The sequence below is a fragment of the Thermobia domestica genome, chromosome 8 (genome assembly GCF_964235325.1).
Source record: "Thermobia domestica chromosome 8, izTheDome1.hap1.1, whole genome shotgun sequence".
NCBI lineage: Eukaryota > Metazoa > Arthropoda > Insecta > Zygentoma > Lepismatidae > Thermobia > Thermobia domestica.
The window spans coordinates 85273474-85417652 of NC_137461.1; the positions used below are offsets into that span (position 1 = coordinate 85273474).

The following is a 144179-nucleotide window of genomic DNA, read 5'->3' on the forward strand; positions in this document are numbered from 1 at the left end:
ACTTCTGATGCAGTCAAGTATGTTTGTGCGCCTTCTTTCGCTTCCAAAGTTTCAATTACAACATTAGCAATGGAATGACCTAGAATATCACATGTTTCATCAATTGAAATCCATATATTTTTGTCATCAACACTTTTCATCATGTTCGTTGTACGTGCTATCATTTAAAACTTTTTGTTTTGTGTGTTTCTCGAGAAAGTTTCAAAAGGAAACATTTTATAACTTCCATAAAGGAATGTTTGCGTTAATTATAGCTTCACACAGATCATTCGCCAAATTATTAGTACGCGAAACAGGATTAGTGAATGTTTCAAAAAGATTCTGAATCAGCTGATTTGCGTGTTCTTACATATTTTTGCTTCTAGTGCTTCCTGAAAATAAAATGAAAATTGTAGTATATGGCATTTTACCATTAATTCCAGGCTGTAGTTATAAGCTTTTACCAGAATGACAAACTACAAGATAGCGACTTTCACAGTATTGATATCACTGTGGTGAATGTTCTCAAAATGATAACGATGAAAGTAATGTGTTACCAGGACTAAATGTAATATCAAGTTTATAAGTTGTCCTTTCTTATCTTCATGTAGTAGGTATAATTGCAATTTAAGAGCACAATAAATTGTCTGTAGTACACGATAAAAACACTGTAGTACATTTATTAATGAATCTATTTTTCCGTAAAGCATATAGGCCTACCAGACGATTGTCTAGTTATGTACGTAGTCAGTATTTTGTGCTTATTGTTTTCTGGCTTTTTAGACTGCAGTTCACCTGTCCTTGTTTTACACAGTTTTTACAATGGAGCCATATGAATGTCTTGCTGACAATCAAACCTGGAATTATGCACGTAAAAGATATATTGACTATTCTGCCGGTGAGATGATACATATGTTCCAATTAAAAAAATATTATTTTATTTATAATTTATTGACGTGTTATGCCTTAATAATATATGCCTATATATTATTAATATTAATTTAGTTATCTGTAAGTATAATATTTTTCTTCTTTTTCAGTCTGATGTAATCGATTCGTTACGCGAATACGTTGGTTTGGATGATGTGGTGCCTCTGTTAACAATTTTGGACTTACCCAGTAATAAATTGTATGCTATGGAAGATGGTGCAGAAATTACAGAAGAATCAGTGAAAAATTTCGTAAATGATTTCCTAAGTGGGAGATTGCCAAGTACAGAGATCCAGAACAATGCAAACAATGCAATACATATCATTCCACAGCCATGAAATGCAATTGGGACTGATAAGTCCGTCTGTAATTAAGTGAACATTGATTAATTTTACAGAACAGAACAGTGTTAACAATGACAAAGTTACGTAGATCAAATTCGAAAGACATATTTTTTCCCCTTTAATACTATCTATGTGATAGATTTGTGCTAGCAACTTATCTTTGAACTGATAGTCTTGTAAATTTTAAGAAATTGTAAATTCTAGAACAATTGTAAATTTTTTTAATAAAAGGTAGCCTCTTATCACTAGTTTTTGCTGGTATTGAGGTAATGTTAATTTGTTGAATATGTATCTTTTGAAATAGGTACATTTGATTGTAATAAAAACTAGCAGCGTCGGTGTGCTATGTATTATTGTTTTAATTTTTATTCCCATTATTTTTTATTTTATATCCCTTAATAGTACTACAAAAGGGCACCTTTTCAAATTAAAGTGATCACTGAAAGCTTGTCTTTGTCTTGTAGGAATTCCATCTAATTTGCCTGGAAATGTTTCTTCCACTTTTTTCGATATTCAGCTTCCCCTTTTAACCCCTAATATTTTCTCCTATCTTTCAAAGCATCGATCAGCTGTGTTCTTCTTCTTCCTATTCCTTGCTTCCCTTCCATCTTTCCTTCTATGGCGGTGTGAAGAAGACAATTTCTTCGCAAGATGTGTCCAATCCAACTGGCCTTTCTGCGAAGGATGGTGGCTAGAAGTGTACTCTTCTCTCCTATTTGTTTTAAAACATTTTCGTTTGTTGCTCTCTCTGTCCATTTTATCTTCTCCATCTTCCTCCCACATTTCGAAGTTCTCTAAATATTTCTTCTCTAACTTCCATAATGTCCAAGTCTCTGAACCATACAGTCTAATGCTCCATATATAGCACTTGACCAACTTTTTCTTAAGTCCAATATTGAGCCTTGAATGCTTCTTTAGCTATGGCAATTCTTGACCTGATCTCTTTGGTGCAGTAAGCGTCTCTCGTCAAAATACTTCCCAGATACTTGAAATTATTGACCTCTTCAAGTTCTCTTTGTTCTCCTCTGATCTGTAAGGGAGTGTTTCCACGGGATATTCTCATGACTTTCGACTTTTCGATGTTAATTTCAATTCCATACAGTTTTCCAGTGTCAACTATTTTGTCAATCATCTCCTGTAGTCCTCCTTCGGTTTTAGCTATTATAACCGTATCATCTGCACTTCAGTTATTCATTTCCACGGCCCATCTGTCTTTCCTCGAGCGAATTGGATGAAAAAAAAGAAAAAAGGATAAGAAGAGGCATATGCTTTCCCCTTATGTTGTTTTCCCTCCAATGAGATGAAATAAATGTCTGTTCCAGGTACGGTTACAAAATTTCACTTCTGTCGCTTTAGGCATGTGATTTCGGATACCTTGGTGTGTTCTACGCGCCGCCTGAGAGGGAGAAGAGTCCGTGGGTGGTGGTTCTATCAGATCACTTGTTCTATTCACTTGGATTTTTGAAATCAGCGCTAAAGCTGAAATATTCTAAGCACAATTCATTTCTTTTTACGGTAGTCTAGCGGTGAAAAGACAGAATGTTCCATGGAATTAACTTGTCTATAATGTTGTCAGAAATAGAACAAATTTGAAGGAAGAAACCGAGCAACTGGCTTTTTTCCGTTTGTTACACTATTAAGTAAACTTTAAAAATTAATATTCTTAAAAAGTTCGCGGTAACGCAAAATATGTAGAAAATTTGTAGCACCATAAGAAATATGTAACACTGTGTGAAATATGTAAAATAAAATTTACATATATCAATATAAACGTCTTGATCGATGTACATCTGCATTCTTGTACAGCTAAATAGACCTACAACCAGTTAGAATATGTAATTACATAAAAGTTCGAGGCTTAATGATCACTCTGGTTGCTCTAGGACTGTCCAACTTTTGAAAGAGAGAAACATATTCGAGAACTCGTGGTAGTTGAAGAATTCTGCTCCTGAAGCAAAACGTCATATCAGGGAGAGTGTTCCAACCTCGCTTTCTGTTCCATTAGCATCGGTAGTCACAACTTGCCAGAAGCCTGTTTCAGTGGGAACAAATGGAAGTTCCATCCAAACAGCTTTCTCAGAATACAAAATTGTAGAGTCAAGGCGCTGCCTGCCTGGTAGAATCCACAACTAGAAACTCCTCGTGACCTATCTCTGTCTAATGCGGATGGTCTGAAGCTAACGCCACTTCATCACCACTTGGCATGCATTGCTGGAATGAAATTCAGTCAGCATATTTGTCTTCATCTTAACGACCTATCCTTTCTCAGAAAAAATAAAAATATCTACCAATTCACGAGCCACCAACGATTTATTGAAAATTGATGTGAAAAATGAACTGATGGACAGTGAGTGAATAGCAATTGGCTCACGAAGCAAGATTCGTATCAAACTTGGTCTATCCAATATGGAACATCAACGGCTTGAACAATCACCTTAAGAAATTAAAATAACTGATCTGTGACCACTCATGGTAGTTATCTGTTTGCAAGAAACTTATTTTCAGCCTACATGGTCATCTATTTTGTCTCGTTGTTCATTATATAAATGTGATAACCACATCGATGATTACGCTGCTGACGGAAGTAGACATTGGGTATTCAATGACTTTTATTTTATGATATATTATTATAGATTCCAGATTACAAACAGTTGCGGTGCGAGCTTCCTTCCTTCATCCGATCATCATCTGTTCGTAGTATGTTCTTCGTGCTGAAGCGTTTTCTGCAGCCGATCTGATTCAGCTTTACAATCAACTTCAGACATACGTAAGTGTTGATTATCGGAGATCTGAATGTGTGTAATCATTTGTAAAGGTTCATCCTGACTTAATTGTGGCATCAGGGATCGAAATTCTTTGAGGAAAGTGTGATGCTCGTGCTAAAGAAACTGTAGTTCTTCTCGTTTTCCCCCAGATTACTATTCGTGTATTGGCCTATCTTTGTCAAATAATACCCTTGTGGATTTTTTCTTGATATATGGAGAATGTATTCAGATCTCTCCGGCAGCAGTGGCGGATCGCCCCCTTCCCCAGAAGAGCGAAGTTTTTTAAAAAAAAATTATATATAAATAAAACCCATCCCAGAGTTTGAAGCTCTTTAAAAGTAGCTCTAAGTAGCAGTATTACAACCCACCGCCCTTTCCCCCCAGAAGTCCGTCTTGGATCCGCCCCTGTCTGGCAGTGATCATTTTCCTATTGTCGCTGAAGGTTTGCCTATTATTAGTCCATCCCCTCTTTATTCTGGAGCGCACTGATTGACCAACATTTCGCTCGTTAAGTCAGTTTAATTCTTTTAATGATTTGTCCATATGTGCGGCTGTAGTGTTATTCGAGCATATAGTAATTAATGCTGTCGATGGATCCATTCCGGAATGTGGAGTACTATCGTGGCTCGTCGTAGTGCTCTTTCCACTTTTAATCGGCATCCAACTGTTGAGAATCTCCAGTAATTTCGCATTCTGCATAGTCGTGCTACATATTAAATCTTTGAAGTTGTAAAGTTGGAAAGATCATTTATCGTCTTCAGTACCGGAGTTCCATTACTACTATCTGCCATCGTATTCACCCAACAAATGACCACTGTTTGGGTAGTAATGTGTCTGTTATATTACTTATCGGGGTCATGAAGACTAAACTCACAGAGATAGTTAACATTTTGCGTCAACGCCTTTTTTCTATCTTTGATTCTATACTCCATTCTGCCGAATTTCGTAGTCACAGCGAGCGGAATCTTTTACATTTCCGTAGCGCTAATTCGGAGGTTTGTTACTCTCCTTTCACGGCTTTTGAGCTCGATTTCACATTACGTAAGTCATCCAATACTACACAAGGAATTGATCATATATCTTACGATATTTTGCGTAAGGTCTCTTGCAATACTAAGGTCTGCATTATTGCAACTGTTTAATCGGATTTGGGCGAAGAAGATTTTCTCGCCTCGATGGCGTGACGTTCTGTTCCTTCCAATCTTCAAATCAGAGAAAATCGCAACGTCTGCTATGAGCTACAAACCCAGTGTTCTTACGAGTTCACCTCCGGTGCTTGGGGTCCTGGGTTCGATCCCAGCTCGCGTCGTGTGGACTTTATGATGGACAAACACCGTGCTCGTGGGTTTTCTCGGGGTTCTCCCGTTTCCTCCCACTTTCATCATTCCACCATTTCACTCATCTCTCATCATCACTGTCTCCTTTAGCCTAACCGGCATAACCGTAGAGACGTAAAACTTAAAGATTTCATTTCATTTCTCTCCAGTTGACTCCGATTTATTTAAATATTTTCAGAAGTATTGACTTTTCACCACAAGATATCCTGAAATATGTATCTTCAATGGGGCTTGAAATTTACTAAAGGTTGGCAATCGCTCTTCAGATTTTGATAACACTGCCCGTATCTGTCGCATCATGTGAAAGATTTTCCACCAAAATGAAATTGATAAAATCATACTTGCGTTCCACAATGAGTCAGGAAAGATTCACGAATCTAGCCATTCTTTCTATCGAAAACGAAATAGCACCCACTGGATTCTGATAATATAGCTCAGACTTTTGCTGCTACCAAAGCAAGGAAGGTATCATTCTGAATGTTGGTGGAACATAGGATAATATGGTAGCGGAACTACTGTCGAAAGTAGTTTCATGTTTCAAGTAAAGGCAATAAAGATACAAAAGTACCAAAAGAAAATGAAATTTTTGAGTTTTACGTCCCACGATTATGTCGGTTAGGCTAAAGGAGACGGTGATGATGAGAAATGAATGAAAAGGTGGAATAAAGAATGTGGGAGGAAACGTGAGTACCCCGAGAAAACCCACGAGCACGGTATTTGTCCACCACAAAGTCCACACGGTGCGAGCTGGGGTCGAACCAGGGACCCCAAACACCGGAGTTGAACTCTCTACCACTGAGCCACGAGCCCTCAAAAGTACCAACAGAGTAATAAAAAACTGTCGAGATTTGTCAATTGACTGGTGATAGGTGGTAATGAAAAATAGGATGGTATAACCCGTAGTAGAATTCTGTACTCACTATGTAATCTATAATATCCCCAATTATTCAATATATTCAGGATTTTTTTGTTATAATATATTCTAATACTAAGTATGTTAGTAAATGGTAATGGAAATAGTCATAAGTAACAGAATATAAACGTGACTGAATTATTAAATACAAAAAATATAATCATAAAACAAGTGCAAAATCTGGAAACATTAGTAAAAAAAGACAAGCAGGAAAGAAATATTCTAGTGCTTAACTATTCATTGATATTTCGGCAAAAGCAGCGGGACTAAATTACAGTACGCGTTGATACTACGATAGTATAGGTGTAAGATAAGGTAAAGATTATGTAAATAAATATCAATAATAGTGTATAAATCACGATTGTTTGAAAAGGGTCCCCAACCTATTTCACTGGCCCTGGGCCCCAGTTTGCCTTACGCCGCCACTGGTCACAATAGCTCAAGCTATATGTGGATAGGCACATTATCATCTTGGAATATCGCGTTATTATCAGAAAACAACATCTGAATCATAGGATACACATGATTCCCTAAAATTACGACATAATCACGGGTAATGACACGATCGGTAACCATCATCACATGACCTCTACTGATAACCAGAACATTGTGGTCCACAACATCACACTGCCGCCGCCATCTTTTACATTTGGGAAAAGACACTGTGGATCATACGTTTCTTTGGCCATCCACCACATGTGAACGATGCCCATGGTTTGAAATAAGGTGAACGATGACTCATCCGTACACATCACACATTCTCAGTCATCAGCGGTTCGTATTGTATATTCGCAGCACCATTAATGTCATACTGAAGCGCTACGATCCTTTATCAGCGGTTTCCTCGTGCATTCCGAATCTGTATGCCTGTGTCATGTAACTCATGGTGGACTGCAATTGTTGACACTTTTGCTAGAACTGCTTTTTCAATCCCTTCGTCACTTGCACTACAGTTCTGAGTGATAATCCACTTTAATTCTCACAGGTGGAACATCTCACTGAGGGGTTTCTTCTTCCGATCACTATTCCACTTCATCGATGCGGTTTTGCCATGAGTTTTGTAGGCCTAAACACTTTAGACACTGTCTTCTGTGACAAACCCAACACACTAGTTGTGTCACATAACTGAATGCCAACAATTTGTCCTCTTTAGAAATATGAGAGGTCACCCATTTTACACTAACACTATCTGCTCAGTTCACTGTACACTGCTGTTCTACTGCTCTTCACGTAGTGTGAAGTTTGTCCTAACACAGTCCGACCACTACCACCACCAGTCCGACGATGCACTCAGCACCTGACAGTTGTAATTATAGACATCTGACGCGTTTTCAAATCCAATTGTTTATATTAAATTAATAAGGATCTACACTGAGTGCTTGCTGAATTGCGACCACCTACCTAATACTTTGTTAGTCCATCTTTTGCACAGAGAACTTCAGATACACGCGTGGCATGGATTCTGATAGTTGATGATATGTTTGCACGGGGATCTGATACTATATATTCCTGATGGCATCCTACAATGAGCTCATAGATGTCGGTACAGGAGCCACGGTGCGAAGAGCTCATTGCACAACATCCCATAAATGTTCTATAGGATTGAGATCCAGTGAGTTAGGAGGTCAATTCATATGCTGCAGCTCCGTGGAATATTCCTCCAGCCAACTAAGTACAGGACAGATTTGATGACACCGTGCAGTGTCGTAAAGGGAAATGCCGTCTTCGTGTGGGTAGAAGTGCTGCATTGTAGGGTTTACGTGTCCTCTAACACTGCGGGTACACAACGGATGTCTCGCTGTGGTCCATACACACCAACGGCCCCAGTCCATAGAACAGAAGCATCTCCAAATCATACAGCCGCCCCCAGCTACTTGTACAGTACACACTATGAGTGAGATGTTCATAGTTTGTGCTGTTGGCGCCATACATGCACACGCCTATCCGATGGGAGTACCACAAACCGTGATTTATCGGACCAACACACCCATTTCCAATCATCCATGGTCCAATCAACGTGTTCCAGTGCCAAAGCGCGACAAAATGACCGGTGACGAGTCGTAAGGAATGGGTGACGAGTGGATCGTCTGCCGTGGAACTTCATGCGTGCGAGTGTGTGGGATATTGGTATTGTGCAGCCATCATTGTATTGGTCACGTAAGTCTCGGACACTGACAGTTCGTTTGGCTGTCACGAGCTGTTTGACGCGACGCTCGCCGTACGTTTTGAACTTCCGTACGCCCTTGTAGTTCCGAATCTTGCAGACTGTTACCCCATTTTCTTCCCACTCCTTCTACACCTTCACTATACAGGAACGGACGCATCCAACAAGTATTGCTGTTTGGGTTATTGGTGGACCTATTGCTCGGATATTCACAATCATGCCTTTTGGAGTGCGGATAAATCATGCCTACCCCCATTATAAATCCTGCCCACCCTATTTGCCAACATGTAGCCTCGAGTGTCTTCTTTCTTTACATTACTGCCAGTAGGGGTGGTCATGTAGTCAGCTCAGCTGCTGGCCACACTTTCTTGTGTGATGGGGTGGCCGCACTCCAGTGAGCTCTCATTGTGCATATATTACGCGTAGTAATATCTATGATGTGGTTTTGAGAAGTAAGTCTATTCTTTCATGGTAGTTAATTTTGAGTTTTCGTCCCGCTCAGTACTCAGGTTCCTAATTACATGATATTCCCAGGGAATTGAACCCAGATCTTTCGTACTGAAGTGCGTACGCTAACTACATAACTACGAGGGAGTTTTTTTTTTTTTTTTTTTTTTTTTACTTTTTCATATAATAGTGTAAATTGCTTGTCTTGTCTCTTTTAAGGGCGGAAGTTTCGAACAAGCTAAAACTTGTATTTACATGATATTGATAATATCGTGTGCGACCTCAGTTCGTGTAAATTTGTACGCGTAGTTGGTTGGTTGGTTGGCATTGGAATTTAGCGTTTCTTTGACTACCGAGGCTAAATGAGACGTGAACCTACCTGTAATGCGTTGAAATTTCAAGGATCTCCCATCCGAAATCGAACCCGGAATCCTGTGCTCCAAAGGCGTTAGTCACTGGAATAGTGGAAGAACATGTGAGTTTATGATGGGTACCATCACGTCAGTGAGTTGTTGCTCGCTTACTCCCACATTTTTATTCTACCAAGCCTTCGCAATCATTTAGTTTATATAATCCCATGGCTCTAGCTTACAGGACATAAACATGGTACTTTAAAAATAAAGATTTTATTTCATCAACGCGGGAATTTTATGTGAATCTCTTTGATCTATCTTTATTTATATTTTCTTAAAAATCACTGTGATCCATATGATCTTAGCATGAAAGTGGTTGATTTTATATACTGAACAGAGCCCTAGCTAGAAATTTCGGTGCCCGGGGCGAAGTAGAATTCGGCGCCCCCTACACTCACCTTACCAAATTTTCTATTTTTTTCTAAATATATAAATATATGTATAAGGGAAGAAGCTTTTGTTGTTATGATACTCTGAATTTTTATCAAGTTGCTTGGACAGACCATTGCAACAGCCAGAAGCGATCGTTATATAGGCCTGTTCTTTTTTCTTTTTCTTTTCTTTTCTTTTTTCTTTTCTTTCTTTTCTTTTTTTTACAAATAAGAGCTGTTTTCAAGAGACTTATCTTGGACTTGAACTACCTTTGATTGGAGAACAGTTATGCAAATTTAAATTTCATACTATCGATAAGAAATGAAATTTCAATACATTAGAAACTATATTCTGTTAGAAAGTTCGATAAATTGGTGACAGAATTAACTTCCAGTAATAATTGTAAACTTTTTGTAATTTTATTCTGTATATGACTACACAAATAGCATTTTAATTTTGATTCTTTTACGGTAAAAAATATTCTGTAAAATGTAACGGAAATTCAGAAGGAGCCTTCTTTGCGAATTTTTCAATATTGATGAATGGAGATAAAGTATATGTTTAATGTCTGTATTTAAAATCCAAATTATAGTTTGGCTACTGCATATGTTTGAAGTTATAGTAATTACTTAATTTCTTAATGAATGAAATTTCTGATGAAAGTTCTGAATTTAAGATTAATTATTATTAATTAATATATTAAAAATACACTAACATTCGTACACTTACACATTTATATAATGTGTGTTTATGTTTTGTATGTCTGTAGCTAGATAAAAATATCACACAAGATATGCATGCACAAAAAAAAAAAAAAAAAAATCCTGGCGATACAAGTAGTTGATGGGGAAACGATCTCAAAAAATTCATTCAAATTGCAAACATGTTATATGTCAATGAAATTTAAAAAATCACTTGTAGTGATCGGTCTTTTTAAAAGACGAAATTCGTTTGGTTAAGTTCTGATCTCTTAAGCCCTTATTTACAACCATTTGAAGTTCGAAAATGTTATTATTCTCCTTGTTGAATTTTATTTTTACTATTCCCACTCAAACAGCAGCTTTCGCGTGTCTCTTCACTCCTGTCATTTTCATACCTTCATTCTCACCGTTACGAGTCGTGATTAATCCGATTAGATAGAAAACCGTGATTAACTAAGCAAACTCATCACCATCAAACAGCGAACATGTATTTCAGACTTTGACCGTTTCTGATTTTGAAAACGTCCCTGTGTACACTTTAAGTCATTACTCGGCATATTATATATCACCTCGTCATTAGCAAATCACATATAATAACTTACTTTAAGTAATAAGTAAAAACTTGTTGTTATTCTTACAAGGAGTCTTACGGAAGTGTCGCTCACCGATTTGAATGAAACTTTGCACACTTGTAGAACATCAAAAATAATCGACACGTATTTTTTTGTTTTGGCAATGGTGAAGATTTAAGGATAGAAACCACCCTCTGACGTTAGGGGTGGTCTCTAAGCATAGACAGAAAACAATCATTTAATATAGAAGAAAACATACTGCCGGGGGAGAGGACAGCTGATTCAGAATCTGACGTCAAAATTTCAAAATTCAAAATGGCGGATCGAATATTGTGATTACAATTACAAAATGTCTTCTGGTTTGAAATTCTCTGCAGTTAGCCAAGAACAATTAAAGTTGGCAGAGATTATTGAGAGGAGGTTGCAGACCAATTTGAAACCCCTTTCTGCACTTATTGTAATGGGATGCTTGATTAAAGTGATTCTCTGCATCTCTCACTATAGTGTTTACAGGGATACAAACAGTAGAAAGTGTGGCACAAGCAATAAATCTATGACTCATAGCTACATCAAACATCCTTTAATTTCTGAAAATGGTGTTGTTATCAGCGTTGTTAACTATTTTGCAGGAAAAAGAAAATGAAACATTTGACCCTATAGTCCAAAACAACCTCTTTTAATCTGAAAATGTTCTTGTGAAAGCATCAAATTCGGGAAAATTAACATCAGGTCTTGTGAGTAGAGATGCAAGGGCTCGGAAAAAAACCGGCTTTTATTGAAAAAAAAACCGGCTTTTATTGAAAAAAACTCGGTTTTTTCTGCTTCGCTTTTTTGCTTGGGAAATTTTGGTCTTTTTTCAAAATTCTGCTTTAAATTGATAAAGCAGACTTTGTTTTGCTTCTCTATAACACACAAAGTCATTTAATTAGTGGTTGATGCTGATAATACGTAATATAAAACCTCGAAAATAAACCGTGAATTTCGAAAAGATATTTCAAACAATTTTACTTCAACATATTTACATTATGAATTTCAAGAATGTATATAAAAAGATTTTTTTAACCTCTTATATACAAAAGTAAGCAGGGTTGGCAAGGACCATGGTTGTTTTTGAAAATGCCAGAAACCCGTTTTTTGGTGGAAGTTTAAACCAGTTTTTTTGGAGGGGTTTAAACCAGGTTTGTTTGATTTAGATATTTTGCTTTATGTATTTATATTACATATTCACAGAAATAAGTTTGTTTCGCCTTGGTGTTATTATGCAACAACGTGGTTCTGTATTAGGGATGGCCAGATCCGAATATTTTGGGTCCGGATATCCGGTATCCGGATATCCGGACACTGGATCCGGATCCGAGATTTCGGATCTTGGATCCGGATCCGAAAAACCGGATCTTGGATCCGGATCCGAAATTTCAGATCTTGGATCCGGATCCGAAAATCCGGATCTAGGATCCGGATCCGAAATTTCGGATCTTGAATCCGGACCTGAAAATCCGGATCTTGAATCCGGATTCGAAACTCCGTGTCAGAAAATTCGGGTGTTCCAAATCAGCAAAATTTTCGAAATTATTGACAAAGTGATTTTCATTCGTATGCTTAAAATAAGATTTTAAGACACTTTTGGTATCTGATCGTGTGACAGCCTTGCGTTCTCTTCATTCTGTTGATGTTTGGTTTTCGTGCCTTAATATGTCACAATTACTCCAAATTTGATTGAGTAAAACTGTCGACTTAGGTGAGAGCAATCTCATTGTCAGATTCGATTCTAGTGGAAATACTTGACCGAAAAGGTAGTAACGCTTTTTTAAAGCGGTCGTCCTGATGGAAATTTGTCCTTTGTTTTCTGTAACACTAATCAAATGCTGGGATGAAACCTTAGTCTCAAGCCCAAGCTTCTTCATTAGACTCAGGCTGCTTACTTTTCTAATTCTTTCTGAGTTATTGTGGTCACTGAATGAGGCCCTTTCCTAGTCGTGATGGGCTAGGCTATAGCTAATAGAACAGCCCATAAAATATAGATCAAATCAAATTAAGGAGCAACTTCCTTTTCTTGCTCTTGATGAGCTTTTTTTTTTCTTTCTTTAAAAATAAGTTTCTCTGTGACCGTACCACTCCAGTTAGAATTAAGAACTGTAGTAGAGATGAAGTTCTAAATGGCAATTAATGTATCAAAATCAATGTATTAATGTACTGTATGTGTATACACAATACCATATGGAGCCTCGAGCAGTAACACGTATCTTTGTAATTAGTAATCCACTACTATTAACTTTGCATGGGTTGTATAAGGAGCTATATCATTCATGTAAACACATAGGCGGATGCAGGGGGAGGGCGAAAAGTCGTTCGCCCCTACCCAGCGCCACCATTAACAGTGTACTTTAGTAGTAATTTGTGGCAATTTCAGATCATCTAAGTAATTCTTCACTGCTAGCATCCCCAACCGCCCCACAAGAATCCATCCGCCCCCTCCAGGAGTCCATTCTTGGATTCGTCCCTGCGCAAACAACTCATTCAAGAGTACATTTTGGTAGCTTTTTAAAATTTTTATCTTAAAGGATTGTCATTTCTCGTGGCTACTTATGCAATTTTGTCCACAGGCATACATGCAATTTCCAGTCATTACGCAAATACATTTATATACTTAATAGACCTCGGCTAGTTGGGGGCTTCGCCACTAGATCCCCGTTACTAGGGCCTCGCATCCCAAAAGCCTCTAATCACAATCAATTTAAAAAGAAACGTCTGGGGATTTGCCCTTAGACTCTCTGATATCTCATTTGATCGGCCTATGACCTCGTACCTCGTAAACCTACAACCATACCGAATCTCAGTTCAAATATCAAATTGTATGTAATAACATTCCGGTATCCCGAGACATACCGAATTTTAGTGCGAGTACATGGGGGCTTTTTCCCCAACCCACACATTTGCTCGGTCTACGGCCTCGCACATCATACGCCTGCAAACATAACGAATTTTTAAGGGCTGGCTCAGTGGTAGAGCGTTCACCTCCGGTGCTTGGGGTCCCTGGTTCGATCCCAGCTCGCGCCTTGTGGACGCTGTGGTGGGCAAACACCGTGCTCGTGGGTTTTCTCGGGGTTTTCCCGTTTCCTCCCACTTTCTTCATTTCATTTATTTCTCATAATCACCGTCTTTTTTAGCCTAACCGGCATAATCGTGGGACGTAAAACTCAAGGATTTCATTTCATAACGAATTTTTGTTCAAATAACAAGTTTCATTTCTCTAACATTCCAGGATTCCGAGATATAAAAGTCTTTCTCCCCGCCCCTTTTCTTCCCCTCTAAGACATACATCAAAAAACGCTTAAGTACATACGTAATTATTTCAAATGTAAAGTCCAAATACCAAATTCTATGCTCCTAACCTTCAGAGGTTCCCAGATATCGACATGTTATTATAATAATTACAATCCCCACCCTCTTTCCTTTCCATCTCTTTTCTTTTCCTTTTTACGAAAACGTCAAAAAACACTGAAACACGTGTCAAATTATTTTCAATGAGAAATGCGAATATCAAATTTCAAGTCTCCAATCTTAAAGGATTGAATATATTAATACAATAATTGTGATCCCCTCTTAATTTTCTTCTCGCCCTTTTTCTTCCCTTCTGGGCCATATATATATATATATATATATATATATATATATATATATATATATATATATATATATATATATAAACGTTGAAATACGTATTTAATTGTTTTAAGTGAGAAGTCCAAATACCAAATTCCATGTTTCTAACTCTTTAAGTTTCCGAGATATATGCATATTATTATACTAATTGCAATAATTGCAATTACCACCCGTTCTTTTATTTTCTACATCTTCCCTGCCCCTTCTAATTTAAATATCAAAAAGCACTTAAACAAGTATCAAATTATTTTCAATGAGAAACCCAAATAACAAATTTGAAGTATCTAACGTCAAGAATCATCAATATTTTCCACCCCATTTTCCCCCTTCCTCGTTGAATTTCCCAAAGTCCTTCCTTAGTGGTATCCTACGTCACAAAGCCTATAAACTGTCCAAATTTCAAGTTTGTAGCTTAAGCGGTTTGACCTGTACGGTGATCTGTCACTCAATCACTCAGTCACTCAGGACTTTGCCCTTTTTATATAGAGATATTTAAGATTTTATGGGAAAGCCATGGATTTTGTCCTAAGGCCGCCAGTGTCTTAGAAATGTAATAGCTTTGCTATAAACTTTAAGCAATCAACTGACTGATCTGCGTCTATATGTATTAAGTAAAATACCGCTTACGATATTTATTTTGCTCGTAATAAATAAATAGAAATGATGACGAAAATTCAGACATCCATGATTCTAGCGTAATGCTGCAGGAGTTCAGATCATTGAATTAATCATAAGAGCCGACTGTATAAGATAGACTACATTAAATTCCAATGTGGCACAAAGAAAATATGCAGCATTACTATGCAGTTTTTCAACGTTATAACTCATTCTGAAAATATTATCATAGGTCTCACAAACAATCGAATGTTAATCCTAACTCGATTAATATATAACAAAAGGCAGATCTAAACAACTACTGACTTGAGATGAAAGTGGCATAATTATAGTACGTTTAAAGATATACTAAAGACTAAATGATGTGGTGTGCGCAACAGTGGTCTAACCCCGAAAAATGTGAAAATGAGATTTTGATGTAATCTTTTGTCATTTAAATTGAATTGTCTTCCCACTGAGTTAGATAAAATTCACCTACTATATTTTAGTTCTGGGTCTCAATCTAAGGCATAAAATATTCAAAACAGGAGTCCGAATCTGAACTTCGAAATTTCGGGTGTGGATCCAGGAACCGGATATCCGGATCCGCATCCAATATTCGAAACTTCGGATCTGGATCCAAGATCCGAAATTCCGGATCCGGATCCAAGATCCGAAACTTCGGATTCGGATCCAAGATCCGAAATTCCGAATTCGGATCCAAGATCCAAAACTTCGGATCCGGATCCAAGATCCAAAACTTCGGATCCGGATCCAAGATCTGGATATCCGGATCCGGATAAAAGATACGAAATTTCGGATCCAGATCCGGATCCGGATCTTATAGGATCCGGATATCCGAGATCCGGATCCGTCTGGCCATCCCTATTCTGTATATTCTTGAAAATCTACCGTTAAGTTTTATATAACCACCATCACGGTTTACCCCATCCTCAAGTGTTCTGAATTTTTAACAAGAGGGATTCAACATATCATTACGGAACTCCCCCCCCCACAAAGAAAAGGACTACGGAATATATTAAAGTTAGGCTAAATACAACTGCACAACAAACGTGACTGAGTGGTTAGCTTTTGCGCTTCTATTGGGAAGTCCGGGATTCAATCCAGCATTTGACCATTCTGACAAAGCTTTTCTTCATTCCATCTGTGAATGTAGAAATAGTGCGTGTACTGTGAGTTGGCCGGCTTCCTTTATTATTGTTTATAAATCGTTATTATTACTAATTACCAGCAGTGACAGTTTTGCGAAGATTAGGGGGGCAGTCTTTCGGACTGAAACCTGTTCCCCAAAGTTACGGAATGTCTATGAACTTTAAGCTCCCGTCAAATAAAAATTACGAATGTTTAGAAAAACTAAACATTAGTAAGAAAAAACCCTCCCAAAATACTTTTCTAAATCCGCCACTGATTCTCAGTATAAAATGATTTTTAAGGTTGTATCCGGAAGATTATTGCTAAACATATAAACGAAACGAAATATTAGTTATGCCTGTACTCATAAACTTCAAGCACCTCCCAAATAAAATTAGGACTTTTTAGAAAATGAAACAATCAGAGAAACCCTTCCCAAAGTACTTTTCTGATTATTTGTATAAATTGGTATTGAAGGTTGTATCCGGAAAATTATTGCTAAATCATTGCACAGCTACAGTATAACAGAAATGTGGAAGTATGGTTTGACGGATATATTGAAAAACTACGCTTTGACGGATATTTAGAAAAACGTAAGTTTAGCTTTCGCGCTAGAAGCTAGAGTACTAAGCTCTTAGAAATGAAACACGGATGACAAACTAAAATGATCTAGAGAAGAAAAGAAATGTCGATAACTCAAAAGTTAAAAAAAAAAGTTAAATAGCCTCTAAAATTGTCCTCAAATACTACATTCTTCATGTTAGCTTTAATTCGTAAAACATGTATTCCATCCATCTTGATGGTGAATTACAGAGCTAAAAATGGCATTTAGGTCATGGAATTCTTATCTAACTATAGAATATACTATAAGAAAGCTATTTAGATAGAAAATTCATGAAAATGAAAAAAGCCAAAATTTCCAAAATTCTCGTTTTTTTTCCCAAAAAGCCGGCTTTTTATGTGAAAAAAACCATCGGTTCAAAAAAGCCGGCTTTTTTTGCATCTCTACTTGTGAGATCATGTTTCAAAAGGTTTTTCTTCCAGTGAAGTGGTTACAATTCATCAACTTTTCAACCCATTTTACGAACAAAAGACTACCTCAAAATAGAAACCATTCTGCATTAACAACTGGTAGGATTCTACCTCTTGATGTGTTCGTCTGAGACATTTTACAGATATTGTCCTCTACAACTATAACATAAATTTACATTTCCGTAATAATATAATTTTTTAGATCCAAATCACTGGTTCATAATCAGTTTCTTTCTCCCAGATTTGCAAATCTTATTAGATATGCGTGATAAAAAAGTTATTTGTAAGAAGATTGTGTTGCATTTTACGATTTGTCACAGTTATTGCTGTAATAAGGTGAGCTTGGTGTAAACAATGTTTATGCATCACACAGTTTTTATTTATTTATTTATTTATTGTTTATTATTATTATTGTGAAGCGTTTTCTCAATAAATTCATAATTATAAGAATTGAGGATATATCAAGTTCTGACATAGTGAGAGGCGAGAGGAGTCACTATACATAAGCACCACAAATAGGGAGAGGTGTAGAGACTCTCTTTAATCAAGCACTCCGTTAAAATAAAGGGGTTTCAAATCGGTCCGCAACCTTTTCATAGTAACCCCTGCCAATTATAATTGTTCTTGCTTAACTGCAGATAATTTCAAACCAGAAGACATTTTGTAATTGTAATCCCTATATTGGATCCACCATTTTGAATTTTGTAATTTTGACGTCAGATTCTGAATCAGCTGTTCTAAACCCTGGCAGTGTGTTTTCCTCTATATTAAATGATTGTTTTCTGTCTATGCTTAGAGATCACCCTTAACGTTCAAAGGATGGTTTCTAGCCTTAAATCTTCACCATTGCCGAAACAAAAAAACACGTGTCGATTATTTTTTGATATTCTACAAGTGTGCAAAGTTTCATTCAAATCGGTGAGTGACACTTCCGTAAGTCTCCTTGTTAGTGAAATGTTTGGGTTGCGAGCTGATCGAGCAAGAAAGTTTTTAACAAATCTATTTGCAAAGCGACAACAATATTGAGTTAATAGGGTTCCATTACCTTTTCGGGGCGACACGTCGTCTACTCGTTTCCAACACTTTTCCTTTCTTCTTGCTCGTTCGGCGTCCATTTGCTGTCAGCGCCCGGGGCAACCGTCCCCTCTAGCCACAGCTCTGTTACTGAATGAGTATTTTATTATGCCATGTGATCTGCTTGTTTTGCATCGTTTGGACGCACTTTCTTATCTGCTAGTAGAATATTACAACGAACGTCTGTCGCCATTTTTCATAAACCGTCAACAATAGGGCCTATACCTTGAACTCGGTATCTCCTGAACTGATATTTAGCGTAGTTCCATTAATCTGCGGTATGGAAGACCAATTGTTTTTAGGAAATTACTGTACTTTCTAAAAGTTCTTTTTCTTTTGAACTTTTACATAATAGTGAACTCTTCAAAAATGGATTGTAAAATTCCTAATAAGCATTGGTAAATAAACAAGACTTTTATAAATGACTGTGTAAGCAGACAAATTGAGAGGAAAAAAATCTATCAAAGTCGACAGTTGTGAAGTTGAAAATAAATTTCAGAAATTACTTATAAATTAATAAAATGGCTAGATATATTTGATGACATGTTTCCAGGAGTTTTTCCTAAAATATATCATAAGAATGTGCTTTATTTGGCCAGTTATTTAAGAGTTTAATGCCTCTTTTTAATACCAAAGAGCATGTGATGACTTGCAGGAAGTGTTCAATGTGAAGTCCGAACCCGAACGAGCTCCCGCTGGGAATCAAATACAAACGTGAACTGAAAGCGAAAGATAAACGCCAGGTGTAGATACATAGGCCTTAACAGACTTCATCTCATAAGAACTGCTTTGCTCAATGTACGGTTTAATATAGACTAAATAATTGGGATAAAAGTTGAGCCGAAAGACCTTCTACTTATTTAGGCATATACTGACACACCAAGCTATCTTAGAATTACTGCACCGTACAAGGAGGAAAATGAAACAGAGAATATCACAAAGACAGACTTTATTCAGCAAAGTACAGACCTGATTGTTCTATAACCATTCATTTCTGCGGTAAGAGGAATAGGAATTAGAATTCTGGACTGTCGGCATCTAAGGCCATTTAGCCCGTCACGTACGTATATGAGGGATGACGTCCCTCGGCGAGCACACTATCCAATGAAAGGGAAGGAAAGAAGCAGCCTGGGACCATTATGTTAGGTACTACCCTGGCATTTCCTGGTATGAATGAGGGAAATCCAGGGAAAACCTCATTCAAAACCGTTGACCTGACAACGCTGTTATACTTTTTCGACCGAGTGTCCCACCGGGAATCGAACCCGGGACCGCTCGCACCAAAGGCGAGAGCGTTAACGACTAGGCTATGCAGGGCCACATTCTGCGATACGAGTTCAGTCTGCTGCCAATACCAGATGGCAGGTTTAGAATTTAAAAAACTCATGATACGTAGAATGTACACTCATGTCCAAAATGATTGTCGCATATCTATAACTGTCTTCTTGTAAGAATATAATTTGATAATGATTTTGCAGGGTACTTTTAATACTGATACTATGTGTATAATCGGGAAATTTATATTTGTGGTAAATTTCATAGGAAAAGAATAATAAATACGAAAATTAGAATTAATAAAACAAAATGCTGCTAAATGGACAAGAAAGTTTTATTTTTGTTTTATTGTTCTTATTTACTGCTTTTTTGACATGAAATTTGCTACATACATGTCTTTTTCGATTATACACATACCAACATTATAAGGAATACCGGGTGAATTCGTTAACACATTATGTTCCTACAACAACATATTTATAGACATGCGATAATAATTTTGGACATGAGTGTACATCATAGGAATTGAATTGCCGACTACATAGGAAATGTGAGAGTGAGCGGAACACATCGTAAGCCAATTTTGCAAGTCTGGACTATAGGTAGAATGAGGTGACAATTCATCGCCATGTTCAGCCAGAATCTTGGTCAGTCTTCGAGACTACTAACTCGGAACAATGTCAATTGGCAGCAGGAAATTTCTTGTTCAGAATGACATACACTTGGTCGAATTGTCCAGAACATTCGGTCTAATTGTCCAGAATACAGTTCACTTGTTACAGCTCGATCTTCTGAAACAAACTCAAAATGGACAATTCCGTCGATATTCCATCAAATACACAGCATGAGTTTAAAAACCTTATATTGCCCACAGTTCGTTAATTTCTATCTTGGAATAATTAATATTCACACTGTTCTATGCTATTCACTACATAAATAAGTACACATTGACGGGAGTAGTTTTAGTATTCAATATATTATAGATATTTTGCCTTTTACGTAACAGCAAATTTACATACGTCCTTCTAATTTATTATATCTTCATTATATAAAAAAAATAAACAAGTACATCGATATCGTCCATTACCCACTAACCGAAATTGTTTACCTTGATTCGTTGTCATAACGACAAGTAAATTAGAGAAATCAACATACAAACTTGAAATAATCAACAAACAAATCAATATTAATCAGTACATTTTATACTAACTTTCTTTTTCTTCCGTCTCCTTTAGCCTAGCCGGCATTATCGTGGGACGTAAAACTTAATGATTACATTTTTCTTTCTTTTCTAGTTAATGCAACACTTAAAAGCACTCTTTGCCCTAAAGCTGATATACACAAACGTTGTCGTTGCATAAATGGCTCCCGAACTAATGTATTTTTTTCATTTGGTAAGCTTTGTACAAATTAACAACGAACTCTGGACCGTGATATGATAACCATGTTGTTTTACATGCAGTTCGCTTACTTATTGAATAGCCCTCATATAAAATTACAATACATTCACATTCCATTTTCTCATTTACGTATTATAATTACTTCTTATTTCATATTATTATTATTATTCATATATTTGAAATTATACTTCAATACTTCATTCATGTGAAGGCACATCATTAAATAGTATTTATAAATTACAGATGGTAATTGATCTACTATTATATTCCCAGCTATTCGAAGAATTACAATGATTCTAAGTATGATCCAAACAAAATTAATATGCAACTCAAGGAAAAAATATAACGTTTATGCTAGTTCGTATTCTTGTTGGGCGCAAAGAATATACGTGTAAAAGTTGGAATTTCCCCCCTTTTTTCAATCTGACTAAACAGATAAATCAATATTAATCATCTGTTAGTTTTAACTGTTGTGTAATTATGAACTTAAATTAATGAAAACTAAAATATTTTAAATTAAATTAAGATTGTGATTAATGTTAACAATGCAATTAATCAGTTTGCGTTTTACCGCATACTCATGTATCAAGATATGTAAGAGGTCTAATTGTTCCTCACAGTTGAAAAATTATTTAACAAGAAAATTCTTAATTAATACTGTTTTTACAGTTAAGGAGATAAATTACTGGCGTGGTTTTAATTCGTTCCACGCAATGAGATAATATATAGACCTATATAATGAATATTATCTCAATGACACATAACTGTTCAAATCTTTTAAGATAACATTGTATGTTGTCCACGTCAATGTCGAAACTTTCGAATGAAGACTAGTATACCATCTTTCTATTGGAGTTGTTTAAACGTGATGCGCGACTGTTAATATCTCAATTTGCCTTACTAATGTTCAATCGAGTTCTAAAAGCCGAGAGGTTGTGAGCAAGAACTACCTCTCGATTAAATACTCAAAAATGGCTTGGTAATCTTATTAAACCTAAATGTTTTGTTTATTCTATTAAACACAAAGTACCATTTACTAGTAACAACAAATATAACACTGAGTTGGCTCTTTAAACCTCTTTAAACACACAAATTAAAGCCCAGTTTTATTTAACATAACTGCTTATAAGTTGTCAACTGAAAAACCCGAACATCATAACATTCCACAGAATATTTTTAATGTTAGAATTTAGTTCCCGAAAAAAAAAATAACTTTTGGCCTGTTCCATATAACTTAACTTATTCCCAACAGATACTTGTCTAAACACTTTTTCGAAATAAAACCCTTAGAAAATAGTTACACTTTCAGTTCCTTTTAATTTTGTTTCTATTCGCTCGAAATGTCACGTGATAGTCATAAGATTAAACACTAAGATGCTTTGGATGTGAGTTACCTCGTTCGTGTTACTTGCGTAATTACTATTGTATAACCCTCTAAAAAAATTAGTTAATTTTATATATTTGTGACATTGCAACGTCCTTAGTGCAACACTGCATAACAAGTTTAAAATTGTAAGTTTTCTTTTTACATGTAGATTTGAAATATAGAATAACCTGATGTAGTGTCATTTGAAAACTACTACTATATGTTGGATTGGCAACACTGTTAGTCTAGTTGTATCGAAGAATATGTTAAACAATGTTTCATTGTCAATATTTGCAGGGAACAAAATTTCAGTGTCTTGTACCTATTAGTTTAAAAGTTATAAGTGTGTATCAAGAATCTATCTATCTACTAGCCTTCGTCTAGTTGGGGACTTCGGTCTTTTCTCGTATCTCTAATCTTAAGGGTATCTCTAATCTAATGTCGAGGTATGGCTATCTTATTATAACAATTACAACCTCCACAATTTTTTCTTCCCTTCTAACGGAAACATCAAGAAATGATGAAAAATGTCTTTAATTAGCACAACTCTACTGTTCAGGGATTTCGAGATATGAAAATCTTATTTTAAGAATTAACACCCCACCTGGTTTTCCTACGGCCTTTCTTCTTCCCTTCCAAGAGAAAACTAAAAACACCGAAACACATCTTTAATTAAGCCTAAATACCTTTTTTCATGCCTCTATCCTTAACGGATTTCGAGATATGACCATCCAATTATAACAATTGTAACCCCCAACTCTTCCTTTATGCCTTTTTCTTCCCTTCTAGGGTAAATATCAGAAAACGCTGAAACACAGTTTTTATTATTTTAAATGGAAAATCTAAATACCAAATTTTCTGTCTTTAACCTTAAGGAATTTTGAGATATGGCATTTCTCAGATTTATTTATTGTATATTGCTCTATTTATCATCAGCTACAAAGTGAACAAACGTATAGGACTTTCTCTAATATTAGACGTCATACGAAATATCTCCTTTTAATGTTATATAAGAAATATGTGGATAACCTTTCGTGTCAATTTACTTCTGAACTGAATAGCTTCTGGTTGCTCATAAACTCCCGGACTCAGCAACCACGTATTCCGCTAGAAGTTGACTACAATTCTAATACTTTCGTATGAAAATATAGAGTTACTGCCTTTAATGAGCATTTTTAAAACACCTTTTCTAAGCTTGGGACTCCCTCCTTTCTACCTAAGATCTGATCTGTGAGTTCGCATTCGCTGACTACGATTACCACTTCCCATGATGAAGTAAATCAATCTATTCGACGTTCTTCTGGCCTGATAATATTAGTACAAGTTTTCTTTGTAATACAGTGCATTCACTTGCTCACCCGCTGTCGTTATTATTCAATAGATGTTTCTCAGAAAATACCTTTCCCAATTTGTGGAAGACTGCGAATATCATACCTATCTTCAAGTGTGGAAATAGGAAAATAATTTCATCCTACAGACCAGTTTCTCTTCTCTCTTCTGTGTCTATTCTCTGCGAAAAAATAAAGATAGATTATACAGCTTTGTCAAACTTTTTTTAAGCAGCTCTCAAAGAAGCCTGGTTTTATGCATGGGGTTCGTGTCTTACCAATTTATTAGTGTTAGTCACTCATGCAGCCTAAGCAATCACAACTAATACTAAGCTTGATGTAGTTTACTTTGACATATCTAAGGTCTTTGATACCATAAACACAAAGTTGCTTCTTTACAAACTCTCTAATAGATATAACATTCATTCAGGATCCTTTCTTTCCTAGATTCTTATCTTTCAGGGAGAGAACAATGTGTTACTCTACGTGGATCTCTGTCTCCGTTTAGTCCCGTTTTATCCGGAGTGCCTTAAGGGACCGTGCTGGGCCCACTTTTTTTTTACTCTACATTGACGACTTACCTAGTATCTTCTCAACCTTTTCTTCAAATATATTGCTTTTCGCTGATGATAGTAAACTCTTTAGAGTTATTAACACCGTAAATGATGCTTCTTCACTGCAAGCTGACATAGATATGTTAAACAACTGGTGCTCAAACTGGAATCTATCTTTAAACCGTAAAAATGTTCCACTCTTTCTATCTCCTTAAGAAATAGTGTAGTTCGTCAGACATATGCCAACAATGTACCCATCAAACGAGTTTCGTCTCAGAAAGATCTAAGCGTTGTCTTTGATGAAAAACTCTCCTTTGCGAATCACATCATATCGATCTCATCCAGAGCCATGAAACTAATTGGTTTACTTTTTAGATTCCCGGAAATACAAAGTATCCCTGCCCTTACGATGTTTTATAATGCTTTCATCTCCCCGATTGTTGAATATTGTTCACCTGTGTGGAATATGGCAGTAACTACTAATTTATCTCGCATTGACTCGGTTTTAAACTTCTTTCTTGCCATAGTTAAATTTATAATTTATGAGTTACATGATCTCTCGAGACTGGAACTAATGTCTTTAATGAACTTAAAAATACTCCTGTTAAACGACGTCGTGCTGCTGACTTACTTTATCTATATAAGATTATCAATGTTAAAGTTGATACCGAATTCTTCGAACGCGGTCTCTAAATTTACTAACTTATGAGGCTCCTAGGTTACCAATTGTTCAGAGCTTCTTGTTTTACAGACTAGCGCATGATTACAATACAGTTTCAACAGATGTCAATATTTTTACTTCTAAACGAAACTTTAGAACTCAGTTGAAGAGAATATTGTAAATTGAATATTGAACCTTCTTTACTGTATTCTTGTATTTGTTACTTTTTTGTTTTTTTCTTATGTTGTTGTGTTTCAGCCAAATGGCTTTGTGCTGTGTGAAACTTAGTGAATAAATAAATAAATAAATAAATAAATACAGATTGATTTATTATTTCAACCATAGCTATTATCCAAAAGGAATAGTGTCCGACAATGGTTGAAACATCATGATCCTCATTCTTTTTCAGTTTCAAATATTTCAAAAGATTGTTTCTCCATCATGCTTGTAACAAGAGTGTATTATGAGTATCTTTGTCTATTTATATCCCTATGTTTACATTCATTCTTTTATAATAGGAATATTTACCAATTTATAAATTACAATTTAAAAAAATGAATAATTGCTTGACAATAGACGATCTTCTTCAAGGCATGTTTATCGAAGAAAAATGTTTTTACGATCTATTCAGAACTCACTGCCTGGCTGCAAGAGGAACTCTTGCGTAAACTTTCAAAAAACGTTCGTTATTAAAAGGGCACAAAATGATAATTGGCAGAAACGTATAAAACTGGACATCAAAAGGAGTAATACTACTTCAAGAGAAAGAGTTTACATTTTTGTTCTCTGATACATTGTAGAGTTTACGACCACGTTATAGCTCAAGTATCATTATAAGATTCTTCATTTACGCTGAGTTAACCATCTACAGATAATTCCGTTTTGGTAAGTGAGAAATCAGTTCTAATTATATTCTTTTCTCTAAATCAAATGCCAAGATTCTGTCTGGTGAGTTCATGTATCTGGATATGTTGCTTTTACGTGTTGTAAATGAATCATTTACACTTAAAATGACGATTCCTTGTGAACAGAATAAGACTACATTATATAACATTTGCATTAAAATATACCTTGAACTGTGAAACCATACATATGTGCACGCGGTTTGTAATTGATTGGACACAATATTGTTTTACGGATAATTAGCGGTACTTACTTGATTGTTATATGTTCATTAAATGGGGAACATTGAGTGTATTGCTTAAAATTAGTAATATAACTTCATTCCGCTTTATTATTAGTCCTCATCGTCAGTATCAACAAATTATGTCAGGAACCTTTAGTTACTTCCGTATAAGAAATCAGAGCATTTGCAGGAATATTATTTGACACACAAGTGACTGAATATATGTGTATAATGAAGTCATAGTGAGTACGTGGCATGTCTTATACTAATCCTCAATCTATTTCGTCACTCAAGTTCCACAATTTCAAGTTTTTCATATACCCCTTTGAAACACATGAAAATGAAATGGGTACACTACTTCTGCCTTACATTAAGTAGATGAGCTAGGGCCTTCTTTCAGACAAAATAACTTGAAAGCAGTGATAGTAGTTTTGAGATTTGATGCCTTTTTAAAATTATTTCTAATAAGTAAGATCTTAGTTCCTCTCCCTTTCTTTCTCTCTCTCTTTTTTTTTATTTTTTGAAAAGTTTCATTTAACCAGGCCTGTGTACTGCCCAATAAAAATAGTATGTATACCCGTCGCTCGAAAGTTTATAGAGCATATATTCTAAATCTATAGAGTCCATCTATCATAACACATCTAATATACGAGGAGTTATCGGAAAGTAAGGTTACAAAGCCTGCAGTGAAACGTGTATAGGGGTCTATATTATTTCATACAACCTATACAGCCAACAGGTAGTACATACATTATGTTATTATTCGATATAGTCTCCATATTGGTTGAGGCACTTATCGCACCGTGGGATGAGTTTGAAGATTCCCTCCTGGTAAAAGTCCTGTCCTTGCGTATTCAGCTACGTTGTCACAAAGTATTTCACCTCCTCGTCTGAAGCGAAGTGACGGTCTTCTAGGTGCTCCCTCATTCCTAATTCTGCCATCAGACGCAGTAACGTGATCTTTCTGTTGTCCTGAACCCGCTCTTCCACGCGAGCTATGTTCAAATCTGTTGCTGTCGTGCTGGGTCAGTATCTGCTTTCCTCGTCGGTGACGTTTTCTCTATCAGCCGCGAAACTTTCGACACCATTCTGCGACGTTCTAACGAGACATTACAGCCTCTACCAGCTGCACGTTAATTTTCAGTTGGGATTACATGTTTCGCCCGCAGAAATCGGATAACTGAGCGGACTTCTTCGCGAGACCAGGTTTCCAAATGAGTTGTCATTTGTATTTACCTACAAATATCGCCCTAGGTAGCAAGTGGCTGAAACTCTGTACAGTTGTCAACTCCATGTATTAAAATTACCGCACACTCCTCATTCCTCTATAATAGACGAAACTCCAAAAATACCGGCCTTGTAACCCTAGTTTCGGATCGTCCATCATGTATATAAAAAAAGGTAATTCGTGAATGAACTAATAGTATTCAACAAAATAGTTTTGTAACTTTGCTCAAGAAATTTTCCATAGGAAGAAGAGAAGCTCGAACAAAATTTTCAACAAAAGTAGATGAGTATGAAAAGTTCTTTCTGCAACACATTCTTATTGTTAAAATTTGATACTTTTGATGGGTTGAAGTGTATCTCTAAAATGAGAGTACTACTATATGTTGAGTTGAAGTTCTATGAAATTTTACTATAAAATTATTTCTAATGAGTTAGGTTCTAGTTCCTGTCTCTCTCTCTATCTCTTTGGAAAAGTTTCATTTTGCCCTGGTCAGTGTGCTGACTGATTATAAATAGCACATCTATATGTCGTTTGAAAGCTTATAGAGAATAGATTCTAAATCTATAGCATCCATCCATCATAACATATCTGATACACAAGAAAAAGTCATGCGTGAGAACTAATAGAACTCAATTCAACACCTTAGGAACATTTCTTAAGGAGTTTTCTACAGGGAGAAGAGAAGCTTGAATAAAATCCTCGGCAAAGATACATGAGAGTGAAAAAATTCCATCCTCAGCACATACTTAACGTATAAATTAGATTCTATTTACTGGTACAGTACAAGTGTGACTTACTCTAAAATTTTCTACACTGACTCTCTCGCAAATGTTTTCTCACTTTCTTTTAAATTGTAAAGCTATTAACTCAGAAACTTGGTAGTGTTATATGCAGTAGATACGAATTTTGAGTGTAATTGAAACTAATGGGAAAGAAGAAGACAGAACGGCGCTTCAAGACCTGAGCTGTCTTTTTTGACAGTGTTCCGTAGATTGTCTTAAACTGCATTTTTCAAAATTTAAGTAGAATCATAAGTAACGGACATTATTGTTTAAATAAAGTAGATCAGTGTGGATTAGAATCAGGGCCGGCGCGAGGGGGGGTCGAGCCGTGCCACCGCCCAGGGCGGCAAGTCTAATGGGCGGCAAAATTTGAAAAAGGAAAGAATACTATCAAAATATAATGCTTCGTAATAGGCCCACATGGAAAAATAAAATTGTGTTCACCTGAGAATATAATTGAACTTGCTTCATTCACATTCAGGAAAATACTCACTCAGGAAATTCAGAGTATCCCCCCCCTCCATTTTCAATTATCAAACTACTAGTCACATGTATCTCGTTCAATTTTTCCCTTGCAGTGGCGTAGATAAATTTTCAGCTAGGGTGGGTAATATTATTAAAGTGTCTTTCTATTCATTCCAGAATACAATTTAAGCCGTCAATTCACAGATAACTGTTACAAGTAGGCCTACACATTATATAATGGTGAAACTGTGTTCAGAAAGTGGTTAGTTTATTCCGAAAGTAAGAATACTGTTTTCTGTTTTTGTTGCAAATTATTTTCCACAAGTATAGTATCTTTCACAGTTGATGACTGTAACAATTGGCGCCACACCTCTGAAGTTTTGGTTAGTCATGATAGGTATCCCATTCACTTTGAGTTGCAAAGAAGGTGGATGGAGCTTTCGATAAGACTGAAGAGTGGTCTTCCAATTGAGGAAAAACACTAGAAAATGTTAACTGCCGAAACACAACATTGGAAGAACGTAACAGAACGACTAGTTGCAATAATATAGTTTTTAGGTGAACAATGTCTACCGTTACGCAGAACATCAGATAAACTTTACACAAGTAATAATGATAATTTTCTAAACTGGTAGAATTCTCTGTAAAGTTTGATAGCGTCAACACATTAAAAGAACCAATGCAGGACAAAATAAATACCAAAATTACTTAGGAAAAATGTCCAAAATGAAATTATTCAAATTTTTAGTGAACAAATAGTATAGTATAATAAAAAGTAAAATATTGTCTTTGTTGAGAGCTGCAAAATATTATAATATAATACTACACTGTACGCCAGATATTTCTAGTACAGAACAAATGGCAATAATCGTTCGTTTTGTACAAATTACAAACAATAATGGAGGATGCCTTGTAAAATTTGCGAACACTTCCTTGGTTTCGTACCGGTAACAGATACTACTGGTCTAGGACTGACAGAAGTAATAATTAAACAGCTAAAGGAAATGAACATTCCTATCAAAGATATGAGGAATCTAGGATATGATTTGGTACCAATATGAAACGCAAACATTCTGGTATTCAGAAGAGAATTTTAGAAATAAATCTCCAAGCCTTCTATGTTTCTTGCAGTAGTCATTCACTAAACCTTGTCGTTAACGATGCAGCCGCATCATCTCAGTACCCTGTTTCATTTTTTTTTGTATACTTAAAAAAGTTTACGACTTTTTCTGCGTCAGTTCAACGTTGGACTATACTAAAGGAACATATTAGCAGTCTCACTTTAAGCACCACAAGGTGGGAGAGCCGAATTGATGCTCTGACTCCACTTAGATGTCAAGTAGGGGAGGTTTGTGATGCCTTACTTAAAATAAGTAACGATAACAGAATACCTAGGCAGATAAAATGGTCACCCACCATGTTCTATGTATAGTAAACCAGCTGCCTGACTTTACTTTCTTTTGCTCGACTCGTTATCTGATATAATTTTTTACTCCACATAAACATAGTAAGCAAAGTCTCCAAACCATTGATTCTCATGTGTTGGATGCAATGGGGTTTCTTGAAAATGTATTTGAGTTTTTTGAGAGGTGCAGAAATGATGCAAAGTTTCAATCTTACTTAGTTGATGCGATGGAGTTGACATCAGCATTAGATATGGACGATCCAGGGATAGGTAATTCAGTACAAGCTCGAAGTCGAAAGAAGGAGACACAGTTTCAGTACGAGGCAGAGTATGAAGCTATTGAAGATCCACCAGATACAAGATCGATTTATATTACAAAGTTCTAGATGTAATTGTGTTAGCTTTAAGAGGAAGGTTTGAGCAACTTATACATCACAGCTAGTACCGTATTTCGATTTTCTTTACGATATAAGTAGTTTTCAAGATATACCACTTGAACTTTTGTGTGAAAAGTGTACTAAATTTGCCATCATTTTAACACACGAAGAATGGAAAGATGAAAACATGATTTGATTCGAAAGACTAACTGAAAGTGTTATCTGCTATAATTAAGCCTAAAAGTTCACCAAAACAGACTTTAAAATTAATAAATATAATTAATTAAGAAACATAACTTTGCTCCCAATGTCAGTGTTGCATTAAGGATTTTGTTAATCTTATCGGAACAGTGGCAAATGAAGAAAGAAGTTTTTCGATACTTAAGCTTATTAAAAGCCATCTACGTTCTTCCATGCCTGAAACACGCTTGAGTGGTGTAGCAATGGCTAAAACATTGGACTACGCGAATGTGATAAAGGAATTTGCTCACATCAAAGCAAGAAAAGTTTCTTTCAATTACCTTCTGTTATGTTAAATTTATGTATCTCCATTGTGTTTTGATATAAAGTAAGCTTAAAAATTAAAATTATTGGTCTTGACTAAATCATTTTTTAAAAATTTTGTTTTCTGTATGCACTGCTTCACATCACAGATATACAACGAAATTGTGCATACTGAATATTGTGTCATGTACGGACGGAGTCGTTTAAATATTACGTAAGCATTCGAGAGAGGTAGTTCAATTTTTTGTTCACTTTTCCATTTCATACATGTTTTTAAATGGGGCATATTAGTTTATCGTGACTTTTGAACGTTTTCTTTCAAAATAAGGTTTGCGGATTAAAGGGGCGGCATGTGAAAGTACCGCCCAGGGCGGCAAAACTGCTAGCGCCGGCCCTGATTAGAATAGTGACACAGTCTCATCATGAAATGTAATAGTTGAGTTTTCTCTGCTCCCAATATAATGCGTAATTTACTTGTCAAGTTTCTGGGATATTCAGGTGATTCTGTAACTAAAACAGTATGGAACAAATATTTCCATAATGTAGAAAAAATTGTCATGTGCCTTGCGAAAGAAGCTAGCAATACGTAGGACGATTTCGTAATGTAATATGTGTATATGGAATATAACAGTGAAAAAATGTTAACTTGTGGGAACCCCAGCTCCAGTAATGGGAAGAGTGGGCAGTGGCGGCGATTGGACGTTAAAAGTGGGGGGCAAGACATGATCTGAATATTTGTATATCAATGTTAATATACAAATTTCCCCGGTTGAAACTACATACATTAATAGGACATTTCAGAAAAGTGGGGGGCAACTGCCCCCTATGCCCCCCCTAATCGCCGCTCATGAGTGGGAGATACGACTTTAGGAAGAAACATTTTTACTTGGAGAAAATATTGTGCTAGTAAAAAACATTTTTACTTGCCGAATATATTGGATCGGAAAATGTTGTTAGTGCATCCTACAGATTAGTCCAGAGTGCCATACCTTGTTGCACGTTTTTCTACATCTATGAGTGACTCATTGGACGTCTATCCTCGTCAAGTTGTAATATAAAACCTAGTTTGACTGCGAAATAGTGATTTTGATTGAGTGAATTCTCTGTGATATATCAGAGAAATAGTCATTGAAGTACTTCTCAATGACGTTGTTCAGGATAATGAGAAGATTTATTGTGCAGAAACTGGTGTTTTCCCCTGTTTAGGAAGTATGATGATCCTTGTTCCTTTCCACTTTTGATCGAAATGATGAGTACTGAGCATACTGAATATTACAAATTTTGCGTACTTGAAGTTTTGAGGACCTCTTTTGGTAAGGCATTTCATAAGATAGCATTTAGGCTGAGAGCTTTGCGGTTTTCACAGATTGAAAATAATGCATAAAAGAGGATTGAAAATAAGTTCCCAGGAGAAACAGACTGATGACTTAGTGTTATTTCTGAATTTATCTTCAACCACCATTAAAAGACTCCGGATTTTTCCTTACTAATGGACAGTTCGTGAAGGAAAGAACTGTGATTATCAAGCAGATTTATATATATATCGATCTAACGACAAGAAAACACACAGGAGTCGATAGAGTAACATATTTCTTTGACAGTAATCTTCAACGAATAATAGTATAGGAAGTGATTGATAATGGAAAGTATTATTTGGGAAGATGAGTGGATTGTTAATGCTGTCTGATTTCATTCGTTAAGAACAACCTGATACAAGAGTTTTTGAGGGATTCGAACAATGAAGTGTATGATTGCGCTCTATACTTGGTTGACAATTATATTATCAATATTTTGTGCTATTGTCAAACGTTGCAGAAAATATACGAGTTGTAAAAATGTGAGAGAAGATTGGTCTGAGTCCGTAGTGCGATATAAGTATCTCTAGAAGTACGAGATTGGTGGATTTCAAGTATACAGAATTATTATACGAATCTAGGGCAGGGTTGCCAAATAAAAATGGTCAAAATAAGGGACGAGTTGATGAGTTTCAATAAGTATAACGGGAAGGGTTTTAATAAACATGATCTAGAGGTAAAAGATGATCCAGGCATCAAATAAAAGGAGTAATCATTTTAAACTGAAAGAAATACAAAAGTATGAACTAATACAAAGAATTATTTATTATAAGAAAAATTTGATAAATCTTACTTTTAAGACATTGGATTTAGGTTACTTAAACCTTCTTCAAACAATCGTACTTCACGCTTGACTTAATTGCACTTATGATCATTTTCAAGTATGGATTAGGCTGCCGAAAACCTCATTGCAACTTAAAGTCGAAGAGCTGATTGCTATTATTAAGTTCAGCTTTTATCAACTGGTCAGAACACCTATTTCTTGTGTCAGTCCATTTCAAATTTATATGTGAGAAAACTCTTTCCACAAATGAATCTGACGGTGGGATGCTGAGGAAAAAGGAGATGAACTTAAATAAATTTGGGAACTCAGAGCTTTTCTGAAATGGCATTTGCAATTTACTACCCACACTCATGTCCTTTTCCGCCACCAAGATATCAATACAGACTTTTACTGAAGAAAATCCATATAAGTCATCTAACGATACCTTGTCTTCAAGTTTCAGCTGTTCAACAACAGCCTTAACAGGGCCGTACTGGCCAGGCGGGAAACCGGGAAGTCTCCCGGTGGGCCCTGGACGGTGAATTTGTAGGTGGGCTCTCCGCCTCGTATCGAAAGTGGCGGTATATGAACAAAAAGGCATACGTCACGCACTCCTCGCATACGGGAGTAAGGGAACGAAGGACCATAACACGTCGAGTACCGGCAATACAGTCAAGTAATCCCAGATCAGCGTTGCCAGCCCATGATGTTGCCAAAAAAAAAAAAAAAAAAAAGAAAGAAACAGCCTCACATTTTTAGTAATTCAGTCCTTAAAAAGTTAATGATTTCCCCTTCTGCTTTATACTTTTACTAACATTGAAGTATTAAGCTAAATTGAAATATCAAATGATGCCATAACTTGAAATTCAATAATAATTTACATTTTACAGTACCGTTATTTTCCGTACAGAAAATATATAGGGCTGGATTAAAACCATTGGGGCCCTGGAGCGGGAAATATAAGGGCCTTTTATATAACTTTTATGATGGGCCCTCTCTTAACATGTTCAAAAGGTCTATGAATTATATAGGAGTGATTTATGTCATGTTTATTTTTTTCTTAAACTTTTATGGTGAAAATGTTTCCAGTATTTTAAAAATTTTTTGGGCCCCCTTGGTCGCTATCAATTATAGTACCTACAGATTTCGGCACCCGGGACGAAGTAGAATTCGGCGCTCCCTTCCCCTATACTCACCTCACCAAGTTCTTTTTTTATACATATAAAAGAAGCAGCTTTTGTCGTTATGCTACGATATTTTTTTATCAAGTTGCTTGGACAGACCATTGGAATAGCCAAATTTGATCATTAGTATTCTTTTACAAATAAGAGGTTTCTTCAAGAGGCTTATATTAGTTTTGTTAAACTTGACAAAACTACCTTTGGTAGTATACAAATCCAATTGGAGAACAGTTATAAAAATTTACAACTGTTTACAACGTTTCCAACTATCGATAATAAATGAAATTTCAATGCATTAGAAACCATCTATATACTAAAATGCTAATTTATATGTAGGGCCGTCGCGTGGGCGAGGCGACCAGAGGGGGGGCGCCGGGACGACAAATCAACAAAATTCAAGATATCATCTTTACCCTACATGTTTAGGAAGAATGTATCATTAACATCGTCCTGCAGAACAAACATTAACAAACCGTACATTTAGCTTTTGAACATAAACTATAATTGTAGGATTGAATTGAAGCAAATACTGACAAATAATTACAAACGTCACCTGAAAAAAGTTACTTTAGTATTCCAACGCTATAAATTTACTGAAAAATATATGTGTTAATCGCAAGGAAAGAAAAGTATATTTTGTTGGTTTTTGGCGAAAGTCAGAAAATAATAATAATAATAATAATAATAATAATAATAATAATAATAATAATAATAATAATAATAATAATAATAATAATAATAATAATAATTATTATTATTATTATTATTATTATTATTTTATCATTTACACATTGGACTTTAACATTTGTATCGATATTTGTGTATTCTATGATATTACTATGTTGATGTGTATAAAGTTCAAAATAAACAAGAGTAGCACTCAATTTCAACAATTCAAAACCATGTTTTCATTAACTTTTATGTGTTAACTATGAAAGCCGTTGACTTAAAAGAAAATTGACATAATACTAACTTCTTTATCTTACATTATGAACTTACATTCCACATTTAAATCTAGAAGTACAGAATAAACTCTGGTTCTTTTTCATATCACGCTAGTCGAGGGGGGGGGGGGACGTCTGGGAATATTTGCCCCGGGAGCTTACAACCCACGCGACGGACCTGTTTTTATGTTTGTCTCTAAAGAAAAGTTTATATGTTTGTCTCCAATCCTTTCGACAATAAGATCTCGAAAACCACAAGTGCTAGAAACGTGCCGTTTTAACTGGTCGATTCCAAACTTTGTGTAGATTGTCCAGTTCTAATTGAATATTTAAAAAAACATGGCCTCTATATCTTTATTATATTTTTTTTAGGGTTACACGGGAAGTGTTGAAATTTTATAAAAGTACACCATATCCTATGAATTTTACATTCCAACACAACATTGTTTATACAGGTGTTGTATATCTCTCAGGCGTTTGTTTCATGGCCAAATGATGAAAAACGAGGGATAACTATTTCTCCAGGCTAAGACGAATCATTATTGTTTGGAGTATTTCACCCAATGAACACCATATATCACTGGCATTATAATTAATTGTATATGTAATGTATTTGCTTATTACATACTGCGATTTATGGTACCCTTGCCGATTTTTATCAGGACGTCTTTGACTTGTGTCTGTAAAGGGACATGTACAGATGTTGCGAGGAATGACAAGAAGATTCATGCTCATATGTAAATGATACGTTGTGTAGAAAGCGCAGGTTCAACTAGTATACTTTTAAAATGGGTGATAACATTAATTTCTAGTAATAATTTTAAACTTTTGAAATTTTATTCTGTATGTGTCCACACAAATAGTATTTTAGTTTCAATTGTTTTGGGGTAAAAATATTTTGTGAAATGTAATGGAAATTCAGAAGGAGCCTTCTTTGCGAATTTCTCAATATTGATCGATGGAGACGAAGAATTTGTTTAATGTTTCTCTTTAAAATCCAAATGTAGTTTGGCTACTACGTATGTTTGAAATTATAGTAATTACTTAATTTCTTAATGAATGAAACCTCTGAATTTAAGGCTACTTATTATCAATTGACATATTGAAAATACACTAACACATACACATGTATGTTAATCTATCTATATGTGATGAGGAAAACTAAAAGGGACCATTTGTCGGAAATGTGCACAGTGGAATTATTACCATCACTGAATAGAGCTTAAAATTCTGAACAAAAAGATACCTCTATAGAAAAAAAGTATCTTAAAAACTGGATTTTTTATAAAATGACTAATCATAATTGACGTAAAAGGATTGTTTTGACAAAAACAAGGTTAAAGTTTTCCAAAATATAAAATCACTTTATTTATTGACTTAAACTACTTAAGAGATGAAATTTGTTTTAAAATATTCTTTAAAATGTTCTTTACAAAATCCATTAACTTTGAAAAAAAAATAGACATGTTTGATGTTACGTCAAACGAAAAATTAAAAGGAGAGCTTGTGTTTCCCAGGGCGTTTGGTGGCATGAGACGGTCCAGCAACATCGGGCGTCATGGGCACAGGATCATCAGTCTTGTCACGCTCGTCATTAGTTCTAGGATCATCTTCTTGATTTGGAGCAGGGCACAGCAAATCTTGAAATTCTTCCTTACAATATGGTCTGATATATGTGTACAAATAGTTCTTTCGGCTTTGCGAGAGACCAGGCGGTTCAACAATTTTGGAAAAACATGGAGGGCCACTCTCAGCTTGAAATATTTGGTGCACAAATTCAACAGCATGTATATCTCTTTTAGACACTACTTTTCCTTTCTTGCTTGACTTGAATATGAAATGGTTGTACTGTGTGATGTTGGGAACTCACTTATAACAGGAATCAGTTGGCCGCTCACTTCTAACTCCAATACTATTCACAACCATTTTTCTTATACAACTGCTTACTATTAAAAGAGTAAAACATTTTCCTAAAACATGTTTATTCTGTAAAACTCATGTCAAATCTAAAAGGGACCATTTGTCGGTAATATTCACACTCTTTATTTGTCCCTATCAGAAAAGGTACCGAATGTCGGGTGATGTTATTTTCAAAGAGACGCTATCCTTCTTCATTGTTAAAGTTCTACCTAGGTGTAGTTTCATGTTTTGCGCTAGAATGCAGAAGAGGACGGCTTTTGAGCCTATCACCACCAGTTAGAAAAGGTACCGAATGTCGCTCCCATGTTAAAACGCCATAACGACATTTGGCCCCTTTTCCAACAATGACATAACCTCATGAAAACAATTTTCTTACCTATTTAAAAGTTGTTTTTACATCATACAGTGCATTTTTCTTGTAGTAAAAGAGTTGTTTTACCTAATTTACTTAAGAACTGAAAATATCAAAAGTTGACTTTCTTCACGTTATTTGGCTCTCCCGTAAAATCAATTTTTCCGACAAATGGTCCCTTTTAGTTTCCCGCATCACATATATATAATGTGTATTATGAATATATGTATGTAGATGGATAAAATATCACACAACTTGATACGTATGCACAAAAATTATATCCTGGCGATACAAGTAGTTGATGGTGAAATTATCCCAATAAATTCCTTCAAATTGGAAGCATTTAATGTCAATGGAATAATAATAATAATAATAATAATAATAATAATAATAATAATAATAATAATAATAATAATAATAATAATAATAAAAGATGACTGGTAGCAATCAATCTTTTAAAAAGACAAATTTCGTTAAGTTCTCACCCCTAAAGCTCCTATTCCACGGCTGCTTCAAGTTCGGAAATGTTGTTATTCCCCTTGTTTACCTTCATTTTTAATATTCTTGCGCAAATATCATCTTGCGGTCTTCTACAGTATATCACATCGTCATTAACAAATCATATGTAATAACTTTCTTTAAATAATAAGTAAAAGCTTGTTGTGATTTATTGAAACGTTTGGATTGCGAATGAAGCGAGGAAGATTTTTTTTCCAAATCTATTCCTTTGCAATCCCACAACAATATTGATGTAATAGATCGCCAATTCTTTCTCGGGGAGACGCGTCGTTCATTCATTTCCAACATACTGAGAAAAAATGTAGGTGGCGTACTTAAAAAGGTAGGTTACATGCGTAATTCCTGTAGTTTTAGGATTTAACGTACAACAGACGTATAACTAAAAAGGCATGTTTTTTAATACTTTCTGTATAAGTGTTCTATCTATACGTACTTTCTGTATGAAACAATGTAGGCGGTCAGAATCTCACATACAAATGAACGTATATAACATATAGCTGACGAAGGTAACATAAGTATATGCACGATGTAACATCTAAGGGCAGTGCCTATGTAGCATACGGATAATGTATGCTTCATACCGATTTCTGTAGTAAGCAAGAGGATACCGTATATTTGTACAATATACCGCTGTCCGGAGAACGGATTTTTCTCAATGCACTTTTTCTTTCTTGCTCGTTCGCCACCCTCTTGCTATCAGTGTACGGGACTACGGCCTCGCTCGCCCACCCCGCGTACGGGGCTACGATTCTTTGTATAAATTATAAATTACTTATGTTGCTTCATATATGTATTGGTATATGTACCAGGGGCGCCTATGAAAGGTTTACGGCACAAGTGCGGCATTGTTATTTTATGGGGAGATATGAAGAAACGAGCATGTGCAGATGATTGTACAGTTGCACGAGAAGAATGAAGGATTGGACATTACGTCAGATCAGTCAGTGTCAGGGGAGAAATTACAGATTTAAAAAAGTTTTAAATCTGCATTTTAAGACTGTTCAGCATACTTGATCCGAGTGACATTCCCAGACTCCTTTAGTTGTCGGGGGAGGAGGTAGTAAGTAAATGTAAATGGGCCCCTGGAAAGTATGTTTCCGGTCGGCCACTGGGTTGCAATACGGCTCTGAGCCCTAAGTTAAATAGTAAGACAGACTACTGGCGCGACTAAAAGAGCTGTTTTGTCCGCTGAACAGGCAGAAGAGTCGATGACTCGCGACAGAAGAGGGACGAGGGCGCCGTGCAGGCAAACGACTCATTAAAATGTGCGGGCCTTAAAGTCGTTATGTCAGGTAAATTTGTCATTTGGGCAAAATATGGGACCATTGCCATCCCCTATCAAAACTCCCAGGGACGCGAGACAAAATCATAAAATAAGGGACTGTTCCTTGAAATCCAGGACATTTGGGACGGGGCGTTAAGAGATTCTGGTAATTCAAGGATGTTGACATTAGAATATTACAGTATTTCAAAACGTCTGCACTATCAACCTCATTCTCGTAAAATCAGAAGCGGAGTTTGGGATGGCTAATGGTTCACCTCCCCAGGTCCCGTGCTTAGAGGGGCCCCGTGTTTTGAGCACGTTTAGAAGTAGCATGTTGGCGCTCGGCGATTTTTACCAGTATTCTGACTCCGCGGGGTCATTATTGGCATTTGACCCTGAGCGCACCTAACGCCGCGGCTCTGAGTGAAATATATGAATATCTGAGATAAAATAGAAGTGAGCTGTAGACCTGTATTGATACCTTTATTTAATACCTTTATAATATCTGTTTATTAACATAAATTGTCTTTCCAATATTTACAAGATGTATTTGTCCCATATTGTATACTACAAATACACTCAAAAGTTGAGGTAGTTTGGAGCACCATTTAGTATCATTCAATTGAGCTAATTTTTCTCAGTGGTTATTTTGGTGTAATATGAAACCATATCAAGGGGTGAGACTCAAAAAAAAATGGGAAGTAGAATAATAAGGACCACCCTAATTTACATACACACACACAAACATATATATATATATATATATATATATATATATATTTGGTACTACTAAGAGAAGGAATTATATTGAATGAGAAGTTCTTAATGAAAACTGAAAATTTGAAAATTTTGAGCTTTATAGAAGGGATAGATCGAGAACAAGAATTAGAGGTACTACCAATACAATACTGAATAATTATAGCTTAATTATAAAGATATTCACTTGCACACTTAATTAATTCTTTGAATATAGATATGAAACGGACTGGCTTTTTATAATGAAAAGAAGACAAAATCTTTGAAATAGAATCAGTGAAGGAGTAGCTTAGTGAGAATGTAAAGAAAGAATACCATAAACACAATCCAAAATAGAAAAGCTTAAAACCGCAAGAAGTTCATACTGAATACTGTGCTTGCTTTATTTCCAACCAACACACTTCACAATCCTAATATACTATTGTGCTTTCTTTTATGATATGAGAAACGAGACAAATCTACGTGGTGAATGAAGAGGAAATTAACTTTTGTGTGCTGCAGATATTGAACTATGTTACTTAAAACGAGTTTTATGGATATTTGTAATAACACACAATGACTTATGGGCGCTTGAAATTATCGTAATGGCTTACAGTATTTGTCTACTTACACTTAGACCAAAAAGACAATACGCAGAATAAGAAAATAAAAGATTTTATGGACAATAAGACGGAAATTACTTCATTTTTGTCCATAGACAAAGCTTTAGTGAACATATAGCTGGCAGTTTTAAGCTTGCATACACACCTCAAGGTCCCATTGCATAACTATGCGTATTTTACCATTGATATAGCTTCGGGATGTACCGGAGAATGATTCATATGAGTTGCTACCTTTCTGTTGTGAAAGTTGGAACTTTCTAGAAAATGAAATTAACTTCAGAAACGAAACGTTATTTTTACTTCAGCATTGTTCAAAAGGGAAAGAATTATATGTTATGAGAATATAGTAGATACATCTAAATTAGTTCTACTGTTTTCGAAAATAGAAGAAGAATTGGGTATGCTTCTAATATTTCTTTTATCCTCACATTTTTAAATCGCTCAACTTGGAAAATCTCGTAACACTTTTCACGCTTTACTCTTTTTAAATTATATATCAAGAATCGTCATTGTCGTTTATTGGAACACTTAAGGTATACGTTATAGCACAATGAGCGATAGGCTGAATATATATATATATATATATATATATATATATATATATATATATATATATATATATATATATAGCATATAATCTATAACACTTAAATAACGATTAAACGCATGTGCTTTTGCACTCTTAATCCTTTGCTTCGAAATTTAAATTTTCCGTTAAAGGTTGTGTTAACTCAGTCTTTCATGACTTGATGCCATCAATGGTGTAACTTCTCTGTTTTGTTAATGTACTTTCTAATGAAAAAAAAAAAAAATGTTAAAAGACATTGGGCAGAACATATTTGTATCCGTGGTAAAATTTAATTTTCTTTTCTTCCTACAGAATACAGTGGCGAAAAGTTTTTCATCCAAATACTTTACGTGATAAATATTATAAAATTTGCATGAAACATGTACAACTTAAGTGCCCGGTGACAGGCCATTAAAAATTTTGGCTTTTATGCTCGCCTATCAGTATCTTGTTCTGATGGGCTCCTCAGGAAGCGGCCCCTGTGGAAACTATTCGTGCAATTGCCGACGAATTAGGCATATACCATACCATTGTCGTTCAATGGCTCCGAACAATCGCTTAAGTGTAAAACTGGACTCATAGATGCCACACAATTTGAGAGCGGTCAGTAAGATCGCTGTCTGCTGAAGGTGTGCAGTTCTTTGAGTGTACGTATTAACCGTTAGAGCGTGATGAATGTCCAGAACCCTTTCAAAAGGATCCATGACCCGTAGAAGGTGCTGTTGTTTTTAGGATTGAGAGTGGTGGTGGGTCCATCATGCCTTTCACCATCTACGTGCGTGAAATCATCACTGTGGATCTTACAGTGAAATGTACCCTAAATTTGTCCACAAGCATGCATTTATATTGAACAGACATGGTGGGGTTCTGATGTTGCACGACAATGAATGATCACATGCCACTCAAAGGATGGTGCAGTTAGTTCATGAGTTGTATAATGAAATCCTTCCTCACCCACCGTGTTCTCCTGACATTTTCCCCATCGACTACCACTTCTTCTAGCAGGAATAGTTTTTTCTCATTACCAGTCAGCACAACGTACCATTAAGGATTTCTTCACAATGCGGACTCCAGATTTCTTTCATCATGCAATTAAACGATTGCAAAGGTGTGCGATTGCACGAAACCCAGAGACCAGGGGCGTCATTTAGGGGGTAGGGAGGGGCATTTGCCCCCCCTGAGTTTGAGATTTATATAGATTTTATCAATAGAGTAGTAGTAAATGAGTGAAAAACGCGAAATTTTACTTATATCGAGGGGTTTTGCCTCCCCAAGCAAAATCTGAAATAACGCTCCTGCCAGAGACTACTTTGACTAACTGGGTATATCAATTTTCATTCGTTTGCCTTTTGAAAGTGACACATATTATATGGACATTTGAATCATTCCAACCGAATAACAGGAGAAAATATTGCGTTTTAGCGTATAAACACACTATATGATTGATGCACATAGACACTTCAAATTTTCATTTGAAGTATTTTGTGTTATTCCAGTAAATTTTAGATGCATTGGATAATATACTTATAAACAGCTTATATAAATGCAACACTAATTTGAATAATAATGTGAAACTGTTTTATAGCGACCTGTTCAGTTGGAGAACTTTATTACAATGTACTATTTGGTCTAGGAATTAATTCGTGCGGTTTTTAATAAAAATTGAAGCTTTATTTCAAAAACAAAGTAAATGAATACGTTAACAAAAATATTGTCCATCGCTAGCCACTACTTTCTCCCATCTTTCAGGCAATTTACGGATTCCGTGTCGAAAGAATTCCTCATCTTTTGACGCAATCTAATCAAAGATCCATTTTTCGATATTTTCTGAAGAAGTGAACCGCTGTCCAATCAAATCGTTATTCATGCAATCGATCAAGTAGTAGTCAGACGGAGCAGTGTCTGGTGAATATCGCGGGTAGAGTAACACTTTCCATCCGACATTTTCCAAATAGGTTTTGACCGGTTTTGCGACATGTGGTCGAGCGTTATCATCTTGATAAATAAGTTTATTATGCCTGTTATTCCATTCTGATCGTTTTCAGGCCAGAGCTTGCTTCAAACGCATTAATTGTTGTCGATAGCGGTGGCCATTAATAGTTTCGCCAAGTTTCAGAAGTTCATAGTACACCACACGTTTCAAATCCCACCATATATACAGCATAACCTTTGCACAATGAATATCTCGTTTCGGTTGTGAAGGACCTGGTTCACCTTGCTTCACCCAGGCCTTTTTTCGTTTAGGATTCTCGTAATGAATCCACTTCTCATCACCAGTTACAATTCGATGCAAAAATCCCTTCCTTTTCTGTCTTTGAAGCAGCAATTCGCAAACGGTTTTTCTTCTTTCAACGTCTTTCTTTTCAATTCATGTGAAATCCAATAAGACATCTTTTGAATCATTCCTATGGCTTTGAGACGTTTGGAAACTGTTGTTTGCTCAACTTCAAATGCTTCTGCAAGTTCGTCCTGCGTTTGACACGAATCCTGATCAAGCAATGCTCTCAATTCTTCATCTTCAAATTCTTTTGGCTGTCCAAATTGCTTTTGGTCTTCCAAGCTGAAATCACCACCTTTAAACCGTGCAAACCACTTCTGACACGTTTGCTCAGCTAGAGCATGGTCACCAAACACTTCCACTAAAATATGATGACTTGCGGTAGCACTTTTCTTCATGTTAAAGCAATGAAGAATAACTCCCCGCAAAAACACTTTATCAGGCACAAAATGCGCCATTTTCAGTTGAAGAAAAAATGTTGTTGTTTCCGCTTCAAGCAACTGACATATACTAAACAAGATGCTCAATGACAGTAGTTTTCAACGCATGTTTGGATCAACGAAACTATGGGACAATAAGCTAGTTACGCCATCTTTTGTAAAACCGCACGAATTAATTCCTAGACCAAATACAAAATCTTGTAGCTAGTCGATTTCCGAAAACTCCGACCGAATGCTTCCATATCCGATGTTGAAATTTTGCATAAACACAGAAAATGAACTAGCGAAATCATAGAATGGACTGAAAAAAATGACAGAAATCATTGCTTCGATTTTCTTAACTGAAACAAAAACTTAAAAGCTTGTTGATGCATGGAAGTTCTTCGATGAGATGAAAAAGAATATTGAAAGAGAATTATAGCAATACAACAATCAAGCTTATTTATATCAAATGATCCGAGGACCGTATTCGAGAATATCAGAACGAAATCAAAGGTGATATAGGTCAAGAAAGAGCCAGAGGGTGGACAGTGAACTGATAACTTGCATTTTTATTATTACTGAAATAAAATGAAATTCTTTATGTTACATGCTTATGTCCTTCAGATTAAACGGAGCTGATGATTAATGGAAGTGAGTGATTATGAAATAATTGGTGAAATGAGCATGTGAGAGGAAACGGGGAACCCCAAGTCAACAAATGGACACGATACTATCCACTACCAACTCATATGATCTGGGTTCGAACCAGGAACTTCTTGCACCAGAAGTGAGTGTCTACTTATGAGCGATCGTATCCTTCTTATTATTAGCTACTATTATCAAAGTTTGAATAGAAACACTCTAAGAAATACTCAAATACTAAAGTTAGTAACACCAAGCAGAATTTTCACCACTTCCATCATTTCCAATGAGTAAGAACATTTTATCAAATGATTAATTAATTTCCAACAATCCTGTTTAAGCGGTTCTAATAAGTTAGTCGGCCAATAGCAGTGAATAAAATCTGATCTAGAATATCTGAGTCTAATTGCTTAAAATTGCCTACGATAATGGGCTTCAGTAATTAAAAATAATACCAATTTTAAGCGGAATATGTAGTCTATCTGAAATTGTCCTACAGGGGCCTCTTCATAATCTCGTGAACAGAATCGTACATAAAAAACCTAGTCAACTAGCTAATACCAAGCTAATACAAAGTTGTGGTTATATTATTAAGGACATTATCTAGACTCCAAGGTTTAGATTCAGTTCCAAGGCGTCATTTCCATTTGATTTTTTAAACAACACACAGATAAACACTAATGTTAACTAATTTTATTTATATGATTGGTTATTTGTAACTCTCAATTTGTGCTAAATTTTAACTTTGAATATACGGAAATTCGAGTGTAGTAGAAGAAAATCTATTGGCTCCAAAATATTGGTTTCGTAATGTATTCTTCATTATATCACTGGGCTTAAGCAGTAATTTGATAAAGGAGATATTAATATAACTTCATTGACTAATAACGAAAGGTGGAAAGATTCAAATTCCTTAGTAGGAGCTCCTTCGTGTCTAAGCGGTTAGCGTATGTGCCTGTGGCGTGGGAGACCCGGGTTCAATTCCCGGCATGAGCTCATGTGGTTTGAATTCCACATTAATCAATGAGTACCGTCTCATATAGTCTCGCTGCTGAAAGAGACGCTAAACTCAAAATCAACTCAACTCAAATTCATTAGTACTATTTTAGACAGACGATTCTAGTTGCATACACTTTTTTTCGTATCATAAACAACTACTTTATAGAGTTTTTTTCAGTTGTAAAATGAAGAACTGAATTTGTTGCAAAGAATTACTACTATCCATAAGTTACAATAAACATTAATTAGAACGGAATTATGTGGACTTGTACTACTTCTTCAAATGATATTCTACTTACCTATATTTTTGAATATAAAACTTCCTTATATACAGTCTGCGAATAGTCTGTGAAATGCTTCTTCTAGTCTATCTTCTTAGTCCATGCCAATAAAGGGAAAATGTGATGTGTATGATGTAACATTTTGGTCTTATCTGAATCACTTACGCAAAACCGTATAATTAACCCTATAACGTATTCAAGCATAAGGAAACATGATTGGTCAAAAACAACTAATTTGGACCTATGAAGTAAAAAGAACAATAGCATCACGTTTTCAATATCTTGTAAAATGGTTGTTGAGGAAGAAAATTTGCTAGAACCTAAATGCTATTATGTTACAGCTTTTGGTACCCATTCTTCTATGAAATGGAACATACTTACATAATCGTATGTGACTCTAATGAGAACTAAATGTTTTACTACAGATGTAAGGCACCACTTCAAAGTGATTCACGTTCGCACGGATAGAAGTCAATCGTGCTATATGTATATTATTTGCTTACATGTGTGATTTCCGACAATATGAATCGTATGTTTAGAATAATTTTATTATCTGTTGTACTCGCGTTTATCACCTAATGACAGTATTGTGGATTGTGTACCACATGATTGTTCTTTGTTCTTTACGTAGCAGTTGGTGACACAAAAACGCACAACACGAAAACCCATCGTAGAACTACTAGGCAACATTTTAAGGAAATATAATGTACTAAGAAACCAAGGTTTATTAGTGTTCAAACATCAGTCATTATCGTGTTGTATTTGTATGGTTTGATTAAATTGGTTGATTTTATTTAATGTTTGCTATTAGCGCAAAGGAAATCAATTGCAAGGCAATTAGCGTCTTCTGTATGTTGTGCTATGCATTATCGATAGGGCAAAGCAGTACAAGTCAAATATAAAGTTTAATTACTACTTTTCTGAATATATGCTCTATGCACATGATTGTATTCTAAAATGAAACACATTTTGTTTTTTAAGTGCAATTTTAAGACATCATTAAAAGAAAAAATGGTTCTGTGATGACTGCAAGTTGATCAGCAGAATGCAAGTACCAAAGGATTTCTACCTACACGTTGGGAACTAGTTAAAATGAATTCACAAATACTTACAATTATCTTCGTTTTGCACGTAAGTACATATTTATTTAGTGTGAATATAATAGACATAAAGTACAAAGATGTGGTTAAATAATTAGTTTTTTTAAAAAAATCTGTTCTTGCTTTTAGCCATTCCATCGTGGTAAATTACGATAAGTAGTCTGTACTCACTTAAAAGCATCTTCTGTTTCTCAGTAATGTTACACAATATCTTTGTTGATTAATTTCTAATGTGATTAGATTGACGCTCATTTTACACGGATTTTGTAAACATAATTATTAAAATTCTATTTGTTTTAAAGAATATTTATTGACTGTGATTCTGTGGGAGTCATAGTGGCTCAGCGGTAGTGCGTTCACCTCTGATACGTAGAGACCCTGGTTCGGTTCTAGTTTTCACAAATGGGCTTCATGGCGGACAAACATCGGGTGCGCAGTTCTTTTTTCGGGGTTCTGCTTTTTGCTTCCAATTTCTTAATTTCACCATTTCGTTCATTATCATCACTGTTTTCCTTAGCCTTGGAGCATAATTAGGGTATATGTGCCATTGAACTAAAAGAATGACGTGTTATATATATAACATGAGTATAATATGTTGTGGATGATACGAATATGTAGAAGCCCGAATAATTGGGGAAATCATTTTAAAAAAGTAAGAGATTATGTTCTGAGATATTTCTAAAATCACTCTTGTTTAATAAAAAGGTAGACCTAATGTATGTTCAAAATAACATCACTTTTACTACAAGAAACATAAAAATTTCAATCAAATATAGATTTTAACGTTAATTGAAATAGAAATTTATTTCTACGAACCGATATATACAGTTCGATTTTCAATAAGTCCTTCTTACTTGAATATATATATATATATATATATATATATATATATATATATATATATATATATATATATATATATATATATATATATATATGTGTGTGTGTGTGTGTATATGTATATGTATATGTATGTATGTATATTTCTTAATTTCAATGCCGATATTTGGTGATCCGGATGACTGGACTTAGGATAATTGCAGCTAAACGGTACTTCAAGTAATAAACTTCAATGAACAATAATATTGTAAATCACACATCCATTACTTTCAAGATATTAATGAAAATTATTCTGCTCACTTTGAAGATAAAAATTTTAATCTTAAATTACTGGAGGTGTTAACGTACTACATCAAATTTCTTTCGTCAAAATTAGGTGTATGAATCAAATAAAAGAAAGAAATGAGGATGTCTTGAAAGTAAATAACTTAGAGTCTTACAAATTTACGGGCTATACTTGCCCACAAGCCTTTGTATGTAATGTTTTTAGCACAATTGTCTTCTGTTTTGTGTTTGTTTATTGGGAAAAAGAAAGCATGTGAGAGACCACACTTATGTATGTCTTTTTGCGTTCAAATTAGATAAAGGTATATATATATATATATATATATATATATATATATATATATATATATATATATATATATATATATATATATATATATATATATATATATATATATATATATATATATATATTTAATGTTCCACAATTATGTTCCGAGGTTAAGAGAGATACAATGACAATAATGAAGAAAATAGTGGAATGAAGAAAGTAGAAAAAGCAAAATAACCGCCAGAAAACCCACGCATACGGTGTTTGTCCACCACAAAGTATACTTGGCGCAAGTTGGGGTTGAACCAGGGACCTCATGCACCATAAGTGAAGTCTCTACCTCTAAGTCAAGACGGTCCTTGTATTATTATACTTGAAGCGCATAGAGGATAAAGGTCTTATGTTACATTTTTCGAAACTTTGAATTTTGGCGGTTATTATGTTAGTCATGCTACATACCACATCATTTAGTAAGTCCTCGTCTGGGTGAAAAGATTTGGAAACGATGAAGTGTGTATGTTAACACTCATACTTGTGAAAGTTAATTTTCCCGAAATACACACTTTGTTACATATCACTTCTATCCTCTAACCGCCTCAATTCTGAATATTGGGTTAAGCATATACACGTATTTACACACACAGACGTGTGAGTTCATGAAACCTACGAATGAGATACAGGTGAATTGAGTTTCTGTTTATTGAAGTTTACAAATGAGTCGTCCATTTCCAAACGGCATCTTGTCCAAGACAATTCAATTTTGAGATATTGGCACCATTGTTTCAATAGTTTTCATAGCTTTCATATGATATGTGCTTTATAATTCCCAAAACTCCAATAAGCGGTGCAAATTACTTTTAAATGTTGGAAATGTTTTCATACAGTTACAAGTTGGTTCTTGTCCACATCCAACTAACCAAAATGGCGGAGGCAAATCTTTAAATTTACAGAAACAAACGGCTTCTTGTCCTTCAGACATCTGTAGTGAGTAAATAACAATTTCAAAGCGACTTTCATCCACAAGTTACAGATAAGTTAAAAATGTATACTCATGTCCAAAATGATTGTCGCATATGTATAACTGTCTTCTTGTAAGAATATAATTTGATAATGATTTTACAGGGTACTTTTAATACTGATACTATGCGTATAATTGAAAAATATATATTTGTGGTAAATTTCATAGGAAAAGAATTATAAATATGAAAATTAGAATGAGTAAAACAAAATGATGCTAAATGGTCAGGAAAATTTTATTTTCGTTTTATTGATCTTATTTACTGCTCTTTTGACATGAAATTTGCCACATACATGTCTTTACCGATTATACACAAGAACATTGTAAGAAACACCGGGCGAATTCATTACCAAGTTATATTCCTACAACAACATATTTATGGACATGCGACAATAATTTTGGACATGAGTGTACATATTGTTTTCTCATAACACAGTAGGTTCTAAGAGCAGTATGTTTATTTATAATGGTTGGTAACCCTTCTATTGCTGTTACTGTCTAGATACACCATATTTTCAACTAATAGTTTCATTGACAAATCTACCCAAATAGGAGGTTGGGTCGTGTTTTGTGCTGTGCCTTCCAACGTCTTTTATTCTTTTAACGTTGTGTGTATGATCTAATCCTGTGATGGGCGAAGAATCACAGACCTCGCACTTAAAATATTCCACTGAAAAATCGTTAATGAGTAAGGGGTCTGTTCTAGGAGTAGATCCGGGTAAGATCAGGTGATATCAGACAATTGTTTCAACTTACATTTTGGAACGGATTGGCATGATATTCCTTTCTTGAAATTCTACATGGTTATCAAATGTGATGATACCCTCAGGAGGAAGAAGAAGCAGAAAATGATGATGCCGGAGGAAGAATGGAGGATTTCGGATATACAGCATAAGTACAACGAAATAACGGTGGTGTTCGTAGGTTTCCTTAAGAAAATTTCCCTCAACTCACACAAAATTTTCCCTTTTCTTATAAATTTTTCCCTAGTTCCTGGAGTGTCTAATTTCTGTGACAGAAGTTATGTGATAAGATTAATTTAGCTACAATGATGGAAGAGCCAACCACATTTGCTTTATTAATTTGCATTTTGCCTTTATTATTTTTTCTTTTCCTTCAGTTTTTTGACCAAAAAAAAAAATGTATCCAGCCAACAAAGGAGGTTAATTATGCTACTTTCAACATACACAAACTATTGCTATTGTATTGGTTTATTTCTGAAGAACAAAGAAAAATTAAGGATTAATATTGGCATTTATTCCGAAGTTGGTCGTCCGATACTTTTCGAGAAAATCTTCATAAAAACTATTAAAATTCATAATTTTTCTATTCCTACGTTCTTAACTGACTTTAGGGTTCCTTTCGTTACATCGTGAGGTAGGGGAGAGGTTAGGTTTGGTTTGCATATACAACAGAGGTGCCCTTGGACGTTCGAATAAAGTTTACTATTTAATTTACACAGTATTGCCGAGCATGCGTTAGCGAGTGAAGGCGGGTTAAAGCCCTGCACGGCATGTTGTTTTCAGTCTTCATTAAACTCTAATTAATATAGTTTCTTTTACACTTACCTTAGTAGTTCGGTTCGTACTGAAAACAATAACTTTCTCCACGTTTCTTCACTGTCAGCTCCTTTCCACACTTCCCACAATTTGTTGTTAGGTTCATGCTCTTCACATAGTTTTAGAAGATTTTGCTCATTATGAACGTATTGCTTCACGAAATTTAACACAGTCAGTTCATATCCTGTGCATCGTTTCGGTATATTTACCGCCATGTTGATAATATAAATGCTCGTTAGTTTCCCAGAATGCAACTATTCTGTTACCTTCCGCCAAGTAGTCTCGCCCGCTCGCCGAATAGTCCAATGTTTGTAACCATTTATATATAACAAATAAAGAAATTTTGGCATCCTTATATATTATCAAGCACACAAACGATCAAATTATCCATATCTTCCCTGTAAATTAAAAAAAAAAAAATGCTGGAAACGGACGCTCAACTTTGGAACTTAACCCTTTATATTGGTCAATCAGTCAGCGCCACGCGTTTTATCGAAAAATTCCCTGTTCCCCTTTTTGCTAAATTTACCTACGAAATTTCCCTCAAACTACGAACACTGGATGATGGTTCACACACACATAATCATCATTAGAAACTGTTGTTTACCATGCAAACACGTTTTGATCACGCGATCTTTTTTTTTTTTTTTTCGATTTAGTTTCGTCGTGAAGTTTTAAGAGAAGTTGTCGTTTACCTTTACTAATATTTTCTCCTGCTTTCAAGAATGTTTCAAAACAGTCATTGTTTATTCATCGTTGTATTTCATATGTTTCAACAATATTCTACAATATTCATTGTTCTATTTCATATATTTCAACAATTTCTTTTATAGCTATCACTTTTATCCTGTTTTTATTATAATAAATAGATAATTACATTACATCATCATATCACTTATGTCCCCGAAACGCCTTATCTTCATGACAAAATGGCTTCGTACAGTTCCAAAAGTTATCTTGTCCTTCAAACAGTTCCAAAACAAACTCTTTTCCAAATTTCTTTTCAATATTTTCTTCAAACTATTGCATAGAGTTTGTTCAAATTTTTTGCAAACATTTAGTTGTCCCTGATCAATAATTCTGAAAAAAAAAAAAGAAATTGGTGAAAATTTGACGCACCAGAAGTGTTTTCCGGATTTCCGGAAAATTTTGTTTGGTGAACAAGATGCGTTTGGAAATGTAGGCTCAAATCTTGAAACCAAAGCTAGAATTCTTGATGAATATTTGCTCATATCGTAAATTTTACGTTGAACATAGTTCTAATAAATTCAGTGAAACTGTGAAAACCAATTTTCAGGTATGACAAAACGATTTAACTAGGTATTAAGAACTAGGATTTAAGAATGTTTAACTAGGATTTAAGAAACTTCATTCAGTGGCGTTGCAAATATATCTTGAAACAAACTCTAACTATATTTATTAAAAAAAAAAACAAAAACAACGCAAAAATCAGTATTCGATTATAAGAAAGCAATTGTGCAAGGTCTTGCTTTGGTTTAGTAGCATCGCATAGAACTTCGAATGAAACAAAATAGATCCAACAATTTTTATGAAATCTAGTAAATACCCATTTCAGCGTATAAATTTAGGTCTTTACTCTGGGAATAAATTTAACTAAGTCTTGACTCTGAGAAAAATAGTTTACAAACACTTCAAAAATCTTATTTTGGTGTGTCTTAATTATTTCTTGAAAACGGATCAATTTTAATGAAATTTGGTGAAAACTCGGTTTGAAATACGAGAAAGGTATTTGACTAAGTGTAGACTTCGGAAATTTCATTCAGGGGTGTATGTAAGAAAACATACTTCGGTGTTTTACTAGAAAGTACTGAATTCGACGGTTAATTCTAAGTTTTAACTTTAGGAAAACTTTAAAGATTTCCATCAAATCAATGAAAGAATATTTTAGACTACAAGAAAGTGATTTATGTAGATTTCGTGTTTAGGGAAACTCATTTGGGAGTGCATAAACTTTAACCTGAAATTGACTCCAATAGTTTTTATGAAGTTTAGAAAAATCTCGTTTTTGGATGCAAGATTTTGGGGTACCTAACGGTATCGATGAAATCGGTATTGGAGGAAATCAATAATTTTGTGTACGCATACGAGAAGGGTATGATGTTATGACTGAGAGATGTTATGATGTCTGAGAGAAAGTCAATCGGTGGCAGATTTATATAAACTCCTTAGGGGTTACGGTTTTATGACAACATGAATCTAGAAATGTGATTGCAGGGAAGCTCTTTAGTTAGGTTTTGACTTTGATAATATTATTTTAGTAGCGACTTCGGTAAAGCTTTTTTTAAAAATGTTTTTCATTATAACTATGGTAATCATTAATTTAGCCAGAAACGTTTTCATGATTTTTGTAATTTTCTAAAACTCACTTAACAAGGCTAGATTCTACACATACTATTTACTATTTAGGACACGAAATAGTGTGAAACTGGCAGAAGCATTCTTCTTATAGCAAGGCAAAAGTAGAAAAAGTAGTTGTGAAAGTGTTGCAAACTTTTCTCAATATCTCTAAATATTAAATTTTCCCGTTTTTTTTTTATAACTACTTCCACGCTCTTTTACTCCCCTTGTGTTTGAGCTATCTCTCTGATTTTTTAAAAATATAGTACACCTGGATGCATAGGATATGGGTTACTGAGCTTATGTTTTTCGTAACGTGACTGTCAGTGTTTCAAACTTTTCTAAATTTCCTAAAAAAATCCGTTTTTCCCAATTTTTTCAATATTTTTCTTTTTCGTCTACAAATTGAGCACGATGAGTCCTACATGTTTACCATTGAAATTTATGTTTCCCACGCTCTCCAACGAGGCATCATTTGTTATTCTGGGATAGTTAAGGAAGGAGCACAGAGGCCTCAAACCTGCAGTACTGTGATTTCCTTAAAATTTTCACCAAAATCTACTATAACTGACATTATTTCAAAATCTGAGGGTGCAGGACCAAACTTAAGTTCAGGTTCGTTTTCAGCAGCTCAAAAACCTGCTTTCATGCAAAAAAAAAAAAAAAAAAAAAAAAAAAGTTGAACTTTGTCGAACAGTGTAATATGTCTTTGTTTTGCTATTTGACATAAATTGTATATAGAACGAATACTAGAATGAGCAGCATTGAAATAGAGAGGTCAGTAATATATTTGAGGTAATTCCTTCAATTCAAACACTATATTATTATTATTATTATTATTATTATTATTATTATTATTATTATTATTATTATTATTATTATTATTATTATTATTATTATTGCTACTACTACTACTACTACTAATAATAATAATAATAATAATAATAATAATAATAAACATTATATAATTAGTTTCATTTTGTTGATATTTTTGTAACTCCCAGGCCTGTGATTTCCATTTTTACTGAATAACTGCATGAGACACTCTTAGTAAAAATGAAATTTCGCAAAAGTATCATTATCATAGTCACAAAGATAAAAGATTACATGTAGTTATCTCATATCCGACTCCAATAAATGTTTAGGGCCGTAGGCCTACTTATTGGGATAGAAAATTTACCAAATTTTGGGCTTGCAATGCAATCAAGGCACCTTGCAATAACTGTAGATATTCGAAAGAGAATATGACTCAGTACAAAGTGATCCATTAACACCAAAATTATATGAAATTAGTTTACCTTAAAATTTATAAGGTTTAAACATAATCTTCTTAATAATTGACAAATACACAGTAAAAACAGTTCTTATAATAAGCCAAGACTAACTTTATCAGGTCTAAGGCAGTAAACTAAGCACAACATTATTCACGATTTACATATCCTGGACTTACAACATATATTACAAAAACAAATTAAAATATATGTGTTTGCAGATGGTATGATTTTGAGTTTAACAATTAATGGACCTATCTCGGGACAAAAGAAGAAGAATCACTAAAAATCCTTTATTCCTGGGCCTTCTCTATAGGATTTGAAATTAATTGGATCAAAACGATACACATTATTTTCACTAGACAAAATAAATTGCAAATTAAGAGAAACAGTCAATATTTAAAAGTATACGATCAAAAATTAGATAATAAATCAGAAATAAAGCCTTAATATTAGACAAACGACTAACTTGGAAGAGACATATCGAATATTTAGTCAATAAACTGGACAAATATAGACGTATTTTAATCAGTTTGAGTTCCAAAGAATGGATTGCAGTGCTACACTTATTATTGAATGTAATAAAGGAATGTGTACTGGCCAAACTATTATATGGAAGTATCCTGATTACAGAAAATTTTTAGCTATTTTTACAACAAAATTAATAATGAAACTATCCATGGCTTTGGATTGATTATTTTGACAAAAGAAACACTGACCAAAGATTTGTTTTAAGCTTTGGTCAGTGTTTCTTTTGTCAAAATTAATAACTATACGGTATGAATCTTCTACAATCATATTGCCAGAAGCTAAATTTTGTCCTAAAAAAGCACTATTTGAAAAGATGAACAATATTCCTATACATTTATAAATAACAAAATTAGTAAATATTTTATACTAACTAGAATGGCCAACACCAAATCACATGTAATCATAAACATTAAACTTTAGGAAGAATCACTATGAAAGAAAAAGACACCATATAAGAATAAAATGCCTTGGGCAATTCAACCATACAAAGAGTTGAAAACTATAGAAAGTATATTTTTGGACTTCCTACTTGTTATTTTTATGAATACGATATAAATTTTACCACAATATAATTAATGTCTCCATTATATGTACAATTCCATAAGAAAGAATCATATTTTAATATACACAAGAACATTTTGAATTCTTTTGTAGATAAATTGTAGGAACAAAACTCATACTAAAATAAGTAAATAAATAAGAGGGAACAAAACTCATATTTATAAATGGATAATAAATATTACAAAACCAAGTATGTGTAGCAATTAACTTACCAGAACCAGAAGAATATGAAAAATATAAGTTATCTTTAGTCTTGACAAGTTTTTAGGCAGAGCCATGTAGATAAGATAAAACCTAATATTAGTGAAAAATAAACCGTGAAAAATAGCATGCATATGCACGAATACACTAAGAATACTGTATTACTAATCAAGAAGGTAAACAATGATTGGTTTAAGATGTATTTTCTATATTTCTATATACCAAAAGTCATTTTCAAATAATTGAGAACGAAGAGTGTTTTTCAGGCTTCTGAGGTCACATGTGGTGATGGATTAGCAAATAATATCAAAATCCTCTATTTTAACTTCAAATATCATATTAATCTAGATCTAATGGGAAAAATAATCAATGGAAAAATAACAATAGAACAGGATGAAGGAAAAACTATTGAGACAATAAATATACAGGACGAAAAATAATGGAAACAAATACAAAGCACAAATCATCATGTATTACCGTCTCTAATTTGGAATATCTTTTTTCAGGTGTGAATTATCTCAATATAAGAGACAAGAATTAATCACTTTACTGCATCACAAATTAGGATTGGGTCCTATCATCTCAAAAACATTTGTAAATGACAACATATAATTCAAAAGTAATTCAACAAATCACTATATTTACTCTACAAAATAATATATACGTATAAAAAGTTATCATACAAGAGCAGAACACAAACGAGCAAGATGCTGACGTAGAAATCACTGAAATAACAAAAATTAATATAATATGTCATCAACATAACGACGGGAAAAAGGAAAATGCAGGTAGAACAGGAGAAAAACTCACAATCAACCTCAAAATAAGGAGGCAAAATATGTACCAAAACAAATATCAAAATTATTGACATAAATCAGGAAGTAGGTGAAAGGCTTACGCTGCAAAATTAGTAAAACACCTATGATCAAGTGGAAGTGCAACATATGCATGAAAACAACAGACAAACATGGAATACAATCATATCAGAAAAAAAAAACATGAAAGAAAATAATACAGTAAATTAACGAAGTTTAATTTTTAACTGGAATTAAAAGTTTCTTTTTATCATATAAGCCAGGACACGACATTTCTACTCCTCAAAGGTAACTACATATTTTAGTTCCGTGGGTGAAATAGTTTAGTTTTCACCAAACTTTCGCGGGTGAAAACTTCCCTTGGTTAAAATCTCGCCAGAGCAAGAACATCGCAATAACGTTTTATTCAGTGCAGAATATATGAAGGCAAAAATTTAACAATGAGTTTTTGAAGTCAATATACTACTACTACTACTACTACTACTACTACTACTACTACTACTACTACTGCTACTACTACTACTACTACTATTACTACTACTACTACTACTACTACTACTAATAATAATAATAGTAGTAGTAGTAGTAGCAGTCTTAACTGACATGGTACGAGAAATACTTATTTTAGACAATAGAAGCGTAAAGAAATTGACGACTTCACAGTGAACAGATATACAATCGTAAAATAAAGGCAAATCAGAGAAATCTTATCCATTAAATATACTTTAGTTATTTGTGAGTTATTTGGTGAACCTAAACTGCGATTATTTCTTTTTGAAGTAAAGTGTTTTATTAATTTTTGTAAAGAAGCAACTGCTAAACTAGTCTTTCGGTGTTTTCTTTGCACAGTGTGAAGCAGAGAAATAGGACATTTTTGAAGTGGCTACTACTTAGTCAGTAGGACGGGAGATAAGTGAGAGTGGGGGAGCTTTCTGTTTATTTATTCATAGTATTTAATTTTGTGTCGTCATCATCCAGCTGTGAACGTTAGAACACCATATTTTTACACACGACTGATTTGTCAGGCGCGGTGAATCTGTGATTGTGGTCTAGCATGAGTTTCACTGCAGATTTAAAAAAAAAAATACCGATATGACACTGTTCCCTCTCGTAACACAATCTTATGTTGGGTTATGCCTCACTCTGGAAATTGCTGAAAGAGTTAGAACAGCAGTGTTACGTAGTCCAGCCCACTCTGCTGAGGATGTCACAGAAATTTGAATCAGTAATCGCACAGTGAGATGCATTGTGCATGAACAATTATATATCCATCTGTACTAGTTTATAGTTATGCAGGCGATAAACGAAACTGATTACACTTAGTGATTGAACTTTGTACATACAATGTTAATACTTTGTGAGGAAAATAAAAACATGATCTTGTTAGTTAATGACGAGTAAACAAACAAAACTCGCTAACGGACTGCTAATATTCCCAGAGAAATCTACCGAAAACCACTGCACAGCCTTAAAATTACAGTTTAGTACGTTGGCTCTACTTTTTTCTTAATAGTACAAAATAGACGTTACTGTAACTGGTATCGCTGTGCCCTACATTGAGTTGATAGACATCTGTTTTGTGCTTGAGTTACAGAGAAAGTAGATTGCTATTCGGAGTGTACGGTTTCAGCAAGATGAGACGACGTTCCACACATTACTAACGTTAATAGATGTTCTTCACCTTCGATTTCTTAACCAACTTGTTTTCAGAATTTGTCTTGTTGTATAATCCCTTCTTCAGATTTATCAATGCATGGTTATTTTTTTTTTATAAGGGCATCTATAGTCTCGTATATTAGGTCATCTGAAGAACAATATTCGTCAACGAATGATCCAAATTGTCAAAGGCCTGCTAGAAAGAGTGGAGATAAATTTCCGTTAAAGCTTAGAAAAATATATCAATGAAAATTAACATAATTTGCAAGATGTGATTTTTTATACATAAATATCATTAAATGCTTGCATGTAATCACGAATTTTTCTCTGTCAATATATATATATATATATATATATATATATATATATATATATATATATATATATATATATATCTTTTTCAAGCAAAAATAATGATGATGTGAATATTTAGAAAACATTCTTCGCCTCTGTTACACCCTGCAAAATTAATAAAATTGCTAAATATGTGTAACGCCACTGGTTCTTAATTAAATAGTTCTTGAGCCACAATATCAAAAACCAGAACTTTGAAGCGTAAATATCATTTATTTTATACCTTCGTTTAATATACCAATTACAAACGATTAACTTCTTAAATATCAATCCTCCTGATAACCCTGCAATCTATTAATCAACAATCTCACTTATTTTTTTATTCAATTTTTGGTAACTAAGGAGCACTAAAAATCTTTTTAATACAATTTTTCTTCTTCTTTACAAAATATGCTCCGTTGTCGCACCTCTGATCACCATTCTAAGATCGGTACAGGTAAATAATAATACAACATACCGTTGTATCTGGCGCCACGAACATGGATTTCATTTATTCATTAACAATAAATGAAAAGAATCCTGGACCGTACAAGTATACACATTTTGATCTGCCCTTGTATGTACATAAAATTATATTTTACATCTGTATCATAAAATCAATCACATAATTAAGCATATTCTTTGGCCTTACATTGTAATATAAATATCAAGGTACATCAACAGAAAAATAACAATAATAATACGGTCCACAATTTTTTGATTCATTGGACTATATTTACTATAATGTGCATAGTTTAATTCATGAAGTTAAATATAATTGCACTGAATTAAATATAAATATGTTCTCTAATAGAATTGATCCAGATGTAAACACGGAATAAACATTCTACGTGAATATACATATAGAACACATAAAGGGCTTAGTGCAGGGACGTACGGAAGGGGGGGGGACACGGGGGTCCGGACCCCCCCCGAAATTTCGACTTTTTAAAAATTTAGCCTAATTTTAGGGGCAATTTTAGCAATTTTAATATAAAATAGCTTCATATTTAGTTTGAACCCCCCCCGAAATAAATTCCTGGGTACGCTACTGGCTTAGTGAGTAATTATAGTGTTGTGAACACAATAAAACAATATAGCATACTTTAACATTGAAGAAAATAATTGTTACACTAGAAAAATAGTTGAAGATAAAATAACATGAAGAAAAATACAATAAATAAGTTATATAATTATGAAATACGACGTTTATCTCGTTTTGAGATTGAGTTCCCTCTATTATACATAATTTATATTAATTTTACTTATGATCTCAGGAGGGACTACATTTTTAACTAAGTCCATCCATTTCTTTTTAGTGTTTTCGGTAGGCTGCCAAAATAATAAACTGAATAAAGAACACATTAACCATAGACATAAGCAAAGTCGATCTAAAACAAATCTGTCGGACGCCTTTTTAATGGTTCAAGTTATTCGTTCAAAGGGCGCAATTAAGGAACATTGTATTCCGCATTCTTGAGTAGAATCGGATCGATTGTATGCATACACAGAATTTGGATTTCTATTATTATAATTGCTACCACCTATGAATCGATTTTGTGCATAATTACGATAATTGTTGTTACTTCGATTATAATTTCGGTGATTATTTCTGAAATTCCTATAATTATTTCTTCCATTAGGTTGAGTTGCGTTACCGGTATTATTTGGATTACACACTCGTTCATTAAAACGACGATTGCCATTTCCTTGTGTGTTGGAGCAATTTCCATTCTGTACACTTATATTGCGAATATGAGCATAATTAATAGGATTGCGGCTAACATTACCCTGACCTCTGCTGGGATTTTTATTATTTTTCTGCATCAAATATTGACTCTCGAAGTTCTGCACTAACATGACCATATGACTGAAATTGACACATTGTGCAGACATTAACATTTGTTGTAATCTAAACGGCAATAGTATGCGAATTGAAGCAATTATACGTGATTCCGGATGATTAGGATTTAGAGCTTTTAATTCGTTGTATGTCGATACTACAAATTCCGTAACATTTTTGTGACTTCGGGGATCGAAAACTTTGGTACGTAATAAAGCATCCCTGTTAGCAAGCATAAAGTCGTTTTCATAATTGGATAGTAGGGCCGCTTTAAAATCTGAATAAGCATGGAGATTTTCTCGAATGGCTTTGAACCACGCTAAACATGGAGGTTGTAAGACGTGTGGAAGTATCTTCAGGAATTTTGATTCTTTGATTCCTATCAAGTCGCATTCGTCCTCGAACTTCTCGATAAATACCCGTGCAGGAATATCATCAGGTCCACCGCTAAATTTGGTCAATGACTTTACCTCGCTAAATCGCAAAGGTTTGTCATTATTATGAGATTTTGAATATTTACCGTAACATTTTGAATTCCTACGGGATGAATATTTCTTTCTTCTTCCAACTTCGGTACTTCCTTCACTGTATCCCGAAGACTCACTATCCTCCAAAACTCGATGAGCTGTTGCTGGTTCTGGTTCCTTAAAAGGAGACTGATTTCTATAACCACCATCATGAGAGATTACTGGTTCTAATCCATTATACATAGCCTGATTTCTATGTCCACTGTGAGACTGATGTCTATGTCCACCGTCGTGCTCTTCCTTAGTAGTATGGTACCACTCTTGCAAACAATTCATATCCTCCCGGAGTTCTCGGATGTGAAAGGTGTGTTCGTTAATTACCGATTCCATGGCTTTGACTACATCCTGCATCTCAGTGTAATTTTGGGATATTCGTTCCATCTTTTGGTCATACTGCTTACATCTCGTGGAAATCTGTTCCTCCAATTGACCTTCTATTTTACGATGTAATTGATCCATTTTATCTTCCAGTCGTTCCTCGATTTTAAGTTGTAATTGCCTTAAGGAGTCCTCCAATTGTTGATGGGTTACATTCTGGAATTCCTCAAATTGTTGTTGAGTCACCATTTTTTGTTGTAACTCCTGTTGATTCTGTTGAAGTTGGTCCATTTTATGTTGGAACTCCTCAAATTGTTGTTGGGTAACCATATTTTGCTGGAGTTGGTTCATTTGGCATGATATCTGTTTTAAAAGATCCGTCATGGTATTAGGAGCCTGACTACCACTTTGCATAGGTCGGTCTTGTATACCTTCTGTTTCCGACATACCTCGATTTATTCGTTTACCGCTTCTTAATATAGTAACATAAATATTAGGCTCAATTGTGTCCGTTGTTACTGTACTTCAGAACGATACACTAACTCCCGGTATGAAGGCACCATTTAATTATGTAACATCACTGGTTCTTAATTAAATAGTTCTTGAGCCACAATATCAAAAACCAGAACTTTGAAGCGTAAATATCATTTATTTTTATACCTTCGTTTAATATACCTATTACAAGCGATTAACTTCTTAAATATCAATCCTCCTGATAACCCTGCAATCTATTAATCAACAATCTCACTTATTTTTTTTATTCAATTTTTGGTAACTAAGGAGCACTAAAAATCTTTTTAATACAATTTTTCTTCTTCTTTACAAAATATGCTCCGTTGTCGCACCTCTGATCACCATTCTAAGATCGGTACAGGTAAATAATAATACAACATACCGTTGTATATGTTTCTTGTCTGGTCCTTTATTTATAATCTTTCGCTATTACTTAAATGAAATTATGTGCTATTTTTAAGATACTATATACAAAGATATACTGAATACCGTGCACTGAAGAAATCATGGCGAGATTTTGTCGTGGTGATGTTTTATCCTAGGCAAGATTTCGTCCTGCTGCAAGATTCTGGCCAGAGAAAATTTCATCCCATGAATTTTTGCTTAGGCGAGGGTTTTGTCAGGTGAGATTGTGGCCCCAGAGGTTCTGACTGCGGAATGTTGTCGTAAACTGTTTATCTACCTTTTTCTTAGTTAGTGATTTTTTCCTTGCCCGTAAAAGAACGTAACATTTACGGACTTTACTGCTCCCTTTTTTTCTCATCTAATTTCCTGAATTCCTACTAGATTCACGCTTTATTTGTATAACCCGCTTGTTAGGATTTTTAACGCACTTATCCTGAAAAGACTTCTTATATTCCGTGTTCCAAATATCATGTCAATTTTACTTTGCTGAGGTTGTGCGAAGTTATCAGTCCATGTCCGAGGCTTCTGTGAATGAATTTGAACAAGTGCATTTTTTTTCTCCTTTACAGAATGAAGTTGTTAGCCCTAGGCTAAATTCCCGAGCGGAGGACCACCTCTTGTCGTCTGCCTGTATTCGATATATTAGGATTAGATAATTGTATTAGATACACAAACTAAATCTATGTAATGTCAATACCTGTCATTTATAGACAATTAAAAGACACTTATAAACGAAATTAAACTATTAACCGTTAACTATTAGTAAACAGAAATGTACATTTCAAGTGTAGAAGCAAATAACATTATATTAATCATCAGGAACTATCAGAACTATCAAGTACAAATGGTTGTATCCAATGCAGACAACAACGTTACGACAATCATTACCAATTACTAATTAGAATCGACTGTAGCTTATAGATGTGATATTGGTCATCGGTAGACATCGGATTTTTATGCACTTAAAATTCATAAAATGTGCATGCATCTATGCTGTTAAATGTATTAAAATATGCACTTAATATGTACTAACAATGCAACAAATGAAAGCATTTTCAATCAAGCAGCAAAATTATGACAAAGTTTTGTTAAGTGAAATATACAAAACCTTATCTTAGGGATTTCTGTTCAGGATTTCTTTTCATGATATTTACAGTGCATATACTCCTAACTTTTAAAAAAAGTACCTATTATGAAATTGAAATAGACACAGTGAGATGAAAACACGAACTCTACTTTCTCTCCACAATTGTATTTTGAAGTGCGTTTACTTTACACGAAATAATACGAGACTCACTTTTCTACAGGTTTCCACTATACACAAAAAATCGTTTTTAAGAATTTACTTGCCATAATTACTTTTACATTATATCATGATATGCTTCTCTATATATTTTGGTGTCAGTTTGTGACGTTTGCAGCCAGAAAATGGTCTCTCAACATCAGCAAATTACACAAGATTCACAAAGAGAAGCAAGTTTAGTATCTATAATTTTTGGCAAGTTGAAGTCTAACCCTTGAAAATATTTTCCCGTTGCTTTAGTTGTTTCCTAATGGGAGTTTCTGAACGTTCGTAAATCTATTTTCCGTAGAGCTCCCAAATTTTCCAGAAACCGACTGGAGATCGTGCTGAACTTCATCAACTAGAATTAAGCATTTACAGAGCAGCATCCCTCGCATCTCTTGTTTCTGAATTAATCTCGACACGATATTAGAATAAGTCTTCATGATTATCAGATTTATCTTAACGTCTTGGCAATCGTAAGAGTCTTTCCTCTTCTGATTGGCGCTAAAAATATTGGTCCTCCGGAAACCAGGCATTCTTCCATTCTCCCAAGCAAAACGCCATTCTGTTGCATGGACATTTAAATGCATTGAAAATGCGAACTAAAACTGGATTTATTACATACTACGAGGGAGGATCAAATGAAAAACTTAAAAGTGCAATAAATGTTAGAATGTAACAATGAATGTTAGAATCTTACCTCTTATTTTTCAACATAGTCCCATTGACGTTCAATACAAGTATTCCACCGTTTTGGAAATGCATGGATACCTCGGTGGAAGAATTCTTTTGATCGAGATTGTAGCCACTCGTGCACCGCATTTTTCACCTCTTCATCACTATTGAAATGTTTGCCGACCATCGCTTCTTTGAGTTGTTTAAACAAATGAAAGTCACTGGGGCAAAGTCTGGTGAGTAGGGTGGTGAATGAGACACTCAAATTTGATGTCATCGATAGTCTCAACGGTCAAACGGGCAGTATGCGGTCTGGCGTTGCCATGCTGTAGCAGTACTCTTGATGATAAAAGTCCTCGCCGTTTACGCCTGATTGCAGGGCGAAGTTGATTTTTCAGCATGTTTGAATACGAGGCACTGGTTACTGTCACTCCTTTTTCCATGTACTGTTCCAAAATTATTCCATTAGAATCCCAGAAGAGAGTGAGCATGACCTTTCCTGCTGATGGTCGAGTGCGGAATTTTTTGTTTCCGCGAAGAGCTATGCCGCCATTCCTTGCTCGCTTTCTTGGTTTCTGTTTGATGATAGTGAACCCAGGTCTCATCGCCTGTAACAATCCTGTCCAGAAATGCATCACCTCGGCTTTGAAACGACGCAAAAGTTCTTCACAGGCGTCGACGCGACGATCTTTTAATTCAGCAGTCAACTGACGTGGGACAAATCTTACTGATACCTTATTGAAATGCAGAACATTATGCACAATGTGTTGATCTGAACCAAAGCTAATCTTCATTATTGTTGCGATTTCTTTCAGGGTAATACGCCTGTTGTCCTTTACAAGCTGTTCCACTAGCGCAATGTTGTCGTCGGTCACTACGCGGTGAGCCTGTCCAGGTCGAGGAGCATCCTTCACAGATGTTACGCCACTTTTAAACTTCCTACACCACTCGTATACTTGCTGCAGGGACAAACACGAATCCCCATACTTTGTTGCCATCCTGTGATCAATTTCAATTGGTTTCACACCTTCACTACTCAAAAACCGGATCACCGAACGCTGTTCTATGCGGTGCATGTGGACAGTGAGGCGGTCATCTTGAAACTGCTCCCGTGCTGGCGCTTGTTTGACTAGACTCTTCTGCCACCTCCTGAAGAAAGAGAATACTGTTAGAAACAATATTGCCAACTTTCAAAGCAATAGCACAACATTTGAAATTTATAATAAACTTTTAAGGTTTTCATTTGATCCTCCCTCGTATAAGCACATGTTTGAAATAAAAATAAATTATAGAATATGCTAATTACGCACTTAAACCCTAATATATGCGTTTACCATTGAATTATGCATTTATATGCACTATAAAATCTCAAATTCGAGCTTCCCGGCGGGAGCTCATGTGGTTCGGATTCCACGTTAATCAGTAGGTCCACGTCTCATATAGCCTCGCTGCTGAAAGGGACGCTAAACTAAAAATCAACTCAACTCAACTCAAATTCGAGCTGTATTATTGTTCTTAGAAACTCTACCAAGTTTAACAGAGACACATATAAGCAAACAATTATGCATTTGTATAGAAATCTGATGTCTAGTCATCAGTAAATAACACTGTTCAACATTTTTTCAATTTTTATTTTTTTATAGAAACGAAAGTAGTCGTTCTTTATTGATTTTTGGCGACAGAACGCGAAAATCGCACTTAAAATTCTCTCATGGCTCGGATTTCTGAGTAATTTAGCGTTTTATATTTTGCATATAACGCTATGGGACATTATAAATACATGGTTTGAAATTATTTTTTTTTTTTTTACACGGTACAAGTGTCGTTCTTGACAAGTATTTGCTGCATATTCGACTTGGCAACGTTGTACGTTATCAACAGCTAGTGCGAGCGTCTCATGAGACACGTGAGGCAATGATTACAAGTTGCAAACGTCTCTAATCGTATTCGTGGCGTGCTTCAAGCAGTAGTTTGGAAGACTGTTTGTGTTACTGGTGAACCAGCAGTTTGAAAGTAGTGAGTGAGGACATTATCACTGTTGTACATATTGTTTTCATTGCGAAGTGTCAATGATTTAAGGAAAGTGCAGCAATTACCCGCGTTTGTAAAAATTCGGTGGATAGTGTGTGCTATATACGTGCGGACGTGATTTGTGATTCCAGGAAGCGGCCATTGACGGCTGCAGTGCGAAGAGCATATTTACTATACTTTGGGTGTCGTGTTGGAGACCAGGGTAAATCATGGGCTCCCCACTTTTGTTGTACGAGTTATTCATCTACTTTCAATGCCTGGATGCATGGAAAGAATGTTTCCATGCGCTCTGCTGTGCCCGCCATTTGGCGTGAAACAACAAATCATAGTACAGACTGCTACTTTTGCATGCTACCCTGCTTGAAGAAAGGTATACATACGAAGAAGAAGAGGGAGTTCGAATACCCAATGATACAATCTGTCATTCGTCCAGTAGCCCATGGAGAAGGATTGCCTGTTCCCTATCCCCCGGCTACCATTCTGACGGAAAGTGATACAGAGAATGAAAGTGAAGGTAAACCTGCTCCATATACCAGTGACACTGATCCTTCATTTGAGCCGAAAACCTACTATTCTGAACCACACCGACTCACACAAGCGGAGCTTCATGATCTGATTAGAGATTTGGAAGTGCCAAAGAATAAAACTGCGCTCTTAGCATCTAGGATACAGAGTGGAACCTTCTGGAGGATACAGTTGGGGTATCAACTCTACGCGATCGTCAAAAAGATCTTGCAAAATATTTCTGCTGCACTGATGAGTTAGTATTTTGCAATGGTGTTCCAGGTTTGATGCAGAAACTGAAGATTCCATACAAAGTACAGTAGAAGATTGGAGACTGTTTATAGACGCCTCCAAAACAAGCCTTAAGGCTGTGCTCCTGTACAACAGTAAGGAGATATCAGCATCAATCCCTGTTGCTTATGCACCCCTAGGTAAAGAAAGTTATCTCATGTTGGAACGCGTTCTGGATCTTACAAAATATCGTGAACACAAGTGGTTAGTTTGTGGTGATTTTAGGGTTATCGCAATTTTGCTTGGTCTACAGGGTGTCTATACAAAGTACAGTTGTTATATATATGAGTGGGATAGTCGTGCAAAGAATGCCCATTACACTCAAAAGGAATGGCCGCGACGAACAGCTTTGATGCCAGGCAAAAAAAAAAAAAAAAAAAAAAAATCAAATGTACCTCTCGTGAATCCACAAAGCATTGTACTACCATCATTGAACATCACACTTGGACTCATGAAGGCATTTGTGAAGGCTATGAACAGGAATGAACGTGCATTGGCATAATTGGCATACTTGTGCCTAGCGGCGCAAATGTGTCTGGGGGGACGGGTAAGAGACCGTTCCCATAATCTTTATACTATATATATATTTCTATACCGATGTTCAAAATTTTTATGAAGTAGAAAAACAATGCAGTGGAGGGTCAGGGAGCAAGGTTGTCTTCAACATTGGCAGGCGGGCAGATTTGAGGCTTATTCTGGAGAGACATCAATTTCATCTCACTTTCCTTTGTGGCAATCGGAAACAAATAAGCAATTTTCTGTCCCAAATCATATTTCAAATCGGATTATTGGGGAGGGGACAGTCCCTCTCAGTTTTTAAGATTTGGGGACAGTCCCTCATCCCCCTGGGATTTACGCCAGTGCTTGTGCCAAAAGTTTCCGCGTCTAAGTACAGAAAAGATTAAGCAGGGAGTCTTTATTGTTCCGCAAATACGCAAGCTATTGCAAGACGAGGTGTTTCAATCTATTCTCAGTGCTGATGAGCTCCATGCGTGACATTCTTTCCGCAATGTTTGTACTGGATTCTTGGGCAACCACCGAGCCGAAAATTACGAAGAATTAGTAGAAGCAGTGGCGTATTTACGATTTTGTTTTGGGGAGGGCTTTGCTAACTTTCGGGGGGGGCTTTGCCTGAAAATGTGAAAATTCTGCAAGATATTTCATATACTTTACTATAGTAAGTAAGATTTCGGGGGAGCTTAAGCCCGGAAGCCCCCCCTAAATACACCACTGAGTAGAAGAATCGCTACCTGCCTACGAGAAACTTGGGTGCAATATGTCACTCAAAATGCACTTCCTCCATTCCCATCTTGATGTCTTTCCAGTGAATTGTGGATCTTTCAGTGACGAGCAAGGAGAGCGATTTCACCAGGACATTTCTGCGATGGAACAACGTTACAAAGGAAAGTGGCCAGTTTCAATGTTAGCAGATTTCTGCTGGATGATTCGAAGAGATGCTTCAGATGTTTCGCACAAGAAACAAGCAAAGAGATGGCGTCTTTAAAACAGATAATTTAGGTAACTTTTACCAATACAATTCTTGTCCTGTAGCGTTATATGCAAAATGTTAAGAGTGCTATTACACCGATAGTGTGCCAGGGGGACGTTATATTTTTGATATTCATATTCAGTGTCCAAACATTTATAAGAGACAGCTATTTTATTTCCATAATTATGTTTAATTATGTTAACTTTTACCTTTACAGTTTCATTATCATAGCGTTATACGCAAAACATAAATTGTGTAATTAGTACTAAATCTGAATTCGGAACACGTATTTATTGTGTTTTTCGCGTTCAGCGCTCAAAAAATTATAATTGGCGGATATTTCTATTTACGTAATCATTTACAAGTTTGGTGACTTTTACAATTTCATTATAATAGCTTTATCTGCAAAAGGTAAATTATGCAATTACCATTAAATCTGAGCTAGGAGCATATTATCATTGTCATTTTATTGCTTAGCATCCAAGAAATTATAAAGAATAGCTATTTTTACTTCCGTAATCACTTCAATGTTTTGTGACTTTTACCTATTACAATTTCAGTATTATAGCGTTATATGTAACATGTAAATTTTGTAATTACAAGTAAATCTTAGCCGGGAGCACTTTTTTATTGTGAGTTTCGTGTTCAGCGCCCAAAAATCAATAAAGGATGACCATTTACATTTCTGTAAAAAAAAAAAAAAAAAATCACTGTTGCACAGTGTAATAATAAAGAAATCCAATGCACAAATATGATTACATTATGTTTATCTATTAAACTAGCAGATATAAATTTCTTACTTACCTGAAACCAGTATGCCACTATGTTAATTCTTAATAACACTATTTGGACATAAGGTTTTTTTTTCAGTACAGAGACTATATGAGACATGAATCTTCAGTTTAAGGAGAGCTCCGAACCAGATATGTACTAAAATATTTAGCCTGGATTTGTCACTCCAAAGACGAAGATGTTAATCATTTACTTAAACTATTCAAATATACAACCAAGGAAAGTACTATTTTCCACAGAAACTATAAACCAGAAATAACTCTACAGCTTGGTAATCCTCGAAACAAGCAACGAATTATTAAATTGACAGACATAGAGAAGACTGATAGGGTTATATCTCATAGACTTTCAAAGTGTACTTACCCTATGAAAAGAAGTGTCGCCACTATTGGTTATGTTCTATCAGATCACCAGCATTATGAACTATTTTTCAAAATCTCAATTTCCATTGCAACTACGTTGAAACACAGACATGAGAATTCCATTTCGTTCCTCTCTGTAGGTTTTTCATAAGCCAGAAAAGGTATGGGAATGTTCATGTTAGACATCGTTCCGATAGTCAAAATGCCCAGAAATACATTAAGCTGGTACCAAGACATTTTAAAAGAATGTCATGAAAGAGATGATCTGGTGGTGGTATGGTTGAGCTCTTTGTATATGCACGCACTTGTATCTTGTTAGCTACCTAAAAACGAGGGATGTTTCCAATAGATTGAGGTAAAATGGATTCCTGAAAGAAGGAGGCATTTACCTTTACGTTTTTATTGAATTACGTACCTCCAACTTCCCTAGTAAGCTCATTCGGTGACAAACATGATTTACTGCAGAAAACTTTCTCTGTACTGGCGGTAAAACGAGATACGTCTCTTGGCAGATATGTAGAGGTATGTAATTGCGCGAATGTTACATTTTACGCGTAAGATAAATGTAGGTTTCATCTAGTATGACAACCACCTTCCTTTAACCCGGTCCAGTGTTTTTCGTGCAGGTTGTGACATTTTCTCTTACCTCTAGCAATGTGTTGTTGCAGGAGGATTTGTGAACTCGACCCTTATGTACACACCGCAGGCCAAGATGACGACAAATGAAATTTTTGAGAGAGGACTATGCTAGATTTAATCGCAGAGCCAAGTCACATTGAGGTGGTGGATTCTTTAGGCTTGCCAGTCGACAAATTACACGAAGCACCCCAGGTGACATCTTTGCTTATAACTTCTAATAGGCTCCTTTGTTGGTGAATGTTTCTGCATGTATCCCATTTCTATTTGCCGAGCTACAGCACCTTTAGATGTGCCACATCAATGGTTAAACTATTTCCCCGACAGTGTTTCGCTATTTTATTGTACTAAAAATGTGCTTGAAGAAAAGCTATGATTTAGCCTTCCCAATAAGGCTTCACTTTCGGTAGTATTTCAATACATCAATAACGTTCTCAAGCATCTGAGAGCTGAAACATCACAGTGATGTGGCGCAGTTTCATGGTTCTGGTGCAAATTCAAAGGTTATAACAGTGTTGCCAAATTGTCAGATATAAACCGATCAATCTTCTGTATAGCATTACTTATACACTGATCTTCAAAACAAGTAACTACAAACGTTTATACCAAATCACATTGTTACACTTAAACCAGCAACTATAGAACAAGATACATAATGCGAAGCAAAATAAGGTTTTAGATTAGTCCAGAACTAGCATATATAAATACAGAAGTTTCTTTTGGAAATGGAAAATAACATTGCGTTGCTGCAGAAAGATGTGAACTTACCATGGGTTTCAGTGTAGGAAGCAGTAGCCTTGATTGAAAGCAGAACTTGGCTAATAAGATCAAATCCAAATCTTGAAAGAAATTAGCTTCGGAATTATAGGCTTTTAATAACTGTGATGACTTTTGTTTAAAAAATACTTCTTCGGTATTTTAAAACGAAATGATGTATCTAAATAAGGTATTGAATATTGTTTTGACAATAGCTTCTTAAACAAAGCTTTATGAAGGGAGAAAAGATCACTTTTAAGACATCGTTCTTTACATTGTATCTTGTACAAGACATTGTTCTTTTATGACTCTTCTCTAAGTAGATAATGTACTCTACAGATCTTATTCGAATTTAGTATATTCAAAGTAGCAACAAGAAGCTTTTTCTCTGTGACTGCATAAAATATTACATGTGCTTGATCTTTGTGCAAAGTTTAAAACCAATTGTTTCTGTGAAAGAAATGATTCTATATTTCTTCTCTTAGTCAGGTATTCTCTTAATAGGTTTAGAGTTCGTAAAACTTCTATCCACTGTAAGTTCTTTCATACAGGTACTATTAAAGTTCCTAGATGTTGATTTTCTAAAAGAAGATTAAATGCAAGATTGTATAATAAAATGAACTTTCAAGGATCTTTCCAAAATCTAAATATGATTACGTAACTGCTGATTAACGTTGCAATGTGTCAGTAAGATTCATTCTTTCCGTATGTTGACGTAAATTTAAATACAATATTTGTCTCATTTATTGCTTCTGCAATAATTGTATGATATGAGTTTTCCAGCTAGTTAAAATGTTAAAATTCTGCCATAATAAAATTTATTTGGGATAGAAAGCAACGGAAACCTACCACTCTTTTCCATAGACAACAGAAAGGGCTTATAGGCAATGGTCTCACGCAGGTTAAAATATTCCGAAGGTAAAATAACCTCTATTCGGATCTTCGGGAGGGTAATGTCTTCGGAAAGACTATTGGCTGAGAAAATAACAATGAGAAAAAAATCGTTGGGGAAAGAAATACAAGCAAGAGCAAAAGTATTAGGATAAAAATATTGAAAGTTCGTACAATGTTATAGGAGGAAAATTAGAAAATCTTAAGGAAATACACGAAACATTATAATCTATATTTGGTAGGAGTTTTTAACAGGTTGACTGCCTAGGCCAGATTGTGTGTAGCACTTGTGGAGCCAAGTAATAAAAAATTGCGAAAATGAATCAACATGGTACGACCATTTTGACGCCATTGTTAGAGCCAGGCTACGAGTAACGTGTAAAATTCTGGAGCCAAAAGATTATTTCTTTTTACCATGTTAACAAGTGATAAGTGAAACCCATATGCGGGTATCGCGACTTGAAACAACTGGTGAGGTGAGACACAAAAGTGGGTATCACGGCCTCACGAATGACATTACTTGAGATCCAATTTTGGATCTCATGGCAATCAACCTGTTAAAATTAAGTAGGAAGGTAGTTGGAAATTTCGAACCGAAGGGTATAGAATGGTTTAATCAGATAATGAAAAGGAAGGTCAAAATGGTGTAAAAGTAATTCTTGGTAAGCGCCTAAAAGAGAAGGTAATGAACATAGAATTTGTTGATGGTAGGATTATGACCTTAGGGCTTAAAGGAAAAGAAGAATGTCTAGTATTGATACAGACACACATATCTCAGCACTGGTAACTGAAGATAAAGAGAAAAACATGAAAAAAAAATCATAGGCAAAAAGAAGAAAAATACATCTGAAATTGTAATGGAAGATTCTAATGAAGTTGTGGGTAAAGAATAGAAAGATAGTGTCGAAGGCAAACATGGTTAAGGTGAAAGAAATGAAATAGAAGAGGGACTGATAAACTTTTGAACAAATCCATTTTACGCAAGTGCAATAACGGTAAACATTTCGTTTCACTAGGTACTTATTAATAACGATATCTCAGCTTGTAGTAACTCATTTATACAAGTTGTTTTAATGTGTAGTTACAACATAAGCATTGGCAAGAAGGCAAAGGAATGCAGAACAATGCTTCCTTTGGTAACTTGTGAAAAGAACCTGTTGAAAACTTATTATTCGAATTTAACATTTTAGAAATCAAAAATCGCTCAACTATGTGATTTTTTCCCTGCCAGAGATTAAGCACACCTACGTTCACTACAATATCTTTACTGTCATTTATTATGTACTATTTGTTATATCTATATATCTATATCTATATCTATATCTATATCTATATCTATATCTATATCTATATCTATATCTATATCTATAACTATCTATCTATCTATCTATCTATCTATCTATCTATCTATCTATCTATCTATCTATCTATCTATCTATCTATCTATCTACCTATCTATCTATCTATCTATCTATCTATCTATCTATAAAGCTGCACTTTAAATTCCTCCTCTGTTTTAAAATTAAACTACAATTTTACTTTGACATTAGTACCAGCAAAACATTTCTTCTAGAAACAAGGAAGTCGTCGTGACTCAGCAATAGAACGATCACCTCTAACATATGGGGTACCTGGGTCGATCCTAGATCCCGCCAAATAGGATTTGTGATGGACAAACATTGTGTGTGTGAGTTTTCTCGAGGTTCTCCCGTTTTCTCCCACATTCGTCATTTCACCATTATTATCCATCTTATCACTGTCTCCCTTAGCCTCGGTACATAATCTTGAGACATAAAACTAAAAGAAAATCTCCTAGAAGAAGAAACTATACATATTATATCTTGAAACATATGATTTTCTGTCTTTTATGTTATGTAATTGTTTTAATTAGGATTTAAAAATTATGATACATTCTAGATAATATTGTAAAATAGAACGTAAATTAACCTAATATTAATGGACACGAAGTTTAAAGCATGAATACAAACACTAATGGAATAGTATAACTAAAATTATAAACAGGACATTTGAGGAAACGGATGGAATATTACAAATAGATGTCATGGTTATATGACTAAACTCTGACCATAGGTAAGAGATCCGAGAATTATTTTCTAGAGGCATTAGTTATTTAAATAATAAATACCTACACTTTGCACTGTACGAAACTTCAACTGAACACTGAGATTTAGGTTTTCCAATTAAATACTCCATAGTGAAGAAACTGAAAAAGATTAAAATAACAGTAATTACAATCAGTCTTAAAAAAACGTCTGAGAATAATTTGAATGAATGTTGAATACATACAATTACTTCATACATTAAAAAAAATAGTAAAATAAAGTAATCAAACTCCAATTTATTTCAAGATATACTTTTTTAAAAAAGTATACATATATTCACTTGTGACTACGTATTATTATTATTATGACACTCAGAGCTGACAAGAAACTTATTTGATTGATCGTTGTCAAAGCTTAAGATTGAATCTTGTAATTAAACACGTTATATTCATTGTTAAATCTTACACTAGATAACTATTGCTTTACGCATGGAAGTGTAATTCCGAAATTAAATCCAATTCAAAGATCCAATGAGGGCTGAGCACCCACTAAAAATCACTAATGGGTGCTTCTGCCCGAAGCACTCATGTAGTCGGTGCCTATGGTGCAGACCTTCCTTACCTTAGAATCAGTTAATCGTGTTACGCAAGTTGTTCTTTTATTCGGTTATATTCGTACATTATTTGTTAAATACTAAAGCAGTCCAACATTCAATATCCTGACCAAATGAGTGCTTCATGACCCTATTGTCGTTTTTACTTTCATTTTTGCTCTTCTTCCGTCACAACACGAATCACTTTCTGCAATGAATCTTAATGTGTATTGAAAAGTGGGAATTGTATGTTAATTCTAAGCATGGTATCAATGGTTTATCCCAGAATAGCCGACAGGACATACGAAATTATCCAATATGACCTGCTATTCGATGGTCAAGTTATTAACGTGTATATGATTTTTGTCCGATTACAGCGGATTGGGTTGCACTGGGAATATTGACTGTATTGTTGAACAGAAAGAAAGCACATTGTATCATCAGGATAATGCTTGTATAGAAATTTAAACAAGTTTTCCTGGGACTCATAGTAATACTTTTCATATTTCTCATCAAGAGACTATTACCATCTTCTGTCTTTGGTTAACAGTGGGAAAAACATAAATATCAGAAAAACATTCAGAAAGCGAAATGACGAGGGAAAAGACACATCTTCCTTCCTTCCTTCAAATACTCGGAAGAGCACTGACACTTTTATCTGTTTGGAAGAATTCTAGATTACACAGGTAATCAATTTCATGAATAAATTCTCACTGTCGGACACAAAGAAAATTAATTTCATTTCTATCTTGAAAAATCTAACTCTCTCTTTTATGATTACCGAATAAAATACACAACGATTGTTAATATTATTACTGTTATTTATTTTGATATGTATTGTTCCTACGACAACACGTTTCCAAAAATTAAGAAACTATTGAATCTATGTTATTTATCAAAAAACTAACCTGTAACCGTCCTGAAAATTGTAGAAAGCTGCAAATTATTTCATTGAGCCACTAATATCTTCCTCAGTGTGACTGAAAAACTAAAGCTATTTAATCCGTCACATTGCGTTGTTGCCTGCAACTAAGAGGTGATCGAGAAATGTATGCAAATGAACGGATAAATCCATGATGAACTGTGTACAGATGAAAATATTTCCAACTTATTTGTTCCTTAAAATGAATGCAAATGAACATGGGATCAAACTTGCACAAATGTGAAGAAAAGTGACCTACTTTGTGTCTCGTTCTTTTTGTTTTAATTGTAATTTTCAATTTACTCGGAGATCTTCAATAATGACTTATACTGAGTCCCCCATCTTCAATTCTGGTTTGTAGTTTTCATATAAAATACATTTTTTTTTACAGAGTACCCTATAAACTTTATTTCAGTTTCTCAATTATCATCTATTGGCTGTCATTATAGTTTTAACAGTCCACTCGCTACTATGTGAAAGAACTAGTTGTTCTTATTGATGGTTATTTGGGAAATTCATAGGGGGTACAGTGGTTCAGTGGTAGAGCGTTTACTTCTGTGCGTGGTGTCCCTGGTTCGATCACCGACCAAGTAAGATTGTGGTGGACAACATTGTGTCCATGAGTTTTCTAGGGATATACTCATTTCCTCCCATCTGCTCATTCCACCATTTCTTCCATCATCATTCACTTGCTTTAATCATCGTCTCCCTTAGCCTAACAGATGTAATCGTGGGACGTTAAAGTTAAAGAGTTTTGTGGAATTTCACATTCGACCTCAATTTGGTACTACAAAGAAGTTGATTTGCAGTTAGATTCACTTTGTGTGAGTGTTGTGAGAACTACATTCCACTAAGCAGATATTATTATATAAATATGCAACTTGTGATTGGTAAACACTTAAACTATTATAGTTGTTTCTGTGACTATATATAAGTCAGAGTGTCCTTACATTTTCTTGTTTCGAAACTAAAAACTATTTTTCTTTTCTCTTATTTCAGATATTAGGGTGATCTTTTTGAACTAAAGTTTCTTCTCCTTATCTTTTGTGTCAAATATTAAGCTGGTTTAGTTTGAAAAGGAGAAGATTTAAGGACATTTAATCTGTACATAGTTACAGAAACAATTATAATAGTTTAAGTATTTACCAATCACAAGTTATATATATTAATAATAATATGTGTCCACTATGGGGGGCAAATAAAGCTTGTGCCTCGGACACCGGATGGAAGGGGGAGGGGGGGGGGAAACTGGGCAAATATTTACTTTTACTGTAAGGCAAGGAAAGGAGTTAGCAAACTAAAGCTCATAAAAAAATATCTCAGAAACTTAACAGGAAACCAACCTTAGGATCGTATCCATAGAGCATAAGTTAGCTTCAAAGTTATCTTTTGAAGACATTGTAAAAACCTTTCCAACCTAAAGAGCCCACAAAGTTAAATTTTAGTTCCACTTTTTTGTGTTTTCATTTAAGAGATTTGCAAAATGTCCGAGTATAATAGTCGAGACAACAGCTTGACTGTAATAATTAAGTATTCTATTCTAAAGCAACAGACTGCTGATTCATTCTACACGTATGCATTACACATCCGATATAATTCCAAAAACATTGTGACTTGCAATTATTATGATAAAACTATAAGAATAAATGTCAAGCATGCTACTCTCAGATTATCTGGCAATCAAAAAGTAATTAGTTTGGTGTTTTATCTTGTACTAAAAATTAAATTATGTACTGCAATTTTGAAATCAAGCTTTACCACTTGAAGAAAAAATGGAATAGGAGAATACTGTGTAATGCCAATATCAGGTGTAGTTAGGGAACGTTTAGGTTTGGTTGGTCATGGGGTGGCGGGCGGGAAGGGGGGAGCTTTAAGGCGAATTCTTGTCACGGGCGACAACTAGCTTATTTGCGTCACTATATGTGCCTAGTGGAATGTAGTGTTTGTAACATTCACAAAAAATGAACGTGAGTGTAAAACAACTTGATAGTAGAACCAAATAAAGGACAAACGTGCAATTCTACAAATAGGAATCAATTGTAACAACTAGCTTTCTCACATAATAGCGAGTGAACTGTTAAAATTACAGTGACGGTTAATAGATGATAATTAAAAACTGAAATAAGTTTGCAGAATACTCTGTGTAAAATTGTATTCTATGTAAAAGCTAAAATCCACAATTGAAGATATAAAGGATAGGGTTCAGTGACATGGCATAAATCTTGTTGAAGAAGATCTCTGCTTAGATTGAAAATTATAATTAAAGGAAGAAAATCGAAATACAATGTAATTAACGTTTTATATGCATATGTACCTTATAGCTTCAATCAGTAGATATTGGGTAAACGTTATTTACTTCAGAAGGAAACTGCTGTTATATGTGCTACTGAAAACCTTCTAGCGTAACAATATTGCAGATTGAACAGTTATGAAGAAAAATGGTTACTATTATTATTTAGAAACTTCCAAGAAATTTCTTTTGCTCGCAAATGAATAACCTTTTTGCAAGTTTTATAACATGTTCATTGTCATTCGTTTTAAGGAATTAAGAAATTAAAATAACTTCTCTGTACACATGAATCCCTGAATCAAGACTTCCTCCATTTGATTTGTATATTTCTCTCCGTAATTTTCTAGTTAGAGGCAATCATGCATCTGATTAAGAAACTTTAGTTTCTCAATCACACTGAGGGAGATGACAATGGTTTGATGAAACCATTTGTATCTTTCTACATATCGCTTAGCTTACAGGCAATTTTTTTTTTTTTTTTTTAAAGCTAGAACTATTTTTTTCAGTTATTTATTGTAATTTTAGTGAATAAATCATGCAATGTGTTGCACTCTGACATCACATCCTGCACAAAATTACTCTTCAAACGTCTACATACTATCTCACAACAGGTTTTGATTAATTTAATTCATTTCACAATATACCTGTTACTTTACATTAATGATACATGATTCTATTTTGATTTTTAAAGGTATGTCTGTTGATTGAAGATGTTCATGCAGCATTCAAGAAGAAAGGAAAGAAAACTAAGTTAAATTCACTGCTATCAGATTTTGATCCACTTGGAGATTTCAAACTTCTCGATAACAGCGATTTTGATTTCAAAGAATGGGATACAAATTTCGATGAAGATCTTGATCTGAAAATTAAAGATTGGGAAACGGGAGCATTTGATTTTCTTCCTGGAATGACTAAACAATTAGAAGAACTTGCTACTTTGCCTCCAGGAGCACACAGCTATGTTGGATATTCAGTTGGCGGTTCTCCAGACAGCAGTGCTTCTATATCTTACAAAGGAAGTGCCGAAGGTAAACCATCAGGATTTAGAGTTAACATTGCCAGTTCTCGGATGCATATGCCTGAAGATGAAAGTGATACAGGTGAAAGTTTTAAAATAAACATTGAAGGAAATCACGCAGCTGTAGTAAATAATTCGGAAAACATTTCCGATCCTAACTCAAAGGAACCTAAGTTATTATTTAATATTTCTGCGAATCCACACCTTACGAACTATAGCGTGAAGAACGAATATGATAAAACTGGAAAGAAACTATCTTCGGTAGTGCTACAGTTTCCTGGAGAATCCGAGTCCTCAGGAGATAACAAACAATCCACTAAGGACAAAAGTCCCATTATTGCACTCAGGAGTTTCTTCAGCACAGACGGTTCTGATGGTACCCATGGAGTTGCTATGTCATCGAAGAGAACCGGAAGACAAGCTGCAGAGTTTAACACAGGAAATAATTCTCCGAACCCAGAGTATGCTACAGCGGAAAATGGCGAGACAACTAAAACAGCAATTCTCCATCTTTTTAGTGAATATATTGACAAGGTAAAGAAAGGCATTTTAAAGAACGCGGAGAGTATTAAGAGGATTGGTGACCTCCATACAGTGGAAAGCGAGGCTATTATGAACAAAGTTAAAAACGTTTTCGACAAATTTATAAAAGAAACAGGTCCAAAAGGTGAAGATGAATTACAACGAAGTCTGGCTGAAATACTTAAACTTTATCAAGCGTACGTGAGCAAAGTAAGGGAAAGTATTTCTGAGGAAGCGGAAAAACTGAAAAAGACAGGCGATCGTTACTTGGAGGAAAGTGAAGTTATTACGAGTAAAGTCAGTGATTTGTTTGAACAATTAATAGAAAAGGGTGATCATAAAAATGCAAAGTAATTAAAAACATTAATATCGTATATGATTAATTGTATTATATGGTTTACATTTTTTTTTTAAAAATTTTTTTTACATGACAAGGATGTAAGAAAATTTGTCACACATTATAAGCGAGAGCGTTGTAGCCGAAAATCAAAACTAAAATAAAATAAACTAACATCCAAAAAAGTTCGTTAAAACTTAATGTGCTAAGTTGTTTTAATGAACAGAAACACTAACTTAAGACAATAATTGGAGTCAATGCAATGAACAGTTAATTTTATAAATGCACAGTATTATATTACAGTTATTATATTAAAATATTACAGTTGTGACTACGATGTGATGATGTCAATTTTTGCTGTTATCTGTTAATGGTAAAATTCTGTTACTTAACGTGCTAAAGATTATAAAAGATATGCCAAATTTATAAATCGTTGTTATGAGAACAGTCAGCGGAGTTGAAACATAATATAAATTTTCAATACTGTGTGGGTAATATAGCTCCTGCATATTTATATATTATAAACGATTATAATTATTACATTATTTAATAGGACACGCTAATTTCACACACATACACACAATAATATGCTGTGTGTCTATGTATATATATAGAATGTTCAGGATTCCATTTGTGTATATATAGAATTGTTGATGAATGAGTGGGATAAATCATAATATATGAAAGAACGTAGGCTTCGTTTTGTTGATTAATAATATGAATTGTTTGGTTTCGAATTCTGTTTTAATAAGTTGACTATGTGAACTTAAATTGTCATATAAAATTAAGAATGGAAATAAATACACACTTCTCTATATGTGTTATTTTTATTATGACAAAACCTTGCCTGATTTCAGTTAAAATATAACTATTTATCAATCATCATACAAATACATATTATGCTACCAAATATAATAAGCTGGATAGTTGAAAATCACAACAAAACATTTCGCTCTTCTTATTTGAGTGAATAACTTCAGCAGTAACAACCACACATAGTTTCATCTGTGTTGCTCAAAAAGTATCTGACTTAATTAATTAGATGTTCAAGTTGAAGAAATTAAGTTGTATGAACATTGATATTCACAGCTAATAACTATTCTTTACTAAATACAAATAACAGTATCACGTTTACACCATAAGAAGGAGTTTGGCTTATATGACAAGATATTTTCCCAATTAATATTGAAAGCGAAAGATTTCTCCCAATTCTGGGTTCAGTAGAAATACTACAGAAGTAAAGTGGAGGTGAAATATACTCTTGGGATGTTTAATTGATTGCAGAAAACCACTTTTCTCTATCTATTGTCGTGTTTACTCTATAACGATCACCACTAAAACTAGAAGAAATTGATTCTGCCACTTCTGGTTTTAGTAGAAAGATTAGAATTGAGGTGGAATACTCTTGATTTGATTTTGAGTGTAGCGTCTCTTTCATCAGTAAGGCTATATACGACAAAACCTACACCTTAATGTGGTATCAGAAACACATGAACTCCCGCAGAAAATCGAACCCAAGCCTCCTACGCCACAGGTAGGTACGCTAACTGTTTACCCATGAGGGAGTTCAGAATATATTCTTGGGACACTTAATTGATTATAGGAAACCCCTTCACGCTATCTATTACGATTCTTATTCTACATTGATCATTAAAATTGCAAGTTGTTGATTTTTACCACTTCTGATTTTAATAGAAAGATTAGAGTGTAAATAGAATATATTCTTGAGATGCTTAATTGATTACAGAAAACAGGTTCTCGTTACCTATTACCATTTTTGCTCTATAGTGATCAATGTAAAAACCGAAAATATTTCATTTATACCACTTCCTGTTTCAGTAGAGAATGAAGAATGTGTATTCTTGAGAAGCTTAATTGATTGAACAAAAGCGCTTCTTGCTATGTACTAACGTTTTTCCTCTATAGTGATGAACGTAAAAAACCGGAAATGGCTTATTTCTATCACTTCCGATTTTGGTATCCCCTTCATCGACGAATCCGATTCCTAAGTATTGATATTGTACATTCTGACCAAATTTGGTGCTGATTAATCAAATCAATTAGTTCTTGGGATTTTAGTTTCCCGTACAAATGGACTGGATATATATATATCCTATCCATTTGTACGGGAAACTAAAATCCCAAGAACTAATTGATTTGATTAATCAGCACCATATATATATATATAAAGAGTATATATATATATATAAAGAATATATATAAAGACTATATATATTTATAGAAGAATATACATATAAAGACTTTCGGTCAGCCTAACTCCTTAATATTAAGTATTGACATTTTTGCGGAGCTTGTAAAATATATCACTTATTGTATTTGAATAGTATTTGAGATATTAAATATTACATGAATAACATATTTTAGTCTTTGTCTCTTATTATGAATGTAATATTTCTGTCTAGCTGTCAATACAAGTCGGTAGACCTACAAGTATTTCGTTTAACTTGGGTCATGAAATTATCGTATTATACTTTTTCCTTTTAAAATTCTAATATCAAAACAATTAATCTAATTTCCATAAATAATATTTACAATTAAACTTCAATTGAATACTTTTCTCGTGGCTCACACTTCACTTGTATTTGGTTTCTAGGATGCCACATGGATATAATTTTTTTTTTTCTGTTTATATTCCTAGGGAAAATAGAGACTGACAGAAATTAGGGTTGACAGATTTCCGAGGTTTGAAATACATTCTAGGGTTCAATTAACTATTTTTGGGCTTAAATGTTAAATTACTTATAATTAAATATGTATGCCATTTTAAATCTTTTAGTATAGGTTGTATAAGTTATTTCTAGTTATTTGCAAGGGATATATTTTTATCATAACAAAAGGTTAGGTATAAATTATTTTCATCGCCCACGCCTGTATTAGCATGCGGCAGCAACACTGTTTTCTTTTAATGATTTGAAAGAGATGGAAATAAAAGTTAAAATTAGTCTCGAAGGAAATGAACCATGCAATGAGTTTTCAGTTTTGAGGTCTATAATATCAACACTTCACAAGAAAGGTCATTATTATTGTAAATTGCGGAGTACATGTTAAAAAAAAAAAAAAAGCACCAAACTTGTTCAAATAATACAATGTATTTTGACTATATTAGTCAATAATGTACAAATCGAACGAGTATTTAATAATGGTGGCTGAAAATGTATATTCAGATATACTTGAAGAATATCTCTTATGACTTTCACGAAATGGTCTGGGAAATAGGATTTCTCTTCACGCAGAGAAGAGCTCCAAAAATATGAATAATAGGGTAGGTATCTATTATAACTTATGTTTTGTGTTATTTTCATTTAGTTTGGTACAGAATATGTCTTCTTAATAATAATGGTAGTGTTATTACAGTAATTAGTACTAGTGTTTATATAAATATTAGAAGTAACAGTGATATTACAGTAAATTTGCAAAAATATTCAGTTTCAAATTTGTATCCCAAATTACATAAGTGTCGCTGGTCTCCGAGCTTGCCTTCAGTTCAATCTGGCTACCCTTACATACCAATACTATTAGTACAACAACTACAACTGTTAGTGATAGATATTAGTACCAAGATGAGACGAAGAGAACAAATGAACTTATTGACTGGTGGAACTAAGAAAATGAGATTGTCTTAACTACATTTTATGCATACCAATATATTTTGAAGCTTTCTTCAGATCAACATCATTTATAAATTTTACAGGATTATTCCATTAGGAATAGGCTACTATTTTATTAAAATAAATATGAACAATAAATAAATAGTTTAGCACATGTACAAGCCGATTTACTAACTCAATACAGATCTGAAAAATGATATTGGTACATATTTTCCCCTATCAATGATGATAGTGTGGAGTGCATGTGGTACGCAATTATCAGAAGAAAATTATATGCTTTATGCATGTACGGCGTAATATTTGAACCTGCGTTTGTGACAAGTGACAAAAAAAAATATGTAAAAGTTTAAATCAACAGCATATTAAATTTACCTTTTAGTGCCACGTTTGGTTTGTCCCTTTGTAATACATTTCCCCCCAACTCAGCTATTGATCTGTGATGAAAAGAAATAAAGTTACTATTTTGGAGCACATAATTATTGGTATAGCTAATATTGTACTTTCGTAAATTCCTCATAGCTCTGTTTCTTTCATTGACTCTATGACTATAACTTTTCAGCAACAAATTTAATAATCGAACAGAGAAGAAATGTAAGATTTGGAAATATGCAAAACGTTTGAAGAAAAATTGGAGGGATTCTGTTTTAGAAAGTTGAATAAAATATTCTATGTGATAGAAAAGTGATGAAAATAATTAATCAGATATTGGATGGAAACTTTGGTTAAGCTTACCCACTATTTGATTTTAATATTACTTTTGCACTTCGTAAAATTTAATTCTAATTTCTTATACTACAAAACACTTGTATTTTATTGTAGCTTAGCCCAGTGGTGGATTTTGGACAAGCGAAATGTACCTTGTTCGGGTTCTTTTTCAACTAGGGATAAATACTTGAGTATAAAATATATTGCATTGCATACTTTAAGAAAAAAATAACATATTAAAGATGGATACTCACACTATAAAGATTGTCTATAATAAAATAATTGTTATAATTTTGTTTCCTCACTTCGTTTCTTAATTCTAAAACACGAAAATATTCTTGAAACAGCCACTCGTGTTTGAGTAGTTTTAATCTTACAATTCTTACTTCAAGACAGGTTTTCAGTAATACAATACTAGTATATGATAGTCAATAAACATTTGATTTAATGCATCTGAGAAATTAACATACTTTGATCAAAATTTGTTCAACAACATGCATTTGATTTTCTTTTTTAAGTACATACATACGTACTTTAACACGGTCTACAGAACTCATTCGATCTTGACTTAGCATGGCAAGGGAATAGAACTTTACTACCTTACTGCACTTGTGAAATATTTTTCTGTGCAATCTTTAGTTTCCGAATTATGGACTGAAGTTGGAGTGTTTGGACTTAGTCTAATTTTTGCTTTAAAAATTATATTCAAACAAAAATATATGGAATAAATTCGTTAAACATTAATTTGAACTATAAAGGACTAAATGATCAGAAAATCTCGCAATTCATTCTTATTTATGTGTGGCTATAACAATTCCCTCCTATTCTGCCTAATGATCCTCCAGCACTTTGTAACACATTTTAAATCTAATCTTGTCTTTAGGCAGAACGGAAATTGCTATTCTGCCTAATCTTTGCAGATCTAGCTACTTTTCACCCTACCTAATCTTTGCAGAAAGGGATATTTAGATTTAAAGGACTTTCATTTTCCCAACAGTTAAAGTTGTTTTCAGGTACCTTGATTTTGAGTATTATTTCAGTGTCCTTGAAATTAAATAACCAATCATGAACCACTATTATTTTACTACGAGTATATCTACTGACTGTGTCACCAATGTAAGTTTGCGTATACAAAGCTTCATTGATAGTGCTTAATTGTAATTTTCTCTGTGAGATATCAATAAATCTAATGGATTTCTACGTTATAGGTAGAAAAAAGTAATCTATATGAAACGATGTGTTAGTTATAATGGTGCAGTTTTATTTTTAAATTTAAGATTTTAAAGATTTCCGTTAATATTCCTCATCAGGAATATTTTTACCTGACAATAGCGTTATTTTATTTTACTTATAAGATTAGAAATAAGAAATATTACACTAATTGGTCAATTATGCTTAAGCATACGCATGTTTTTTTTTAAAAAAAGTTAATAAATAAATGTAATGCAGTAATATATCTAAAATAATGCAACTTGAAATGATATAGTGTTAATAGTTTTACAGTGAAACATTAAATTACATACTATTTTATCCAGTTCGTATATACTATGCGGAATTCATAGAACTTCTATTTAGCAACTTATAGTATATACAACTGTAAAACTGAAATTGACTCGTTTTCACTAGCCGATTTGGAGCATATCAAGTCTATTTTTTAGCTATACTAGAAGAAAACATTACGTACTGAAGACAGATTTTGAAGTTGAAGCATTAAAATATAAATCAGGCACGATTTTCGACGTTTTCAATTACATCATGTAAGGTAGTATGCCTATGTTTTCATAAATTTTCTCTCAAGTCTAAATGATGAAAAAAAAATAAATACTTCTATAAAATTCACTAATTTGCAACAGTAGATTTATAGGTTCAGAGGTCTGAGAAATTTTAGAAGGTGTCTGATCCGTTGGATGTAATTAACTAACAAGCTAACCAGTAACATAGCTAAGAACCAATACTTGCCCTCATGAAAATATGGATAGATTCTCTTCAGGGCCATGATAATACTTCTTATTGTTTTGTAACTTCTTATAGAAATTTTGTAAATCCTGCTTGCTCTTTATGAAATAGACATAGTCTCCATCTTAACAAAAAATTGGCTACTTACCAATGACTCTTCCCTTGAAAAATTTAAAGGTTTTGACGTTTCGGAACTCTCAGCTGGTTCCTTCCTCAGTGGCAAGGTAAAAAGGATTAAAACGGAAAGGAGATAAAAGGAGTAAAACCAGGAATACATACCACTATATAAAAGTAACGTACAAAAAAGATCCTGAGATGAACAGAGCAGAGTGAAAAAAAGAATGAACTGAATAAAAAGACTCAGATCCAAAAGGTACCCAAGTTCGATCAATGTTGCCAGTATCAAGGTTCAATGCAGGTTTGTATTTATGAATAAAGAACGATTCTTTAATTTCCCGTTTTTTTAATTTTTTTTTATTTTGCTGAACCTATTACCTTAACCTGTTTTATATTATGTGAATGTTGTTTTAGATGAAGCGCTAAACCCGACATGCCTTCTTCTTGTGACTTTTTTCATTGTCTAACATGTTCCTTCACACGCGGGTTACTATTACGTTTAGTTTGGCCAATGTATGAGGAATCACATTCGCAATGGACGCAGTAAATACCTGCTTTATTTAATGGATCGACAAAATAGGTTTTAAATCCAGTGAGATGTTTTTGTAAACTTTTGGGGGGAATACTTGAAGCAGATATGTTATTCTTTGCAAGAATACGTTGAATTTTTGTTGAAAGTTGTGGAAAATAAGGAATTCAAATCCAAGCTTTTGCTTCTTTGGAAGTTACCGTTTTGGGGACTTGCAGCGATCTACGTGTTTGATTAAACCATTTTTGTAAAATACACAGCTTATAACCGTTTTCTTGTCCTATTTTATATAAAAGCTGTATTTCTTCATTGAGATCTTTTTGACGGTCACAAATTAATAATACTCTACGAAAGAAGTTCTTCCAAATGTTGGACTTGTACATTGGCGGATGAGCTGACTGTTGATGTATGTAAGTAGTACCTGCATTGAGTTTTCGGTATATTTTTGTAATAAATTTATTATGTGATCGGGTAATCAATAGGTCTAGAAATGGAAGGCCGTTATCAGATTCACGTTCAAGGGTGAACTTCAGCCTAGGATGCTGATTGTTGAATTGTTCAAATATTTGTGTAAGTGTATTTTCGTCACGAACAAGTAGTAAAATATCATCAGCATAACGGTAATATCTAACGTATTTAAATGTGTCCTGCCGTAAAATAGACGTTTCAATCTGATTTAAAACGATATTTGGCAATATTGGGGATAATGGCTAAGCCATCATTCTGAGAAAACTAATGATCTTCAAATTGGAATATATTAGTTGTTAAACAAACCTCAAGTAATTGTAATAAAAAATTAGTTTCATAGGTAGAAGCTACATTTTGTAATAACCAGGATCGAATACTATTGATAGTAAGTTCCAGTGGTATGGACGGATACATATCAACAACATCTATGGAGGCAAGTAAAATGGTATTGGCATTTACAAATGATGATAATTGTTGTTTTACGTCTAGACTGTTTTTAACAACATATTTAAAATCACTATTATAACTGCTGAGTTTTTTATATAACCATTTTGATAGTAAATAAGCTGGATGATTGAAACCTGATATAATCGGGCGAAGGGGGATGTCAGGCTTGTGCACCTTCGGAAGACCGTAAATAATGGGAAGACTAGGTGCATGTATTTTTATCATATCTTTTTCAATGTAAGTTAAAAGTGGTGAAGAATCAATTGTCGACTTACCTTCTTAATAACCTGTAGTAACGGATTACAGGGATATGAAACAAAATTACATTTTTCTGCTATTTTTAAAATACCGGAAGCATATCTTTGTTTTGGCATAACAATATATTGGTTTCCTTTATCAACCTTTAAACACCAGATATCGTGTTTATTAAGAAATGTTTCAAGGGAGGAGTCATTGGTAAATAGCCAATTTTTTGTTAATTTTGAATATCTCCCCATGCGCCCATGAAATTATAGTCTCCATCTCTTCGACCATCCCCAAAGTTTCTGCTCATTCGAGGGTTAGAATAACGCATCTTTGTGTATCTGTCGCATGTTTGTTAATGTTTATTATAAATAGTGAAGTTTCTGTGTTTGTGTGTTTGTCCAAAGTGAAATTAAATGAAATCTTTCAGTTTTACGTATCATGGTTACGCCAGCTAGATTAAAGGAGACGGTGATGATTAGAGGTGAATGTAATGATGGAATGAATAAAGTGGGAGGAAACGAAAAAAAAAAAAAAAACACGAACTGGTGTTTGTCCACCACAAAGTTGGGAGTGTTTGTTGAAGATAATATGCGAAATTACTCAACCAATTTTGATATAGAAAACAAAAGTTTTACAAACCTTGCATTGATTTAAAGTCATTTTTCATGAGAATTTTGCTTCCTGTAATCTGGTAATCCGGAAGCATTCTCAGAGGAAAATTGTCCCTTGAAGATAGATCGAGTTGTGGATTCATGTTCTTTTCATTTTCTGTCTTCTTACGTGCATTAATGGATACCATTTATAAATATTCACTGCAAAATTCTCAGTTACTTGTTATACATATATATACCTCTATATGAAAAATGTTCAATAACAGTATTAACAGCCACTTACAAAAATAACGATTCTACATTTACACCACCATGAATCATAGTAAACAATCCCTATAGCGAATTTTTTCTTGTTATTATGAAAGGAAAATTTTTCATATGATAAGAAAAGTAGTGCTTTTTAAATTTTAATTGTTTCTTTATACGGTAGTGTATACGGTAGTAAACTTTATACGGTAGTGTTTCTTATGTCAATAATAAGATTTCAGGCTTTATCTAAAGATCCCTAATCAAGATTTAGTTTTGGCAACTTTTCCCATTAAAGTACGATTCATACGTTGCGTTCTCTATTTATGATGATAATGTTTTAAGGATATGCTTTGAGGCTTCCAAATGCTTAGATAGACCTGGAACTGCAAGATCTAGGTCTTACAATCTCTTATGTGTTCTTTTATTCTAGTTGTCACGTTTCTTTTGGTCATACCTACATAAGTTTGTTCACAATTGCACTCCACTAAGCATGCGCCTGCTGTGCTAAGATTTCCACATAGTTATTTAATAATTTCATCGAAGCTTTGAGTGATACATTAAATCCATATTTCCATGCAGATTTCTATAATTTATATGAGAAGTTATGCCAGAGAGGGTTCAAAATCCATTTGACATTCCTGATATCCTTTACCCTGAGATTGTGTTCTATGTTTTGAAAATTTATAAATCGTTCTGTTTTTTTCTTAAAAGGAATTTGAATATTCGTTAAGCAGGCCTAAATTGAAGGTTAGTATAAATTACAGAAAGTGAAAAGAAAATATTGGTTTAATGTAGCTCTTAAATCTCCAAGGAAATTAGGAGCTCCTCTGTGGCTAAGCGGTTAGCGTACGCGCCTTTGGCGTAGGAGACCCGGGTTCGATTCCCGGCAGGAGCTTATGTGGTTCGGATTCCACATTAATCAGTAGGACCACGTCTCATATAGCCTTGCTGCTGAACGGAACGTTAAACTCAAAATTAACTCAATTCCAAGGAAATTAGATCGGTATCACACTTTTCTATCACACACACACACATAGAAGTTAAATATTCAATTCAAACCGAATTAATTTGAACCGAAGTGGCATATTTTTAGGTCAATGTATTCGTGGTGTGTTAAAGTTTACATAAATAAATAAATAAAAGAAAACGAATAGAAAGTAATAATTCACTAATTGTTCTTAAAAATAATCAACGTCCACAATATTTTTGACACTGCAGAAGTGGTTGGCAGATTCCACGAGAAAACACGTGAGTTTCGTTTCACAGTTGTAAAACTACGGTAGACTTCCGAGCTATGCGAATTCAATATGGAAATACCCCTATAACTTCCTCTTGCAATAAAGGGATAGTGAGAGATGAAGCCTGCTAATTAATAAATTTCTACTAATTAGTAGAGAGACACAGGAAAATATGGAATCTTTTCTTAAGACACTGAATCAAATGCAGAAAACAGTTTGTCTCTGTTTGTTGTGTTTGTCCCTGTTTGTTGTGTTTGTCCCCGTTTCTTGTATGGCGATAAAGATTGAAACCAGAAATGGTTGATTTCTCCCATTTCCGGTTTAAATAGCGAGTTAATGGATAAGAGAGAACCTGTTCTTGGGACGCTGAATTGATTCCAACATACTGCTTCTTACCGCTTTTGCTATATGAAAATCAGTATTGAAACCGGAAGTATTAGTAAATTTCTATCATTTCAGGTTTAAGTAGAACATTATGGGTGGAGATGTTATCTTTGTTTGAGACGCTAAAACAATTCCAAAAAGACTGCTTATCCCTATCCGTTACCACTTTTGTTCTTTGACAATCAACGTTGAAACCGGAAGTACTAGTAATTTTTTTCAGTTTCCGGTTTTAGCACAGTAATACGGGTGAAGATGACATCTTTCCTCGACGCCCAATCGATTCCTAAATGAATAAATAAATAAATAAATAAAAATAAAAAGGTAAGAAAAAATAATAAACTACTTGTCGTTATATATTACCATTTTTGTTGTATAATTGATCAACATAAAAACCGGAAATACAAGAAAATTTTTGCCACTTCTAGTTTTAGTGGAGTAATGTGGGTGGAGATAGAAACCTTTCTTGAATGTAGAATCAATTCCAAACACCCGCTGTCGCTGTCTATTATAATTTTTATTCTTAGACTATCAATGTTGAAACAGGAAAGGTTTGTTTATATCAATTTTAGTTTCAATAGGGGGTTAATGGAAGAGATGAAAGCTATTCTTGGGATACTGAATCTATTACATAAAACTGCTTCTCAATATTTCTTACTGTTTTGACTGATATCTGTCGACAGACAGACGGGCGGAGACAGCCGTTCTATATGACTTCCGACACTTGTGCATAACGTAGTTTGGAGGACTAAAAAACAAAGAGAAACACGATCAACTTAAAAAAGAAATCACTTTTGCCTTGTAAGTAACTAGTTTACTGTTTACTATTTTGTATAGTCAATGAGAACGCTATTTGAACAAAATACAGAACAAAGCTATTGGGATGAGCGAACATGATTTATTATTTGTTTTCATTTTTAACAATATACCTATGAGGAAATGTGACCGTTATTTTTTTTTTTTTTAGATTTTTTCTTTCTACGCTTTCTTTGAAAAACCAATGTGTCAACATCATCTAGCAACTATCAAGTTTATCAATTCCTTGCTTTGATCATAAACAATACTCTTAGCTTATAAATTTCCTTTCTCTCACAAAGAAATCCGCTCATGTGCACACGCTGGTACCTCCATGGTAAGTTGTTTCATAAACAACACCACAAAACTGTCTTCAAGAATAAGGCTTTGCAAAACAAGTGCAAGTGTAATATCAAAAGATCCATCTCCTCATAATTTCAATGTTTAGAAAGGTAAAGTCAATGTGAGAAATCAGTTAAATAGTCATGTGCGGAAGAGATCGAATCTGTCAATAAAGTGCTGCATCGCTAACTAAATCAAAGAACATCAGTGCGCATAATAAGGATCATTTAGTATCGTTGACACATCTTCTGCGATCGGGATTATCAAGATATGAGATAAGTATTGTATTTTTTTAAACTTCCATATTTCAAGAGTAAAGGTGGGTGAGGATGTCCACTTTGAAACAAAATTGAAGATTATAATGTTATTTTTAACCTGGACGGTCTGATGTCCATGCGTCTTAAGTAGTCTCTTGGGGCACATGTAGCAAGCAGTTGATGCTGACTTACTTTAAAAATTTATTTTCCTTTTTGTGCTAAAGTTTGGGGAAAATCTTCATATCCTTATTCTGTAGTTACAGTAGTTGACCTAAAAATTGTACCTACCACTACATTGTAGTGAAAAGGATATTTCAACTGAAATTCTGAGTTGCCAACAGATTTAACCTGAGCGCTAATTTTCGTTCGAGCTGGGAAGTGAGCAGCTCCTGCTCTGTTGTACAGGGTGTCCGAGATGTGCCCGTATCTCTAGGTTTCAGCATAGCGCTTTGAAGAGAAAGTGTGGATTCTCCCGCTCTAGTCCATATAAACTGTCAACCCTCTGTTGTCCCTAAGGCTAGGATGGCGCTGCGATCGTTTTCAGATTTCACCAGAGCATAGTTTCCTCCCTGACATGAATGGCTTTGCTGAGGATTTGAACACTAAGATCCCTTCCTCTGGACTCTTTTAAAATTGCTCACACCATAAAACTGCAGAACATGTATTTAATCAACAACACAAAAAACACTTTCGCATCTGAAAAAACACTTGAATATCTTCGTGTCACCATTCAAAGTACATTGGTAATAGCCGAATATTTGTGGAATAATAGTTTTCCTACATACTAACATCAACATTTAATCAGGATCCACTGGAATGACATTTCGGAATTATAAGATCATTGTCATGTGATGATTGCCCTTCTACCCTTGACTTTCTTCATTTGCATATGTTGCTATCTTTGTACTATGTTCCTGTAAAAAACGTGCTTTCTTCAAGTTCAAACTGCGAACCTCAAATAATATTTCTCTCACGACTTTTGTTAATCAAATTAGAAAATTGAAAAAAAAAAAAAAAAAAAAACACTGAAGAAAAAATAAATAACTAAAGAAAAAGGCGTTACAAAATATCATTTTCAAGCTGATTTCGGTTGAAAAGCGTACAGATGCATGTGACTGGATAAGTAATTCTCCACCACTTCCAAAATGTAGTACTGCAAAAGAAGGCCTCGTTTATCATTTGTCAGGTTACATAGTAAAGAGTCAAAATTCACTAAATGTACATGCTGTATAAGCAAATTACGAAGAATATCTTCAAAAGAAAATAACGGCGCTATCTTCACTAAATTAAAAGACTGGAGATTCATTTCTAATGTACTCAACTCAAGAAGTGTTTAGCGTGTTATTACAGGTAGAAAAGTAGTCACCGCTAACATTGCATCTAATAAAAGCATGTAAGGTGACATATTTTTATGATACTTTGGACAGTTTGAATGAAATCAAAGTTGAGGCCATAGTGCCGGGATGTAGGAAGGAACATTCATTCCATGGAACTCATTCCCAAATTGATTTTACATTATATAAAATGCCGTTTCTCTTTTCGCTCAAAGGAAATTCCGAAGGAGTTACCGTCGTCAAAAATCGCAAAATCATCACTCAAGTTTTCAAAAGTTGTTAGTGTCTAATTACTGACCCAGAGCTCAACAAAGAAATCTTGCAGTATAGTTATAGGTAGGCCTATATTTCCTACTTATAATAAAATATTATCTATGTTATCAATTTATTTTTATAATGAAACTTGCATAAAGCACAGAAAGCAATGGGTCCGACATTTTCGTCCGTTTTGGACAGATTTCCGTTTTATACAAATTTGAAGAGCAATATAAAGACACACCGGGACTTTGAAAAGTTTCTGTTAATGATAGATTTCCACTTTATTGAAGTTCCGGTTTATACAAGTTTCATTATATTTTAAAATGTAACTTGGGTTTTGTCTCAATGCCATGTATAAAATATACAAAGATTTTATTAATAGATGGAAAAATATTATATCAAATTTGAGAGTTTGGAACTTTGTTGGTGCAGAAGTTCTTTTTCAGTTATTTTTAAAATTTTATGTTTATCTACAAATTACTGCTACACATGTATTAAGTATACAATTTAATACTGAAATCAATTAAGTACACGCTACGTTTCTGTAGGTGAATTAACGAACTGTTAAAAAAAAGAAGAACAATGTATGAGATTTACATTTATTTCCGTAACGTTTCATACGAAGTGGGATCGTAAAACTACGACAGCGCCTCTCTGTGGTGAACCACTCCAACTAACTGAGTGTTCACACTTTCTCTTCAAAGCGCTATGGTTTCAGTGTCACGTAGTCAGTATGATTTTAGTTGTGGTATTGGTGACACTATTTTCATGGTCACAGATATAATTGCAATCAAAGTAAATGGAAGCTGTTAATTGTAAAGCCATGGCTGATATAAGTGGTTACAGTTACACAGCTGAAGAACGGTTAGTGGCATGTTGTACCTCTACCGCAATATGATATATCTAGACTCAAGTTCATTCCACTTTTCAGAAAGTTTCCAGATTTAGTTGAATACTGCCGGATTGTGATGAAACTGTGTGATTCGGTACTGCAAATGTTATGAACTTGACTTGAACTCTAAGGTGCCGACATGGAGTTATCGGTAGACTACCACAGTGTTCGAAGTGGGAAAAAAGCAGAGGCGGTATATTTTACTATGATTCTGACTCAACATACCGGCTATTTAAATATTGTCTTGATCACTGAAAAACCAGAGACGGTATGTTCTCATTACTGAAAAACCACAGGCGGAATGGCATACCGTCTCACTTCGACCACTGGACTACCATTCATAGAGGAGTTTCTTCTACCAGTAGGTATAATTGGAAGATGGACTTTTAGGAAGAGTGTTAGCAGTTACTCGCAACTATTGACTGTGTTAGCACGCAGAATTAACGTGAGATTTATTGTGGGCAAAGGTAGTGAGTCAACCACAAATCGTTCCAGCCAGTGATTAACTAGACGGATAACTTCGGTTTTCCGCTCATCGTGAGAAATCTGATTATCTACACTTTCTTGGAATAGGTAGTGGTAGTGAAGTGGTGTAGCCACAAGAAAATAATGGGTGCCTGGTCCCGGATATATTATTCATCTGTTATGTGTTAAACTTGTCTAAAACTTATAGCAAATGTAGAATGTTTATCATAGAATATTAAATATCTTTTTTTTAAAAAAATATATAATCCGCTCCATCTCATTTCTCAACTAGATGTACACAGTTTCGAATTTATTTATTACCCGAATTTATTACATACTAGTCTCTGAGATTGGTATAATTATTTTCTTTCAGTTTGTTTTTAAAACATGTATACCCATATAATGCAAAATCAAACAAATGAATTTCCATAAAATAATTTGTTTCTTTATGGAAAGTTTATTATTACATTTCCTAAAATGTATGATTCTAATTCCACAAACTAAGACCCACTTTTCAATAAGGTAGGATTCTGAAAATATAACAATAATCATGTTGTGTATGCACAGGCACATAGCCAAGGGGGGGGGGGCGGAACCCCCTCCTTCGAGACTAGAAATGAAAAAAAATAAGGATGAAACAAAATGAAATGAGAAAAAGAAGGATCAGCGTTAAAAATAAAAAGCTACAGCAAGCTTTTGGTTACTCTTTCTTTTGAGGAGATTTGTATTACTTGCAATACATAGTGGCGAGGTGAGCGAGATAACCTGGAAGAGTCAGGAAATTTGAAATTTCTAGAAAAGTTACGGAATTCTCAGAATTTCTGCTACTAGTCAGGGAGATTTCAAGCTTCCGAAAGCATAGTGTCGTTGTGTAACAGCGTGGACATTTTTTATTATAATTTTTCGTCATCGCATCCTTGCAGTATCAAACATGTTATTTCAAAAACAATTTTCTACTGCTTCTTTAACCTGTCATTTGGAACAGACAGTAGTTGATGGAATAATAAAAACAAAAATTTATGTGGAAAAAACGTTAACAGTTGATTCAACAGAGAAAGGAACGCAGATATTGTAAAATATTTTACAAGACATTATTGAGTATGTACTTTTTATAATAGTTGAGGTCATAATGAAAGGAAAATTGTTATATTTGAATAAAGAGAGGAAGGACGTAAATATTGTAAAATCTTTTTTAATACGTTTTTTATTATTTTACTCGAGATTTCTTCATAGATTGTTATTAAAAAATACCAACATATCCTTATTTTATTGTCCTAACTAACCAATATTTGTTAATAGTAAAGTATTTTAGATTGATCGAGCTTTTGGGCCTTCAGAATTTTATGTCTCGCCCCCACACCACCCCCCGTTATGAAATCCTAGCTAAACGAACCAATATATATGTTGCAGTAAAATAGTTTAGAATGATCTAGCCCCTGGTGTGATGACTACAGTATTTCATGTCACGGATCCCCCCCCCCCCCCTTCACGAAATCCTGGCTACGTGCCTGGCATGTATGTATGTATGGTGTAATGCTTTAATATTCTGAAAGAAGTCTCTTGGTTTGGTTCTATTATGCAAGAAGTCCGCACCCTTGGAAAAGTTATTCCCGTCCCTAGAACAACTTCCTGGCCACACATTCGACTTTGGTGTCATAAAGGCTAAGGTAACCACCGAAGTAAAGCATGAGGTCAACCGATGGGAGGTGCTTTAAGCTTTTCTCATCATTTCAAACTCATTTCAAAGTCATTGAGTGTACATTGACACCCTTTGTAAGAGGTTGATCGGATCATCAACTGTGAGGCTACTTGCTCTTATCACACACTGATGCAAATCAGTTTGGAACTGCCACCTTATTTCATAAATAAGCTGGAATGTTTTGCTAAATATTTAAAGAATTGACGAGTTTTTTTAAAAAAAATAAATATGTAGTTTAAAAATATACTTTACTTCTTTGATGACTCTCCTTCTTTCCATACACGTTCGACTATACTAGAAAATGATTGTTGTGTTGGTCTACTTCTTTCTGAAAAAAAAAAAGTTTATAGGTAGACATTTTAGTGGTCGTTTTTCGTAGAACAAATCTTTGTGTGTGTACTTGAATCTTATTGACTGGGATTAGAAACGACAGCCGAGTTGGAAACTGTAATCGATTTGAAGAGTTGGTAGACTCGGATGGAACATCGACTCATTCATTTTCTATATTACCTATTACAATACTTGCTGCTGATGTTTGTTAAACATTAAAAGTTAAAAAAAAAATAATAAATAAAAAAAATAAAAATAAAAAGACAGAAGATAGACATTTAAAATGAAAGTACTTGAAACGGTGGCAAGGGAAATATCAATTTGTGTAGCAGCTCGACGTTTCAATGAAATATAATGGAGAGTAGACAATTTATTAGTTAATTATCTTAGGGAAGATTATTTGATGATGAAAGCAGTGTGAAAAATGGCTTGAATTATGCAAACAATATTCATATTCGTTGAGTGACTTTTATGTAGTGCTTTTTCAAAACTTTTACTTCAATTAAGCTGATGAACTTCCACATATACAACTTTGAAATATTTACTTACTTAAGATAGTTCTCTTTTCACCACCTGTTGTGTTTATGTGACAATCATGAATCTTGACAATTACCCAGTAGCATATTTTTCACTGCAGAAGAATTATTGCAGTTGTGGAAGAGGTATTTTATTCCACTCCTGTTGGGACATTTTCCAGAAGCTGTTAACTGCGCTGATCTTATGCGAAGAAATGAGTGTATCAGAAGTCCAAAGGCACAATAGTCCAGTGAGCTGGCATCGAGACTCTTCAGTAAGATGTCCGGGAAAGGAATAACACGGATTTCAAACTTAGCTTCAATCCATCTGTAGAATGTCAATAAGGAGTTGACGTCTGACATAATGCCTAGTCTTAATGCAGCTTCATTCGGCTACTCCAATCAATGTCATGATTTTAGTAGCGGATCTGGAAGGTAAAAACTAGGAGGCGGGCAACAGAAACCCAGATTATGATAGGTATATCACAATTTTACGATTTTTCATGAGTATTGCAGAAGTTTCCAATTTCACTCTCTCCAGATCGATATTATGACTAGGTTGGACGTTGACATTGTGGACCTCAGGGGCGGATCCAGGACCGACTTCTGGGGGGGGGGCGGTGGATTGTCATACTGCTACTTTTGAGGGCTCCAAACTTTGGGATGATTTTTATTTATATATATAAAATAAAAAGTTTCCTCTTCTGGGGGGGCGATCGCCCCGATCGCCCCGATCGCCCCCCCTGGATCCGCCCCTGGTGGACCTCAAATATCGTCCATAGATTGCATAACAGAAAAACTGCAACTCAAACTATATCTAATGTTTAAAAAAATCCTATAACGAATAAAATACAATACTTACTATAAAATTCCAAAAATATATAAATAATAGATTCAATTATTTTTAACACTCAAGGAACTAGTGAATCTAAGTCCTCCTGGATGGATCCACCACTGCATGATTTTATTGTTGAAATGATCTGTTAAAACCTTTCCTTCAACACCTAGCATTGATTTTCACATTGTTCGCATAACGATGTAGCTTTGATTTCCTTCTTAATAAAATCCAGATATAACAGTGTAATCACATGGATAACTTTCGTTGAACTTACGAACAAGAGTTATCCATCTCTTGAATAAGCATTGCTGTAAGTAATTGCTTTCTACAAGCTATTAAGATATATGGTCTATTCACTCCTCATCTATTACAAATTTCCACTGATCTCTCGCCAAGTGATCTTTGTACAACTTTCTGCCTTTGGTTTTCAGCTACACGAATATTCACCACGTAACATTTTCTGGGTCGCATGATGGATGTTTGGCTGAAAGACATGAGCCGTAATGCAATAGCTCGCTATGCAGGTGGATTCATCGACGCCGTCAATGTCTTAATACTGCCTGGTGTTATGTCTGGTCTGTCTGGTGGTATGACTTTCACTGAGATCAGTTTCTAAGTTGGCTTAGTGCGTGATTCACAGTTCACTGTGTAATATTCCAGTATAACACTCATAGTGGAGCGTACAGCTGCAAATCCATGTTTGTAGCAGAGTTTATGTAGTGGTGCTCAATCCTCCAAATTTACTATTCTCCGTCGCCCAAAAAGAAAGTAGTAGAAGAGACAGAAGTTAGTTGTGAGTAAACTAAAATAACTTTATAGATTAAATTTTATTCAATTTTGCAACTTTCTGCCTATTCAAGTCTATCATTATAATTAAAATTCGATTGTGCAATATCCAATGAAAAAATGTTCTTCCATAAATAAAATGAAATATTATAATTTCAGATGTGCGGAGAGAAACGCATTGATCATTCGTAGAGAAGAAAATATGTTCATACAGATTTCAGTTTTGAAACTGCATTATCGTGAGAAATGGAAAAGTGGAAGAGAGAGCATGATTTTACACTACTTCCATTTCTATAATTACTTTGGCTAATTTTTACCATGTACACCTTGTCTCAAAAAGGTTGAGCGCATTCTTTATTGGTGTTTTGAGGCAAAAATTTTCTAAGTCCAGCTTCGGGTATCTTCGGGAAAAAGTAAGCCAGGTTCGAACCTCCAAGCCAGCCTTTGCAATCGGGAAAAAGTTTGCAGATGTGTTTTTCTTCTTTTAAATATAATAAGACTTGTTACCAAGTGTTTAAAAAAGCAACATTGATTGAAATACTTAATGATACAATATTTCGAAACCTTGCACATGCTTGTTTGTCATTTAGCTCTCTACACGTAATGGAGCATTTAAATACGTTAAAGAATCTTTCCATATGTAAAAGAATGCTCAAAGTTAAGAAATAGAACATAATTATCGCCTGAGTACTAAAATAAAAGTCAAAGTGGAACAGAAACAGCGTTTGTCATGGATATGAATGTCATAATTATCTTGAGATCCGTTATACATCGCTAGAAGGTTAGGTTTAAAAGTCCTTGTGTTAGCTCATTGGTAAGCTGTCGGATTTCAAATCATAAGGTTGTGAGTTCAAATCCAATCTGGGTCAATACTTTTTCTAAAATTATATTTTCCGCAATGCATGAAAAATTATATAAAATAATTACATTAAAATACATAAGTTGTTTATATATAACATAATAATTGCAGAACATAGTAATTATTATGTTTAAAATATAACATCTGAGATAATTTTCACAGTAGGTCGTTATTATATATGAGAATGTTAAATACAAGTTAGGAAAATCGTTTAATAGCAATAAATAAGTTATGTAGTGTATTTATTTGCAGCTATTTGTCATATAGAGAGTAATTCTCAACATTCAAAATATAGAATGTCATTTATGTTCTTGAAAAGTTATTCGATGCATAAACAGAGGGTATAAACAGAGAATCCAAAGTCGGAACGCTCGCAAAAAAGTTCATGAACCCCAAAGGTCACGTGAGCAGACTGGAATTGTCCTTATGAAGCATGCCACAGCAGAAAGTCTTTAAATAGATTTTCAATTCAATTCCTGATATATGCTTTTGCAATGTGGAAGTGGTGATGCCTTGAGTCGCCCTCTCTCGCTCGCTCACTCTCTATTTATACAGAATATAAAAGTGGATTTATGTGTGTATTTCAACATAATTCTGATATATCTAGAGCAATTTTAACTATATTTCTTACAGTCTGGAAAAAGAGTACTGTCGGGATACATATCAAAAATGCTAGAAACAGGTCGATATTAGTATCGAATCCATAGTTTCGTTGTCGCTTAGGTAAATAGTTCTACTTTCAATTCAAGTCCAATTAAGCTCCCATTAGCACCCAGGGTGGTTACGTAGCGACATAAAGATACCGAAATCATTCGATATTAGAGTCGAATCGTAAGTTTTCAGCGCCGCTAACAGTGCAGCATTTCCCATTAGTCCACATTAGTCCACATTTCACATTAGTCCCATTGCCTAGAGAGCAACATATTTGCAGAGTGCAAAGTTTAAAACTTGAATAATATTTTAATTTTTTCCGTATGAAAAAGTTATAAATCAAGAGCAAATATACTATTTCACGAACAATCCTCTTTTACTATTCTAATATATTTAATAATAGCGTAAGAAATCTAATAGTAATTCAGAACATGTTTCACAGTTGTTATTTTTTGTTACATAGTTGTAGCTGTAGCATGTAGTGAGTGGAATTTAACTGTAATAAATTCACTAATTTACCATATTCGAATTAAGTTTTATTTTTAAGTTCGGGATGAAGGGGCGGAGAAATATATAGTTATTGGGGGCACCGAGCTTTTCTACATTTTACTTTCAAGCTCTCCATTTTTCTTTTGTCATTTGTTCCTAATAAAAAAAGTTCAGTAACTTTTGGATTGTCATAGGATAATAGGAGTTGGATTTTGGGATGCAGCCTGTGAGATTCTAGAGGAGCTAACTGCTTGAAAAAATATTTTTGAATCATCTGTAACATATGAAATAAGGATACGTATCATAAAAAATTGAAAGTAACTATGTCTGCGTAATCATCACGGTCAAATTGCAAAGTCAAATGAATTGACGTTTGGTATATAATCAGGCTCCAATCCCAACTGGGAAGTTATCATACGCGTGTCACTTTCATTATAATACATATCCTTAGGGGGAGTAGAAGTCCGAATTTTTGCGAAAAATTTAGTATCTCACAAGCCGTTCAACTGAGAGCTGAAATTCAGCATATAACTCTTTATTAAAAATAAAGAAAATATGTCCTGGCATTTTTTAAAATTATCTTTTATGAGCGGGGGGACGGGGGTGCATTTTCTATATATTGGAAATTGGTAGTGGGTTGATTTGTAAAAATAATCGAAAACGATTGATATTAGTAGAGAAACAAATTGAGTAATGCAAACTAAAGTTCTTTTTGAATTTTATACCCACTGCTTTCTATTTATAATTGCTGAAGCTGGTGTTTAATATATGGAGCGTTCCGAGCATAAGGCAATCAAGCCATAAAGTTAGAGAAAAATGGCCATAAAATTTGTATTCTAAACTTAATTACATGGGCATTTTCAATTAGTACGGCATGCTTAATTATATAGAAAATTAGTTTCTCTCTCTCTCTCTCTCTCTTTTTTTTTTTTTTTTTTTTTTTTTTTTTTTTTTTTTTTACGTTGGTCTACTTTTCCTTGATTTGAAACTTTCAAATTTCACCCTATTTTCTACTGAAATGTGTCTGTAAGGCAACAAAGAAATAATTATATATGATAAATTTAAATTCATTTTAATTTGGAAGATGAGAAACACTTTGCCATTATATATCGTAAAGGTCAGACCCACCAGTATTGTAACAGAGAGGTGCTTGAGCCATTAACGGTAGAAATTCAAACTCCGGTAAGTGATAATTTCACATTCTTGTTTTATGACAAGTGTAACCTCTTTAGCCAATGGAGAGGAGGACGTGGGCCATCGGTCAGAGTTGATGTCGATGGGTTTTGGTGGGTCGGAGTTGGTCACAATGGTTCAGAGTGGTTCATAGTTGGTGGTGGGTCAGAGTGGATCACGATGGTTGATGGGTCAGAGTGGGCCAATGGAGCATTTGGGTGGTGGGTGATAGTGGGTCATGGTGGGTCGTGGATCAAATTTTCATTGACCCACACCATCTCTGGTTAAAATTGTACTAAAGATAAGAGGCACCGAAGATGCATGTCGGCTATTATGCTCAAATTTTGCTCATGGATAGTACTCCACCAGGAAGCAATAAATCTGAAACGGTTCACGGTATCACCTTCTAGAACTCGAGATGTAGGGGTTTGTCTGATTGGCTAAATTAAGACGTCAATGATTTATCCTTCAACAACCAAGCTTTTTATGATCGTTTCCGTGGGAAGTCAGAAGAACACGTGCCTAGTAATCGTAATATTGATAGTTTGCGTCCACCCCGGGTATTTGTTTTGTGTTTCCTTGATTCACCTAAATATAAACAAATCACACATATAGGCATTTTAACATATTTTGGGAGAGTAATTTTGTGGTTCGTTGGCGTTTCATCGCGTCTCTGCTGCTGGTAGTAAAGTTTTCAAAATGGAACTTGGGCTACCACGGATTGTCGCTGCGGGGCCACCAATTTCTGGCAAGAGGTCAATAGTTGACCATCTGTAGTTCACCGACGCTTACAGCTTAGAGTAATGAACGATGTCTTTGCCTTGTAGAGTTCATGACTACCGACGTCGGCAGTCAACTAGCTTTTAGTATTCCTTTACTAACCATCTATTGTTCATGTTTGTACACGGTGTTGTAATAATAATAATAATAATAATAATAATAATAATAATAATAATAATAATAATAATAATAATAATAATAATAATAATAATTATTATTATTATTATTATTATTATTATTTGTAGTAATAGTAGTATAATTGATGATAGAATAATTATTGTCTATGTATTGTCTAGGTAGGACTACACACAGGATTTTGCTCGTTTTGGTTCGACTTGACTCTAATCCGAGTCGAGTTGGAAGATATTTTTCGCGCCAAGTCCAAGAGTAGACCTCAAAGATGTCTGTTTCGAGTCGAGTCGAGTTTCAAAGAAAAGTCGTTCGTGCCCATCCCTACTAATGAGAGCTTAATCGGAGTTAAGCGAAATTGAAAGTCTCACTATTTATCTAAGCTACCCCGAAAACTATGAATCTAATATCGATCATTTTCTAGCAATCTTTTATATGTATCCCCCTCCCATTCACCATAGGTAACCCGACAGCACTCTTTTCGAAACTATAAGAAATGTGGTTAAAATTACTCTAGGCCAGTGGTTCTCAATCTAATTTCTATCACGATCCCCTTTTATCACACGCTCTTGCCAGCGACCCTTTTATAATTTGTTTTATAATAAGCTTGTGTGGGATTTTTAACATACCTATTTCTATAATAGTAGAATCCATTTTTTTGTTTATAGTGAACAGTGCCATGGAAAATCAGCGCCCGGGGCGAGAGTATAGTACGATGTCACCGTATATATGAGTGACGTCGACAGACTAGCTACGAAGCGCCACCATGGTTGGCACGAAGCTCAATAACATTTTCAAAATAAACCCTACCTTTCCTTAATTTTGAGCACATTTTATTACGTTTTTCCTTCTATTTTACACATGTGCACATGCACTTTCCTAACATGAGTAACACACTTCCTCCGAAATGTGTGGCCCCTTTTTTCGGCTCCCGGCACTGACAGTGGATACAGTAACTGTAATATCTATATTCCCAACGACGAAGGTGCTGGTTCAAGATGGATGTTAAACTCCTTCATTGAAGAGGCCATTAACGTATTCGATCTAAGCCCACAACTTCTTGACCAAATAATAGAATGATTATGCGACAAATCTTTGCAACTGGTTTTTTGTAACGAAGACTTGGACAAGTTCTGCCTGATGAGGAGAGAAGAATATCCTGGTCTGGGGATTGCTGCTTTAAAAGTAATAATTCCATTTGCTATATCGTACTTGTGCGAAAGTGTGTTTTTTTATGGTAAACATTAAAACAAAGATAAGAAATCGCTTATCAGTTGAAAATGGCTTGATAATGTTCGTCATGAAGATTGAACCGGACATTGCTGAACTAGTGAAATTACACCATGCTTAGATGTCTCATTAGGTTTTAATTTTAATTGTATTTCAATGTGCAGGTTTTGTTGCATGTGTATTTTTCTAGTATTTCTATATACAGTTCTCATTAGTTTTATATCATACCTCTTTGATTTAAATTCATTTTTAAACAACTCTACTAACTAACTAACTCTATGGCCTATGGAACCCGGAGGTTCAATGCCGCGTTCACAAAAGCTCTACACTGACTTCTATACTTAGCCAATTGCATCCAGTTTCTACTTTATATATACGTATCTCAGCGAGATCCATCTTAATATTGTCCTCCCATCTGCGCCTAGGTCTTCCTAATGGTCGTTTTCCGATTGGTCTTCCAGTCAAGATTTTGAAAGCGTTTCTACTTTCTTCCATTCTAGCTACATGACCTGCCCACCTAAGCCTTCTAGACTTGACGACCCTAAGAATGTTGGGTAAACCGTATAAATTATGTAGTTCCTCGTTATGAAGTTTCCGCCATTCCCCATTCCCGTTCCACTTGGGCCCGAATATTCGTCTAAGGATCTTGTTCTCAAATACTTTCAGTCTATGTTCTTTCCTCAAAGTAAGCGACCATGTTTCGCAACCATACAGATCAACAGGCATGATTATCGTTTTGTATATTTTAAGCTTCAAATTTCTCGACAGAATTCGGGACGACAAGAGACTTTGAACCGAATAGTAACACGAATTCTACACCCTTTGAAAATGTTCAGTAGACTTATTTTTTATTGTTCTTTACAGTGTATATAAAAAATAAAAGTATGCCTATGAGAACAAAATTAAAAATAATATTTAAAAATAATTTCTGGTATTAGATTCTAACTATATTTATCTCTTCCGCCTATCTTCGCGATCCCCTAGGGGCCGCGACTCCCAGGTTGAGAAACCCTGCTCTAGGCATACATGAGTTATGTTGGAACATACATACATACACTTTTATGTGTATAAATGCAGATAAGAGAGAGTTGAGAGAGAGCGATTAAGGAATTACCGCTCTCAATCTCTTCACTTTACTTTTGCGATTATCGCGAATTTCTTACGTGACAGTTTGGGGCTATCTAGTTTTTTGTCTTGGACCACGATCCGATTTTCGATATGCTCTACCTAAATGCTGTAATCCGAATATTGAGAAGTTATCTGCGATGAAAGTAGCTGCAAACAAAAACATAACATAACTTATTTATTGCTATTACACGATTTTTGAAATTTGTATTCAATATTCACACATAACACACCGACGTTCTGTCAATACCTCAGATGTTATATTTTAAAGATAAGAATTACTTATGTCGTGAAATGATATGAATATATATATTCAACTGATATATACAACTGATGATATGAATATATATATTCAACTGATATATACAACTGATGAATTGTAATGTAACTATTTTACATAATTTTCATGCATTGAGGAAAGTAGAATATCATAAAAGAATTTCACCTGAACGGGTATCGAAGTCACGATTTAAACGCTTGGTGGTGTACCACTGAGCTAACATGACCGATTTTCGGAAGCTGCTTCTGAAATATAACTGAGCTCATACGTAAATGCTCTTTTCCGTATGGAAATCACAATGACGAAACGAGAGTGTGAATACATAGTCTCGAAATATTGTATCATTAAGTATTTCAATGTTACTTTTTTCTACACTTAATACCATTTCAACATGTCTTATTATATTTAACAGAAGGAAAAACATATCTGTACATTGTTTCCCGATTACTAAGGTTGGCTTTGGAGGTTCGAACCAGCAGCTTTAGTTTACTGTTTTCCGAAGATACCCGAAGTTGGACTTCGAAAGAGTTTGTCTCAAAACAGCTATCATCATATCGCTCAATCTGTTTGGTATATGGTATATGTTTTTATACGTGTAAAGTCAGTATAACAATTCATTCTTTAAACAGCTTTTCGTATGTATTAATATTCCTTTATAAAAACTGTTTTTGATATTATTATTACGGCGCACCATTTTCAGATTTCTTTCGCGAGTCGTTGACCAAGTTGTTCCCCACCAGCGTTGCCATACTCACAGCTCGGAATTATTCCAAAACCTGATCGAACTTATGCTAGATTCGGTCAAATTATGCTAGATCCTCATAATTACTAATTCAGGAGTTTAAAAAAACGAAGTTGAGATACGATAACGTAACTTAAAATACACAGAGAGCAAGAATGCATGGATAGAACTCAATACTTCACGCACCAAAATTTTAACTCAACTAAATTAATGCAGTCGTTGCCAGACTCAATGGCGTATATATTGTATAAATGAATGCAAAGTTTTTGTTTACATATTTTGAAAGAAAATTACTTCGCAGCATAAGGGGAGTTGGGAATCGTCTGCTGAGGGGGCGGCAGATTTTTGGTCGGTCTCGGGGCTGTCATTTCAGGAATAAATATGATCATGAAGGCAGAAAAAAAGATGGTGAAGTTGTCAAAAAGTTGGGGGGAGAATGGCCCCCATAGCTCCGCCCATGCCTCGGAGTTAAAGGATTAGAAAACCCTGGGTGGAGCCACAAAAAAGCCCAAAGACGTTTCGAACTTACTTCGGAAAATAAGACTGCCTGTATGGTTTACCGACTGTATGAATCAATGGAAGAGGATACATTTCTGCCGTTCTTTTTCTTCCCACGACCAACTTCTTTCTCATCTCCAGGTTTTACGGCTTTTTGATAAACTTGCTGAAATTGTGCTAGATTTGGGCAGGATGCTAAAAGCAAGATGCTAGATGCTAGAGACATGCAAATTATGCTAGATCTAGCATCATTATGCTAGATCTGGCAACGCTGTTTCTCACAATAGGCGTGTCGTGCAAGTAACCAATCACACGTCAGGTACTAGCTTTTACCTATTGCTTCCTTCTCACAGCACAGAACATTGGTGACTATGGATAGACGTACAGCAGTAATTACTTTATGGGAGTTGGAAGGTTATTCTGCAACTGCAGCTAGCAGGCGAGTAGGTGTCCCGGCCTCTACAGGAAGGCGATGGATTCGGAAATATGGTGCTACAGGTCAGACTGATAATTTACGATCTCCTGGTCGTCCGCATGTGTCAACCGAAGCCCAAGATGCGAGATTAGTAAACGAAGCCCGGTTAGACCCACTAAGGACGTCTAGACAGCTAAGGGAAGTTTCTCTCTTTCCTGGTAGAAAGCATACAGCTCTGCGAAGGTTTCGTCATGCTGGGTTACGTGGCCGTGTTGCTGCCGTGAAGGAAAAACTCTCAGACGACCACAAAATTTACCGTCTCGCGTTTGCACAGGCGAATGTGGGTCTCAATTGGGAAAACGTAGTTTTCTCAGATGAATCCATATTCACAACATCAAAGGAGGGACGCCGTTTTGTGTATCGTCCGAGAGGCACCCGATATGACCATGGATATGTGGCTGCTTGCAATCGCAGTGGCCATGTATCTATTTTATGTTGGGGTTGGATTTCCAGTCGCGGAGCAGGACAGCTTCATAGAATTGAAGGACATCTGGACAATGCTCAGTACTTAGACATTATCAGTAATATCATGGTGCTATCTGTACGAGCATTTCAGCCTGATGGTGTAATTCAGTTCCAGCAATACCAGTCGCCAATACATACTTCCCGTCTGATTCAGGAATGGTTCGCAGGGCACCCTGAGATTGATTTGATCGACTGGCCGCTCGTGGAGCAGACCTCAATCTCATGGAAAATATGTGGGCAGAAGTGAAGCGTACTCTAAAGGAAAGTTGGCCTGAGGCAGATCCACCAAGAACTCAGGATGACTTGTGGCATCTTGTTTCCGAAGCATGGCTGGAGGTAGGGGAAGGAGATAGATTTGTCACCCATGTAATAGATTCCATGCCCAGAAGAATGGAGCGTGTAATAAATTCAGAAGGGTCTTGGACACAATATTAATGTCCCCGCCTCAACTCCCGAAAACAGCCCTTTTCAGGGCTACCTAAACGCTTCTGAAAATATTTCTAGAAGTAAACCACTCCTTGTATCCGATTTCTGTGCAATCCTACTAACAGAAGAATGATAATTAGCTGTAGGCTTTGAACTCAAGACCTCTTTATTGGCAAGTCCGTATTCTACCAGTGAGCTAACATGAACACGCAAACCCAACCTGAAGAAACACGACTTTCAATTTCTGGTATTCGATGACAATGATGCTCATATACTTGGCAAATGTTGTATTCAACTTGGGATATTCCGCAACACACACACATAAACAAAGCGAAAGAGAGAGAGAGAGAGAGAGAGAGAGAGAGAGATGAATATACAAAAGCATATTCAACGTATTCGAATGAGACTCTAAGTAACGACATTCCGTTCTAAAGAGAGTTTGTGTTTCTTCCCGTGACGTTAGGGGGATCGGGAAAAGTTATGTGTCTTGAAGCAGGATACGACTTTGGATACTCTGTTTATACACTTTCTATATCCGTAGGAATATATTGTATTTCACGAATGTAAATGACATGCTGTAATGAGAATATTGAGAAGTTACATCTGTATGACAAATAGATGCAAATAAATACACTACATAACTTATTTATTGCTATTAAATGATTTTCCTAACTTGTATTTACATCCTCATATATACCGACCTACTGTGAAAATTATCTCAGATGTTATATTTTAAACATAATAATTACTATGTTCTGCAATGATTATGTTATATATACACAACTTATGTATTCTAATGTAATTATTTTATATAATTTTTCATGCATTGCGGAAAATATAATTTTAAAAAAAGTATTGACCCAGCTGGGATTCGAACTCTCAACCTTATGATTTGAAATCCGACAGCTTACCAATGAGCTAACACAAGGACTTCTAGAACTATGCTTCTAGCGATGTATAACGGATCTCAAGATAATTATGACATTCATATCCATTACAAACGCTGTTTCTGTTCTACTTTGACTTTTATTTTAGTACTCAGGCGATAATTATGTTCTATTTCTGAACTTTGAGCATTCTTTTACATATGGAAAGATTCTTTAACGTATTGAAATGTTCCATTACGTATGGAGAGCTAAATGACAAACAAGCATGTGCTGACATTAAAAAAAAAAAAAAAAGGTTTCGAAATATTGTATCATTAAGTATTTCAATCAATGTTGCTTTTTTAAACACTTGGTAACAAGTCTTATTATATTTAAAAGAAGAAAAACAAATCTGCAAACTTTTTCCCGATTGCAAAGGCTGGCTTGGAGGTTCGAACCTGGCTTACTTTTTCCCGAAGATACACGAAGCTGGACTTAGAAAATTTTTGCCTTAAAACACCAATAAAGAATGCGCTCAACCTTTTTGAGACAAGGTGTACATCAACAAGTGAGAACATAAACTTTGGAATGTATCGAAGTTCTTTGAGATCTATAAATCATAATTAGTGGCTCATGTATGGAATTACTTATAAACGACATCTTTGAAGATGTAAGGACATTCAATCTAATACATACTACTAAATGACATTTAGTGCTTATTGGTTCAGAACACCGAATGTATACATCAGAATTTTCCTAGAACTTTAAGGTTCAAGTACGAAACAAAATATTTACTATGTAACTTTTTTATGTATTATAAACATCTCACAAAATATTAGCGACGTCAGCAGCTACGCATATTGTGATTTAAGCATCTACGCCACATTCACTTTCTGCTTAGATATATACAGTGGTGCTATTCTAATCTTTTAACAACCGTCTCTCTCTCTCTCTTTCTCTCTGTATATATACATATAGGATGTCCCACCAAGAAAATGCTATATTTCCAGGAATGATAGTATTGGTCATGACAAGCAATCGATCAAGATATCGATGAAAAGGCCACTTTATTTTGTACACATTGCTTCGAAGACATTGGAGCCATTCAAAAACATGTTGCAGGTAGGTAGTCCACATAATAGGCATTTAGGCATTAGGAGCCGTTCACATATTACGTAACGCTGATTTTGATTAATTTTAACCCTTCCCTTTCCCTTGTCTTACTTCGTAATGCAAGGCTGAACCCCTCTCCCTTTGTTACGTAACGCTTTTTGATTTTTGTTTTTTCACCAGTTTTGTTTATTTTGGGAGTTATCACAATAAAAACAATTTTAATGGCTGAACTTTTCATTACAAAATGTTTGTGTTTTGAATATACAGGGTGGCCCAAAAGTAGGTATACAGTCCCGTATTGATCAGTTCACTGCATTTCATATCATTTCTTATTGTTATCCATCAGTTTCTTTATTATTTGTTCTTAAAGCCTTTTTACTTATACCTTAAGCTCGGAATAGCCAAAGCAAATAAACCATAAGCTAGAATATTATACTTGATCAATGCAGATATGTATACCTACTTTTGGCCCATCCTGTATAGTATTTGTAGTGTTTTTTCGCCAAAAAATCAAAGTATTAGAAAGTGGTAGTACTGTAATAATATTTTAACCCCATTAGGTTGTTTAATTAACCAGTCTTAATTCTTCGAAATTTTATACTGTCGTTTTCTCAAAGAGATTGCACCCAACCTCTTGGTTACCGATGATTGACAAGGAGGAATTGCTGCAGGAAGACGTAGGTGAAACAGGATCTAGAGAATTGACATTGACCTCCTGTTTTTGGAATCCAGGATGCTTCCTGCATTCATATTTGAATTTCCTAGTGTCGACGATACAAAGAAGTTTTTATTCCTGTTGATCACAGATTCGACGTGGCTGTACACGTGAAGGAGCAGGGACATCTCGCTTGTGAACAAGCTTTTGGCCATCTTCTTTGGACTTGAGTTTATAACTTTTCAAATTCTACTTGTCCTAAATCAGTGCCAGAATGCGTATAAACTCGATTTTTCTGGGGAAATTCAAATCTAAAGATAAAAATTTTCAGTATGAGATGAATATTCGACGAATTCGGTTTTGAATGTCTTATTTTGCTTGGATCGTTCTGTCATGGAAAATATTACTTCACTAAAGAGAGTTTCTTCTGTTTTACATGCGAAACCCCTTGTAAGAATAGGGTGGGTAATGATTCAAATCAAAAGTTTTAAATCTATTCTCAGAAATAGCAATACGAGTGGTAATGCGAGAGCATTTTCAAGCGATAGTTACGATCGCTAACAACTAACTCCAGAAAAGCGTATACCGTAAATTTATTGCAGCGATAGCCACAAAACAGAGCTTTATTGTATTGTAATAAAGCAGGGTTCGTTACTGGTCGTACTGGTGTCTAGTAGCGTCTTTAAATCTCTTCTGCATGATTCAATTTACACAGGTTGTATGTTCTCAATTTTCCAAAACAATATAAATATTTATAAAAATGAAAAGAACTGAATAATATTATTTGTTTAAAAGATTGCATATACAAGGGTGGTTCAATAATTATTATCCCTGACCTATAAGAGTATTATTGTTCCAAAAAATCTCCTTTCATAGTAATGCACTTCTTCCACCTATGTTGTAAAGCCACTATGCCAGCTTCAAAGAAAGTCTCTGGCTGAGCCGTGAGCCATTCCTCCACAGCTTCAATAACAGTTGCATTTGAGTGAAACTTCTTCCCCTTGAGGTGCTCCTTCAACTTTGGGAACAAATGAAAGTCACTAGGGGCGAGGTCGGGTGAGTAAGGAGGATGATTCAACACATCAAAACCAGCAGCATGGATTGCAGCACCAGTAAGATGGCTTTTGTGGGCCGGAGCATTATCTTGGGGGAACAGCACTGTTCGCTGCAACATCACACGTCGTTTTTCCTTGATTGCTTCGCGTAACTTAGGGATTAGGGCTGCATAATAGGCCCCCGTGATAGTGTGTTTAACCTCCAGGCAGTCAATAAGGAGCACACCCTTCGCATCCCCCCAAAAATGTGGCCATAACCTTGCGTGCTGATGCTTGCACCTTGAACTTGCGTGGGGCTGGCGAACTGCTGTGCCGCCACTCTATGCTCTGTCGTTTGGACTCGGGATCAAAGTGGTGGAGACACGTCTCATCTACTGTCACAAATCTATCACAGATCTGTTTCAGGTCTGCCCCATAACCTCCAAACCAGCCCTTGAACATCGAACTCTGTCTTTCTGCTGTTCACGAGATAACATTTTGGGTACCCATCGCGCTGACACCTTTCTGAATCCCAAGTGTTCATGCATAATGGTTTCCACTGAGCCTACAGAGATGTGCATGATGTCTGCTAACTGTTGCACCGTGATTCTTCTTTCTGCTATAATCGTATCATGCACAGCATCAATGTTTTCTGGGGTGCATGCTGTTGTTGGAGGACCAGCACCAGGGGCCTGTTGACAGCTTTCCCTGCCGCAACGGAAGTCGCGGCACCAGTTTTTTTACCACCTGGTAAGAAGAAGCCCCATCACCCAACACACTGATCATGTCCTTATGAATCTCCTTTGGACTTAACCCCTTTTTTCTGGAGATACTTGATGACACCTCGTTGTTCGGTTTTCTCCATTTTTCAAGCTAGGTGCCACCTCTCACAACTGAAACGACAAAAAAGAATATTAATATAGCAGCTATGGTTCTGAAATTTAGCATATAGGCATCTAAGACATTAGGCTACAATATCTCCCATCATCCATCCCAGCTCAAGTATTTTAAATATGCCGGGGACAATAATTATTGAACCTCCCTCGTAAACCTAAGAATAAAAATAAAGATTACAGAAGAAACACGTTACGTAACGAAGATGTTAACCCCCTCCTCCCTCGTATCATACTTCGTAACACAAGGCCGTACTCCCTCTCCCCCTTTGCCGCGATACGTAAAATGTAAACGACTCTTTAGATACGTGTTACATTCATTACACTCACAGATTCCAGTATCCCGGATAAAATCTCGGAATTCATATTCAAATTTCTATCTGCTCATTCAAAAGGCTGTCTGCCCATTGAATCGAAATAATTGAAAGTTGTCTGTTTCCACAACAATGCAAGCGAGCGGGAAAAATACAGAGATGTTTTCACTAATTTGTTTGGTTTCTTTCTTTTACTCTTGGTTAGGTCATGCGTGTGTGTGTTTATGTCTGTGTATAACAAACGGTTCTGCGAATTCGACATATTTTAACAACAAGTTCTAGCGAACCGATTAAATAGTACCAGTGGATATACATATAAGAGAAGTTACTCTTCTTTCTCTCCGTGTTTTCCCACATATGTGGGATGGACGTTTATGATGAATAGGACCATCATAATAGTTTTGACGTAGCTTTTACGACCATATGTCCTTACTGATGTAGATCCTTCTCATTTTCCTGGGCTTGAGACGAACACCAAATTGGGTTGAATTGCTTCCCGAGTGGCTGAGTTATAAGAATTAATCTTCATTTTTTTTTAAATGAACGGGAAGATTCATGGATTATTTGACTACATTCTTCCTCAAACTTATTTGAATAACCCTTAGTTTATAAAAGTTCAATTCTGTAACCTAACTTGATTCAAACAATTCTATATTTGTAAGAGTACTTGTGTCACTCTTAGGATTATGTATCACAGGAAAAAATTCCCGGTAATATTGGAAAATTAAAAAAAGTTTTGGCTGTATCATTTCTCTCAATACCGGTACACATTGCCTTTAATGAACTTTAAATACTCAATGTTTCCTCCTTTATATATGGCAATTATGATGGATGCAATTATTCTAATCAAAAATAATGGAATCCGATGAAGAAAGAAAAATCTTGTTGCAACTTTCAGAGCTATGAGTCAATCTACAGACTCACCCACTCATTACCACATCTCCAAAACTAGTAGGAATAGAGCCTTGAAATGTTGTAAAAACAATTTCTTTATACTCTAGATCCAAACAAGATAGGATTTATTGAAATTCAATCTCTAAAGGGGAGAAGAGAAACTCTTAAGACTTCTGTTGCTGTTCTTCAGATATTCGAAATTATTAGACCCAGAACTTTGAAATCTTAAAAATATTCTTCGTATACTCTAGGGCAGTAGTTCTCAAAGTGAGTTTCGCGACATCTAAAAATTCAAATGTGATGTAATAAAGTGGAACTCACAGCTGTTATGCAAGAAGTATTTTTCAGTTACTAAAAAGAAAGCAATTAGAAATTATACCTACGTTTGTTAAGTTTAAATGTTTTCCTGCTTTACTAAATTTCTGCTCTGTGAATATGAGGAGTTGTTTGTAAAGGCATTGCAACATTTGATGCCTTTCCCTACCACTTACTAGTGTTGTCAACGGCTCGGCTCACGGTTCAGTCGCCACTGAGCCGAACCGAGCCAACAGTTAATCCAACCGAGCCGGCTCGAGCCGATGACTCAGGTGAACCGAGCCGGTAGGGCGCAACATCTTCCTGATTAACAACAAAGAAAAAATACAAGTTCACTTAGAAATATTTTTTCAATTATTGATAAATAGATGGAAGTAAAAAAACAAAATAAGTCTCTAGATAAACACAAAGAATGCCTTTAAAAAACTACATAGATGCTGTTACAGGACCTTAACAATAATAGTTGTAGGCGTACTCGACCTTTTACATATTTGTATTATTATTTCATTAGTTTTGTGAATGCTATTTACAACAGAGATCAAACTAGTGCCCACTAATTTAAGAGATTGATTAACAAATCAGTTACTACGAACTCAAATATAAAACATTTTGTTTGTCTTCACGCAACTTCGAAAATTGGGCTTTTGTTTTAACATTTTGTAAGTTAGTAACTTTAATCACGAATTTATTTCATTGCAAAGCAGCTAATTATCTTAATAAACTGCATGAAGTATTAACTTTATAATTGCAAAGGTTATGACAAAATAACCAGATGAATTTTAAGACTTATGCCCAAAATATGTAATTTAATTGATATACTAGGTTTGATCCCTAGTGGGGGCTAAAAGAACACACAGGTTTGGTGCTGGCTTCCATAATAATAATAATAATAATAATAATAATAATAATAATAATAATAATAATAATAATAATAATAATAATAATAATAATAATAATAATAATAATAATAATAATAATAATAATAAAATTTTTATGTTTACTACAAGCAAGAAAAAGCGCTCCGAAACAAGCGTCTTTAACAAGTACACATTACTGCTGATTTGCTACGCTGACACTTTGTAAAATTCGAGACGAGTTGAGACAAACGTATTTCTCGACTCGAAGTTTCGAGTCGAGTCGAAACTGCTCGTAAAAATCTCGACTCGACTCGAATGTCTCGAAAATCTTCCTATAATTTTTAATATTATTTTGAGGAAAGTATTCACTCAGAAACAGCCTTGAAAGTAATTCCAGCATTTATTACTTTAGAAAGGCACAGAACGCATTAATTTAATAGTTAATATTTCGAGATCAAGATTTAATTTTCATTCCAATTCAATTAATTAAAAGTAATAATTAATGTCGTGATATTTGATTGTACTTCAAATATAGCTCGTAATAATATTTGATTATCTAGTTTGTATAAAACTATTATCCGTAGCCTATATCTAGTTTGTATAAAGTGAACTTCATAAATTTTCTGAATGTGCAATTGGTAGTCTATAGTAATTTAGCATATAATTATTTTTATAATTATTGTGTTTTCGTTCCCATAAACGCAATAGGGCTACATAACTTCTGGATTATTCGCTTCCTGCTATTTTTGAGGCTTTAATGTGTTGCAGCACATTACGAGTTATGGATAATATATAATGTAACATTTGTTGTACATCACATATTATGATACGAGACTATTTTAACTAGTATATTACAATAAATGAACTTCTTGGATGCCAAGAACTAGTACAGATAGGTACCTTTCACTTCTATAGATAGGTATTTTTTAAAAGGATTTTGTAAACATTAAATTATAAAATAATAAACTACATTCAGTAGTTATAGTTTTGGTTCCAAACATAAAAGAAATATGGATTGTTCATGAGATATTGAACTTCAACTTTTACTCCTGGAAAATTTCAATTTTGGAGTTAGGCCACTTGGCATCAAAGCAATTCACTGTAAGATAAATACACTCCTCACTTTACTCTTGTAACATAGTTGTTCAGGATTTCCATCCTGTCAAATGAAAGCTGAACGATTGCTTGATACATGCTGACTATATAGGAGTAATAGTGTATTAAGTTTTCGAGCTTTGGTGCATATCCGTATTTACACACTGATATAAGTTTTAATATGAATTTATTTAGCTTTCTTTTCTTATTTACACAGGTTTTTCTCTGTTATCACGGAGGTGTTCATCCACTACACATCGATTCAACGTACATCTGAATGAAAAATGTGTTTAGTAATTTTTATTTTCCGAAATTCACGTCTGAAGTGTATTTCACTTACTAATCTGGTTGTAACGCTATTTTTTTCTTTCTTTTCTTGACAGATCCAGATAGTTTTGTTTTGTGCTGGGAGTATATTTTATATTCACCTAATAAAATTACGGGTTCATTTTGTAATCATTTTAAACTTACAGAAACTATTAATATAAGTTCACAATCAAATCGAGCTTATTGTTTAATGTATTTCGAAGGCTTTTGTTTTTATGCAGCTCTTTAAGGAAAATCTATTTCATAATCGTAACATTTATGTACTAAGAAACTACGAACGTAAAGTGAACTCGACGTAGCCCCGGAACCGCTGTGACTCAGTGGCAGAGCTTTCACCCTTGGTGTGTGAGGACTCTGATTCGATCCCAGCTGGTTCCAAGTGGGTTTTGTGGTACAGAAATACCGTGTGTATGGACTTTCTCGTGGTTCTCTAGTTTCCTCCCATTTACTGCATTCCACCATTTCATTCATTCTCAACGTCACCCTTTTCTTTAGCTTACAGGGCATAATCGTGGGACTTGACGTAATTCTGAAAGATTTCATTTTGAGTTAGCCGCCCAAAATTATCTTGCCCTTCTCTGTTTTAATGTTATGGTTGGAGGTGTGAAATCTAGCATGCAAACACTTCGTTCGTGAAGAAAGAAACAGTAATTACTATACTGCTCTAATTTAAGATCTTATAAGCACATAATGTTGATTGTGAGGATTCACTTAAGTTAGAGACGTGAATTATCGATTATAAGTTTCTCAGTAAGAATGAGCGAACACGTATTCCAGCTTTTCCGGAATCCTCACAAAAGGAGGAAAAAAGTTATAACACTCACATTTCTCACATTTCTGCGATTTTATTCATTAAACTTCATTCTTCCTCACGTAACTCGGGCATTTCTGCTAGTATATGTACACCTTGCCTCAAAAAGGTTGAGCGCATTCTTTATTGGTGTTTTGAGGCAAAAATTTTTAAGTCCAGCTTCGGGTATCTTTGGAAAAAAGTAAATCAGGTTCGAACCTCCAAGCCAGCCTTTGCAATCGGGAAAAAGTTTGTAGATGTGTTTTTCTTCTTTTAAATATAATAAGACTTGTTACCAAGTGTAGAAAAAAAAGCAACATTGATTGAAATACTTAATGATACAATATTTCGAAACCTTGTATTAATGTCAGCACATTCTTGTTTGCCATTTAGCTCTCCATACGTAATTGAACCTTTAGATACGTTAAAGAATCTTTCCATATGTAAAAGAATGCTCAAAGTTAAGACATATCACGTAATTATCGCCTCAAAAACAGCGTTTGTAGTGGATATGAATGTCATAATTTTCTTGAGAACAGTTACACATGTTTCGCTAGAAGCATGTTTCTGTAAATCCTTGTGTTAGCTTACTGGTAAGCTGTCGGATTTCAAATCGTAAGGTTGTAAGTTCGATTCTCATCTCGGTCAACGGTTTTTTTAAAATTATATTTTCCGCAATGCATGAAAAATTATATAAAATAATTACATTAAAATACATCAGTTATATATATATATATATATATATATATATATATATATAACATAATCATTGCAGAACATAGTAATTATTATGTTTAAAATATAACATCTGAGATAGGTAGGTGGTATTATATATGAGAATGTTAAATACAAGTTAGGAAAATCGTTCAATAGCAATAAATAAATTATGTAGTGTATTTATTTGCAGCTATTTGTCATATAGAGGGTACTTCTCAATATTCATATTACAGCATATCATTTATGTTCTTGAAAAATTATTCGATGCATAAAGAGAGGGTATAAACAGAGAATCCAAAGTCGGAACGCTCGCAAGAAATTCATGAACCCCAAAGGTCACGTGAGCAGACTGGAATTGTCCTTATGAAGCATGCCACAGCAGAAAGTCTTTACATAGATTTTCAATTCAATTCCCATTGGTGTAACTAGGATATTTTCCTAAGGGGGGGCATGGCACATTAGTTCTGAAAAATTGGAAGAATCTTTTAGAAGACTTTGTTATGATGTTATATATAGTCTCCCTTACTCCGCACTCATTATCAACTCCAAGTTATTTAGTTCTAACACGACACTGTCATGTAAAATTTCAGTGAAAATTTATTTTTTTGAAATTTACTTAAAATTGTATATTCCTATATTCTGATGCTACAGGGTGCGGCACGTAAAATCGGCCCGTAAAGTGAACACATAAAATGAAATGTAATGTATTGAATATGACTACTCACCTTCACAGCAGGTGCTGAAAGTGACCTCCGCCCACTTCAACACACATGTGAGCACGATTGAGGATTCATATATACCCTTGTCAGTTCTTGTGTTGTAATGCTATTGGTAACATCCTGGATCCTGGTCTTGAGTTCTTCAATTGTGTGTTGATTTGTTTCGTATACTCTTCCCTTTAACAGTCCCCATAAGTAAAAGTCACACGTGTACAAGTCTGGTGACCGAGGAGGCCACAAGCCTTTGCTGATTGTCCTCTCTGGTGTAAACATCTCATGCACAAGGGACAATGATGCAGCTGATGTATGGCATGTTGCACCGTCCTGCTGAAAGTAACATAACTGACGCTCCTCTTCGGTCAAGTGTGTATAAAACTCCTCCAGGATTCCCATATACACGTCACTGTTCACTGTCGTCTCAAAGAATATGGGTCCAATAACGCGTGTGGCGGAAATGGCACACCAAACACCAATCTTCTCATCATGCAAGGGTACCTGGTGGATTGCGTGTGGATTTTCTGTCGACCAATACCGGTTGTTTTGGGAATTTACGTACCCAGACAGGTGGAACCGCGCCTCGTCACTCATGATGAGCATTAGTGGATCCAAGAAACCACTGGCAACATGGCTCAACAGCCATGAACAGAAATGCACCCTCTTCTGCAGGTCAGGCTCCTTCAGTTCTTGCACAACACTTATCCGGTACGGTTTTAACTTCAGCCCCCTTAAAACACGTCTGCAACTTCTCTCACTCGCATGAACCTGTTGACTCAATCTCCTGGTTGACTTTCGAGGACTTCTTGTCATTATCTCCTCCACCTGCATCTTTAATTCAGGTGTGCAGACAGATGGTCGTCTGTTCTTGGGAGCATTTTGAACCGATCCTGTACGCCGCCATTTTTCAATCAATTCCTGAATGGTGCTTTTTGCTGGCACAGAATGTCCTGGAAATTTCTCCCGAAACAAATTCTTTGTTTTCACAAAAGATCCAGTGAGAATGAACCCTTCAACAATGGCAACACGCTCGGGTATCGAATACGGCATTATCACACACTGACACTCACCCGGCTTAACACAACGAGGCCTTTTTCTCAACTGTTTCGACAAGTTTCACTGGCTGCGGCTGCACGTGACTGCTGCAGGTCACGTAAGTCGACCCGACCTCGACACGCCATCTCTTGGTAGGAAGGTAGATTATTTAAGTGTTGCCAAAAACACAATATACCAGAATATTGCGACGGGCCGTTTTACGTGCCGCACCCTGTACTAAATAACTACCTAAAATCTACTCTAATTATGAAAACTCATAATGTTCTATTACTGTTTTACTCGAGCAATTCTGAGCGAAAATACATTATTCGTAAACGTTAACTGTCAAGCTCTCAGTTTACTCTTACACAAGGGTAAAAGTGGGTCTGAAAAGATAGGGGGACGGTTGACGTCACGCCGTCTTCCGTGCCTATCTTTGCCCATTGCATTTTTTAGGAATTGGAGGTGCACCGTAGATAGTTTTGGAAGTGGGAGAAGGGTGTCCTCCTGTGTTCCCCTTTACTTTTACTCCTGCTCTTACATCTTTTAGAAACACAAATAAATATACAAGAAGTGACAATTTAAAGTTATAACTTTTCAAAAATCAGTCATGGGCTATTCATTGTCGTTTACTAATGTTGCAGTTTAATTACATAAATCTTTGCGAACAAAGAAATGCAATAAATTTTTATACACAAAACATTTTTAACTAAAAAAACAGAAACAATGGTATACAAAACAGTGGTAGAAATATAGTTGGCTAACTCCCGAACAACTTAAATATTAAAAAAAAAAATACAATTAGAGTGAAGCAGATCAACAATACGAGAGGAGAAGACATGTAGACGGACTTGAGGGACCCGTTTTCCTATAAAAGATGTTTCCCATTATCTTTTCAATTAAATATTAAATTACACACCTTACAATTTTCGGGAGGACGTATGATAAGTGGCCCTGATGGACAAGCAGATGTGATTGTAAAAATTAAAACAACAAACATTTAATGAAACAAAGATTCAACCAGCAGAATTGACTGATAATAATGTTGATCACAATATTTTAAGAGAGAGAGAAAATATATCAACACTTATAATATTCCTGAATTACATTATGAGCTTTTAAGCGTATTGTTGTAGTTACATCGTTAGCGCCAACCGTTGGGAAATATCATTACAGCCAGGGGACACCCACAAAGAGGTCCACCGGACCCGAACCCTCAAAAAAAAACATATATATATATATATTTAATGATTGTGTTTTGTCTGTACCAGGGAGCACTCATGGAGAGTCCATCCAATTTGGATCGCATGAAATGTGTTTTGTCTGTACCAGGGAGCACTCATGGAAAGTCCATCCAATTTGGATCGCATGAAATCTTAGTGACTTGACATACATATGTGCACTTCCTTAATAAAACTATACTTGACTTAACAGTGAAATTATTATTGGTTTATTTCCGACCAACAAAGAAAAACTTAAATATTTATATTGGATAATCAGTAAGCGCAAGAATTTCTCTAGATTAGGGAAATTTCTCTCAAACTACGAACACTGCTTGTTATTGCTGCGATACCCATGTAACTTTTACAGCATAAAACTACAATATCAGGTTATCAGGAACATATTTTTTTCTTTAGCATAGCACAAATACACTCCCTTTTCGAAAGCAAAATATAAAAATTGTTCATGTGGTGCACAACTTACGCTACTTGGAAATTATTAATGGTTTACTCGGACGCAGAATAACGTCATGTCTGTGTCTTGCAATATTGTACCCCTCCCAACTTTCGACACTCTGAACAAAAATTTCTGGGTGCGCACCTGATTACAGTTTATACCTTAAGAATGTAACTACAAACTTCAGTTCATAAATAATACTAATACTAAGAAGAAGGAGGAAAAGCAACAAACGATATTGAATAGTGACTTTTGAATGGGTATTATATGTGTAATTGCTTCAGTTTAGCAGTTCAAGAGTTCGGCTTCTTTTTTTCTTTCCTTTCTGTTTTTTTAGTGTACCTTAATAATTTGCTCTGAGAATCGTAACTGTTCAAACATTACTACAGTATGCTATAAATAAAATAATAACAATAAGACTGATTTATCACACATATATAAACAAGAAAAAATTACTACGTCAATAAGTGAATTACTTGAAAGAATACAAAAATAATTTACATTAATAAAGCTATCAAATAAAAAAAAGTCGCATACAGCTCAAGTCGAGAGGTCACTATACTGCCCACTATCACATTAGTTCAGGTATTTTATTACATTCAGGCACAAGACCATAGACCCATATTAAAAAAAAAGTCGATAGGCGGACGAATATAGACACTATTAAACATGTCGAATGCAAGCATCATTAAAATTGTTATGCGTAAATTGAGGTAAATTAATAACATTATTTTCATCCAGTATAAAAATTCTGGGGAGGGCCAGCTTTGCTTCTAGGGTGAGTCGGCACCCCCTGGACCCTTTCTAGTTCCACCTATGTCAATTCCCGATATATGCTTTTGCAATGTGGAAGTGGTGATGCCTTGAGTCGCTCTCTCTCGCTCGCTCGCTCACTCTCTATTTATACAGAATATAAAAGTGGATGTATGTGTGTGTTTAAACATAATTCTGATATATCTAGAGCAATTTTAACTATATTTCTTACAGTCTAGAAAAGAGTACTGTCGGGATACATATCAAAAATGCTAGAAACGGGTCGAAATTAGTATCGAATCCATAGTTTCGTGGTCGCTTAGATGAATAGTTCTACTTTCAATTCAAGTCCAATTAAGCTCCCATTAGCACCCAGGATGGTTACGTAAAAATATCGACGTCAACCGATATTAGAATCGAATCGTAAGTTTTCAGCGCCGCTAACAGTGCCGCATTTCCCATTAGTCCACATTAGTCCACATTTCACATTAGTCCCATTGCCTAGAGGGCAACATATTTGCAGCGTGCGAAGTTTAAAATTTGAATAATATCTTAATTTTTTCTTTATGAAAAAAGTTAAAAATCAAGAGCAAATATACTATTTCATGAACAATCTCTTTTACTATTATAATATGTTTAATATTAGCGTTAGAAATCTAAAAATAATTCAGAACATGTTTCACATTTGTTATTTTTTGTTACGTAGTTGTAGCTGTAGCATCTAGTGAGTGGTATTTAATTGTAATAAATTCACTAATTAAGCATATTGGAATTAAGTTTTATTTTTAAGTTAGGGATGAAGGGGCGGAGAAATATGTAGTTATTGGGGACGACGAGAGCAAAGGTGCGTATGTTTAGCCGTGAATTAGAGATCATCTTTTGTTGTGGTTATGTAGACCTTGAATTCTTTTGCTGTTTTATTTCGGTAATCCCCGGGAGAATATTGGGATGAGACTGCTTTTGACAATTTGTTTTTGACAATACACGGGAGAGTATTGGGTTATATTAGTTAGCCGGACATGGTGTTGATTTTGAATAATCGGACAAAGTGTTGGAAAATAGAAACAACAAATGAAGGATGTTACTATGTAGAAATGAATAATGTGTAATCGTGTTGATGTAGAAATGGAGCCATATAAGTGGCTGAAGTCTTTTTTATGTTAAGGAAAGTTAGAGCCAGTGTGGCAATTGATATTTTAGGGTTTATGAGCCAAGCGTGGCTGTTGATAATAAGGTCGAAGAGCCGAGAGTGGACACTGTTATGGTAAGTTGATGAGCCAAGAGTGGCTTTTGATATTTTAGTGGCTTATGGTAACGCCAAGTGGGATCATAGTTATTGTTATAGTTTTTGGGATTCAGAAAGGCTCCTGTTTAATTGAGTGTATTGGTGTAAGTCAATTAAAGGTTGACAGTGAAAAGAAAATGGTATAATTCATTTGTAAACTCTAGTAGATTTGAGAAGTTAATTAAAATAATACTTTGCTTCACTGAAGGTACCAAAAATAAACAAACCTAACAATTATAATACATATCCTTAGGGGGGAGTAGAAGTCCGAATTTTTGCGAAAAATTGAGTATCTCACAAGTTGTTGAACTAAGAGCTGAAATTCAGTATATAACTCTTTATTAAAAATAAACAGCATATGTCCTGACATTTTTTTTTTATTTTTTTATGAGCGGGGGCTGCATTTTCTATATATTGGAAATTGGTAGTGGGTTGATTTGTAAAAATAATCGAAAACGTTTGATATTAGTTGAGAAAGAAATTGAGTAATGAAAACTACAGTTCTTCGAATTTTATACTCACTGCTTTCTATTTATAATTGCAGAAGCTAGTGTTTAATAAATGGAGCGTTCAGAACATAAGGCAATCATGCCATAAAGTTGAGAGAAAATGGCCATAAAATTGGTATTCTGAACTTAATTACATGGGCATTTTCAAATAATACGGCATGCTTAATTATATAGAAAATTAGTTTTTCTTTCTTTTTTACGTTCGTCTACTTTTCCTTGATTTGAGACTTTTAAATTTCATCCTATTTTCTACTGAAATGTGTATGTAAGGCAACAAAGAAATAATTATATATGATAAATTTAAATTCATTTTAATTCGGAAGATGAGAAACACTTTACCATTGTATATCTTAAAGGTCAGATCCACCAATATTGTAATAGAGAGGTGCAATGAGCCATTGACGGTAGAAATTCAAACTCCGATAAGTGATAATTTCATAGTCTTGTTTTATTACAAGTGTAACCTCTTTAGTCAATGGAGAGAAGGACGTGGATCATGGGTCAGAGTTGATGACGATGGGTTTTGGTCGGTCGGAGTTGGTCGCAATATTTCAGAGTAGTTCATAGTTGGTGGTAGGTCAGAGTGGATCACGATGGATGATGGGTCAGAGTGGGTCAATGGGTCATTTGGGTGTTGGGTGATAGTAGGTCATGGTGGGTCGTGGATCAAATTTTCATTGACCCACACCATCTCTGGTTAAAATTGTACTAAAGAGAAGAGGCACCGAAGATGTATGTCGGCTATAATGCTCAAATTTTGCACATAGATAGTACCCCACCAGAAAGCAATAAATCTGAAATGGTTCACGGTACCACCTCCTAGAACTCGAGATGTAGGGGTTTGTCTGATTGGCTAAATTAAGACCTCAATGATTTATCCTTCAACAAGCAAGCTTTTTATGATCGTTTCCGTGGGGAAGTCAGAAGAACACGTGCCTAGTAATCGTAATATTGATACTTCGCGTCCACCCCGGGGTATTTGTTTAGTGTTTTTTTGACTCACCTAAGTATAAACAAATCACAGATATAGGCAATTTAACATATTTTGGGAGAGTAATTTTGTGGTTCGTTGGCGTTTCATCGCGTCTCTGCCAATGGTAGTAAAGTTTTCAAAATGGAACTGGTGCCACAGCTGATCGTCACTGCGGGACCACCAATTTTTGGCGAGAGGTCAATAGTTGACCATCTGTAGTCCACCGACGCTTACAGCTTAGAGTAATGAACGATGTCTTTGCCTTGTAGACTTCATTACTACCGAGTTATTATTATTATTATTATTATTATTATTATTATTATTATTATTTGTAGTAATAGTAGTATAATTGATAATAGAATAATTATATTGTCTATGTATTGTCTCGGTAGGACTACACACAGGATTTGGCTAATCCGAGTCGAGTTGGAGGAAATTTTTCGCGCCGAGTCCTAGAGTAGACCTCAAAGATGTCTGTTTTGAGTCGAATCGAGTTTCAAAGAAAAGTCGCTCGTGCCCATTCCAACTAAAGAGAGCTAATCGGAGTTAAGCGAAATCGAAAGTCACACTATTTCTCTAAGCGACCCTGAAAACTATGAATTCGACACTAATATCGATCATTTTCTATCATTCTTTTATATGTATCCCCCTCCTATTCACCATAGGTAACCCAACAGCACTCTTTTTCAGACTATAAGAAATGTGGTTAAAATTACTCTAGGCCAGTGGTTCTCAATCTAATTCCTATCACGATCCCCTTTTATCACATCGTCTTGCCAGCGACCCTTTTATAATTTGTGTTTTATAATAAACTTGTATGGGATTTTTAACATACCTATTTCTATAATAGTAGAATCCATTTCTTGTTTATAGTGAACAGAGCCGTGGCATGGAAAATCAGCGCCCGGGGCGAGAGTATATGACGATGTCTCCGTACATATGAGTGAGGTCGACAGACTAACTGCGAAGCGCCACCATGGTTGGCACGAAGCTCAATACAATTTTCAGAAGTAAACCCTGCATTTCCTTGATTTTGAGCACATTTTATTACTTTTTTCCTTCTATTTTATACATGTGCACATGCAACTTCCTAACATGAGTAACACACTTCCTCCGAAAGGATCCTGTGTAAGTTCTCGTCAAAAATAAAAGTTCTATTTCTCTCGCTTTTTTGCTGTATTCCTATAGATATAAAGGCAACTCCTCAGAAAAAAAAATATTTCGAAGACACTGATAACGATTTCAAGAAAGTAGGGCCAAAATACCGCAAATTTTTATAATGGAGTATATGGGAAACTACATGTTATATTCGGATTTTTGTAGGTACCGTCCACAACTCTGAGATCAATGATTTCCACATATGATGTGCATCAGAGTACGGGACAAATAATAGGTAGAAACGAAAGTGGTGTTATGTTTCCTTTGGCTGATACAGGGTGTTGAAATTGGGCACCATCTGGTAGTTTAATAGACTGTATGGGAGAGTATTTGGTGGCTGAGAATTGTATTACGTACCATCAGCGCCTCCGAAATGCTGATCAAGATGATGTGGTATTCCTCCCGAAGGCAGGGCTGTGATCCTAAGGTCCCTGGGCAAGGTGAACCCACGATGGTTTGCCATTGCCTGCCATGAGATGATGACGTCCGAAGGATGGAATCTACAGTTGAACAGGGGATCCGAACTTCCTCTGTCCCCACCGGGAATCGAACCTGAGATCCCTTGATTACAAGGCGTAGAGCTTATCCATTCATCCACCTGGGACACAATCTTACAAATAAGACCATTGTCATATGATATTTAATATTACGAAATAGACAGAAAAGAAAGCGTTTGGGTCTGTTTCACACACACACCGACACACACATACACAAACACAAAAATAAGGCACCGGAAACATATAAAGATCACAAACTGTTAAATTCTATAGGAATGGACAATATTGTCCTTAGATATTAATGACAACCCCACGATTAGTGTTCAAAATGTGCAGCAGATCTCCTTATAACCAAAGTTAAGTCATGCCTGGATCTTCATTACCGTGTGTGTCCCTAGTGTCCAGAAAAATACCACTTAGGTGCGAAGCTGGAAAATGAACAGTTTCATAACGAGCAACACCAAGATACCAAAGAACGGAAGCTACATGCGAGCAACATTCGAGAACACGAGCTCCACTGGGGCATTTGTAGTACCATCCAAGAATAGCGTCGGCTCCTGATTTTTCTGGATCATACTCATTGAAAAGTGTGTACTGCAAACTCTGTACATGTCGAGATTGAATTTTAAACCTCAGGATGTATGGAGTGATATGCAAATGGAACAGTGAAAAACTACCATCAGATTTCATGTGCTCTACTGCATATGCGTGAGCATTTTGAATTTGATAAATTCCAAGCGTGATTTTGAATAAATCTTTTTCTGTCAATCGAGGGAAGTCAGTAATTGACGATCCGTCATACAGTTCCAAAATCTTTGCTGAGCGTTTGTCAATATCACCATATGTCTGTAGTTTCTTGTATAGTTCGTTTGTTAAACAAAAACGTGATAAGATTTCAATACTTTCGTCAGACTTTTCTGGTGCATCGTTAGTCAATGGAAGCGCAAACTGATTCTCTAAGACACCTGCAATGAGTAAATACCCGCGTAAGTAGAGAAGAGCCGCAATTGGAACCCTATCCCTAAACATTTTGTACTTCATTTTGAGATGGCCATTTTTCGCTTCTGCCCTTTGTCACAATACGGGATTGGTTTGCAGCCAGGCAGTCACACTGCTTCTTTCCTTTTTCTAAAAGACATGGCATTTTAGCAATGATCCCCACCACCTACAACACCGTCATGGAATCTCGGAATCCCTTATCAACCAAAACGCAGTCCCCTGGTTGTAAGAGCTGGTTTAAACCATTTGCTGTGTCGGCGAACATAGAGTTTGTAATACTAGCATCATTATTTACACCAACAAATGTACCAACAATGTCGACAATGTACCCGCTGGGTGTAACGATCATCATGGGTTTCACTAACGGACGTCCTTTTTGCACACTATACAGACGCCTTTGCAGAGTGTAGTTCATCGATTTTTCGGTGTAAATGTATGTTCCGTCAAAGACTAAAACCAGCTTGTCATCCCCTACCTCATAAAGTTTGCGGGCCCAAGCTGGAACCTTGCTCAGAAGAAACGAACGAGATAAATGCTTTGAACCGAATACGGACGGTACAAACTGCCTCATCAAAGCCTGCCTGACTGATTTCAATGCATTTGACACACTTCCGTGGCATGGATATCCAAATATTGCTCCCAGAAAGTCATTACAAAGATCATGCCTGAGTTTCGTTAACAACATGCCCAGTCTGGTTTCAGCGCTTGTAACACTACTGTTATGTACCTTCATGTGCACAGGCACAGTTGACGTATCTTCAACGTTGAAATCCATCCCTGACTACCCATTTCTGGTTGTTTCTGCACACTTCTCACATAAGAACTTGCCTTTATGTAGCATGTTGTACATAGTACTGGTGACGGACCGAAGCACTGGAATGACTTACCTTTGCTCCCCCGCATGTAACTAACCTCTTGTAAGAACTCATTTCCACACACCGGGCACTTTCTTTGCCCTCTAAACCATAGTTCGCATACGGAACATTGCCGATGTTTATCCATGCTTCCACCGGAAGCCATTTGTCACAACGTCACCAAATTGTTTTGAAATGAATAATATGGCCTTTGCATTACACGTTTACACACTGGCGAAACCTACCAGAAAATAACACCAGATAGTACACAACAACAAAGTTTTCATAAATGTCGCGAGAAACAGAACAACAAAAGTCATTGGACAAAAGCATGCAGGATTTGCAACTTTTTGCACGCACAATGAAGTAGACACAACACACGAATCGATGACCACCTACTTGCAGTCACTAAAACTACTACAGAAATCAACACCTCCACAATGACGCTTCTACTGTACTTCCCTCGATAGAGGCAGCCTCGCAACAGACAGATAGCGAATATGAATCGAATGTTTGCATATACACAACCTCAAACGTCCGGATCGGTCAAACATAACATAATGCCACTGACGTTTTCAACTATTATTTGCCCCTGCTGTACATCATAATATGACAATGGTCTTATTTGTCAGAATATGTCCCCGGTGGATGAATGGATAAGCTCTTCGCCTTGTAATCAAGGGATCTCAGGTTCGATTCCCAGTCAGCACAGGAAGTCCGGATCCCTTGTTCAACTGAAGGTTCCATCCTTCGGACGTCATCATCTCATGGTAGGCAATGGCAAACCATCGTGGGTTCACCTTGCCCAGGGACCTTAGGGTCACAGCCCTGCCTTCGGGAGGAATACCACATCATCTTGATCAGCATTTCGGAGGCGCTGATGGTACGTAATACAATTCTCAGCCACCAAATACTCTCCCATACAGTCTATTAAACTACCAGATGGTGCCCAATTTCAACACCCTGTATCAGCCAAAGGAAACATAACACCACTTTCGTTTCTACCTATTATTTGTCCCGTACTCTGATGCACATCATATGTGGAAATCATTGATCTCAGAGTTGTGGACGGTGCCTACAAAAATCCGAATATAACATGTAGTTTCCCATATACTCCATTATAAACATTTGCGGTATTTTGGCCCTACTTTCTTGAAATCGTTATCAGTGTCTTCGAAATATTTTTTTTTCTGAGGAGTTGCCTTTATATCTATAGGAATACAGCAAAAAAGCGAGGGAAATAGAACTTTTGTTTTTGACGAGAACTTACACAGGGTCCTTTGTGCCCCCTTTTTTCGGCGCCCGGCACTGACAGTGGATTCACTAACTGTAATATCTATATTCCCAACGACGAAGGTGTTGGTTCAAGATGGATGTTAAACTCCTTCATTGAAGAGGTCATTAACGTATCTGATCTAAGCCCACGACTTCTTGACCAAATAATCGAATGGTCATGCGACAAGTCTTTGCAACTGGTTTTCTGTAACGAAGACTTGGACAAGTTCTGCCTGATGAGGAGAAAAGAATATCCTGGTCTGGTATCTGCTGCTTTAAAAGTAATAATTCCATTTGCTATTTCGTACCTGTGCGAAAGTGGGTGTGTGTGTTTTATTTCATGGTAAACATTAAAACAAAGACAAGAAATCGCTTATCAGTTGAAAATGGCTTGATAATGTTCGTCACGAAGATTGAACCGGGCATTTCTGTACTAGTGAAATTACACCATGCTTAGGTGTCTCGTTAGGTTTCAATTTTAATTGTATTTCAATGTGCAGGTTTTGTTCCTTGTGTATTTTCCTAGCATTTCTATATACAATTCTCACTAGTTTCATATCATACCCCTTTCATTTAAATTCATTTTTAAACAACTCTGCACCCTTTGAAAATGTTCAGTAGACTTATTTTTTATTGTGCTTTACAGTAGGCCTATGTATAAAAATAAAAGTATGCGTATCAGAACAAAATTCAAAATAATATTTAAAAATAATTTTCGGTATTAGATTCTAACTATATTTATCTCTTCCGCTTATCTTCGCGACTCCGTAGGGGCCGCGACTCCCAGGTTGAGAAACCCTGCTCTAGGCATACATGAGTTATGTTGGAACATACATACATACACTTTTATATGTATAAATACAGATAAGAGAGGGTTGAGAGAGAGCGATTAAGGTATTACCGCTCTCAATCTCTTCACTTTACTTTTGCGATTCGTAAATTTCTTACGTGACAGTTTGGGGCTAGCTAGTTTCTTGTCTTGAACCACGATCCGATTTTCGATATGCTCTACCTAAATGCTGTAATGCGAATATTGAGAAGTTACCTGCGTATGAAAATAGCTGCAAATAAATACATTACATAACTTATTTATTGCTATTACACGATTTTCTTAATTTGTATTTAATATTCACATATAACATACCGACGTTCTGTCAATACCTCAGATGTTATATTTTAAAGATCAGTATTAATTATGTCGTGAAATGATATGAATATATAGGCCTATATTCAACTGATATATATATATATATATATATATATATATATATATATGTATATATATATATATATATATATATATATATATATATATATATATATATATATATATACAACTTATGAATTGTAATGTAACTATTTTACCTAATTTTCATGCATTGTGGAAAGTAGAATATCATAAAAGAATCTCACCTGAACGGGTATCAAACTCACGATTTAAATGCTCGGGGTGTACCACTGATCTAACATTACCGCTTTTCGGAATCTGCTTCTGAAATATAACTGAGCTCATACGTAAATGCTCTTTTCCGTATGGAAATCACAATGACGAAACAAGAGTGTGAATACATAGTTTCGAAATATTGTATCATTACGTATTTCAATCAATGTTCTTTTTTTCTACACTTAATACCATTTCAATATGTCTTATTATATTTAACAGAAGGAAAAACATATCTCTACATTTTTTCCCGATTGCTAAGGTTGGCTTGGAGGTTCGAACCAGCAGCTTTAGTTTACTGTTTTCCGAAGATACTGGAAGTTGGACTTCGAAAGTGTTCGTCTCAAAACAGCTATCATCATATCGCTTAATCTGTTTGGTATATGGTATATGTTTTTATACGTATAAAGTCAGTATAACAATTTATTCTTTAAACAGCTTTACGTATGTATTAATATTCCTTTATAAAAACTGTTTTTAATATTATTATTATGGCGCACCATTTTCAGATTTCTTTTGCGAGTCGTTGACCAAGTCGTTCACCACAATAGGCGTGTCGTGCAAGTAACCAATCACACGTCAGGTACTAGCTTTTACCTATTGCTTCCTGCTCATAGCTCAGAACATTGGTAACTATGGATAGACGTACAGCAGTAATTGCTTTATGGGAGTTGGAAGGCTATTCTGCAACTGCAGCTAGCTGGCGTCCCGACCTCTACAGGAAGGCGATGGATTCGGAAATATGGTGCTACAGGTCAGACTGGTAATTTACGATCTCCTGGTCGTCCGCATGTGTCAACCGAAGCTGAAGATGCGAGATTAGTAAACGAAGCCCGGTTAGACACACTAAGGACGTCTAGACAGCTAAGGGAAGCTTCTTTCTTTCCTGGTAGTAAGCATACAGCTCTGCGAAGGCTTCGTCATGCTGGGTTACGTGGCTGTGTTGCTGCCGTGAAGGAAAAACTCTCAGACGACCACAAAATTTACCGTCTCGCGTTTGCCCAGGCGAATGTGGGTCGCAATTGGGAAAACGTAGTTTTCTCAGATGAATCCATATTCACAACATCAAATGAGGGACGCCGTTTTGTGTATCGTCCGAGAGGCACCCGATATGACCCTGGATATGTGGCTGCTTGCAATCGCAGTGGCCATGTATCTATTTCATGTTGGGGATGGATTTCCAGTCGCGGAGCAGGACAGCTTCACAGAATTGAAGGACATCTGGACAGTGCTCAGTACTTAGACATTATGAGTAATATCATGGTGCCATCTGTACGAGTATTTCAGCCTGATGGTGTAATTCAGTGCCAGCAAGACCAGTCGCCAATACACACTTCCCGTGTGGTTCAGGAATGGTTCGCAGGGCAGCCTGAGATTGATTTAATTGACTGGCCGCCTCGTATAGCAGACCTCAATCCCATAGAAAATATGTGGGCAGAAGTGAAGCGTACTCTAAGGGACAGTTGGCCTGAGGCAGATCCACCAAGAACTCAGGATGACCTGTGGCATCTTGTTTCCGGAGCATGGCTGGAGGTAGGGGAAGGAGATAGATTTGTCACCCATTTAATAGATTCCATGCCCAGAAGAATGGAGCGTGTAATAAATTCAGAAGGGTCTTGGACACAATATTAATGTTCCCGCCTTAACTCCCGAAAACAGCCCTTTTCAGGGCTACCTAAACGCTTCTGAAAATATTTCTAGAAATAAACCACTCCTTGTATCCGATTTCAGTGCAATTCTACTAACAAAACAAAAAAACGGTAAATCGCTGCAGGCTTTGAACTCAAGACCTCTTCATTACCAAGCCCGTACTCTACCAGTGAGCTAACATGAACACGCAACCCAAACACGATTTTCAATTTCTGGTATTCGATGACAATGATGCTCATATATTTTGCAAATGGTGTATTCAACTTGGGATATTCCGCAACACACACACACATAAACAAAGCGAGAGAGAGAGAGAGAGAGAGAGAGAAGGAGAGAGAGAGAGAGAGAGAGAGAGAGAGATGAATATACAAAAGCATATTCAACGTATTCGAATGAGACTCTAAGTAACGACATTCCGTTCTAAAGAAAATTTGTGTTTCTTCCCGTGACGTTAAGGGGATCGGGAAAAAATATGTGTCTTCAAGAAGGATCCGACTTTGGATACTCTGTTTATACACTTTCTATATCCGTAGGAATATACTGTATTTCACGAATGTAAAAACATGCTGTAATGAGAATATTGAGAAGTTACATCTGTATGACAAATAGCTGCAAATAAATACACTACATAATTTATTTATTGCTATTGAACGATTTTCCTAACTTGTATTTAACATTCTCATATATAATACCGACCTACTGTGAACACCTACCTATCTCAGATGTTATATTTTAAACATAATAATTACTATGTTCTGCAATATATATATATATATATATATATATATATATATATATATATATATATATATATATATATATATATATATATATATATATATACAACTTATGAATTGTAATGTAACTATTTTACCTAATTTTCATGCATTGTGGAAAGTAGAATATCATAAAAGAATCTCACCTGAACGGGTATCAAACTCACGATTTAAATGCTCGGGGTGTACCACTGAGCTAACGTTACCGCTTTTCGGAATCTGCTTCTGAAATATAACTGAGCTCATACGTAAATGCTCTTTTCCGTATGGAAATCACAATGACGAAACAAGAGTGTGAATACATAGTTTCGAAATATTGTATCATTACGTATTTCAATCAATGTTCTTTTTTTCTACACTTAATACCATTTCAATATGTCTTATTATATTTAACAGAAGGAAAAACATATCTCTACATTTTTTCCCGATTGCTAAGGTTGGCTTGGAGGTTCGAACCAGCAGCTTTAGTTTACTGTTTTCCGAAGATACTGGAAGTTGGACTTCGAAAGTGTTCGTCTCAAAACAGCTATCATCATATCGCTTAATCTGTTTGGTATATGGTATATGTTTTTATACGTATAAAGTCAGTATAACAATTTATTCTTTAAACAGCTTTACGTATGTATTAATATTCCTTTATAAAAACTGTTTTTAATATTATTATTATGGCGCACCATTTTCAGATTTCTTTTGCGAGTCGTTGACCAAGTCGTTCACCACAATAGGCGTGTCGTGCAAGTAACCAATCACACGTCAGGTACTAGCTTTTACCTATTGCTTCCTGCTCATAGCTCAGAACATTGGTAACTATGGATAGACGTACAGCAGTAATTGCTTTATGGGAGTTGGAAGGCTATTCTGCAACTGCAGCTAGCTGGCGTCCCGACTTCTACAGGAAGGCGATGGATTCGGAAATATGGTGCTACAGGTCAGACTGGTAATTTACGATCTCCTGGTCGTCCGCATGTGTCAACCGAAGCTGAAGATGCGAGATTAGTAAACGAAGCCCGGTTAGACACACTAAGGACGTCTAGACAGCTAAGGGAAGCTTCTCTCTTTCCTGGTAGTAAGCATACAGCTCTGCGAAGGCTTCGTCATGCTGGGTTACGTGGCTGTGTTGCTGCCGTGAAGGAAAAACTCTCAGACGACCACAAAATTTACCGTCTCGCGTTTGCCCAGGCGAATGTGGGTCGCAATTGGGAAAACGTAGTTTTCTCAGACGAATCCATATTCACAACATCAAATGAGGGACGCCGTTTTGTGTATCGTCCGAGAGGCACCCGATATGACCCTGGATATGTGGCTGCTTGCAATCGCAGTGGCCATGTATCTATTTCATGTTGGGGATGGATTTCCAGTCGCGGAGCAGGACAGCTTCACAGAATTGAAGGACATCTGGACAGTGCTCAGTACTTAGACATTATGAGTAATATCATGGTGCCATCTGTACGAGTATTTCAGCCTGATGGTGTAATTCAGTGCCAGCAAGACCAGTCGCCAATACACACTTCCCGTGTGGTTCAGGAATGGTTCGCAGGGCAGCCTGAGATTGATTTAATTGACTGGCCGCCTCGTATAGCAGACCTCAATCCCATAGAAAATATGTGGGCAGAAGTGAAGCGTACTCTAAGGGACAGTTGGCCTGAGGCAGATCCACCAAGAACTCAGGATGACCTGTGGCATCTTGTTTCCGGAGCATGGCTGGAGGTAGGGGAAGGAGATAGATTTGTCACCCATTTAATAGATTCCATGCCCAGAAGAATGGAGCGTGTAATAAATTCAGAAGGGTCTTGGACACAATATTAATGTTCCCGCCTTAACTCCCGAAAACAGCCCTTTTCAGGGCTACCTAAACGCTTCTGAAAATATTTCTAGAAATAAACCACTCCTTGTATCCGATTTCAGTGCAATTCTACTAACAAAACAAAAAACGGTAAATCGCTGCAGGCTTTGAACTCAAGACCTCTTCATTACCAAGCCCGTACTCTACCAGTGAGCTAACATGAACACGCAACCCAAACACGATTTTCAATTTCTGGTATTCGATGACAATGATGCTCATATATTTTGCAAATGGTGTATTCAACTTGGGATATTCCGCAACACACACACACATAAACAAAGCGAGAGAGAGAGAGAGAGAGAGAGAGAGAGAGAGAGATGAATATACAAAAGCATATTCAACGTATTCGAATGAGACTCTAAGTAACGACATTCCGTTCTAAAGAAAATTTGTGTTTCTTCCCGTGACGTTAAGGGGATCGGGAAAAAATATGTGTCTTCAAGAAGGATCCGACTTTGGATACTCTGTTTATACACTTTCTATATCCGTAGGAATATACTGTATTTCACGAATGTAAAAACATGCTGTAATGAGAATATTGAGAAGTTACATCTGTATGACAAATAGCTGCAAATAAATACACTACATAATTTATTTATTGCTATTGAACGATTTTCCTAACTTGTATTTAACATTCTCATATATAATACCGACCTACTGTGAACACCTACCTATCTCAGATGTTATATTTTAAACATAATAATTACTATGTTCTGCAATGATTATGTGATATATATACAACTGAGGTATTTTAATGTAATTATTTTATATAATTTTTCATGCATTGCGGAAAATACAATTTCATAAAATAATCACTGACCCAGATAAGAATCGAACTCGTAACCTTAAGATTTGAAATCCAACACCTTACCAGTGAGCTAACACAAGGATTTACGAAAACATGCTTCTAGCGAAACATGTATAACGTTTCTCAAGATAATTATGACATTCATATCCAGTACAAACGCTGTTTTTGTTCTATTTTGACTTTTATTTTAGTACTCAGGCAATAATTATGTTCTATGTCTTAACTTTGAGCATTCTTTTACATATGGAAAGATTCTTTAACGTATCTAAAGGTTCCATTACGTATGGAGAGCTAAATGACAAACAAGAATGTGCTGACATTAATACAAGGTTTCGAAATATTGTATCATTAAGTATTTCAATCAATGTTGCTTTTTTTTCTACACTTGATAACAAGTCTTATTATATTTAAAAGAAGAAAAACACATCTGCAAACTTTTTCCCGATTGCAAAGGTTGGCTTGGAGGTTCGAACCTGGTTTACTTTTTTCCGAAGATACCTGAAGCTGGATTTAGAAAATTTTTGCCTCAAAACACCAATAAAGAATGCGCTCAACCTTTTTGAGACAAGGTGTACCTAGGTATATACTGTTGTGCAACTCTTAGGACAAAAGTAAATTCCGCGTGCTATGTCTCTTGCGAAAGCAAGTTTTGTATGCCCGAAGTGGTATAGATTGGTGGAACTTGAACCATACATAGAAAGTATAATACAAGAAGCAATACAAAGAAACACATGATTAGAAAAAATGACACTTTTATTCAAAGTCAACGCTGAAACTATTGCGATTCATGATGTCTCCTCATACATTACGGAAGGTATTAAGTGGTTCTTACAAGGTAATGTGATCACCACAGACAGTGATGCATTCTCTGCACTGTGCTCCCATGCTACTTACAAGGTTGGTAATGAGTTCTTGAGATATGGAGCTCCATTCTTCCGGCAGCGCTGTTGACAACAGCTGGATGGTCCTTGGTGCATCTGGAAATGTTGCAAAATGTCTCTCCATAACATCTCAAATGCGCACGATGGGATTTAAGTCGAGGGAAGGAGTAATTCAGTCAATTCAGTCAAGATCTGAATTTTAGATTTTATTTTAAATCTATTTTATAGTGTATTGGTATAATTCATATATAATCATTGAGTATCGAAATATGTTCTTTGCGTTTGTTGCTTGTTATTTATTATAAATGTGAAAATTTATATACTAATTAGAAGATATTTTCTATCGATTTTAGCTTGAAGACAAGACTAACCAATTCTACAGTATGCTTTAGTTGCAGCTCTGTTCGGTTGGATACAGAAAGCTTGGATAGCCGTTTTGAAAAAAGTTCTAGAGAGGGGCCTTTTTATTTTTTTTCCCTTGGCAAAAGTTTCTCTTTCTTCTTGGTGGGTCTGTTTAGGAACTGACACATGTAGCAGTAAGCAACATCTTGCATCTTCGTGCTGAATCTAGCATTACTCACAGGCCTTTAGAAGCTAGCATCTTGGTCAAATTTAGCATAATTTCATTCTTTTCTCAGGAGAACATGCAAAGAACGAACATTTAATGGTTGGAGCGATAGTGATGGCTTTCCATGTTTCTACTGTGTTGTGTTGTTGAATTCATAGAAATGTTCAAAAATAAATTTAAGAAATAAAACACTATCCTACAAAAGACTGTTTACTTGCCCACTGGTTTTATTACTGTGAACTGGAATTCAAGTGCGCAGTTATCTTGAATACTTCTGTCCCTTTTACTTTACAACTTGAGGTGGGATGAGGGTCAGGATAGACCTAGTGATATACCACTAAAAGAAATGCTTCAGTACAGTGTCGGTAACGGTATGTATTGTTTATATTACTTACAATGTTACTTTCCCATAGAATATAAATTCACCCTTCCTCCCCTTCCCTTTTTCGAATACAGTGAACCGATTCTTTTTCTGAAGAAAGATGCTAAACAAATATTGAAAGATCTGAGTCTTAAACTTTTTTTGAAGCGCAGTCTTTTGTATTTGTAAGGTTTTGTGCCTGATCTCGCTCTGCTCACTTTCTCTCGCACACGTGAAATGGGCTTGTTGTTTCCAAAGCAAATGGAAAGATAGCTGTCGGGTGCTTTTTGCGTTTTCGCAAAAACACAGGTATCATTGCTGTTTTAATGATCAGAAGAAATATCAAAACCATCCGACACACATGATACGAAGCAGCGAACAGAGTTAGGCAAATATTATAGTAGACCAAGTTTTCCGCATGGTACCATTATCGAGAGTAAATATTTGATAATGTCACGTAGATAATGTCGACTCGTGCGCATCCCTATTCGTAAATCAATGACATAACATCTACTTTGTCCTAAGTTCGTTATTTCAGAATTTCTGGAACTAATTAAAAATAAAACGGATATAGTATACGTGAAGCCGCGTCAGTTCCCGAAGGAGCTGGACGCTCATACTTTCAGGGATTATTCATTGAGTATCTACGAACTTACCAAGGGGGTAACAAAGCGACTTTGATTTACATATCGACTGATACGAAAATAAAACAGAACGCACCTGTACTTCATATCTGCATGTGTAGTGCCCTTGTACTTTATCTATGACTATGTGTGTGTAAGGGGGGGGGGAGTTTAACGAATATCGCATGTCTTGTGCACATGGATACTTCTTACTATTGCACTACGTAGAAAATTTATGGTATTTCATGTAGAAGTGGTAATAGAACACAGAGGAAACGCAGATCACGACGTTCTCATGTATACTATTACCAATAAAACATTTACCTTTCTATTTTTACAAAATTACTTCTTTATACTTGAAGATGCATCCACTATTAATAGCTTCTTTATGTATTATATCTGAAGAGTATCGAAAAGAAACATGTTTATTCATATCTGGCCACAAAAATTAACAAGTTAAATGTTCAGGTCGCATATTTTCGAAATACACTCAGCCCTAGCCAGAAGGCATTAGGTTTGGCAACATCGCACGGAAACGAATGCTCAGTTGCATTCTAACCAGTTCCTACTATTATTATTATTATTATTATTATTATTATTATTATTATTACTTTTACTATGGATCTGTATAAGTACAAGGGCAAACTTATTTTAAGGAAAGAAGTTTAATGAAAATTTTAAAAAATAATCGTTAAATCACTTTTTCAATATTATTTTAATCTTATTTTAACGAAGGAGGTATTATAAAAATTTTTTTAAAGTAGTAAAAAAAAACTTTCCTAAAGCAGGACTTGAACCCACGCCATCAACAATTTTCCTTACTAATATGTTGCGCTAACCCACTCGGCTACCAGGACCGACACCAGCTGGCGTTTACTTTGTGGTATATGTATGTCATGACTCGTGATCGCGATATAAACGTCATTCATTTTTCCTACATTGTTGCCAAGCGTAACCCCGTTCACAATGCCTTCTGGCTAGAGTTCAGTGTATTTCGAAAATATGCGTTCAGGTCTGGCCTTAGAAGAAAATGATATCATACGTTACGGACTCTTGTCCGTATCAACATATACATATTTATAAATGTTATCGTTATAATGAGATACGCTTGCAATGGTATTTAACAGTCTTAATTTGAAGAAGTCATATTATCCCTTAAGACTTAATATCTAAATGAACCCATATATGAACACACAACCAATAGGTAACATATGTTAATTTGTACAGCTTATATATTCATACTTCTAGTACCGCTATACGCAATATGCAATTTAGGTTTCTCCATGTTATTTTATTTCCTCTATTGTATATTATTTTCAATATTTGTTTTGAAGTGTTTAACTATTTTTTTTTACTTAGTACTATACTCTTTCTTATGTGGTTCAATACTTTTCTTTTGTAATTGTTAATATTTTCTATGTATTGGTGCTTTTTTTTTTAAAAAAAAAAAAAATAAGAATGTATGCACGTGGTTAAGTGCTCGGAGAAGGCTGCAGAGCCTTAACTTCGCCACGTAAAATAAGCCATAAATAAATAAATAAATAAATGCATCGTTTTATTTTTATAATTTCCTAATTCTGATTAATTTACATGTATATAGAAATGCTGTATAAAGCAGTCTGTATGTATTTGTTTGCATTGCTTGTATTTGTATTAATTTGTATTTATCTAGAATTAGGGTTGCCAGTTTTAGTAAACGAAAAACCAGGACACTAATCTCAGGCTATATATAAGGTCAGGGTTCCTGCTGATTTGGTCAGATTCAATTAATTATGTTTTTTCCAGGTTACCAATCACAATTTTCTAGTTCATTCTACACACAGTTAACACAAATGAAGCCCCACAAGGGATGCATAAAGAATGTGAAAAGGTAACATAAGAAGAGCTGCCTGACGTCCCTTATTCCGAACTCCAATTTGTTCTGTTTAATAGGTCCTAAATATTGTGCGAATTACGACAACCTCTCCCATTTATGATTGAAAAGATACTATTTTCTTTGTTGCGTCATCACCTGACAAGGGTGGGTCACGAAGTGGCTCCGCTGAGACCCGAACGAGACAATTGTGTTTGCATTTGACATATTATAAGTAGACAAATCCCAAAGTTATACGTGCCACCGAGCGGAATGTCGTGAGTTACAACATATTTTGTAATGTAAAAGTTACAGAGCTGGCAGAATAGTTTGAACCGGGTCATTCGTTCGGAAACGGTTAGGTAAATGGAAAGCTCGGCTAACACGTATCCCATCATTTTCAAGGACACACTTTTTGGGATAAAAAAAAAGTTTGCCCGAGGGTCCCTCGCAGGGTCCCAAACGGGTTCCAACTCAAAATTTTCAAACGGCAAGGGGGGTTAAGTAGCACATCATTTGGTCAAAATATAAACAAAAACTTAATTGAAAAGTCCATGGCCACCTCCATAAATCGGAAACGGTGAGACAAATGCGAAAACAAGAAAGGAAGTGTGATATTATTTCCAAAGTACGACAATTTAAGTTAAAACGTCTTGTCCCAGGGCCCCCACCAGGGTTCCAGGTGGGGTTCAACTAAAAAGTTTCAAATGGCAATAGAGATTAAGTAGCACATCGTTTGAAAGCTCTTGTTAAATGAAAGAACATGGAGCAAGTCTCGACTTTCTGCGACAATCCTGTGCAAAATGGCTGCTGGTCAAAATGAAAACAAAAGCTTAATTGAAAATCTATGGCCATCTTGAATCCAAGATGGCCGCTTAAAATCTATGTTATTCGTACCAGTACAAATCTAAATCTATATTTTTCTCTATTATGTATTTAGAAACAATAGGAAGACTAAAGAACAATTGAATTTCGATTCACTTCAACTATTATTTCATTCCGTAAAAACACATATATGTTCGTCACGGTTCTCACGATATCATTTACGTGAATATAACGAGTATGCGATGAATACACAATTCTGATTTCCTATTCATACTGCTAAACAAATGTTGAATACCTTCGGGTATTTTTCTAACTTTGTCATACCTAGTTCATACATAAAGGATTTGCTGCACCAGTCAGGTTTGGGGCTCTATTGTAACGTATTCGTGATGTTTATATTTGTTTGCCATTTGTTGGTTTGATCGCAATATTTCAAGCAATACCAAATATACCAAAAAAAAAAAAAAAATCATTTACAAGATTGGCGAGCAGTACCAAACCACGTATAAATCATTTCAGTACATCGAGCTGCGCAAACTTTATTGGTTTGTCACAATATTCCAAGAAATAGCATATTTATATTCAAACTCATTTTTCACGCTGGCAGCCATATTGGATTATAGATTGTAAGAAAAGTAAATAATATTTATTATATGTGTAAGTGTGTGTTCGTGTCTACTGTTTCCTCGGATGTTCGCTTTCTTTGGACCCAGGTGCGCTTGAGTACATCGCCAGTTTAACCAGCTATCGATCTATGTGGCCTGCACAGAAGAATAGCTCGCAACCAGAGATATACTCAATCACTCCATAGTCATGGGAGAAAGAACCGGAACTCAGAAGACCTGTCCTACAGGTGTAATATATAAATGAAGTTATGCGCAACGGAAAAAAATAATAAAAAAATTATAAAAATAAGAATTCGAAAATTTTGGAAAAGTAAAATTAAAAAAAATCAGGATTCGTGACATTCACTGATGAGTTCCCCGTAACGTTTCTCTCATATCATTTTCCCTTCGATGATTCGTTTATCACATTGATAGGAAGACGCACTATTTTGATCTTGACCAAAATCATGTTATACTATCCAAAAAAAATATTATTCTACTCTACTGTATCCTTGCTATTTGAAATAAAACATAATTGTCAACCAGAAGCTTTTACTTGTTTCACCGAAGCTCTTCGTTATACAAACTGTTTACATTCACTTTAGGGGCACAACGGTACATCGCATTATACTTTAGATAACTATATTACCGTGCATGTCACAACTCGTGACCAGGCATCTTAAAATATTACACGCACACAAACTCTCATAACATTCAATTTATTACATATTCCCAATATTCAATATTTTATTAATATTCACCTCAACTATATCAATGAATGTGCCTCTTATTCTGGCATTCATATCTTTCATTTTTTTTTAAAAAAAAATCATAAATCATACGTTTTGGCTGTTCACAGCAGCTACTATTACCAGGCACCCTTTTCACATATTTATGTATATCTTGCCTACAGATATTATCACAAAAAATACACATGAAATTACTAAAACCTTAACCTACACTAACCTAAAACACATTCACACTACACACTCACACCAACAAATTTGTTTATATACCGTAAAAACGTTTTGGTTGGCAGTCCAGGTCAAATTTTCTTTTAATGGGAATCGAATTTGTTACTTTTCTGCACTTTTAAAATGAATATTCGCACGGTGTAGAAAACCAGTTGCCCCTATCGAAAAACTTGTGACAAAACGACCTATCGTGCTTCTTTTTAATCAAAGTACAGCTTCGGTTTATTTTCTAATACTTTATGGATACGTTATCGGTTAAAAAAAAACTTTAAAATATATATTGTATATATGTTCTATACCAGAGAACGTCATTCCTATCCTATTTGTCTAGCTTGGTTACAATAGACAGCCAAACGATGCATAGCCAAATAAAAAAAAAAATCACAATAGTAAAGAATACTGCATATAACCTTACACAAGATTTAGGCTTTCTTTGAATTACTGGAATTTAGATGGTCACTCTAAACGAAAATTTACACTAGCATGTATATATTCCGTCAGTAGTTTGTTCTACCTTTTATTCCCCCCCCCCTTTTTCTAGATAAGCTTAAGCCGTCACATATTGTCTCAGTAATTGTATAGATCCTACGGGAAAGGAATTACGAAGACATGGTTATATTATTATAATTCACTGAACACCATATTTGCAACTATGTAACTTGGTGAATTTCGAGGTCAAAAAAGTATTTCCAAATCCAGGCTACCAAGTTACTTCGATTGAGCCACTTCAGAAATAAAGTAAAACATTACTTACAGTTTGGGTGATTTTATATGTACGAAGAATCCAATGGTTGTCCTTAAGAGTACCAATTCCTATTGACCCTTTTTTGAAGTTTTCGTGGTGAATTTCATGGTTCCAGGAGAAAATAACTATCACACACACCTTTTTATAATATGGAATCTAAATTGAACCGGTTAATATCCATTAACCATCACGGTTCTTCAAAAAATTCAGAGCCCTACTCATGTAGTAATCAGCTTTCGTCCATAGTTCATACAGACGACAATTCACAACATTGGGCTGCTTCACTAATTCTCCTCGCTGCTCGCTCCGTTCCGTCCAAACAAATAACACAAAAATATCGCAAATTTTGCAACTGAAACTCTTTATATCTTTTAGTAGGAAAATTCATTCTGGAGCGGCTTTACCACTTTATTCTGATAATATCTGACGGGCAGTAACTGGGGACTGCTCTCTCGAGGCTGACGCCATTAAAGTACAACAACAATGTGACGTAACAGTACGAAGATTGATGATGAGCTAATTATCAGAGACTTCAAAGGAAAGCGACCAATTATAGATAATTCTTTAAATCTGTGCTACTGACGTCACAC

The 144179-nt window shown here is 35.2% G+C and overlaps 2 protein-coding genes across 3 annotated transcripts in view; both read left to right on the forward strand.

The window, feature by feature from the left end:
- Window positions 1-1621, forward strand: part of LOC145693016 (nucleoredoxin-like) — a 343274-nt gene extending 341653 nt beyond the window's left edge. The window contains exon 7 of the mRNA XM_081768670.1: window positions 1020-1621. Coding sequence (XP_081624796.1) covers window positions 1020-1247 — 228 coding nt within the window. The 3' untranslated portion in view covers window positions 1248-1621. The remainder of the gene's footprint in view (window positions 1-1019) is intronic.
- A 24167-nt stretch (window positions 1622-25788) lies between these two features.
- LOC145691775 (uncharacterized) lies at window positions 25789-80438 on the forward strand. Of its 2 annotated transcripts, XM_081767086.1 has the most exons (3): window positions 25789-25921; window positions 46751-46900; window positions 78445-80438. In XM_081767086.1, the coding sequence occupies exons 2-3, from the start codon at window positions 46862-46864 to the stop codon at window positions 79645-79647; spliced, it is 1242 nt and encodes a 413-aa protein (XP_081623212.1). In that variant the 5' UTR covers window positions 25789-25921; window positions 46751-46861; the 3' UTR covers window positions 79648-80438. The 2 variants fall into 2 exon arrangements, with proteins under 2 accessions (XP_081623212.1, XP_081623210.1); XM_081767084.1 differs by lacking the exon at window positions 25789-25921 and having other exon boundaries at window positions 46409-46900.
- Window positions 80439-144179: the final 63741 nt, after the last annotated feature.

Coding starts and splice junctions, on each gene's coding strand:
- LOC145691775 (XM_081767086.1), top strand. CDS start 46,862: ATGAATTCACAAATACTTACAATTATCTTCGTTTTGCAC. Junction 46,901..78,444: donor CAATTATCTTCGTTTTGCAC/GTAAGTACATAT, acceptor TGATTTTTAAAG/GTATGTCTGTTGATTGAAGA.